Source organism: Rhinolophus sinicus, chromosome 18, assembly GCF_057876585.1.
Source record: "Rhinolophus sinicus isolate RSI-liver-muscle chromosome 18, RSI-T2T, whole genome shotgun sequence".
NCBI lineage: Eukaryota > Metazoa > Chordata > Mammalia > Chiroptera > Rhinolophidae > Rhinolophus > Rhinolophus sinicus.
Genome location: NC_142518.1, coordinates 68,777,381 through 68,921,559, shown reverse-complemented (window position 1 = coordinate 68,921,559; position 144,179 = coordinate 68,777,381). Strand labels below are relative to the sequence as shown.

Sequence of the window (144,179 nt, the reverse complement as noted above, 5' to 3'; positions counted from 1 at the left end):
ATGTGTTTATAAATTAGATTATTTTTTTCTTTTTCCTGTGTTTCACAAAAGTTCATCACAGCCACCTGCTTTTCCTTTCTAGGTTGTGACTCCCCATCCTTCCAGACCATCCCAGAAGAGCTATAAGATTGCATCTGAGAAAACACTAGGAGTTCTTGGAAGAGCAAAAAGGAAAAGGATTATGTAAGTCAAAGGAATTGTTGCATCTGTCACACCGTAAGAAGCAGAACACTTTTTTCATCTTATTTTACTAGCCTCCCTGCTGCATTTTATACCGTAGATGATCCCTTTTTGACACACAACTTCTTTGGCTTCCAAAATAACCTCCCAATTCCCCTATGGTTGCACTGACCATTTTTGTTTTATTTGTGGTCTCTCTCTGCACACCATTTAAGTATCATTCTTTCCGAGCTTTTTCCAGAATCCCATACTTGGTTCAGTGTTTCTTCCTCTATTCTCCATGAATGATTTCATTGGCTCTGCTAATTTCCACTACCAGCTATATGGTAATTACTCTAAGATCTCCATTTCTGGCTCTGACCGCTCACCTGAGCTTTAAAGTCACATGTTTTAACTGCACACCTCTCAATAGATCCAGTAGTGAACTTCTTTGCTCTCTAATCCGTTTCCTCCTCCTCCTCTTCCTCTCGACGCAGTCTCATTTGGGGATAATACTAATGACCTAATCCCCCATTCTCAGAATCTGGAGTCGTCACTGACTTCTCGCTCACCAGCTTGTCACCTCCTCCCACAAGCAGTTGCTGCAAGTGGTGTCATGTACCATTTCTTGTTTGCTCCCAAAATATTCTGTGCCTGTAACTATTATTTTACTACCCTTATTTTTGAAATTTAATTATTGTGATGAGATACCTTACAGTGTGATCACGATAAGTCTAGTACTCATCTGATACCATACATAGTTATTACCTTATTATTGACTATATTCCCTATGCTGCACTTTACATCCCCATGACTAATTTTATAACTGGCAGTTTGTACTTCTTAATCCACTGCACCTTTTCCACCCATCCCTTACCCCCTCCCATCTTGCAACCATCAGTTTGTTCTCTGTATCTATTAGTTTGTTTTTGTTTTTTCATCTGTTTGGGTTTCTAGAGTCACATATGGTATTTGTCTTTCTTTGACTTATTTCACTTAGCATAATACCCTCTAGGTCCATCTGTGTTGTCACAAATGGCAAGATTTCATTCTTTTTTATGGCTGAGTAATCCAGTGTATATATGTACCACTTCTTCTTTATCCAGTCATCTATTGATGGGCACTTGGGTTGCTTCCATATTTTGGCTATTGTGAATAATGCTGCAGTGAACATAGAGGTGCATATATCATATCTTTTTGAATTAAGGTTTTCAATTTCTTTAGATAAATACCCAGAATTGAAATTGCTGGGTCGTGTGGTAGTTCTATTTTGAACTTTGAGGAACCTCCATAGTGGCTGCACCAATTTATAATCCCACCACTAACCTTGTCGTTTTGTAATTGTCTCTTTAGATATTTGAATCCCTAGTACCTAGCATAGTACCTGTTCCGAAGCAGGTACCATGTTTCCCCGAAAATAAGACCTAGCCGGACCATCAGCTCTAATGTGTCTTTTGGAGTGTCTCATTAATATAAGACCCGGTCTTATATTGTATTATGTAAGACCCGGTCTTATTTTACTTACTTACTTATTATTTTACTTATTACTATAAGACTGGGTCTTACATTAATTTTTCTCCAAAAGACGCATGAGAGGGCTGGCCCGGTGGCTCAGGCAGTTGGAGTTCCGTGCTCCTAATGCCAAAGGCTGCCGGTTCGATTCCCACATGGGCCAGTGGGCTCACAACCACAAGGTTGCCAGTTCAATTCCTCGAGTCCCACAAGGGATGGTGGGCTGCGCCCCCTGCAACTAACAATGGCAACTGGACCTGGAGCTGAGCTGCGCCCTCACAACTACGATTGAAAGGACAACAAATTGACTTCGAAAAAATTCTGGAAGTACACACTGTTCCCCAATAAAGTCCTGTTCCCCTTCCCCAATAAAATCTTAAAAAAAAAAAAAAGAAAAAAAGACGCATTAGAGCTGATGGTCCGGCTAGGTCTTATTTTCGGGGAAACACAGTATGCAATAGTGTATGATGACTGAATAGATTAATGAGTGGATGAATGACCTATTTCCTATTCTTTTATGCTGATTCCAAACTAATGATTAAAATCAAGTGCTTTTATTCATTAATTGCCCAGGCTTAAAATTGCGGAGCCATTTTTGACTCCTCCCTTTCCTTCATTTACCAAGTTCTGTATTCAGTTTCTCTTGACTCTGTCATCACCCGAGTTCAGGCCTGCCTGGACTTAATACAAAAACCTTTACTGTTATTCATTTTGCCTCTGGTCAACTAAATTAATCTTTGTTTAATCATGTCATTTTTTCCTGTTTGTAAGTCTTGAATTTTAATTCCACTGCCTTTTGTAGTTTCTTTCCCAGTTAATTCATTCTTTCTCCAAAATTATATTCCTGTCTTTTGAGTGGTATCAGAAAACTAATTTATGGGCAGGTCTGATGAGTGATTGGGTGGGATGAGAGTAGTGGGTAGTAGAGAGGGTCAGGGAGAGGGAGGAGGTGGTAAGTCACTTAGAAATGGTCCTGAAACGGGACTGGAAATCCAGATTCCAAGACAATAGTGTGTGGGGGCGTTTGTGGAACATAGTGTTAAAAACCATAGAAAACAACCAAGTAAAATACTTTGTATATTACAGTGGTTGAAATAAAAACAGGGTTGAATGAGTTCCAGAAAGCAGGGTTCTCAAACTCGTGGACAACAATCTGCAGAAGAAGACAACTTCAAAAAACCAACTAGGAGCAACATGCAGAGAAGCAAGATGAGAGGGGCCTCCTCGGGAAAGAAGACGGCTGGCCCACAGCAGAAGAATCTGGATCCAGCCCTCCCAGGCAGATGGGGGGGGCGCTCTGCCGAGAACCCCGCTTCAGGATCTGTGAGGAAGACAAGAAAGAACAAACAGAAGACTCCTGGAAATGGAGATGGTGGCAGCACCAGTGAAGCCCCTCAGCCACCTCGGAAGAAAAGGGCCCGGGCTGACCCTACTGTTGAAAGCGAGGAGGCATTTAAGAATAGAATGGAAGTTAAAGTGAAGATTCCTGAAGAATTAAAGCCATGGCTTGTTGAGGACTGGGATTTAGTTACCAGGCAGAAGCAGCTGTTCCAACTGCCAGCGAAGAAAAACGTAGATGCTGTTCTGGAGGAGTACGCCGATTGCAAGAAGTCGCAAGGTAATGTTGACAACAAGGAATACGCAGTGAATGAAGTGGTGGCGGGCATAAAGGAATACTTCAATGTGATGCTGGGCACTCAGCTGCTCTACAAGTTTGAGAGGCCCCAGTATGCTGAAATCCTCTTGGCTCACCCAGATGCGCCCATGTCCCAGGTTTATGGAGCGCCACACCTACTGAGATTATTCGTAAGAATCGGAGCGATGTTGGCGTACACGCCCCTTGATGAGAAGAGCCTTGCATTACTGTTGGGCTATTTGCATGATTTCCTAAAGTATCTGGCAAAGAATGCTGCGTCTCTGTTTACTGCCAGTGATTACAAAGTGGCCTCAGCCGAGTACCACCGCAAAGCCCTGTGAGGGTCTACTGACCACTCACCGTTATGTCTGGTATCAGTAAACACTCTTTTTGTTCTTAGTCTTTTTCTTGTATGATTGATGTTCTTTCCAATTGTTAATGTACAACAGGGCTTATGTTTCAGTTGTTTTCTGTTTTGTTCTAAACAGAAAATGAAAGGAGTGCGAGCTCCTTTTCTCATTTCAGAGTTGCTACCAGTGTATGCAGTAATTAGACAAAGAAGAACATTCAGTAGAACATTTTCTTGCCTAGTTGACAACATTGCTTGAATGCTGGTGGTTCTATCCCTTTGACACTACACAATTTTCTAATTCTGTGTTAATGCTACATGACAAAATGCCCTGATTCCTAGTGCCAAAGGTTCAACTTAATGTATATACCCGAAAACCCATGCATTTGTGCTCTTGTTTCTCGTGCTTGAAGTAAAACAGCCCATCCTCTGCAAGTCCATCTATGTTGTTCCTTAGGCATTCTATTCTATCTTTGCTCAAATTGTTGAAGGATGGTGGTTTGTTTCATGGTTTTTGTATTTGAGTCTAATGCACGTTCTAACATGATAGAGGCAATGCATTATTGTGTAGCCATGGTTTTCTGGAGAAGTCGCTATTTTAGGAATTGTATTTCAGATCTTAAATAAAATTTGTTTCTAAATTTCAAAGCAAGTAATTTGCAATGTGCCTTTAATGTTACTGAGGCTGACAAGTCAGCAGGCTTGAGAAAGAGCTAGGTGGAATCAAAGAGTTCTGACTCCTAGTGAAAGAATTCCTTTTGGTTGGGTATGGCCTCCAGGAGCTTCCTGTCAGGCCAGTTCCCCTCCTCTACCCTCAGTGTGGCTTCTCTCGGTGGTATCACTTTCTAGTGTTGCTCGAAGAGCTACCGTGTTTCCCAGAAAATAAGACCTAGCCGGACAGTCAGCTCTAATGTGTCTTTCAGAGCAAAAATTAACCTAAAGCCCGGTCTTAGTTTCAGGTGTACAACATAGTGATTAGACATTTATATAACTTATGAAATGACCACCAGTGTCTACAACCATCTATCACCATAGTGTTACAGTATTGACTGTATTCCCTATGCTGTGCATTATGTCCCTGTGACTTACTTTTAATCCCCTCTATCTTTTTTGCCCATTCCCTCACCCCCTCCCGAGTTTTTTACTTCTTTAGAAAAAAAAATAATGCGTAGTTACTGCAAAAATTTTAGAAAATACAGTAAGAACAAATATGGAAATAATCACATAATCCTACTGAATTAGTCAGGGTCCCAGCAGGAAATAAATGGGACTCAAGGTAGATGATTTGAGGGGTTTGATGAATTTTTTTCCCCAAGTTGCCAGGAGTAGGGTCGTAATGTGAATTGGTCTGCTACAGCTGCCAAATATGTACCACACTGGGCAGCTTAAACAACAAAAATTTATTTTCTTGTGTTTCTGGAGGCCAGAAGCCTGAGGTGTCAGCAAGGGCGGTTTCTTCTGAGGCCTCTTTCCTTGGCTTGTAGATGGCGGCATTCTCTCTGTGCCTGTGTCCTAATCTTTTTTTATAAGGAACTCAGTCTCATTGGATTAGGGCCTCAACCTGATGACCTAATTTGAATTTAATTAACCTCTGTAAAGACTATCTCCAAATGCGGTCACATTCTGAGGTACTGAGGATTAACACGATGTGTACGGCAGGGTTTAAGTCCCTCATACCCCTCTGTTCCGGCAGGTTTTTAAAAGTAACTACTTTAAAATGCACTCTTCTCTTTAAAGCGTAAATGCTTCTATGTCATTTATTATTTTTCTATGGAATTTTTTAGGATTTACTCACCTATGATGTTAGTAATCCCTCCTGGTGTGATACTGCAGAAAGCAGCTTCCTTTGTGCAGTGGGACACGGCAAAAATTGCATATGTACCGAGTTTTACTTCTCACTTTTTTTGATGCGCACACTTTACACACCCGTGTGTGATACTTTTTCTTTCCGCTTCCCACTATGGGCTCCAGATGATGCGTGGCCAAATCTCCCGAGAGCCTGGCCGGATTGTCTTCCTTGGGGGCCTGCTGCGTAGGCACTTTCACAGCTGGTTCCCTATCGCCACTCGTCTCACCTCCCTGTCTTGGCCTCTCACTGCTCTCTGCCCAATCTTTTGAAGTTCTCGTTATCCGTCCTTAACGCATGGCTCAGAAAAAATGAAGATTCTCTCGTGATCCGTACGCAACGTGTTAAGAACTGAACATCAGTTTGGAGGTGACACAATTCAGTCTGTAATATGGTTGTTACTACCTCTAGGCAAAGAATAGGAGGGTAGGGTGCAGGGTGAGGGGAGGGAATGGGGGGGGTGGATTAGGAGCAGGGGGAAGGGGTTACTGGAATGGTAGCTGTAGAAAGGGCCACCTAACAGCAGCTGTGATCTTCAGGATGTAGGCAGCTCAGGGACCTTGAAAAGAATTGGAGAGAATCCAGGATGGTGGGGGGATACATACCTGACCTCACTCTTCCTTCCCTTTTATCTCCTGCTAGGTTATTTCCCTTTGGCCAAACTGGAAGCCAAAGGGCAAGGAAGACCTTTGATACAGTCTATATAGACACAGAGCAGGGAGGAAAAGTGGATCAGGGGGACAAATGAGATTTCTAGCACACATTCCTGAAATAACTGTGGTTCATATTTTGCCACATACAGAGGGTACCAAAAAAAATACACATTTTAGGAAAGGAAAAAACTTAAAATTGTAATACTCAATATGTACCGATAACAAAAGATGAATACAAGTCAAGTTTGACTTCTGCAGTTACAAGAGGGGCTCAAAGTGGTGACCATCAGCGTAATTTTAAGTTTTTTCCTTAAAGTGTGTGTACATTTTTTTGGCACCCTCTGTATTCTTAGAATGCTGTCCTGTAGGACCTAGGGCCTGCAACTAGATGAGTTCTTAAGAGGACAGTTGTGAAAGAGCTTGTGACACTCATTAAATATTCTGTAAGGGTTTGTTTCATTGCTGAAACTGAATAGGAGGCCTAGCAAACAGATGGATCTTAGCTCACATGCTTGAGCATATTAGAAATCCACGTTTAAATTGCCTTTAAATGAACATAAATATGACCCTGCGATTCAACCATAGCATGTCAGTGGGATGTCCACTTCAGTTACTATTGGGGATCTCCATCTCCAGTAGCTGTACAAACACGTGGTGTTATCTAGCACCAAAGCCTGAGCCCCCGTGTCCCTCCATCATGTCCATCCACACTGGGTAGGGATGAGATGCTCATTTATTGAACTGGCCCTGTATCTTCAGCTCCCTTGTCCCTGCTGCTTTCATCTGGGTAGGGGAGTCTTTGGCAAGACTAGGTGCCCAGGTTCCCTGAGCCCACCAGTCTCCCCTGGGTCCTGATAAGGAGACTCAAGTCTCTGCTACTGGAAGGACCCACAAATCCTGACCTTTCAATGCCCTCCATTCCCTCCCAGGGACATAATGGCTTGATTTCGTTAAGGAATGGAATCCTTTTCAAAATACAAAAGCCACTGGCGTCCAGCAGCTTCTACTTCCAGCTCTGCCACAAACCTCCCTTCCCTGGATTTCTGCAGGAAATGGGAGAGAAAAATACACAAACACAATACACATTAGCATCTCAATGACTTAATAATTCTGTATTTTCCAGTGAAGTTCAAAGTTTTTTATTTTTATTTTAGTTGATTTCTTCTTGTTTCATTGTTTTTAAAACAACAGTTCAGGAATACTCTCCTGAAGTACTTTATTAGGACCTAAACCAGGCCATCCTATTGATTTAAAAAAAAACCACACACAATTATAAGTGTACCCAAACTCTATTACCCAAATCTGTTGATTTAGCAAGGTTCTGTATTCTGAAACTACATAGGTGATATAGTTTCATCTAGATGCCTAAATGGCTTCCCTTCTAAAACTGAAGAACAGTTTTGAAGTATTTACTCCATGAGATTCAGCACCCAGCTAATACGGTGGGTCCATAATAAATAGCTATTGGAATTATTATTTTCATCAATATAATCATAAATAAGCCTGGTTTCCATTCAGGAGAATTATGTGTATTGGTACAGAAGCATGTTGTGAAATAACACTCATGACACCCATAAAACACCTAAAAGGAAGGTAGCCATTAAATATAAGGCTTCACTTTTTTTTTTTTGGTGATTAAGGGATCACACACATCTGGGCAGGGTTCACACTGGGTGAGCAGCGCCTGCACCCCAGGCCACTACTGGTCTTCAGGGCTGAGTTCTGCAGGCCAGGGGTCCAGTCGGACTCCTCGAACCAGAGCAACCACTGAAAGAAAGGTCAGTCTGGTTGGCTTCAGTGCAGGGAGGACAATGTTAGGGGGGATACTTCACTGAGAAAACTGGGGTGCTGTGGAGCTTTCAGATCCTGGGTGAACTGGGCCTCGGGAAGGGGAAAAGGCCAAATGGGGCCTAAGTGAAGGAAAGAAAAAAAGGACAGATGAACAGGACAGCTGGTTCTGGCGGTTCAGGGATATGTGGCTCTTCTCCAGGGTCTGGGCATAGCAAGCACAGCACTGGCTTCTCGCGCCCATCTCCTGGCTGTAAAGGCCCTACTTATTGCCCCAGACGCCATCTTTGAGTCCACAGGGCTTGGGAGGAAGCGACTGGACTTCATGTAGGCAGAGATCTTCTTCAGGCCCTCAAAGTGGGCCACAAAGGCTTTCAGGCTCAGGAATGCATCTAGGCACTTGGGCTCGAATATACGGAGCAGGTCTAGGATGTCATAAGCCAGGAAATCCACATACCAAGTCCTCTTCCCCAGAAATTGAGAAGAGCTTCATCTTTTCGGGGAGCGCCTTCAAGTACAGGCTTCAGTTTCTCAAAGTCAGGGCTATAGCAGACTCTGGCCAGGACAACCTACAGTGAGCCATAACCTCATTCTCCAACATGTCCATTCAAGTCATCTCCTCCTGTCTCCCCACATAGGTTATGCTTGAGAGCAATGTAGCGAATGATGGCATTGCTCTGGGTGAGCCTGTAAGCCCCATCAATTAAGTAGGGCAGATTGAGGAAGTCCAGGCCCAGCCTGAACTTGTCACTCAGCCATTGGCTTCTGTCACAGTCGGGAGTGTCCCCCATCGTGTACTTTTTCTCCTCATAGTGTGAGTCTGTGTACTCCAGGAGCAGGCAGATGGCGTGAGGCCACCTGCGGATGTCCCAGTAACCCAAAGTCATGGCCATGGTCAGCGTTTCATGGCTTCAAGGCACTCAGAGACGTGCTAGAAGTTCCAATATAAGGCTTCTCTTGCCTAAGATAAATTTCTGGCACAGAATAAATGTTCAAAAATGATAATTCTCCCTTCCCAAAAGGAAAGGGTGAAAAATATGTTCCTAAGATCTGTGGTTCTCAACCTGAGGTCCTCGGACTCTTAAGGTCTTTAAAGATATCATTAGGAGTTAAAGAGCTCTTTTCTTGTCTTTCCTTCTTTTTGTTTCTAATTCATTAATTCATTATGAAAGTAACACTGAGCTGACCTTTCTCTAGAATCAAATGAGACAATATATTTAAAAGTGCATGATGAACTGTGAACTACAATAACAGTCAACAGTGTGCTTCTTTATAGAAATGCCAATTATCAGAAGCTGTATATTTTTCTGAAAAAATGTTTCAAAATGTAAAAGTGTGTAAGAAAGAGGATAGAAGTTGGAGATAGTCATGATTTTAAAAATGTAAATTTAGATAAACTAGAAAATTCTTAGAATAAGCACTAAAAGATTAAAAATAGAATATATCCATTCCAAATAAAACTCTATTGGTCTAACAGAAGGCAGGAAAGGAGGACGGGAAGGAGGCAAAGGAAAACATAGTAAGTAGAAAACAGAAAGGAGGAAAGTAGAAATAGAACTGCAATATGTCAATAGTCGTAATAAATGTACATAGATTAAACTCATGAAAAGAAAAACCTCAGATGGGATTTTTTTTTTGAAAGCACAGATTCCAGTTTCTTGCTTTTTCTCAGAGATGCTCTAATTATCCAGAAGAATTCAAAACAAAGGAATGGAGAAATATGTAGTATATATTTTATATTTAATATACTATAGGCAAATATTACTAAGCAAGAGAAAGTTGGTGTAGCAAAATTATTGCGAAAACAGTAGTATTGACCCACAGCAGCATGGCACATCACAGACACCATACCAAGCAGATTTATTCAACATTCTGAACAAGAACCACTGGTTAGATATAATCAAAATGCAACTTGACTTTTATCTAATTGTAAAGGTTTTCCCAGGCCCTGTGGCTTTGCTAACTCACTCTACAGAGCCCTACAGTCACTTTAAACTACAAATTGAGCCTCAATTCAGTGATTAGCACCCCCAGTTCCAAATAATAAAGGACTCTCTGAACTTGATTTAGAGTTAAATCTTTTCTTCTCCCTCAGCTAGCACCAACTTAAGGTGGACCTCCCACTTCTGGGGGAAGGGATGTGCTGGGTTTCTTCTCTTTCCCCATCATCACCAGCTTGCTGATTTTGACTTCAGGCCTATCTGGGGTTGAAGGGAGGAGAGTAAGCAGAAAGTTCTTGACTGGTCGCATAGTTAAGTTGGCTTAATGCTCTCAGGGTCTAGCTTGTTTCCAACTCTTTCTCTTCGGACGCCCCCCCTAGTGCAACGCCTGTATCAGGAGTGAGACATTCTACTGCTATTTCTCCTTCAGCTCTGGTTTTCCAGTTGTCCATTCCGTACTGTTAGAATCCATGGCACTCCCAAACGGTTCTCTTCTGCAGATCCCTCAATACCAAGCAGCTTGTTCTCCTGCATGGCCCACTCCTGGTACAAGAGAAACACCCATATGTCTTTGGCCCCCAACAAATTGAGAATACAGACATCTCAATTCATTCACCTCTCCTTTGCTCCCACCATCACTACAGCCACCCTCCCCAGCCCGTAAGATTTCTCATTCTGGAATCAGATCCCATTTCACTGTACCTCCAAAATCCAGGAGATACATACCAAGCTTCCAGGGGTCCAGTTGAAGCCTTGCAGTGAAGGGGAAGGTACCTCAGCTCTTCACCTTGGAAACCTATTCCAGAAATCCTCACAAAAATTCCTTCTCTGTATCTCCTCTCTCAACCCTTTTTAATCCTTATAAATTGCTTGATTATTTCCAATGAAAACCTAGCTTTAGAATTTCACATTTACTTTATCTTGGTGCATAAGAGGAAACTTCCAATTTAACATCGTCTCATGCAAATTTAAACCAACCAATGTGGGCTTTGGAGTGTGACAAACCTAGGTTAGAACACAAGTTCAGCACCTTACTAGATTTGGGGTCTCGGAAAATACACTTAACCTTTCCCAGTTGTTTCTTCATTTAAGGGACTACTGCTACCTACCTCACAGGATTGTTATGGGAATTAGAGAGAACCAACCTAAAACAGCAGACACTGCATCTGGCCCTCAGTGGGAAGTCAAGGAAATGTTAGTTTCCTTCCCACCCTGCCTCTTCCCGTCCTCAAAAAACATGCCTTTGACACACTACCATAAAGAGGATTTGTAAATGTAAAGACAAGAAGGGGAAAGAAGGGATTATCTTCGGTACCATTTCTGTATTCCAGAATAAATTGTCTGATGGATACAGTATAGGACAAGGGGTAAATAATATCATACCACTCTCACTCTGTGTGTTACCCACCCAATGGAGTTGAAGGTACGGGAAACAATCATTATACCATTTAACTGATTCATGTGTTTCCTGAACCTTCATTTTAGCTTTTAGGTTAAAAATCAGTAAAGCAGATGTACTTAGAGCTTTAGAACTTTATATTGAGAGGTCCACCGCCAAACTCATCAATAGCTACAGGACCTGGTAAGATCCTTCCCCTCTTCTGACTTTATCAAAGATGGTACCGTGTTTCCCCAAAAATAAGACCATCAGCTCTAATGCGTCTTTTGGAGCAAAAATTAATATAAGACCTAGTGTTATATTTTATTTTATAGTATATTTTATATTTATTATATATGATATGATATACCCGGTCTTATACTAAAATAAAACCAGGTCTTATGTTAATTTTTGCTCCAAAAGACACATTAGAGCTGATTGTCTGGCTAGGTCTTATTTTCGGGGAAACACGGTAAAATGGCTGATATTATTTAATATGTATGAGACCCTAAGTGGTCTATATAATTCATATAAACCTCACAACAACCCCAAGAGGAAGTAATGCCATTATACCCACTTTAGAGAAGGAGAACAGAGGCCAGGGACACAGAGCTAAAAATGGTAGACCTGGGACTTGAACCCAGTTAGTCAAGCTCTTAACTGCTAGACTATACCATCCTTTAAAGAAAAATAGTACAGCTACTGAGAAATGTGAAACTTGAGGTCTCATCTGTGAGTGCACCCTGACCCTATGTATCACTTCAGGGCCTCGTAGAAGCAGACGCCAAGACAAGACTAGACATACAAGACACATGGGGAAACACTGGTGAAAAATTAAGGGAGCAGGAGGAGATTGGAAGAACCTTCAGACTGGGAAGCACATCTCATACCTGTGAAAGGAGAGGGAGGGAAGGAGGATTAGGCTTGAGGAGCCTCAGACTACAGTACGAAGACAAGAAAGTTTGTACCAGGCCATGGGGGTGGGCAGTACAAGCAAAGATTAAAGGAGTTTTCTATCCAAGGAGCAAAAATGGGCTGGCTCCAGCAGCCCAGCTGTGCTCAGTTACAGTGTGGGAAGAGTCTGGGGAGAGAGTGGCCTTAGCAGAAATGTCAGGCAGATCCAAAGGTTCTTTGGAGGAAATACCTGAGCTGTGTGACTCCACGGCCACCACAGACCCCGTGACTTTCCTGGCAGTCATCCACATATTGTCTACTGACTGAGGGTCCTGGACCCGCAGTGCTTTGTGCTCTGGTGCTGGCCAGGCAAGCCGCCTTCTGGACATGTGATGGAGATAACAGCCTTCTGCCTGGAGAAGGACGTGGTGAGGGGCCCAGAGAACCAGGCTCTGGATGCTGCTGACCCTCCACCATCAGTACCTTCAAAACCATCTTCACACCGATCCACAGCTTGACGGCCCTGGCCCCCAAGTCATGGGTTGGGCCTGCAGCGCGTAGGGGTGTTCACAGAGTGCTAACACCCCTTTTCTCCTGAGCTGTAGGACCACGTGCCTTCGCAAGCTCCCTTTACCTGGGGTCCCTGTGCCTCTGGGCCTGGGGGGATACAGACATCACAAGCACTGCACCGGGCTCACACACAGCTACAGTCACCATAGAACCAGCAAAACAGGCTGCGGCACATCCGAGGCCCTTTTGGGAGTTTGAGCAAGGTGGATAGGAAAGGGATGGGTGAGGTCTACCCCCATTTTCGGGAGGCTACTTCACTGGGCTCTGGGAGAAGGGCTAGCCCCTTCTGCTTCAGCCCCAAGTTATCCAGTCAGGCCCAGGTTGGACACCTGCCTGCTCAAAGACGATCCCGACCAATGTTTGCAGCTAGGAATCCTTAGGGGGTTCCTCTCCTCTCCTAAAAAAGTTTCCCAAAATAGAAAGGGAAATGCGGGAAAGGCAGTGTGCTCTGACCTGTAATGGGGACAGTCGTCCTCCAGGTAAATGTGTCCAAGACAGCAAGTCCATGAGCTTAGGAGGGTCTGGTGCCCGCTGCAGGCTGGAGCAGAGAAACCGAGGTCAGACCCCCCCTGGAGAGGAGTGTGATTGGGGTGAGCCCAATCCACATCCTGCCTGAGCACCACCCCTCAGAGTGCCAGGGAGATGGACTCGTCCTGTCTGTAAAACTGCCAGTGAGTTCCTGGACCCTCGTCTCACCCAGCTGGAATCCAGCCCCACCAGCAACCGTCAGGCTGCCATAACCTTGAAGACTGGTCTGGAGACATGAAGATCCCCCCAAAATGGTATCACAGAGGAAACAAAAAGCCAAGGGCACCTTCATTCTTGCTTTGCTTTATAGAAACTGTTTTCTTATATTACACTTGTCACATTATGTTTACAATTTTTCATTCTTTGTTTTAGTGCTTTATAAAGGCATTCCCCCCCCTTGAATTGTTATGAATATCTTCTTATAGTTTCGTTTTCTCACTTTATAGTTTATGCTCTCTCTGGGCACGTAGAAAATTAAACTTCCCAAGCCCCGGCCACCCCAAACACTTGCTGTTAGGTGAGGCAGCGTGACTAATTTGGGCCAATGAGCTGTACACAGCAATGACTTATGTTCCTTCTAGGCTAAAGTTACTTTAGATGAGTGGGAGGGACACTCTCCCCTTACCAGTGACCAGCGATGTTCCAGGTTGTGGAACCTCTGTCAGCCAACATCCCTGACTATGGGAAGCAGAGCCCCCTGGCCCCTTATCTTCTCAATACATGTTGGACATGTATTGTGTGTTAGAAAAAGACATTTCCTGTGTTAAACTACTGAGGTTTGGAGGTTTTTACACCAGCATAATGTTAGCCTAACCTGGTAAACTCAGTGATGGCTCTCAAAGTTTATAGTCTCGTAAGTAGAGTGACCCATAAAACTTGTAGAAATGCATATTTTATGACACAAATGGATGGGGGGATAAACTTATGGATTACTGATGATAGGAGAGAACTACTGGTTTATCAGCTCAGAGACAAATCCTTTTGAATTTTATATTTTTAATTTTTTTTAACCTAATAATAGTATTTGTTATTCAGATAATTTATATTCTTTTTGGAAAAATGAGAAGGCACAAACAAAAAGGAAAAATTAAAAAACTAGAACAGACACACACAGATAATTTGTTCTGGTGAGTTACAATGACATAACTTTTCTTGTAAAAGACCATCTACTCCCTATAAAAGAGGAATGGAAAAAAGAATCCAAGCTACTCATTTGAGAGCTTCATGCACCTCCCAACACACACAGACACACAAACACACACAGCAGGCTGAAAGTGTCAGAATACACTCACAGCAAGGAGAGAGTATTAAATGCACAGACACATGCTCATGGCCAGAGTGTGAAGTATACACACTATAGGGTAAGAGTGTGTGGAATGCAGACACGCAACAGCAGGATGAGAATATGAGGAATGGACACATATGGCCAGCTGAGACTGTGGGGAACACTCAAAAACAGCCAGGTGAGACTGGGGGGAATGAATGCACAGGTGGCAGGGAGACAGTGTGGGTTGTCAACCCACACAGCAGGGAGAGAATGTGGGGAATCACCCAGAAACATGTTGGTGAAAGTGTGGAGAATGCACACACACGCACACAGTAGGGTCAGTGAGTGGAAATGTAACTAACCACACATACACATGGTAAGACATGGGAAATGACCCACACATGGCAGGGAGAGACCCTGGGAAATCACACACAGCAGGGTGAGGGTGGGGAATGCACAAACACACACATCAGAAAGAGTGTGAGAAACTAACATACACGTCAAGGAAAGAGCGTGGGGAATAGACACACAGCACAGTGAAAGTGGGGGAAATGCACAAACACACGCGACAGGACAAGAGAGTAGAAATGTACACATACGCACACAAACTGTGGGAACGAACATACAGGAAGGTAAGGCAAAAGTGTGGGGAACACACAGACATCCAAGTGAGACTGTGGGGACACACGGACAGATGAGTCTGTGGTGAACACACACACCCAGAATATAGTGGGGGTAATGCACACACACAGCTAGCTGAGAGAGCAAGGAATGCACATACACAACAGCTGAGAGTGTGGGGAACACTCACTAGAAGCCAGATGAGAGTGGAGAATGCAAACACGGACAGCTGTCACTATGGGTAATGCACACACACGGCTAGCTGAGAGTGTGGGGAACACACAAATGGATGGCTGACAGTGTATGGAACACGCACTAACAGCCAGCTGAAACTGTGAGGAATGAACACCCACAACAAGCCGCGGGGGGTGGGAATGCACACATGCACACATCACAAGGCGAGAGTGAAAACTGCACGCACACATAGGGCACGAGGGGGCTATGCACACATGTCAAAGAACAAGTGTGTGCAATGCACACACATAACACCCAGTGTGGGGAATGCACACACACACGTAAACATTATGGCCAGATACAAGAAATGTACACACACATGCACACGGGAAGTGCTGGGAATGGAGCCAAACATGGCATGAACAGAGCATGGAGATGCAGACACACAGCAGGGTCAGTTGGGGAATGCACACAAATGGACAGCAGTCACGGGATCATGCACAGAAACGGCTATCTGCAAGTGTGGGGAACACTCACAGCCAGCTGACAGTGTAGGTTATGCATACACGTGGCTAGCTGAGAGTGCGGGGATTGCTCACACATGGCCAGCTGAGAGAGTGGGGAACACTCACCGACAGACAGGTGACAGAGGGGAATGAACACACATGACAAGATGAGAGTGTGCAGAATGCACTTACAAGCCCAGATAAGAGTATGAGGAACACAAAAACGAAGGCCATTAAGAGTATAGGGATGCACATGCACGGCGAGCTGCAAGTATGGGGAACCTACACACACAAAGCCACTTGTAAGTGTGGATAACACATACACACAGCCAATTGATAGTGTTGGAAATGCACACACACAATCAGGTGGAAATGTGGGGAACCCTAACTAACATCAAAGTGAGAGAGTGGAGAATGCGCACAAACGGACAGCTGACAGCGTAGGTTATGCACACAAATGGCCAGCAGAGAGTGTGGGGAACACTCACAGCCAGCTGAGAGTGCAGTAAAAGAACACTCAGGGCAACCGGAATATGGGGAATGCACACAAACACACACCCCCAAGTGACATTGTGGGGAATGCACACCCATGACAATGCTAGTGTGAAAAATGCACACAGAACAGCAGGGCTCGAGGGTGCAATGGACACACACCAAGGAAAGTGTGCAATGCACACACATATCACGGCACATATATGGAATGCATATACGCGTAAATGGTATGGGCAGACACTGGAAATGTGCATACACATGCACACGGGGACTAATGGGAATGGACCCAAACATGGCAGGAAGAGAGCATGGGGATTCACACACACCGCAGGGTCAGTTGGGGAATGCACACATACAATACACATAGCAACATGACTGGGTGGCGAATGCACACACCACACAGGGAGACAGTGTGGGGAACATACACAGAGCCAGGTGAGACTGTAGGGAATGCACACTCACAGACAGCTGAGGCTGTGGGGAACACACACGCCTGGCAGACAGTATGGGGAAAGCACACACAGCCAGCTGAATATGTGGGAAATACATATCAACAGCCAAGTGAGAGGTAAGGGAATGGACACAAAGAGCTAGCTAAGAGTGTAGAGAATGCACACACAGCAAGCTGAGTATATGTAGAAAGCAGACACATGGACAGTTGACAATGGGGGGTAACACACACACAGACAGGTGACAGGGTGGGCAATGCACACACATGGTTAGCTGACAGTCTGGGGAATACTCACAAACAGCCAGCTGAGAGTGCAGGGAACACGCACTGACAGCCGGCTGAGAGTGTGGGGAATGAACACCCACAGCACGCGCAGAGTGTAGGATATGCACACACACACCCAGGTGAGTGAGGGGAATTCACACACGACAGAAAGAGAGTGACAGATGCACACATAACAGCAGGGCTCGAGGGGGCAATGCACACAAATGCCAAGAACTGGGTTCATACACACACATCTCGGCGAGTGTGCACAATGCACAGAAACATGAACACTGCGGCCAGAAAAGGGAACTGTACATACACATGCACACGGGGATTAATGGGAACGGATCCACACATGACAGAGAGAGAGCACGGGGATTCACACACACAGCAGGGTCAGGTGTGGAATACACACATACAATACACACAGCAACATGACAGTATAGCAAATGAACACACAGCACAGGGTGAGAGTGTGGGGAACACACACACAGCCAGGTGAGACTGCGGAGAATGCACACGCATGGACAGCTGAGGCTGTGGAGAAATACACACTTGACAGAGTATGGGGAATGCACACACACACACACCTGAGTATGTGGGAAACACACATAATCAGCCAAGTAAGGACATCATAAAAATGGTGGCATGAGGTGAGCCTCTTGAAATCTCCCCTGGAATTTACAACAAATTGAACAACTATATCTCCACAAAGGACTCCCTGCACAGCAGACAGGCAAGATGAAGAGGCCCACTACTCAAATCATCTAAAGGTGGGCAAATTGCATGAGCCGGGGAGGGAAGAAGGGAGAAGTATGGAGACGGCGATGCACGGGCACAGGACGCAGACCTAGCTCAGTGCTCCGAGCTCGCTGCATCCTGGAACTACCGCAGCTGCAGGAGAGGGAAGAACTCGGACTGCTAGGGCTCCGCTTATGACCCACAGGGCTGAGGAGACAGCATATAACATGGCTGAACCGAAAGCTCACGGCAGAGACCTCGGAGCAAAGACTGAGGGAAGAAGGCTGAAAACAGTGGTTTAAGCCCTCACTGCCAAGCAGAGAATGGAAGCCTTAGGCACTGAGCCTAGCCACCCCCTCCCCACCCTTCCAGAGCTCACCCCACCCCCACCTGCCCGGTGCTAGAAGCGGAACAGTAGCAGGGTCAGATCAAAAGAACAGAGTATTTGCTGTTCTGAGAACTGTGGACCGCAGACGCAGATTCACAGCCCAACTACTTCCGGCAAAGAGCAGGGAGCTGTGGAAGCAGGACCAGCTGTGGTGGTGGTCACCGCCATTGCTCTGGGCCACCTCTCACAACTCATCCCACCCCTGGCCCCACCTATCTGGGTGGATCCCTGCTGGAGTAAACAGAACTGCTGAAACACATGGGCTCTGAATCTGGTGCAGGAAGCGCTTTGGAACTTCAGAAGCTCTACACATCCCTCCACAAAGGCAGCACCCTATTTAGGCGAACTGTTCACAGACGAGAAGCCCACCATTCAGGGAATCCCCCCATTGTGTGAGAAGCCGGAATAGTGCAGAGAAAATATAACACTACAGTGTGAGAGAGAATAAAAGGTTGCAGTTGGACAGAAAATAAAACATTCTACCAACAGCTACAGGAAAACAAAAGAAAGATCTCTTTCTATCAACCTGTTGCAGAACCGACTCCTGCAGATGTCTAGGAAGAGAAATAATAAATAATTAATTACCATGAAAAACCAAGGTTATTCAGGAAGACAACTCAGGAAGAAAATGAAAAGTCTCCAGAAAATGAACCTAAAGACATGGAAACATGTGACTTAAATGACAGAGAATTCAAGACTGCAGTTCTTAAAAAACTCAACAAGATGCAAGAAAACACAGACAGGCAGTTTAATGAACTCAGAAACAAATCAAAGAACAAAATGAACATTTTACGAAAGAGATCGAAATTTTAAAAAAGAACCAAATAGAATTTCTGGAGATTAAGAACTCAATAAAAGAAATGAAGAATGAAATAGCCAACTTAGGTAGTAGAGTTGACCAGTTGGACGAAAGTATCAGTGATCTCGAAGATAGAAATCCAGAAATGACATGGATGGAAGAAGAGACTTCAGACTTAAAAGAAATGAAGGAACTCTACAAGAACTTTCTGACTCCGTCAGAAAGAACAATATAAGAATAATGGGCATACCAGAAGGATAAGAAAGAGAGATGGGAACAGAGAGTATATTCTAACAAACAGTCAACGAAAACTTCCCAAACTTGTAGAAAGAACTGGATCCTCGAATCCAAGAAGTAAATAGAACATCTAATTACCTCAACCCCAACAAACCTTCTTCAAGGCACATTGTATTGAAACTGTCAAAACTTAATGACAAAGAAAGAATCCTCAAAGCAGCCAGGGAAAAGAAGACGGTAACGTGCAAAGGAAAGCCCATTAGATTATCATCAGATTTTTCAGGAGAAAATCTACAAGCCAGGAGGCAGTGGAATCAAATATTCAAAATACTGAATGAGAGGGCTGGCCCGGTAGCTCAGGCGGTTAGAGCTCCATGCTCCTAACTCCGAAGGCTGCCGGTTCGATTCCCACATGGGCTAGTGGGCTCTCAACCACAAGGCTGCCAGTTCAATTCCTCGACTCCCGCAAGGGATGGTGGGCAGCGCCCCCTGCAAATAATATTGAACACGGCACCTTGAGCTGAGCTGCCGCTGAGCTCCCAGATGGCTCAGTTGGTTGGAGCGCATCCTCCGAACCACAAGTTCGACTCCCGCAAGGGATGGTGGGCTGCGCCCCCTACAACTAGCAACGGCCACTGGACCTGGAGCTGAGCTGTGCCCTCCACAACTAAGACTGGAAGAATAACAACTTGAAGCTGAACAGCACCCTGCACAACTGAGATTGAAAGGACAACAACTTGATTTGGAAAAAAGGCCTGGAAGTAAGCACTGTTCCAATAAAAAAATTTTTTAAAGTCCTGTTTAAAAAAAAAATACTGAGAGAAATTATGAGCCAAGAATAATATATCCAGCAAAGATATCCTATCAATATGAAGGAGAAATAAAGATCTTTCCAGACATACAGAAGTTGAGGGAATTTTCTAACACATGACCTGCATTACAAGAAACACTGCAGGAGGCAATTTGACCAGCATAAATAGGAATAATTTGTGACAACCAAAATATAAAAGGGGGGAGAGTAAAGGCCTGAACCGGAATATGGGAATGGAGAAAGTAAGCATGCTGAAGAAAATGGAATACTCTAAATATGAAACTTTTTTTTACATAAACTTACTGGCAACCACTCAAAAAAAAAATCCGGAACTGAAATATATAATGTAACAAAAGAAGAAACACAGGGAAAAATCATAGAATACGACAACACAGAAATAATAGATAACAACGAAAAGGCAAAGAAACAATGGAGAGACAGTCTTACCAGAAAACCAAAGATAGAATGATAGGAAATCCTCACATATCAATAATTACCCTAAATGTTAATGGACTGAACTCACCAATAAAAAGGTATGGAATAGCATATTGGATCAAAAAACTAAACCCAACCATATGCTGCCTCCAAGAGACACATTTCACCTATAAGGACAAATATAGACTCAAAGTGAAAGGGTGGAAACTGATACTCCAAGCAAATGGTATCCAGAGAAAATCAAGTGTAGCCATAATGATATCAGATGAAACAGACTTCTGTGTGAAAAAGGTAACAAGAGACAAAGATGGACATTTCATAATGGTAAATGGGACTATACAACAAGAAGACATAACAGTCATCAATCTTTATGCCCCCAATCAGGGAGGACCAAAACATACCAAGCAACTACTAACAGAACTAAAGGGAGAAATTGACCAAAACACAATTATACTAGGGGACCTAATACATCATTGACAGCTATGGATAGATCATCCAAACAGAAAATAAATAATGAAATAGCTGCCCTAAATGACACATTTGATGAAATGGACATAACAGACATTTATAGAGCACTTCATCATAGAACATCAGACTATACAATTTTTTTTAGTGTACCTGGAACATTCTCAAGGATAGACCATATGTTGGGACATATAACTAGCCTCAGCAAATTTAAGAAGACTGAAATCATACCAAGCATATTCTCTGATCACAAGTCTTTGAAATTGGATATCAACTGTAAAATGAAAGCAGGTAAAAACACAGTTATGTGGAGATTAAACAACATACTTTTAAAGAATGACCGGGTCAAAGAAGAAATAAGAGGAGGGATCAAAAGACACATAGAAACAAATGACAATGAAAATACATCCTACCAAAATTTTTGGGATGCGAAAGCAATTTTAAGATCGAAATTTATATCATTACAGGCCTATCTCAAGAAACAAGAAAAATCTCAAATAAATAACCTCATGTTACACCTTAAAGAACTAGAAAAAGAAGAACAAATGAAACCCAAGGTCAGGAGAAGAAAAGAAATAATAAAAATCACAGCAGAACTAAACAAAATAGAGAACAAAAAGATAATGTGACAAAGAGCTGGTTCTTTGAAAAGATTAATAAAATTGATAAACTCTTAGCTGGACTCTCTAAGATAAAAACAAAACAGACACTAATAAACAAAATCAGAAATGAAAGAGGAGAAGTCATCACGGATGCCACAGAAATACAAAGGATCATCCAAGAATACTATGAAGGACTATATGCCACCATATTCAAGAACCTAGAAGAAATGGACAAGTTCTTAGAAACATATAACCTTCCTAGGCAGAATCACGAACTGGAAAATCTAAATAGACCGATCAACAGTAAGGAAATTGAATCAGTCATCGGAAACCTTACCAAAAGCAAAAGTCCGGGACCAGATGGTTTCACTACTGAATTCTACCAAACCTTCAAAGAGGATCTAATATTTGTCCTACTCAAATTCTTCCAAAACATTGAAAAAGAGACAATACTCCCTTACTCATTTTATGAGACCAACATTACCAAAACCTGGTAAGGATAACACACAAAAAAAGAAAACTACAGAACAATATCTCTGATGAATACAGATACGAAAATCCTAAACAAAATTCTAGCAAATCGAATGCAACAATGCATTAAATAGATTATTCATCACGCAAGTGGGGTTCATCCCAAGAGCACAAGGATGGTTCAACATACGCAAATCCATCAATGTGATACATCACATAAAGAAAATAAAGGACAAAAATCATATGATTATGTTAGTTGACACAGAAAACGCGTTTGACAAGATACAACATGCATTTATGATTAAAACACTTAATAAAATAGGTATAGAAGGAAAATACCTTAACATAATAAAGGCCATATATGACAAACCCTCACCTCATCTCATAATTAATGGTGAAAAACTGAAGCCCTTTGCTCTACGTTCAGGAACACGACAGGGCTTTCCCCTATCACCTCTGGTTTTCAACATAGTGTTGGAAGTCCTCGCCAGAGCAATCAGGCAAGAGAAAGAAATAAAGGGCATCCAAATTGGGAATGAAGAAGTTAAATTGTCACTCTTTGCAGATGACATGATGCTATATATAGAAAACCCTAAAGACTCCACCAAAAAGCTATTAGAAACAATCAACAAATACAGTAAAGTTGCCGGCTACAAAATCAACGTACAAAAGTCCATTGCATTCCTATATACTGATAATGATATCTCAGAAAAAGTAAAAAAAAAAAAATTCCTTTTGGAATTGCAACAAAAAGAATAAAATACCTAGGAATAAACTTAACCGAGGATGTGAAAGACCTATATGCTGAAAACTGTAAGACTTTTTTAAAAGAAACTGAAGAAACAAAAAAATGGAAAGACATTCCGTGCTCATGGATTGGAAGAATCAACATAGTTAAAATGGCCATTATTACCCAAAGCAATATACAGATTTAATGCAATCCCCATCAAAATCCCAATGGCATTTTTTAAAGAAATAGAACAAAAAATCATCAGATTTGTTTGGAACCACAAAAGACCCCGAATAGCGAAAGCAATCTTCAGAAAAAAGAACAATGCTGGAGGTATCACACTCCCTGACTTTAGCTTGTACTACAGGGCTACAATAATCAAAACAGCATGGTATTGGCAGAAAAACAGACACATAGACCAATAGAATAGAACCAAGAACCCAGAAATAAAACCCCATAAATATGGACAGATAATTTTTGACAAAGAAGCTAAAAACATACAATGGAGAAAAGACAGCCTCTTCAATAAATGGTGCTGGGAGAACTGGAAAGCCATGTGCAAAAGAATGAAACTGGACTGCTATCTGTCACCATGTACCAAAATTAATTCAAAATGGATCAAAGACTTAAGCATAACACCTGAAACAATAAACAAAAAACATAGATACTAAACTTATGGACCTTGGGTTCAAAGAGTATTTTATGAATTTGACTCCAAAGGCAAGGGAAGTAAAAGCTAAAATAAATGAGTGGAACTATATCAAACTTAGAAGCTTCTGCACAGCAAAAGAAACCATCGACAAAATAAAGAGGCAATCAACTGAATGGGAGAAGATTTTTACAGTGTCTCCAATAGGAGGCTAATATCCAAAATATACAAGGAACTCATACAACTCAACAACAAAAAAACATACAACCCAATTGAAAAATGGGCAGAGTATCTGAAGAGACATTTCTCCAAAGAGGACATACAAATGGCAAACAGACATATGAAAAAATGCTCAACATCACTAATCATCAGAGAAATGCAAATAAAAACCACAATGAGATATCACCTCACCCCAGTTAGAAGGCTATCATCAACAAGACAAATAGGAACAAGTGTTGGAGAGGCTGTGGAGAAAAAGGAACCCTCATACACTGTTAGTGGGAATGCAGAGTGGTGCAGCCGCTATGGAAGGCAGTGTGGAGGTTCCTCAGAAAATTACGAATAGAATTACCATATGACCCAGCAATCCCTCTCCTGGGTATCTACCCAAAAAATCTGAAAACATAAAAAAAAAAAAAAAAAAAAAAAAAAAAAAATCTGAAAACATTTAGAGATAAAGACACGTGTGCTCCAATGTTCATTGCAGCTTTGTTTACGGTGGCCAAGACATGGAAACAACCAAAATGTCGTTCGATAGACGAATGGATAAAGAAGTTGTGGTATATATACACAATGGAGTACTATTCGGCAGTAAGAAACAATGAAATATTACAATTTGTGACAACATGGATGGATTCTGAGATTACAATGCTAAGCAAAATAAGTCAGACAGAAAAAGTAGAGAACCATATGATTTCACTGATATGTGGTATATAAAACTGAAAACAACAAAGAACAAGACAAACAAATGAAGAAACAAAACTCGTAGACATAGACAATAGTTTAGCGGTTACTAGAGGGTAAGAGGGGAGTGGGGGAGCAGGGCTCTACAAGAGGGTAACGGGATCTAATATATGGTGATGGAAGGAGAACTGACTCTGGGTGGTGAACACACAATGTGAGATATAGATGATGTATTACAGAATTGTATACCTGAAGTCTATGTAACTATGTAATAATTGTCACCCCAATAAACTTTAATTAAAAAGAAAATCAGCTAAGTAAGAGGTTAGGGAATGCACACACTTGGCTACTTGAGAGTGTGGGGAATGCACACACATGACAGCGCGAGAGTGATGAATGCGCACAAAACAGCAGGGCTCCAGGGGCAATGCATACATGCCAAGGAAAGACTGTGCAATGCACACACAGCCAGGTGAGACTGTCGGGAATGCACCTCATGGACAGCTGAGTCAGTGGGGAACACACACACCCAACAGACAGTGTAGAGAATGGACAGACACAGTCAGCACAGCATGTGGGAAATAACACATAAGCGAAGTGAGAGGTTGGGAAATACACACAAACACATAGCTGAGAGTGTGGTGAATGCACACAAAAGGCAAGCTGAGTGTGTGGGGAATGCACACGCACAGCCAACTTAGTCTGGGAGGTACACATAAAGGACTAGCTGACAGTGTGGGGAATGCACACACACACAGCCTGCTGAGAGTGAGGGAAACAAAAATACAGGCGGTTGAGAGTGTGCAGAATGTACATGCACAGCCAGCTGAGTATGTGGGAAACGCACACATTCACACACAGACGCACACACACAGCCACCTGAGAGTGTGGGGAATACACACACACAGCCACGTGATAGTGTTGGGAATGAGTACACAGGCCAGCTGAGAGTGTGGGGAACACTCACTAACACACAGGTGATAGCAAGGGGAATAGACACACACAGTGAGCTTAGAGTGTGAATAATACACACACGAGACCAGCTGAGTTGTGTGGGGAATGCACACACAACAAGATGACACTGTGGGGCATGCATCTACATACCCAGATGAGACTATGGGGAACACAAACACAAAGGCTGTTGAGAGAGTGGGGACTGCAACAGACGAACAGCTATCACTGTGGGTAATGCACACACATGGCTAAGTGCAAGTGTGGGGAACACACACAGACAGCTGACAGTGAGCATTACACACACGGCTAGATGAGAGTGCTGGGGATGTGCAGACACAGTCAGCTGAGAGTTGGGGAACACACACACAGCCGTGTGATAGTTTAGAAACGCACACACATGGCCAGCTTAGAGTGTGGGGACCACTCACACATGGCCAGCTGAGTATCTGGGAGGTTCACATAAAGAGCCAGCTGACAGTGTAGGGAATGCACACACACGGCCTGCTGAGAGGGAGGGAACACAAAAACACAGGCAGTTGAGAGTGTGCAGAAAACACACATACAGTCAGGTGAGTCTGTGGGAAACACACACACACACACAGCCACCTGAGAGAGTGGGAAATACATACACACAGCCACGTGTTAGCGTGGGGAATGAATACACCAGCCAGCTGAGAGTGTGGGGAACACTCACTAACAGATAGGTGATAGCAAGGGGAATGGACATACACAGTGAGCTGAGAGTGTGGGAAAACATAAAATCATAGGCGTTTGCGTGTGGGGAATGTACACGCACAGCCAGCTGAGTCTGAGAGATACACATAAAGAGCCAGCTGACAGTGTGGATAGTGCACATGCACACACACGGCCTGCTGAGAGTGGGGGAAAACAAAAACACAGGCAGTTGAGAATGTGCAGAATGTACACGCACAGCTGGCTGAGTCTGTGGGAAACACACACACACAAATGTACACACACACAGCCACCTGAGTATGGGGAATACATACACACAGCCACTTGATAGTGTTGGGAATGAGTATACCGGCCACTTCAGTGCGTGGGGAACACTCTAAAAGACAGGTGATAGCAAGGGGAATGGACACACACGGTGATCTTAAGAGTGTGGATAATGCACACACACGACTACCTGAGTGTGTGGAGAATGCACACACGACAAGATGAGAGTGTGGGGAATGTACCCACAGGCCAAGATTAGAATATGGGGAACACAAAAACGAAAGCTGGTATGTGTGTGGAGAATGCACATGCACAGGCAGCTGAGAGTGTGCGGAACCCACAAACACAAAGCCACATGTGAGTATGGATTACACATACAAACAGCCAATTAATAGTGTTGGGAATGCACACACACACGACCAGGAGAAAATGTGGGGAACACTCACTAACACCAAGGTGAGAGAGGGAGGAATGCATACAAATGGACAGCTGACAGTGTACGTTATGCACAGCTGAGAGTGTGGGGAACACTCACAAACAGCCAGCTGAGAGTGTGGGAAATGAACACCCACTGCAACCAGAGAGTGTGGCAAATGCACACACACACACACACACAGGTGAGAGTGTGGGGAATGCAAACCCGAGAGTGCAACAGTGAAAAATATACACACAATAGCAGGGCTCAAGGGGACAATGGACACATGCCAAGGAAAGAGTGTGTGCAATGCACACACACATCACAGCGAGTGTAGGGAATGCACACACAAGGAACCAGTATGGGCAGACACTGGAAATGTACACACTCATGCACATGGGGAGTTGTTGTCACACAGCAGCCTAGCCGCTTGTCCCTACCATCCTTTCCTTAGGGAAAGAGGGTTGCGGGTTGTCCCTCTTAGGGGTTGAGTTTTATAGGTCTCCTCTCTTGGTCCCAGTATGCTGGGTCTGCGGTCAAAGACGAGTAAGTTTCCTCAAGGGAGGGACGACTTAAGCCAGACGGGACCCCAGGGACCCCCATGAGTTAGCCTTTGAAACTAGGAGGGATGCCCCTCCTCCAATGTTTCCTGGGAGCTGCTGACTCCTGCTTCACGTGACCAGCACCCTATTGTGCTAAGGAATGATTAATTGAGTGAAACCATCTCACTCCCCGCTTGGCTCATGGGATGATTGCCATGAGAGACCTGCTCCCCCAGGGATTGTATACGCCGCACCTTGTTCACACGGGGACAGCATGCACAGGTTGCTTTGGGACAATATGATTGGATATTGGGAACATGCTAATTGTATTAGTAGTGTAAGAGTTTTACAGACCCTGCCCAGAATCATGTGATGCCTATTGTAAAAAAGCAATAAATACCCACGACGACCCGATTCGGGGCTCCAGTCTCTTGAGGCTGTGAGTCCCTTGGTCCTCTGTGGTTTCTCTGCATTCAGTGTCTCTGGTCTCTTTATTTCTATAATAGAATTTAGCCCTTGCCGCCTCCCTCGCTTTCCCCACTGCTTGTGTTGTGCAGGTCGCAACAGGGAGTGTTGGCAGTCGACCCGCCCATGGCATGGAGAGAATATGGGGATTCACACACACAGTAAGGTCAGCTGGGGAATGAACAAATAAAATACACACAGCAACATGACAGGGTGGCAAACCAACACATAGCACAGGGTGAGAGTGTGGGGAACACACACACAGACAGGTGAGAGTGCGGAGAATGCACACTCATGGACAGCTGAGGCTGTGGAGAATACACACACCTGGCAGACAGTGTGGAGAATGCACACACATGGCCAACTGAGTATATGGGAAATATACAATCAGCCAAGTGAGAGGTAGGGGAATGGACATACACACACAGCTGAGAGTGTGGAGAACACAAAAACAAAGGCCGTTGAGAGTGTGGGGAATGTACACGCACAGCCTGGTGAATCTGTGGGAAACACACAAACACTCAGCCACCTGAGAGTGTGGGGAATACATACGCACAGCCATGTGATAGCGTTGGGAAATAATACACTGGCCAGTTGAGTGTGGGAACGTTCACTAACAGATAGGTGATACCGAGGGGAATGGACACACATGGCGAGCTAAAAATGTGGGAAATAACACATAAAGAGCGAAGTGAGAGTTTGGGAAATGCACACACACGGCTAGCTGAGTGTGTGGTGAATGTACACACAAGGCAAGCAGAGTTTGTGGGTAATGCACACAAGACCACCTGAGAGTGTGGGCAATCCACACACAACCCAGCAAAGACTGTGGGGAATACAAACACATAGGCAGTGGAGAGTGTGGAGAATGCACACTCACAGCCAACTTAGTCTGGGAGGTACACATAAAGGACCAGCTGACAGTGTGGGGAATGTGTGCGCGCACACACACGGCCTGCTGAGAGTGAGGGAAAACAAAAACAGGCAGTTGAGAATGTGCGGAATGCACACGAACAGGCAGCTGAGTCTGTGGGAAACGTGCACACACACACACACACACACACACACACACACACACACAACCACCTGAGAGTATGGGGAATACATACACACAGCCATGTGATAGTATTAGGAATGAATACACGGGCCAGCTGAAAGTGTGGGGAACACTCACTAACAGACAAGTGATAGATAGCGAGGGGAATGGACACATTCTGCCAGCTAAGAGTGTGGATAATGCACACACACAGCTAGCTGAGAGTGTGGGGAATGCACACACATGACAGTGCGAGAGTGATAAATGCACACACAGCAGCAGGGCTCGAGTGGGCAATGCATACACACACCAAGGAAAGAGTGTGTGCAATGCACCACACATCACAGCAAGTGTGGGAAATGCACACAAACGAGAAGAGTACAGTCAGGTACTGGAAATATACACATACATAACACACAGGGAAAGTGCTGGGAATGGAACCGCACATGGGAGGGAGAGAGTATGAGGGTTCACACACACAGCAGGGTCAGAGTAGGGAATGCACATGTACAATGCACACAGCAACATAACAGGGTGGCAAATGACACGGCAGGGTGAAAGTGTGGGGAACACACACACATCCAGGTGAGACTGTGAGGAATGCATAGCTGCACACTAACAGCTGAGTCTGTGGTGAACACACACACACAGCAGATAGTGGGGGTAATGCACACACACAGCTAGATGCGAGTGTTGGGAATGAACACCCACGGCCAGCTGAAACTGTGGGGAACCTACACACACAAAGCCACATGTAAGTGTGGATAACACATACACACAGCCAATTGATAGTGTTGGGAATGCACACACACGACCAGGTGAAAATGTAAGGAACACTCACTAACACCAAGGTGAGAGAGTGGGCAATACACTCAAACGGGTAGCTGACAGTGTAGGTTATGCACACAAAAAGAGCAGCTGAGGGCGGCTGGATGGCTCAGTTGGTTAGAACATGAGTTCTCAACAAGGTTGCTGCTTCAATTCCCACATGGGATGGTGGGCTGCACCCCCTGCAACTAAAGATTGAAAACGGTGACTGGACTTGGAGCTGAGCTGTGCCCTCCATAACTACTTGGAGCTGATGGAGAAACTTGGGCCCTGGAGAAACAGACTGTTCCCCAATATTCCCCAATAAAATAAAATTTTTTAAAAATGGGCAGCTGAGACTGTGAGGAACACTCACAGTCAGCTGAGAGTGTGGGAAATGAACACCCACAGCAACCGGAGAGTCTGGAGAATGCACACACACACCCAGGTGAGAGTGTGGGGAATGCACACCCATGACCGCGAGAGTGGAAAATGCATACACAACAGCAGGGTTCGAGGAGGCCAAGGACACACAGGCCAAGGAGAGTGTGTGAAATGCACACACACCACGGCAAGTGTGAGGAATGCACACACACGCAAACAGTACGGCCAGCCATTAGAAATGTACAAAAACATGCACATGGGGAGTGCTGGGAATGGACACACACATGGCAGGGAGAGAGTAGGGGGATTCACACACACAGCAGTGTCAGGGTGGGGAATGCACACATACAACACACACAACAACATGACAGTGTGGGAACGAATACACAGCATAGGGTGAGAGAGTGGGAACACACACACAGCCAGATGAGACTGTGGGGAATGCACACTGACAGACAGCTGAGGCTGTGGGACACACACACCCAGCAGATAGTGTGGGTAATGCATACATACAGCTAGCTGAGAGTGTGGGGAATGCACGTATGGACAGCTCAGAGTGTGGGGAACCCCCCCCACACACACACACACAGCCACCTGAGAGTGTGGGGAATACATACAGAGCCATGTGATAATGTTGGGAATGCAAACACATGGCCAGCTTTGAATGTGTGGAACACACGCACACAGAAAGGTAGAATATGGGGAATGCACACACATGGCCAGCTGAGATTGTGGGGAACACACACAACCAGATGCAAGTATGGGGAATGGGCTGACATAGACAGCTCAGTCTATGGGGAATACACACAGAGCCAGCTGACAATGTGGTTAATGCACACACACCCAGGTAAGAGTGTGAGGAACAGAAAAACACTGGCAGTTGAGAGTGTGGGGAATGCACACACACGGCCAGCTGAGAGTGTGGGGAACACTCACTAACAGCCAGCTGTTGAATGTGGGGAATCCACACACACGGCCAGGTGAGAGTGTGGGGAATGCACACACGACCGGGCGAGACTAATAAATGTACACACATACAGCAGGGCGTGAGTGGACAATGCACACACGTCAAGGAAAGTGTGTGCAATGCACACACACATCAAGGCGAGTGTAGGGAATGCAACACGTGCAAACCGTACGGCCAGACACTAGAAATGTACACACACATGCATACATGTGTAGTGTTGGTAATGGATCCACACATGGCCGTGAGATAGCATGGGGATTCACACACACAGCAGGTTGAGTGTGGGGAATGCACACACACACACAAGGCAGTGTGAGAAATGTACACACATGTCAAGGAAAGTGTGGGGAATGTCACACAGCCCAGTGAATGTGTGCGAAATCCACAAACATACACACGACAGGCCAACATAATGGGAAATGTACACACATGTACAAGGTGAAAGTGTGCGGGAACGTACACATAGAAAAGCAAGGCAAGAGTGTGGGGAATGCACACACACGCACACAGCATTGTGGGAATGTGTGTAATGCACACACAGCAGTGCAAGTCTGTGGAGAATGGACATGCACAGCAGGGTGACTGTGGATCGAACCCACATGTGCCAGGGAGACAGTGTGGGGTATCAACCCATACAGCAGGGAGAGAGTGTGGGGAATGCACACAGTCAGCTGAGAGTGTGGGGAACACATACACACAGCCACGTGATAGTGTTAGGGATGTACACACACATCCTGGTGAGTATGGGGAATACGCACACAAGGCCAGACGTGTGTGGTAATACACCTAGACACTGGAGGGACATACGGCATGAACCCACAAACTCAACACACACAGCAAATTGACAGTGTTGGGAATGAACACACAGCAGGGTGAGAGTGTGGGGAACGCACACAGGGCAGATTGAGGTTGTGGGGAAGTAAAAAACACACAGCAGGGTTGGAGAATGTGGAATGGACACACACAGCATGGCGATCTTGTGGGATGTACACAAGGCAGTGTGAGAGTGTGGACAATGCACACCAAGAGATCAGGGAGAAAGGGTAGCAAATACACACACACGGTAGATCGAGTGTGGGGAATGCACACACATAGCAAGGCAACAGTGTGGGGAATGAACAGACACCGCAGGGTGAGAGTGTCAGGAATTTACACACACGGCAGAGTGAGAGTGTGGGTTATGCACATGCAAGGCAGGGTGAGTGTGTGGGAAACACCTACACTCAGCAGGGCAGGAATGTAGAGAAAAAACACACAGATGAGAAGGAGCGAGTGTGGGAATCACAATCACACAGCAGGGTGAGAATGTGGGAAGCACATACACCCATATGGCAGGATGACACAGGGCAAGAGTGTAGAAACTGCATACATACAGCAGGGTGAGGCGGGAATGCACACACACAACAGAACTAGAGTGTGGGGAATGCACACACATGGCCAGGTGAGTGTGGGAATGCACACAAACACACACAGCATGGAGAGAGTGTGGGCAATATCCAAGGCAGGTTGAGATTATGGTGAATGCACACATGCACAGCAGCACGGCTTTGTAGATAATGCACCTACACATGGTAGGGAGAGAGTGTGGGTAATGAACCCACACGTGGCAAGGAGATTGTAGGGAATTACACACATAGTTGGGCCACTGTGGGTAATGTACACAAACACACACAGAAAGGCACAGTGTGGGGAATGCACACACACTGCCGGGTGAGAATATGGAGAATTCATACACATTACAGGGTGAGAGTGTGGGGAATACCCACGGACGGCAGTGTAATAGTTTGTGCAATGCACACATATGGCAAGGTGAGAGTGTAGGGAATGCACACAAATGTACTCACATGCACATGGTGAGAGTGAGTTATGAACATGCACAGCAGGTCAAGTACGTGGGGGACTGCACCTACAAACAGCTGGGAGGGTATGTAGGGAATGCACACTCATTCATTCACACGGCAGTTGAATGTGGTTAATGTACACACGAACATGGCAGGGCGAGACTGTGGGAAATGTACACAACATGCACACAGGGAGTGTCAGGAGTGAACACACACACACGGAAGGTGAGAATGAAGGGTATACTCACACACGGCAAGGTGAAATTATGAGGAATGCGCGCATGCACACACGTATACACACAGCTGGGCAACGAGTGTGTGGGGAATGCAGTGCTAGAAAAAATTCACTTCTGTGTCTGCCCGCCCCCACCCCTGGGGGCTGCAGTCACCAGCCACTATTTCACCCTTTTACAGAGACCGTGTGTGCTTACCTCTTGCTCAGCCTTTCTCTCGTGAACACGCCCACATCCTGCACAATCGGAAGCTGACGCCCACGCGGATTTTCCGCTCACCTCCCCAGAATTCCCCAAGGCACGCCATTTTATGCATCTTAACGAAAAGGGCGTGGCTATGGGGCGGGATCAGCTCTTCGGCCCCCTTTTCCTTTACAGTTCTTTGTGGGTGGCTCCAACCTTCTCATCCACTTGCAGGGAAGCTGGACACTTTTTGTCACCTCCTGTTTCCCTGGGCCAGAGGCCAGCCTGCTCTCCACGCAGTAGAGCGGTTACTTAAACCTGACTACCGGCCCTCCCCAACCCTCCCCCAAGCCCACCATTTTTTTTTTCTTTTTGCCCCAGAATGGACCCCAGCAGGGGCAGGAAAGGGGACATAAGCAGTGCAGTCCTGGGCCTGCTTTTGTGTTGGCCCTCACCTTGGGATAGCCTCTGCTCTTTCAAATCTCCTCAGATCTCGGCCAGGCGGTACCCCTCCTCTTGTCTGGCGTCCAGAAGCGCGCCTGCCTGCCTGCAAAGTAATGAGACGATGCTCAGGCAGGAAAGGACTCAAGCTGTACAGTAGCTTCAGTTCACGTCAGCTTTGTCCAGCGAGGCCCGTGTAACGGTGACACTATATTTTCTACTTTGAGATTTAAACCTCTAGTGTAACTCGTTTTAACAGTGTAATTTAGCTTGGGACTTTTTGAGTTTTTCTTTTCTTCGCTCCCCTCCCTTCCCGCAAAACCTTAATGACTGTTTATATACATTTACTATGCATACCACTTTCAATGGTTCCTGTGGCTGCTCGCTTACTGGCGGTGAAGGAATTCACGAGTCAGGTAGAAATACCGAAGGAAGATCGGTTAAAGTAGGAGGGCCGCTGGGCAGAGTCTGCTGGAAACTACTGCAAACTACTGCCTCGAGTCTTTGGTCTCAAGTTTTGTATTTTACGGCAGTTGGGGTTGGGGGAAAGTGCGGTAAAGCTGGTTATCACAACCTTTGCATACGTTATGCAGATTTAAGTTGGAGCCAGGAGTGGATCCCATACTGATGCAAAACCTCTCCCAGTCGCAGGGCCAACACTGGGCCAAAGTAAACAGAAACCTTGAAACTGGTATGCATGGTAAATGTACAGCTAGCAGAATCATTAAGGCCTGGCGGAAAGGAAACAGAGAAAGAGAAACTTTCCAAAAGTCCCAGCCTAAATTACACTTGTTAAATCAAATTATACCAGAGATCCAAATCTCAAAACAGAAGATACATAGTGCCACCGTGACAATCCTGTCTTAACAGTTCTGTTTACTCCATACCAGTTTTGATGCTTCTGCATACTCCAGACCATACGCAGAGCAGGCTCAATGACCCTTCTTCCCCAAGGAAACCGCCAGGACTCTGACTTGAAAGTCTTTATACTTGCATAAGATTTAACTCCTATCCTTGAAACAAACCAACCTCCGGGAAGCACCTTTTTCCAGGCCTGATCAATTGCCCGTTTCCTTTGTTCTGCTTCTCCTTACCTGCCAATAAAACTTTTTGGCCATACTGGGGAGGAGGTAGGAGGCCGCTTTGGACAGGAGTCTGCCATCGTCCCGGAATGCCGGCATTTTGAATAAACCTGCTTTTCTTTCCACCATCCTCGTCTCTCAAGTTTTGGCTTTCGTGCATCGAACAGCCAGACTTTCAGCACGGTAATATTTAACAGTGAGCTTGGGTCCCCAATTAACCCTCCCATCAGCGCAGCAGGGGCAGGGTGGTCCCTCCCAGCCCGGCCCCCCACCATACAGTCTTTGCCAGAAACATGAAAAATGCATCACCTCCCTGGAATTTCTATTTGCCTATCTCAGAGAGGATCAGCCCCTTGGGGTTAATCCATCCTGTCTTCTTTTTTTCTCTCCAGCTACCAAGACTCTCCACCACCCCTCCCCCAAGACCCGAAGTTCTACCACTGTTTTGCTTGCAGTCCTGTCCAGGCACCGAAATAGGGTTCAGGAAATGAGGCTCGCTCAGAATGAGAGATTTTTACTAATTCTTTTGTTGACAAAAAACATCCAGCCTAAGAGAAAGCTTATAAGAGTTTATTTGAGCCAAACTGATGACAATTGCCGGGAATCGAAGTCTCAACGGACTGAGAAAATGCTCCGTGAAATGGCGGTTTGCAGTTTATTTTATACATAAAATCAAAGGAGGAAGATGACATGAAATCCATTGGTGAGATTAAAGGAGTGGTAAAAAGCAAAGGGGGGAATCTCTATGACTGGATAAAAGTAAATTGGAGAGACAGGTACTTCTTTTACAGAGGTGGCTGCAGGATAGTTAACAGTCCGTTTTTTAACAGCACATAGAGATGGTAATCAGGAGACAAGCGTAATGAGGAATTTTGCAGTTTCCACCTCTGGTAGGAAAAAAGGATTACTGACATTCCAAAGATGTTATCTTAGCTGCAAAAAGACAACAGACAGGGCTGCTTAAAGGCACAGATTAACTTTATAAAGGAAGCTAAAGATATGACTTCCCGCCATGGTCCACTTAGTTATGAAATTTTTTATACTCACGCCATCTTATGTGGTTATTTTCAGTCTCCTGAGCTTGTCAGGTTTAATATGTAGCCCCTTTCCCATCCACACTTTTTAATATTTGTCAGTTATGTTCCTTATGGTTAGTACCATGTTTCTCCGAAAATAAGACCTAGCCGGACCATCAGCTCTAATGCGTCTTTTGGATCAAAAATTAATATAAGACCCGGCCTTATATTAAAATAAGACCAGGTATTATATTATATTACATTATACCTGGTCTTACATTAAAATAAGGCCTGCTCTTATATTAAAATAAGGCCCGGTCTAATATAATATAATATAATATAATATAATATAATATAATATAATACCCGCTCTTATTTTAACACGTTGCGTACGGCGGGGTTTAAATCCCTCGTGAAGATTCTCGTGATCCTTACGCAACGTGTTAATATGAGGCCGGGTATTATATTAATTTTTGCTCCAAAAGACGCATTAGAGCTGATGGTCCGGCTAGGTCTTATTTTCGGGGAAACGTGGTATTGTTACTGTTATTATTATCAGCCTACATTCTGTTTGTCATTAGAGAACAGAAAAGAGCTATTGTCACTTAGGAGGCAGGAGGTGGATTTAAGAATTTGTGTGGGTAAATAACCCAGCCACCTGTTTTCCCTGCTCAGTGATAATATAAATATAAATCCTTTAGGCGGCCACTTTTTTTGAAGTTTGAAATGTACACAGCAGCTGGAGGCACCCCTTGGGAGGGGCATGGGGGGGGCGCTTTCCATGAAGTCAGACTTTGAGGTCTCATAATCTCACAGTACTGAGGAAACCTTGGAATTGAGGATTTTAAAAGCTAGTCATTATTGATTAATAATGTTCTAAAGATTTTGTAGGGTACCCGATGGACACTTGTCTCATTAGGGAGACCACCTCAGGGATGATGTAGATGCCTGATGACTGCACCGTACACCTGAAGCTGAAGCTGAACAATAACGAATGTCAACTACAATTTTAGATATATATACATATAGTCACAAGAAGTGGAGTACAGCATTAGGAATAGACAGTGGAAATGTAATGGCAGTGTGCGATGTCAGAGGGGTAGTGGATGGGGAGAGGGGGGTTGTCTCTGTGTGAAGGATATAAATGATAAATGTCTAACTATTACATTGTTTTGTGTACCTGAAACTAATAAAAAAAAGTTTAAAAAAATGAAAAAGAAAGAAAAAAAAAAAAAAAAAGCTAGTCATGATACAGGCCAAACAAGTTTCTTAGCTCCCTAGTTTCTGATCTTAATCACCTTTCAAATCAGCTTTTTAATCTTTTTTTTATTATTATTGGGCAACACTGGGGACTAGTGTGTTTTCCCAGGGCCCATCAGCTCCAAGTCGTTGTGGAGGGCGCAGCTCAGCTCCAAATTTAGTCACCGCTTTCAATCTTAGTTGCAGGGGGCACAGCCCACCAACCATGTGGGAATTGAACGGGCAACTGTGTTGCTCAGAGCTCGCGCTCTAACCAACTGAGCTGTCTGGCCACCCCCAGCTTTTGAATCTTAAACAGAAGATTGTTCCTAGCCTGAATCATAGGAAGTTCCCTACCCCTGCTCTATGCCATTCCAGGCCCAGCTCCTGGGTAAGCACTGCCACCTGAATGACCTGATTAACCAGAGGAATAGACCACAGGCTACACAAAGCTAAACAGAATTTCTTTGACACAGCCACCTTGTGTCGATGGCTTTGGGTCCTGCTTCTTGGGCCAACACTTTTAACTCTCTTTAACCAAAATCTATTTTTCCTCACTCAGGGGTCTTGGGGATACAGATGATACCCCAGCAAGATTACCAGTCCCAACTAAAGAAGCCAACACGGTCTTCCAGGCAGAACTCGAGAGCTCTTCCTCTCATCTAAGATTAGATAGGGCAGAAGTCCTGTGAATCCCCCAATAGGTAGGTACACCTCTATGCTCCTGCCCAGCAGGAAGCAGTACAGAGAAAAAGACCTCCTGTCCCTCAACTTCCCATAGAGATTTTATGGGGATCACGTCTCTCAAGGAGAAAACAAGGCAGGCAGTTAGAGATAGGTGTCACGCAGGGTGTCATGCAGGGTCTCAGCTCCCGCTCCCCACATAAGAACACAGGATATGGTGAGGCCAAAAAGGAACACCCACGGAGCTATAGATAGGGGAGTCATACCACTATATTCTCGCTGGCAGCTGGGTTGGAAACACAGGGAGCAAACATCCACCAATACCCCAACAAGGGGTCTTCCTGCACCCCAATCTCTCTGGCGGCCGGGTGAGCCACACACGAAGTAGGATCCACACGACCTGCAACCTGCTGTCCACCTCTCTGTCTGCCAACCAACCAATCAACCAATGCAGTCACGGCAGTTATATCCACCAGTCACCGCTGATGGCCACCTACTACTCGAGCCAGCACCTTTCCACGTGAGGCCAAGAGCCTGGAAACTGCTCTCTGGGACTCTGTCCCCACAATAGGCATCGGACCTCTGCATTCCTTCACATCCAGCATCACCCACAGAATGCAACCACCCAAAAGACCTCCCCTCTCCACCAAAAACTTCCCCTTTCACTATGATAATCTACCCGTATGAGGAAACAAATAGGTACAAAACACCCAACTAGATTAAATCAGTCACTCACACCTGCGCAGTAAAGGCCACAATGACTGTAATGCAGGGTCTCAGCTCCCAGCAGGTGAACACAGGAGACGTTGAGGCTGAAAAGGAACAACAATGGAGCCATGGATAGGAGGTTCATACCACTATATACACTATATTCTCAATGGCGGCGGGTCGAGACACAAGAAGCAAACATCCGCCAATACCCCAACAAGGGATCTTCCTGCACCAGTCTCGCTGGCGGCCAGGCGAGACACAGGAAGTAGGATCTGCAAGATCCACAACACCAGCGCTTGCCAACGTAGACACAGCAGTTATTATATACAAAACAATAGTGGCTAATGGCCAACTGGTTACACCTGATCGCCAGCTAATAACTGAGCCAGCATGTTTCCACGTGAAGCTGAGAGCCTGTAAACTGCTCTCCTGGCTCTTTCCCAACAACGACCTTCATTTCACCTGAAGCTCACTATACTATCATTATAATATTATGCATATGCCCGGAAGTTCAGTAACATCATTATAACAGACTGAATCCTGGGAAGGAATATGTGCAGTTTATAAAGATGAGGTAATATCCTCTTGTCAATCACAGATGTCAATCAAGTGGTCCCACTCCCAGAACAGAACAGCCCATTCTAAAGAAAAAAAGGGATAAAAACTCCAAGTCCTCACCAGTCAGCAGCTCTTGAGCCTTGCCTTTTCTCAGGGCCTGCTCCAAACACTTTGGAGTGTACTTTTTCTCCTAATAATGCCATTTTTGGGCCTTTGAGCCTTTTGAACCCTTCTTCTGCTCAGGCCCTGTGGTGGCAGAGCCAGGAGAACAGCTTCCAGGCTCTCGGCCTCATGTGGAAAGGTGCTAGCTCAGTTATTAGATGGCCATCAGCTAGAACTAGTTGGCCATCAGCTGTAACTGGGTAGCCATTAGCCACTAACTGCTGTAGCTATGCCAGCAAGTGGGTTGGTTGGCAGAGAAGTGGATGGCGGATTATGGATCGTGTGAATCCTGCTTCCTATATCTTCAACCCAGCTGCCAGTGAGAATATAATGGTATGAACCCCCTATCCATGGCTCTGTGGGCGTTCTTTTTTGGCCTCACCATATCCTGTGCTCTAGTGCGGGGAGCAGGACCAGACACCCTGCATGACACATGACACCTTGCATGACGCAGCAAGCAGGGTTTAATGCAGGGACTCACCTCCCGCTCCCTGCACAAGAACGCAGGATATGATGAGGCCAGAAAGGAAAACCAACAGAGCCATGGATAGTGGCTTCATACCACTATATTCTCGATGGCGGCTGGTCGAGACACAAAAGCAAATATCTGCCAGTACCCATACAGAGGTGTCATGCTGGGTCTCAGCTCTTGCTCCCTGCACAAGAATACAGGATATGGTGAGGCCAAAAAGGAAAAAACCATGAAGCCAAAGATAGGGGAATCATACCACTATATTCTTGCTGGTGGTTGGATTGGTGTCGTGCGGGGGACCCTGCTCGCTGCGCCATTTGACATGCGGGGCGGTCTGCAAGACCTCTAGTCCCACTCCCCACATAAGAACACAGGATATGGCTAGGCCAAAAAGGAACACCCACGGAGCCATAGATAGGGGAGTCATACCACTATATTCTCACCGGAGGCATTATAGTCTCGCTGGAGGCTGGATCCACATGACCTGCAAACTGCCTGCCTCTTCTCTGCCTGCCAACCAACCAATTAACCAACCAATGCAGCCGCGGGAGTTATATCAGTGACCAATTAGCTAACTGGTTATAGTTGATGGTCAATTAGCTGCAGCTGATGGCCATCTACTACCCGAGCCAACCCCTATCCACGTGAGGCTGAGAGCCTGGAAACTGCTTTCTGGGGCTCTGTCCCCACAATTGGAGACACAGGAAGCAGGAGCCACACGATCTGCAACCTGCGTCCACTTTTCTGCCAACCTCACTTGCTAACTGCAATCTGCAATCTGCAATCCGCGCCTCTCTGCAATCCAGTGATTGCTGGCTCAGTCACCATTCGCTGCTGGCGTAGCGACAGCAGTTACATTAGGGGCCAATGGTTCACTGGTTACAGCTGACGGCCAACTAGCCACAGCTGATGGCCATCCGATCACAGCTGATTGCCATTTACTACCTGAGCCAGCACCTTCCACGTGAGGCTGAAAGGCTGGAAACTGCACTCCTGGCTCTGTCCCCACAAGGGGGTCTTCCTGCACCCCAGTCTCGCTGGAGGCCGGGCGAGACACAGGAAGTAAGATCCAGATGATCCGCAATCCACCATCTGCTTCTCTGCAAACCAACCAACCAACCCCCTAGCGTAGCAGCAGCAGTTATATTACTGGCTAATGACTAACCGGTAGCAGCTGATGACCACCCAGCCACAGCAGATGGCCATCTGATTACAGCTGATAGCCATCTAATAACCAATCCAGCACCTTTCCACGTAAGGCTGAGAGCCTGGAAACTGCTCTCTGGGACTCTGTCCCCCCAAGGGTATGGTGCCAGCCAAAGCTCTCCGAGGGATGGTGGAGCAGTTTGTGCATATGAAAACTCAGTCTCAGGAAGCCCATGAGGAGCCAGCACGGGAGCAGGAAACTCAGTCTGCCTGGGAAAACCATGACCCTCCCCCACCTCTCCACCCGCCTATGCCCCCACCCCTGGTGAATTGGTGGTCCTTTTGAGCCTCCGATGGCACGCAGTCCTGTTGGCCTGTCGTGTGGGGAGGCCTGGGGGGTCTCTGCACCCGCTCCCCACACAAGAACGCAGGATATGGCGAGGCCAAAAAGGAACACCCACAGAGCCATAGGTAGGGGAGTCACACCACTACGGTCTCACTGGAGGCTGGGTTCACTGGACGTGCGACCTGCTGTCCGTTTTTCTGCCAACCGACTGACGACTCTCCTCCACTCTCCTCGGCTCTCCTCCGTAGCCGCAGCAGTTATATTAGTGGCTAATTGGCTAACTGGCTACAGCTGACGGCCATCTACTTCCCAAGCCAACACCTTTCCACGTGAGGCTGAGAGCCTGTAAACTACTTTCTGGGGCTCTGTCCCCACATGGCCATAGCAGGTGTCACCTGCTTTTTGGTAATCTGCTGCTGCAGTGGGCTCCGAGGGTTGCAGACATCGTACACCAAGGCCTCCACCCAATCGGATGCCTGGCGCAGTGAGCAGGATTCCGGCCACGTAGGAATGGTGTCTGACTCTGGGCAGGAGGACAGGTAGCCCCCACACTGTGTGTGGTACCCCGTAGCCACTATTCTCAGGAGTTGGACCCCCGAGGAGGGGTGGGAGGACATGGATGGCTCTCCGGCCAGTGTGGAGAGCACCCTGCAGGTTCTAGCTAAGCAATTGCCAGAGGAGGTGAAGGGTATAGCCAGCAGTGTGGGCTGCATGTTCGTCACTGCCTTGCGTTGTAACATGGAGGACGCGCTTAATGAAATACCTCAGGTGCAAGACCAGCAGCCCCGGTAGGAGGAGCTGGAAGCTCGGGTCCGCCTGTTAGAGGAGGATCCCCACAGTGGAGACTCTGAGGCAGAGGCAGAGGATGCAAGTGGAGACAATGTAGCGCCCAACCCCCACACCCTGCTCATCATGAAGCAAAAGGTAAAACGTGAGCAACCTTTGGGCCCCGGAGGCGTTGCTGCCAGCAACCCAGCTGTGACTGAGTTCACAACCTATACCCCTTACACTCCCACTGAGTTGTAGGAGCTGGGGAGGCGGTGCCCACAGCTCCCTGGAGAGCCACTCAGGGCTTGGCTGCTGCGTTTATGGGAGGAGGAGGTAGAGAGCATTCTCTGCTCCCCAGGTGAAATAGAAAAGCTAGCCTCCGTGGCAGTGCATCCGTCCCTGCGACAAAGGTTACACAATTGCCATAGGTTGGCCCAAGAGCAGGTCAACCACACTCTAATGGAGTGGCTCACCGCTGCGGTACACACAATATGGGGAGAGGCTGGCGAGCTGCCAGACACTGTGAGTCAATGAAACTCATATATACTGAACTTACTCAAATCATCCGTGAAACAGGTATGAAACATGCTATGTTCAACCCTAATATGCAGGGGCTGGATGACAAGCGTTTTACAACCAGCATGAGAGATCTGGTTTTGGATACTGCCCCCGCAAGTGCTTTTGGATCCTTGGTTGCCATTCTTACGCCCTATGTGGGGCGACGGATCCATGAAATTACAACTGCCATGGCCACCCAAGGGAATGTTGAAAGCCGGAGGTGAAGGAAGTTAAGACAGGAGGTCCACGCAGTTGAGACCTGGAAGCCAAATCAAAAGTAAAGGGGGCGAGGTCGCGGGCCTCAGAGAGTAACATGTGCACAGATGTGGCATGATCTTGTGGCAGCAGGGGTTGATCAGGAAAAAATACACCGACAATCCAATGTACTCTTGTTGGAACTTTGGAAACAGCTGCGTCCGGAACAGCAATTCTGGAGAAGCCTAAAGGAGAAGTCTGGGAAAGCACAACATGTGTCCCTCTAGGACTTCACGTGGCTGCTTGAGGCCAACTCCTTTCAGCTTGATTGGGGGAGGGGGGAGCCAAGGTACCCAGTCAGAGGGGATGAGCGTGGACCAGAGGCCCTGTCACGTGGGGTGTCATGCGGGGTCTCTTCTAGAGTCTCTAGTCCTGCTCTCCGCATAAGAACACAGGATACGGCGAGGCCAAAATGGAACACCCATGGAGCCATAGATAGGGGAGTCATACCAGTATATTCTCTCTGGAGGCTGGATTGGAGACACAGGAGGCAGGAGCCACACGATCCGCAGCCTGCCCGTCCACTTGTCTCTGCCAACCAACCTCACTTGCTAGCTGCAATCCACCTCTCTGCAATCTGCAATCTGCAATCCACACTCCGCCACGCCACACCACACCAGGATGCCACATCACCGCACCACACTTTGCTAGCTTAGCCACGGCATTTATATCAGTGGCTAATGGTTAACCAGCTACAGCTGACAGCCATCTACTACCCGAGCCAGCACTTTTCCACGTGAGGCCGAGAGCCTGGAAACTGCTCTCTGGGGCTCTGTCCCCACACTCCACCCCTACAGGGTCTCGCCTCACAATCTATGTGACAAGCATCTCCCACGAGGGTCCCTGTGCCATATTAGCCTATCGGAACCTACGGACGAAAAGAAACAGTAGTCTTAGGAACCAACAATGGCAAATCCCTTCCATCTGATACACGGGAGGATACACGCTAGCTTTTTGTCCTGGGAAAGGAAGGTCGCTGCCACTGGCACCTTTCCTGGTTTGTGGTACCAGACCTTTATGGCAGTGCTTGGGGTCCCTTGCATAGTTTCAACATGTAACAGAATAGGGGACCCCATAATAGACCATAGTGAGAGCACAAATGTTCCCCGCAAAATCATCCCGGTATCAGGACCTCCGTATACTACAGTCACTTGCGGTGGCCACTCAGCCACCACCCCTGGCGTCACTTGCAAATCATGAGTCAAACTGATCCCCCATGGGGCTATCAGGCCCAACCATCGACAGTGGGGGCTTTTGACCTGCCAGGGCCAAGTCTATTGCTGTCGTTCCCCTGCTTTCAAGCATGTGGGTGCTGGCAGCAAATGTTTCCATTTCTGCCATAGCCTGGCTTTAACAGAGTCTCACTGGTAGTAACTTGTAATTGAATGGGAGCGGCCATTCAATGTAGCAGAGCTTCTTCTGGTGCGGGCCCTCCCTTCCGTGGTCTCTCATTCAGGACTTTCAGGACGTACCATAGACGCGAGGCCCAGTCACGCATCGTGGGAGGGTGTTTTGACACCCAGAAACCTTGCTTCAAAAGGCCATTATGGCGTTCAATCATGTCAGCTGCTTGTGGGTTATATGGAGCATGAAACAATATTGCACGTCCATCCTGGCAGCCCAGCGCTGCACTTCTTGCCCCGTAAAATGGGTACCCCTGTCACTTTCAATGACTTGGGGGCGACCATAGAGGGCGCACAGCCATGTAAGAGCAACCACTGTATGCCGCTGATCCGCAGCCAGACAGGGCCAAGCAAACAACAACCCTGTAGCAGTGTCCACTGCTGTAAACGCATATATCACATTGCGGGCCTTAGGCAGGAGTCCAATGTAATCCGCTTGCCAGCGAGTGAGGGGCACCCTCCCTCGCGTAATCTGCTGTGTCTCCCAGGGGAGCCTCCGCCTTTGGGAGCGGTCCTGGGCACTGAGGGCACAATCATAGCAGGCATCTGCCATCTCCTGCCATTTCAAAGGCAGGCCCCAGCGTCTGCTCACCTGCCACATGGTTCGGCTTCCAGTGTGCTGCAATTTCCTATGCAGCCAATGGGCCACATCAGTGGCAGGAGCCCGCTCTAACCATCGTACCCGTGCTAGGGCGTCTGCTTCATCATTACCTGGGGACACTAAGGGGGAGTGACCTGTGACATGCATTAAGGTCTCCTCCTTTTTCTGCCCTAGGTCCCAGAGGTCCTGCCACATGGCTTGACCCCACAGTGGACGGTGTCCCACCAACCAGTTTTGGTGTTTCCATGTAGGCAGCCACAACGTTAGGCCCCAGAACACAGCCCAGCTGTCAGTGCAAATAACTAGGGGCCCAGGCTCGGGGCTGATTATCATCCACACAGCCCGTAGCTCAGCCCACTGGCTACTCTGGCCCGTCCCAGTATCAAACCAAATGGTGTCTGTTTTGGGCTGCACACCAATAGCCGTCCAAACAGCTGCAGCCCCTCTGCTAGAACCATCGGTAAACCAGGCATCCTCAGGTACTGGGGACTGTCCTTCTTTGTAGGGCGAGGGCTCCAAGTCCTCCCCTCTAGGCAGAGCGCTTGGCTCAGCCTGGGCTACAAGCTCCACAGGCCCCAGGACCTGTAGTAGATCTGTGCTCAAAGGGCTTGAACTAAGGGTGCTACGTTGCTCCAAGTAGGCACCCCAGTTGGCAAGGGTGGTGGTCTGTGCCACACCCGTTTTGGGTCCCTGGGTCCAAGTACGGACCCACCCCTGGATGGGATAGGTTGTTTGAACCAACACCCGTGCCGTTCCTGTGATGGCTTCTGTGGCCACTAGGGCTGCATACACAGCAGCCAGCTGTTTCTCTATTAGAGAGTAGTGGACCCCCGCTCCTTTCCATAATTGGGACCAAAATCCCACTGGCAACCGGAGACGCTCCTGCCATTGCCAGAGGCCCCATCCGTACCCCTCTTGGGTTATGTGAACATCAAGTTCAAATGGGCGGCCGGGGTCCACTACTTGCAGAGCCTGTGCCTGCTGCACTGCCCGTTTCGTGGCAACGAAGGCTTGCTCTATAGCCTCAGTCCAATCCCATGAGGCCCCCTTTTTTATCATATTGTACAAGGGCCTTGCCATTTGTGCTAAATGGGGTACAAACGCCCGCCAATATCCTAGCAGACCCAAATACGTCTGCAGTTGGGAGACCTTGGTCGGCCGGGGAAAGGCTTGTATTTTGTCAATAATCGCCTCAGGTATGACCTTTGTCTTACCCGACCACACAACACCCAAAAACTTGACGGATAAGCCAGGGCCTTGGAACTTTTCCTCATTCACCACCCAGCCGCGTGACTTCAGGTGGCAGAGAAGAGAGGAGCTGCTTGCTCTAAATCAGAAAGAGAATCTGATGTTAATAAAATGTCATCGACATAATGAAACAAGGCCACAGAGGATGGGCGATCCCACTGTGCCAAATCCTGGGCCACAAGCCCATGGCAGATAGTGGGGCTGTGCAAGTATCCTTGCAGAAGAACTTGAAAACTCCACTGCCGCCCATCCCAAGTAAAAGCAAACTGCTCTTGACACTCTGGTGCAATGTCAATGGAGAAAAAAGCATTGGCCAAGTCCACTACATAGTGATATGTTCCCAGGCGGACAGTCAGACGATCCATCAAATCGTGAATTGAAGGCACTGCAGCGTGCAAGGGTGGCGTCACCTTATTTAACTCCCTATAGTCCACAGTCATTCGCCAGGTCTCATCTGGCTTCTTGACAGGCCATACTGGGGAGTTAAAAGGACTGTGCGTTGGCCTCACAATATGTGCCATCTCCAATTCCAATATTGTACGACCAATCTCCTCCTGCCCTCCTGGCAGGTGGTACTGTCACACTGTAACCACGCGCCAGTGCTGTGGCAACACTTGAGGAGGGTGGTGAGCATACCTGCGTGCACCGCTTTCACCACCCGGATCCAGAGATGGAACTCTCCTACCGACATCTGTAAGCTGAGGCCATGTAGCACGTCCACCCCTAGAATATACTCCGGAATGGGGGAGACATACACCTTGTAGGTATGAGGGGGAAGCCTTCCTATACCCAGTGGTAAGGAAACAGCTTTTACCATCACAGTCTTTCCCCCGTAGCCATCAATGCAGATTGCTGGTCCGGGGAACAGTTCTGGGTTCCCATAAACAAGACTGCAGTCTGTGCCAAGTGTCAACTAGGGCCAAAACCCTCTGTACATTAGAAGGGGACCAATGTATGGACAGGTCCACGTGGGGCCTCCGGTCCCTGCTCATCCCCTCTAACCGGGTACCTTGGCCCCACCCCTAATCAAGCAGAAAGTAGTCGACCTCAAGTGGCCACATGAAGTCCTGGAGGGACACGGGTCGCGCTTTCCCAGACTTCTCCTTTATGCTTCTCCGGAATTGCTGTTCCGGACGCAACTGTTTCCAAATTTCCAACAACAGTGCATTGGGTTGTCGGTCTATTTTTTCCCGATTGACTTGTGCAGCCACGAGATCATGCCACATCTGTGCGTGTGTCACTCTCTGAAGCCTGCGACCTCGCCCCTTTACTTTTGATTTGGGCTTCCAGGTCTCAACTGCGCAGACCTCCTGTCTTAACTTCCTTCACCTCTGGCTTTCAACATCCCCTAGGGTGGCCATGGCAGTTGTAACTTCATGGATCTGTCACCCCACATAGGGCATAAGAATGGCAACCAAGGATCCAAAAGCACTCGCAGGTGCAGTATCCAAAACCAGTTCCCTCATGCTGGCTGTAAAAAGCTTGTCATCTGGCCCCTGCATATTAGGGTTGAAAATAGCATGTCTCATAACCATTTCACGGATGATTTGCGTAAGTTCCATATATGACTGCCATTGACTCACAGTGTCTGGCAGCTCGCCAGCCTGTCCCCATACTGTGCGTACCGCAGCAGTGAGCCACGCCATTAGAGAATGGTTGCCCTGGTCATGGGCCAACCTATGGCAGTTCTGTAACCTTTGTCGCAGGGATGGATGCACTGTCACAAAGGCTAGCTTTTCCATCTTGCCTGGGGAGCAGAGAATGTTGTCTGCTCCCTCATCCCATAAACGTAGTAGCCAAGCCGAGACTGGCTCTCCAGGGCGCTGTCGGTATCACCTCCCCAGCTCCTGCAACTCAGTGGGAGTGTAAGGGGTGTAGGTTGTGAACTCAGTCACAGCTGGGTTGCCGGCAGCAACGCCCCCAGGGCTCAAAGGTTGCTCACGTTTTACCCTTTGCTTCAAGATTGGCCGGGCTTGGGGTTTGGGAGCTACATTGTCTCCACTTGCTTCCTCCACCTCTGCCTCAGAGTCTCCACTGTGGGGCCCCTCTTACAACAGGTAGACCCGAGCTTCCAGTGCTTCCAACCGGGACACCTGGTCCGGCACCTGGGCCATTTCATTAAGCGTATTTTCCGTGTTGAGACTCAAGGCCGTGAGGAATATCCAGCCCACGCGGCCGTCTGTAGCCTTCTCCTCCTCCAGCAACTGCTGAGCCAGAGCCTGCAGAGCCCTCTCCATGCTGGCTGGAGAGCTGTCCATGTCCTCCCACCCCTCCTTGGGGGTCCAACTCCTGAGAACAGTGGCCACCGGACACCACACACTGTGTGGGGGCCACACATCCTCCTGCCCAGAATCAGACTCCATTCCTACCTGGTCAGAATCCTACTCACCGTGCCGGGTGTCTGAGTGGGTGGTGGTCTCAGTGTATAATGTCCACAATCCCCGGAGCCTACAGCAGAAGCAGATCAACAAAAGGAGGACAATGCCTTTCATGGCCAAGAGGGAGGTGTGCCATCTGGAGGCTCGAGTCTCCCAGGCAGACCGTGCCTCCCGCTCCTGGTGTCGCTCCTCGCGGGCCTCCTGAAGCTGAACTTTTGTATACATAAACTGCTCGACCATCCTTCGGTGAGTTTTGCCCGGTACCATACCCTGCTTGCTGCGCCATTTGTCGTGCGGGGCAGCATGCGGGGTCTGTACTCCCGCTCCCCACATAAGAACACAGGATATGGTGAGGCCAAAAAGGAACACCCATGGAGCCATAGGTAGGGGAGTCATAACACTATAGTCTCACTGGAGGCTGGCTTCACATGACGTGTGACCTGCTGTCCACTTTTCTGCCAAGCGACAGACTCTCTCTCTCCACCACAGCCGCGGCAGTTATATCAGTGGTCAATTGGCTAACCGGCTACAGCTGATGGCCAACTAGCCACAGCTGACGGCCATTTACTACCCGAGCCAGCAACTTTCCACGTGAGGCTGAGAGCCTGGAAACTGCTCTCTGGGGCTCTGTCCCCACAGAAGTCTTGAGAATCCTGAATGAGAGACCACGGAAGGGAGGGCCCTCACCAGTAGAAGCTCTGCTACATTGAATGGCCGCTCCCATTCAATTACAAGTTACTACCAGTGAGACTCTGTTAAAGCCAAGGTATGGCAGAAATGGAAACATTTTGCTGCTAGCACCCACATGCTTGAAAGCAGGGGAATGGCAGCAATGGACTTGGCCCTAGCGGGTCAAAAGCCCCCACTGTTGGTGGTTGAGCCTGATAGCCCCATGAGGGGCTAGTGTGACCCATGATTTACAAATGATGCCAGGGGTGGTGGCCAAGTGGCCACCACAAGTGACTGTGGTATACAGAGGTCCTGATGCCAGGACGATTTTGCGGGGAACATGTGTGCTCTCACTATGGCCTATGATGGGGACCCCTGTTCTGCTACATGTTGAAACTATGCAAGAGACCCCAAGCACTGCCATAAAGGTCTGGTACCACAAACCAGGAAAGGTGCCAGTGGCAGCGACCCTCCTTTCCCAGGACAAAAAGCTAGCGTGTATCTCCCAGATGGAAGAGATTTGCCATTTTTTGTTCCTATGTCTACTATTTCTTTCCGCTCATAGGTGCCTATGGGCTAATACGACACAGGGCCTCCCCACGGAAGACGCTTGTCGCGTAGATTGTGAGGCGAGACCCTGTAGGGGTGGAGTGTGGGGGCAGAGTCCCAGAGAGCAGTTTCCAGGCTCTCGGCCTCACGTGGAAAGGTGCTGGCTCGGGTAGTAGATGGTCATCAGCTGTGACTGGTCAGCCATTAGCCACTAATAAAACTGCTATGGCTACACCGGCAGGTGGGTTGGTTGGCAGAGAAGCAGTCGTCGGATTTCAGATCATGTGGCTCCTGCTTCCTGTATCTCCAACCTAGCCGCCATCGAGAATATAGTGGTATGATTCCCCTATCCATGGCTCCGTGGGTGTTCCTTTTTGACCTCACCATATCCTGCATTCTTATGCAGGGAGTGGGACCAGAAACCCTGCATGGCAGGTCCATTCCAATCCCTTTGGAGTGTGCTTTCTCTTCTAATAATGGCCTTGAGCCACTGCTTTCTGCTCGGGCCCGCTTCTACCTCTTTGAAGTGTACTTTTTCTTCTAATAAACTGGTCTTTCACTACTGTCACGCAGGATGTCATGTGGGGTCTCTGGTACCACTCCCCACATAAGAACGCAGGATATGGTGAGGCCAAAAATGAACACCCACAGAGCCATAGATAGGGGAGTCACACAACTATATTCTCACTGGCGCCTGGGTTGGAGACACAGGAAGCGGGAGCCGCACAATCCGCAACCTACTGTCCATTTCTCTGCAATCCACAACCCGCTCTCTGCCGTGCTAACTGCAATCCGTGCTTGCCAGCCACCATCTTCTTGCTAGCCCCAATTTGCTGCTAGCCTAGCCACGGCATTTACATTAGTGGCCAATGGCTCACTGGTTACAGCTGACGGCCAACTAGCCACAGCTGATGGCCATCCAATCACAGTTGAGGGCCATTTACTACCTGAGCCAGAACCTTTCCATGTGAGGGCGAGAGCCTGGAAACTGCACTCCTGGCTCTGTCCACACAACTACTTTACCTCGGTATCTCATTCAATTCTTTGTTTGGGACACCAAGAACCTGGACATCGTGCCGAGAAGGGCCCATTCTCTGCTAACAGTCACCGTGTTCTGGCTTCCATAATTGCTCTATTTCCCTGTCCTCTACCACATTCATATCCCTGTTAACCCTTTCCAATTGCAACCAAAGTTTCTACCTTCTCAGGGACAGATCTAGCTTGTGGGGCCTGAAACTTACAATTTGGGGTGATGGAGAAACTGACCTAAAATGGTTCCCTGCCATGTAGAACTGACCTAAGATGGTGGCCCGAGCAAAGAGAGAAGACCCCAGCCTAAGCCCCAGCCCACTTCTGCATAACCCCCTCCAAGTCACATCCTGAGCCAATCACCAGATGACACCTACCCCTTCCCCAACTCAAGGAAGTCCCCAACCCATAAAAACCTGCTCAAAAGCTTGCTAGGGGCTCAGTCTTTTGGGAAGGATCCCGCTGAGCCCGCTGGCGTAATAAAGCTGATTCGCCTAACTCTCTGAGTTGCCGATTGGGTTCTTTCCGGTCCTGGTATCTGTAACAGGGGGACCCCCAATGCAGACAATTAGGTACCAAAGTTAGTATTTATTTATAATGAAAAAAGAAATCACAGCAAATTACAAAATTGGAACAGCTGATGTCGTGCGGGAGACCCTGCTCGCTGCACCATTTGTCGTGCGCGGAGGCCTGCTCGCCGCGCCATTTTTCAGGCGGGGCACCCTGCGGGGTCTCTGCTCCCACTCCCCACACAAGAACGCAGGATATGGTGAGGCCAAAAAGGAACACCCACGGAGCCATAGGTAGGGGAGTCATACCACTATGGTCTCACTGGAGGCTGGGCCCACTGGACGAGCGACCTGCCGTCCGCCTTTCCGCCAACCGGCCGACCGACAACTCTCCTCCACTCTCCTCGACTCTGTTCCTCTCCTCTCTTCCGCTCTCCTCGGCTCTCCTCTTCCACTCTCCTCGGCTCTGCTCGGCTCCTCGGCAATCCTTGGCAGTCCTCGGCTCTCCTCCGTAGCCGCAGCAGTTATACCAGCGGCCAATTGGCTAACCGGCCACAGCCGACGGCCAATCAGCCACAGCCGTCGGCCATCCACCACCCGAGCCAGCACCCTTCCACGTGAGGCCGAGAGCCCGTAAACTACTCTCTGGGGCTCTGTCCCCACAGCTGACATACAAAACATCTCAATTTCCATATGCCTGGCACACCTCTATGACTTTTTCCCTACAATTTGTGGCTACAAACTTTCGTCCTTTCTTCATATGACAGTTTTCGTAATATTTTTCTTAGAGAAAATATAAAGATAACTCAATCCTTCTTTTGCATGGTTCATCAATTTATTATTATTATTGATAAAAGTTTAAGCTTTACAGCTCATTGGTGATGGGTAAAATTTTAGTATTGTTAAATTTGAGTAAACTGCTGTCAACCTCTGTCTAGTTTCTTATATGGACTTAAGATTTAAGTTTTCTTGTGCAGATTCTTATCATAAATGTTCTTAATAATGACACAAACCAGTTTGATATCAATGTCCTGAAGGGGAGCAGAATTTACCATCTCAAAATATGCCTCTTAGGCATAAGGATTATTTTAGGCTGTTGTTTTTTTTTTGTTGTTTGTTTGTTATTAGAACAGCAGAAATAGGAAAAGCTCTGAAAACTGAATAGAAGTTACTCTTTTGTGAGAGGTATTTACATGTATAAGGGAAATCTCCATTTGTGAGGGTGACTCCCTCTCTGCACCAGGAAGAGGAGGATGACTAAATCTCTAGACACCTTTATCAATGGAGAAGGCAGGATCAGATAGGGCGAGTTCCATGAACCCCCCAATAGGTAGGGACAGCTCTACGCCCCTGCCCAGCAGGAAGCAGATACAGAGGAAAAGACCTCCTGTCCCTCAACTTCCCATAGAGATTTTATGGGGATCACGTCTCTCAAGGGGAAAACAAGGCAGGCAGTTAGAGACAGGCATTGGGTCTCTACATTCCTGCAAGTCCAACACAACCCACAGAATGCAACCACCCAAAAGACCTCCCCTCTCTGTCCAAAACTTCCCTTTTTCATTGTAATTATCTACCTCTATGAGGAAACAAATGGGTACAAAATACCCAACTAGATTAGACCAGTCACTTGCATCTGCGCAGTAAAGAAGGCCACAACGACCTTCTAATGAGGCCCTTACCTGGGCCTCATTATACCATTGTTATAATATCATACATATGCCCGGATGTTCATTATTACCATTATAAAAGACTGAGTTCTGGGAAGGAATGTGTGCAGTCTAAAAAGTGAGGTAATAGCCTGTTGTTAATCACAGGTGTCGATCACCCGGAGAGAAACAGCCCATTCTAGAGAAAAGGGATGAAAACTCCAAGTCCTCACCAGTCAGCGCCTTTTGAGCCCCTTCTTTTGCTTGGCCACTCCAAACTCTTTGGAGGGTACCTTTTCTCCTAGTAATGATGCCCTGGCCCTGGCCCTGAGCCTGACCCTTGGCCCTTTGGGCCTTTGGGCCTTTGAGCCCTTGCCCTTGGACTTTGGCCCTTTGAGCCTTTTGAACCTCTTCTTTTGCTTGAACCGCTCCAAAATCTTTGGAGTGTACTTTTTCTCCCAATAATGACGCCCTTGCCCTTGGCCTTTTGGCCCTTTGAGCCTTTGAGCCTTTGTGCCTTTGAGCCGTGGCCCACTCCTAACCCTTTGGAGCGTACTTTCTCTTCTACTAATGGTCCTTGAGCCACTGCCTTTTGCTCGGGCCTGCCTCTACTTCTTTAAAGTGTACTTTTTCTTACAATAAACTGCTCTTTCAACACTTTATTTCTGTGTCTCGTTCAATTCTTTGCTCGAGACACCAAGAACCTGGACACCGCACTGAGGAGGGCCCATCCTCTGGCAGCCGGAGCAGCTAAGATTCCCTGTTTTGCTCAAAGTCCCAGGTTCGACCCCCAGTCTGGGAATCTAGCCCGGACACTGCCGGGTTCAACCCCCAGTGTGGAATCCAAGCCCGGACATCGCTTCGAGAACGGCCCGCTCTCCGGTAACACTTGCAGGGCTGCAATGGGACCCGAGACTGAAAAAGTACCTTGGAATCAGGTAATGAAGTGAGGAATAGTATCAAATGCTGGTAAGTGGCTGGTGTTAAACTACAGGCTTTTAATTTGAGCTATAAGATTTATTTATGGTTCACTAAGCATATAAAAGGTAATAGAGTGTAGCGTTAGGCTCATTAGCACTGGAGTCAGACAACACTAGTTTGAATCCTAGAGCTACCCTGTGAAATCTTACCATTAATTACTTAATTATACATGGAAGGGACTGAGAAACCCATGGATAAATTACCCAATTAAACTCAAACTAAATGTAATTCCAAATCAACTTCCCCTTAGCTGGATCCCAAACATGCCCACATCCATCTCACCAAAAACAAGAGAGAAAATCAGAGTCACAAAAGACAGTAGTCTTAAATTGTGGTCAGTATTTTTGTTTTTGTTAATTTTACAAAAAATATAAGACATGTTAAAACTGGATTATAATAAGATTTAGTGTCACCATTACAATCCCCTATCTTAACAAGACGTTGTATGGTCCCTATGTTAGTTTTATATTGCCATGTAACAAAATACCAAACTTAACTGCTTAAAATAACACCCATTTATTTGGCTCACAGTTCGGTAATTCAGATGTTCAGACATGTGACTGGGTTCTCTGCTCAGGATCTGATAAGGCTGAATGAAGTCAAGATGTCAGCCAGGCTGTACTCATGTGTGGAGCTTAGAATCCTTTTCCAAGCTTACATGGTTGTGGCAGAATTCAGTTCCTTGTGGTTGTAGGATTGAGGTCCTATTTTTGTCCTATTCATCAGCTGGGGGCCACTCTCAGATCAGACATCATCCACATTCCTTGCCACATGGCCCCTCTATCTTCAAAGCCAAAAGTGGAAAATCTCCCTCACATTTAATCCCTTTCATGCTTCAAATCTCTCTGACTTAAGGAAGGGCCATCTCTTTCAGGGCTCGTCTGATGAAGTCAGGCCCATTTAGTGATTGACCTTTTGATTAACTCAATGATTTGGGAGCTTGATTGCATCTGCAAAATCCCTTGTGCCATACAATGTAATGGAATCATGGGAGTGATATCTCATCATAGTCACAGGTTCCATTTACAGTCAAGAGGAGGGAAAGTAATTGGGGACCCTTCCTAGAGGCCTTAGATGGTGCCCTGAAGGGGCCGTGAAGCTTAAGTTTCCCTAGTTTCAAGGTGAATTCACCTCTGTATTCCTGTACCCATTCAGAGTTTTTCACTTCACCAACACAACTGTATTCGGTTCTGGTTTTCTCCAAAAGCAATGGTGGTGTGAAGCCTTTGCTGTCATAGGGCTGGCTACTTAATAGCTCTCAGTACCTGTGCTCTATTTTTATGTTCCTGAAACATCCCAAGGAGGCCCCCAAATCTCACCCATACATGGGCAGGTACTAGTTCTAACAGAAGTGAAAGCTGAATTGCTTACGGTTCTAAAAGAAGTTAAAAGCTGAATTCACCAACATTGTTTTTGCTGCTAAGATTTTTAGCATTGACCTAAATTGGGAGATGATAGAGCTTTACATCTTGGGCATGCAATGAAAGGCAGTCATGATTTCTTATGTCTTATGTCCACCAGGTTATGTCAGGTTGAGGATGGATAGGTTGGGGGAGACACAAAGGCCAACCACAAGGAAATGGTACTTGTCCTCAAGAGACCTCTAGGAACTTCATCATTACTGTGCCCGATATGTGCCCTACATGGGGACAGTTACTTTGTATAGGCCAGTGGGCTATCCCATGTTCCCACTCACCAGTTTGTGAGGTAGGGATTATTAGCAGGTTAATAGGAATTTGGAAATGATAATGTCCAGTGGGGACTGGAGTCGTTAGAAAAAAATTCAAAGAACAAGTAAATGACCAAATTAATCTACCTTATTTCCAGATTTCATCTTGCCATTTTCCTGCTCAACAGCTCTGGATGGTAACCCCACAATCCACTGAATATTCTTAGATTCCCTATCCTGACATTCAGGGCATTTTAGGATCCAGCCTGAGTCACATATTCTAAGCTTTGTCAACCATTTTTTCTCTGCTCCAGCCAAAAGAAACCCTTAATCAGTGTGACACAAACATGCTTTATACTTACCCACTCTGTTGTGTTCTTGCTGTGCCATTTTCCTAGAATGAGTAATTTCCTCAGATCTGGTACTATAAAGGAATAGGTAATATAAAGGAATGTACACCTCATAAAGGAATTGCTCCTTGGGATGTTTCAGGAACATAAAAATAGAGAACAGGTGCTGAGAGCCATTTAAGTAGCCAGTGCTATGACAGCAAAGGCTTCACACCACCATTGCTTTTGGAGAGAATCAGACAGTGTAGCTCGGGCTAGCAAAAAAAGGATTCTTTCAGAGCATCGCGGACCCATTGCTTGGCTTGTAGTCTACATCTGATTTCATCACTTATGGTACAGAAACGATCTCCTTCACTTCGAATACCTTTGATCTCTTCTCCCATCCTTCCTTGTGCTGCCCTTTATGCTATATGTTCCTCAATTCCTTTTCCCGTGCTCTTTGAATAAATACCCTAAGACTTTTCTTCTGCTAAACTGAGCATAGTTGGAAATTGTCTCCTCCCAATGAGGTAGATCATGGCCTGCCTTGTCCACAAAAAAGCCCCTCAAGTTGACATGCATTGGAAATTCCTTCCCAGAAGAGCAAACACAGAAGAGAGGCATTCCCAGTTCTGTCACAGAAAGAATGCCAAGGCCTGGAGCCTGGACATTAGGCCTTGGTGAAGTGGTTCACTGAGTAGCAGATTTATCGCTTTGCATGTTTAGTCTAAGGTAGTTTGGTAAAACACAAAATTCTTGCTTTCTAAATCTATAAATAATCCTTGCATATTATTTAAAGGGTAAAAAATAATCCCTTTCACAATCTCTTATCAAGAGCAATCCAATAGTCCAAGGTAACTTCGTCCTTTTAACAGAGAAAAAGAAAGTTAAGTTTTAGCTTTACATAAGTACACTATTGGCATTAAAGCTTATGTTTAAAACCCTTATGATAAATTCATTCCATTTTAGCCAGCTTGACTAAGGTAAGATTGTCTCTCTCATCAAGGGGTGTGGTTGATGGAATACTCAGACGGATGAATGTCATGTAGATAGAAAAAGAAAACAAAAAATATATGCTGTATAAGAGATAATTACAAATATATATATGAATACATAAAGGTATTTGAATGTGTAATATATAAAGTAATATACATATATACTATATAAAAAAGGAAATTGATAGAGTATGTAAAAGGAGATACACATATACACACAATGCAAGTACACAGGTGTTAACATTAACAATTATTTTCTCTCAGTAGAGGAACTATAGGTATCATATTTTCTTTGATACTTTTCTACATTTGCAGATATTTTCTAGTACAAACATAAAACTTCCACAATAAGAGAAAAAGTAAAAATAGTATAAGACCATTCAGTTTAAACACACACGCACACATACACATCTCGACTTGAGACATGGAAAAACCATGTAACTATATATTGCTTCTTGTGCCACCTCACCCCTCAGGAAGAGACTGATACAGTGTCCGTCCAGGTTGAGTCATTGTTGAGGCGTTTCCCTCTCCAATATCAAGTCTACTCCCAATCCCTCAATAGTTTCTCTCCCTCCTTCCTCTGTTAGCTGTGTTCAACTCGCAGTTCTCGCTCTGGTCAACAGATGGCGCGCTCACTACTTTATAAATACTCTTCGAAACATACTGTCTTGGTAAAGGTCTAAAGAAAAAGTTCACTTTTACATATAGGTTATGAATCAATGCATTCAGTAGAATCCCACTTCTGTTTGAAAAATACATATTCATAGAAAAGGATACACAAGTGGATTCTTCATTCATTTAATTCAATAAATATTCATAGGGTGCTGACTCTGCCAGGTATCAACAGCCATCATCCATATTTCCATGCCAATTTCTTTTCCAAACTCTGGACACTTATATCTAACTGCCTACTGGAAATTTATACCTGGAGAAAGATTCTAATGTGAAAACTCACCCAAATGCATAATAAGGATACAATATTTAGCAAGTCTAAATCAATTATTCCCTAAGCCTCAGAAAGCTACAATCTAAATTGGGGGCAGTGTGGTAGAATGGGAAGAAGGCAGAATTTGATTAAGACAAATCTGAGTTAGAATACAGGATCGTCCTCTTATTTATCTGTTTAATGTTATTCTTCATTGGTAAAAAAAAAATTATTGAATTTGGATTAGTATTTCTAAATGGGACAGGGAGGAGTCTCTGGGAATTTTGCTTGGACTCTGAACCTGAGCCCCCTCTGCTGCCTCTCCACAGGGACTCCCACTCTCACGCACTGTCTCCTAAGAGCCAGGGCATCTTGGTTAGCAGGGGGCTCTCTCTCCATAGGGTCCTGGACCCTCAGTGCTTTGTGCTCTGGTGCTGGCCAGGCAAGCTGCCTTCTGGACATGTGATGGAGATAACAGCCTTCTGCCTGGAGAAGGACATGGTGAGGGGCCCAGAGAACCAGGCTCTGGTGCTGCTGACCCTCCACCATCAGTACCTTCAAAACCATCTTCACACCGATCCACAGCTTGACGGCCCTGGCCCCCAAGTCATGGGTTGGGCCTGCAACGCGTAGGGGTGTTCACAGAGTGCTAACACCCCTTTTCTCCTGAGCTGTAGGACCATGTGCCTTCGCAAGCTCCCTTTACCTGGGGTCCCTGTGCCTCTGGGCCTGGGGGGATGCAGACATCACAAGCACTGCACCGGGCTCACACACAGCTACAGTCACCACAGAACCAGCAAAACAGGCTGCGGCACATCCGAGGCCCTTTTGGGAGTTTGAGCAAGGTGGATAGGAAAGGGATGGGTGAGGTCTACCCCCATTTTCGGGAGGCTACTTCACTGGGCTCTGGGAGAAGGGCTAGCCCCTTCTGCTTCAGCCCCAAGTTATCCAGTCAGGCCCAGTTGGACACCTGCCTGCTCAAAGACGATCCCGACCAATGTTTGCAGCTAGGAATCCTTAGGGGGTTCCTCTCCTCTCCTAAAAAAGTTTCCCAAAATAGAAAGGGAAATGCGGGAAAGGCAGTGTGCTCTGACCTGTAATGGGGACAGTCGTCCTCCAGGTAAATGTGTCCAAGACAGCAAGTCCATGAGCTTAGGAGGGTCTGGTGCCCGCTGCAGGCTGGAGCAGAGAAACCGAGGTCAGACCCCCCCCTGGAGAGGAGTGTGATTGGGGTGAGCCCAATCCACATCCTGCCTGAGCACCACCCCTCAGAGTGCCAGGGAGATGGACTTGTTCTGTCTGTAAAACTGCCAGTGAGTTCCTGGACCCTCGTCTCACCCAGCTGGAATCCAGCCCCACCAGCAACCGTCAGGCTGCCATAACCTTGAAGACTGGTCTGGGGACATGAAGATCCCCCCAAATGACATCACACAGTGAAAGAATAAAAACCAAAACTAAGTCAAGGGCACATGGCTGCCTTTGCATTTTGTGGGTTGACAACCAAAGGAAAACTGAATTTATTTCTGATGCATTTTACTCATATTGGAAGGAAGCAATGCAAGGCATTACATAATGTCTGTCACAGAAAATAAATCTTGCTATTTTGTCATCTCTCTTAGCCTTTTATTTTGTACGTGGTCTTGCTTTGCTGCAAGAAATCTAAATGTTATGTAGTAAAATTGGTGAAGTTTGATTTTAGTTTCTTCCTTTAAAAATATGCTTGGACAAGACTTTCACCCTTTTAATTCTGATACAATCATCTGTATTTTTTTCTATTTATTTCATAGTTTATTCTTACTAAAACCAGAAGCATATTGTATATAGCACCATCTCTCCAATTTGTGTGCTAATTTACAGAAAAGCAGATTTAGTAGGTCTAGGGTACAGCCCAGGTCTCTTTATTTTTTTATAAGAGAAACACTGATATATAAAATATATAATTTTAATGTTAAATTGAAGAAACAATCCCCCCACTCTGATTCTTTTGGAATTGAAAATCATACTTTCTAGAGAAGTGAACGCACTTACTAAAGCTTACAGTCAATCAAACAGAAATCCAGGGCTTATGATTGGGCCGTACTTTTTAAAAAATATTAACCACTATTTGTGTTTCTAGAATTAACAGGATAAATAGAACAAAATCTTAGGCTTTATAAGGGTAGTTTAACAGAGAAATCATAGTATCTGATACATACAACAGAGGGTGATACATATACAGAGGGTGACAAAAAAATGTATACACATTTTAAGGTAACATTTCTTAAAATGTATATACATTTTTTTGTTGGCACACGCCCCCTCCCCATATGTATATGCATATACATATACAGTACTTTAATGACTTACAAAGTACTTTTGCATGTTTCTTGTTGATGTGAGTGGGGTAGAAGGGAAATGTCCTAACTTGAGCTTAAGTCTTATTTTCCTCTTTGTAGCCAAGTGTAGCCAAGTTGAACAAGTCAGCTGAATCAATAAGGCAAGCCTGCCAGAGGCCCCTCGGAGAGAACTCACCCTAAGGCACGTGTGAGGCAATTAAAAACATAGTTACCCTTGGATATTATTTGGGATGGAGGTTCCAATTCTGAGCACACAACATAGTGTCTGGCTCACAAATTTGTCTCCTAAGCCCAGGTCCAGGTGAACTCATGTTCCAGTCCAGTGGATAAAACGGAGGCTTCAGGAAAAAAATGGAAAGGACTATTTTGCTAAGAATTCTTTAAGACATTGAGATTTAGGCAGCACTGGGATGGTATCCACTTGGATAAGTGTAACAAGAAAGCTGGAGGAGGGGCATTCACCAGATACGTGTAGGAGACACAGTTCAGCTTTGGTCCAGCAGGGACTCGGAAGCAATCAGTGAGGCTCTGCACTAAAGGATTGGCTGTGATGGAAGCCGTGGAAGAAGCAGGATCCAGAAGGGGCAGCTGTGCCCAGCACACATGGCAGTATCCAAGGGAAGATAATAACAGGACAGAAACAAAATGTGGCACTCACTTGGAATCTCACAGGAATTGTGAGTGCATGTACATGTGAGCCCTCCTTTGGGTACGAGCCCCAGGATTTGAAGGGGCTCTATTGGGGTTGGGGTCCTGCATGTTGCAGGTGGGGAGAAAAACACACAGCTCAAACGATCTTTACCTCATTTGGTTCCATAGCAGCCCTGCAAGTCAAGTATTATTCCTATTTAAATGGGAAAAGAATGACCCTTAAATATAAGTACTTGGTTTATATTTCTGCCTAAGAGATTCATAAGAAATATGAGATTTACTTTAAGTTCTGACAAGTATTTATTAAGTGCCACATTGTCTTTATAACCTGATAGACAGTTTTTTAATTGCTTTACATTTTTTCCCATTATATTGGGGTTTTTTTGCAACACAAATGTGTTCGTCTTGAAAAAATGAGAAGTTCCAACAAAGCAAACATGGAAAGCAAACAGACAAAAAAAGTCATCTATTATCTTATCACACTTAGATAGCCACTGTTAAGCCTTTGAAGTATATACTTTCAGTTTTTCTTTGCATATTAATATATAAATATACATTTTTTACAAAAACGGGATACTACATATACTTTTCAAAAATTGCTCTTTTCACTTCACAATATATAACGTTCATCTTGACATGCAAATAGGTGAGACACATGATTGGAAGAGAGAGAATTGCAGATGGCGAATGGAGTGGAAGCCCAAGTGAAACACCTTAAATAAAGCCACACAAAAAATTAAAATGAAGAAGATGGCGAGAGGGATACGAGAAAATGCAGTTCAGAAAATGCAAAAATCAGGCCAACTAGCATCGAAGGCCTGACACATTACATAGGATAAGGACGGTTCCGTCTGGCCTTCCAGTGCATGATCATCAATTTGTTTCGTACTCTTTTCATCTCTTCCATCTCCTCTGCTACCTTTATCATCTCCTCGTTGCTCAAATTTCTACCGTGTATATCCCCTCTAAATTGCGGGCGAGAACGAGCCAGCCTTTCCTTAAAGCTTCCTTCTTCCAGCTTATGTTTTCCCACTCCACAAGGAGGCTGCTCCATTGGAGGGCGCGCCTCGAACAGGTCCTTCCGAGAAAGGCGCTCCTGAGGGGGGCGCTCCTCGGCCACCAGCATCTCCGGCAGGAGCTCGGGCAGCAGTTCCTCGGGAAAGAACTCCTCCTCGGAGGACTGCTCCTCGGAGGACTGCTCCTCCGGACTCGGCTCTTCGGACGACGGCTCCTCTGGACTCGGCTCTTCGGAAGACTGCTCCGCGGGAGGTTGCTCCTCCTCCGTCTTGGGGGCGCTCTGTGGCTGTTCTTCATTTGCTTGGCAGGCTTTTTCCATGTTGGGAATGGTCTTCATGAGCAGTTAATTCAGAGGAGACAAGAAAGGCAGAGTCGAGTCAGCATACTTGGTGGCTGGACCAAAACCCCGGCCTCGGGTTCCAATACTTACTTGCCTTTTGCTGATTGGGTCCCCCCACCTACACAAGCCGAGAGGCTCAGGTCTCGGGGACCCGGCCGCCTCTCGTGCCCCCGCCCGGCTCGTCCCCTCCTTCCCGAAAGCCCACCGATTTCCCAGCAGGCCTTGCCCTGGGCCTCTCCCGCAGTGGTAGGGGCGGGGCGGCGGCGCCGCCTGCTCCGCTCCCACCGGCGTCCTCCCTGGCACCTCATCACCGTCCCCTGCCCACCCCTTCCCGGACCCGGACCTCTCCTGGCTGTTGGCTCCCAAGCGTTCTCTCCTGGAGGTGCCCCGCTGTGACCTGCAGACCAGCAGATAGACGCCTGACAGGGTAGGGGGCGGGGGGAGGGGAGGGGGAAGGACTGACCGACACTCACGCCCCTTTTCTAGACACCAGCCGCCGCCCCCGCGCCATCCCCGTCTGGCTCCCCCCATGCCTCCCCTCACCCCCATGTCTCCCCCCATCTCAAGCTTCGTCTTCCGTGCCCCCCACCCCCACCCCGTAATGCTCGTTATTTCTTTTCAGGCGGGAAGTGGAAGCGAAGGATTACTTAGAAACTATTTCTAAGTGTAGCTCTCCCCTGGGGGTGGCCCACTCACCACCCCACCCCACCCCCAAAACCACCATTTTCTGCACCGAAGTGCGTGCGCGGTGCTGGCATAGGGATAGGCCTGGCCTCTGCCATCCCGATCCCAGGGGTTACAGGGCAGCATCGGCACTCACACCGATTTCAAAGGACCAAGGGAACTTACTTATTTCTGCTTTTCCCCTCGACCAAAGGGCAATACACAGATGGTGTGTGGACAGGCAAAAAGGACCAGGACGAGAGGGACTTGGGCAGACATAGGCTCCTGGTCACGTGAGAGCCGTGCGTCACCGCGGAGCTCAGATCCCCAGTTACCACTTTGACCCGCGCGGCCTTGCTGCAGGAACCTGCTAATATTTCCTGACCCCCCAACTCTCCAGGCATCGTCACATAGCTCTTTGTTTATGTTTGCGTTTTCCTGGTTACCAGAGACTGTCAGCGTCCAGTGCTGGGGGTTATTGCCTTTTCCTCTCCCCCTCATTTTCCCCTCATCAGCCATCAAGGCCCATTATTTTCCCCACAGTTCAGATCCTTCACTGAAGTTGACTATTTCTCTTTAATGAATCAATATCATATGCCACCTCTCCCAGTTTTAATCCACATCTATAACTCCATGGTGTTCATTTAGGCTCTGTCAGTATGGTTTTCATCTCTTGTGACTTTCATGGGAGATAAGCTTTCACTTTTCCATGACGTCATGATTTTATTTTATTTTAAAATTTTATTTACTTTAAGTTTGTTTTCCCAGGACCTATCAGCTCCAAGTCAAGTACTGTGTTTCCCCGAAAATAAGACCTAGCCGGACCATCAGCTCTAATGCTGTCTTTTGGAGCAAAAATTAATATAAGACCCGGTCTTATTTTACTATAATATAAGACTGGGTAGTATAATATAATACCGGGTCTTATATCAATTTTTGCTCCAAAAGACAGCATTAGAGCTGATGGTCCGGCTAGGTGTTATTTTTTGGGAAACACGGTAGTTGTTTCAATCTAGTTGTGGAGGGCGCAGCTCACATAGGCCCATGTGGGGATCGAACTGGTAACCTTGTTTGTTAAGAGCACTGCGCTCTAAGCAGCTGAGCCAACTGGCTGCCCCCACATGATTTTGTTTTTTGTGAGCCCCAGACCTATATGACAAATAGAAGCTCCAGTCTAAATTGGTAATCATTCAGTGGTAGAACGCTAGAAAGAATTAAGTTTGTAAGTCTAAAAATACCAAGTACTTTGAATTTCATAAATCAAAATACGCATTTGTCCAAGTACAAATAATCTGAAAACTTATTTACTATGTGAAATGGGAGCGTTTTTGGTGGATAGTGTGATATTATATACAGAAGGTGCAAAAAAAATGTACACACATTTTAAGAAAGGAAAACTATTAAAATTGTAATAATATATACTGGTAACAAAAGATGAATACAAGTCACGTTTGACTTCTGCAGTTACAAGAGGTGCTCAAAGTGGTTACCATCAGCATCCAGACACTTCTGATTACAGTGAACTACTGCTTGAGCAACATTGACCAAAGTCTCCACTTGTATAAGTTTTTTTGGCACCTCCAGTATATATGTGTGTGTGTGTATATGTATGTGTATACTATTATATGTAACATACTAATATATATACTATTATATATGCTATATACATATACTATTATATATATGTATATATACTATTCAGTCATTTTTTCATAATAGAAGTAAGATATTTTGCTGGTATTCAGATCCTTAACTAGCCACCACTTGGTGTTGCTGGTTGAGAAAGTTTATATTCATTAAATCAGCAAATATTTGGATTGTGGGACTGCTGGACCCAGAAAGATAGATTCAGCACAGACGACATTCATATTAAACTATGCAATAATTCTGTTGACCACACGCTGTGTAGCAGGATTAAAATCATGGTAACATACTCAATTGTCATTACAAGTCTGTATTTTTGGATCTAATGGTGTTTTATAATCTTCAACCTCATGCCTGCATCTCACCTACTCACATCAGCCTTGATGCTACTTTCTCAGGCAGATGCCCTTTCTTCCAGAGAGCAGACTACACCTCTCCTGTCTGTATTTTACACTTTCGGGGTAGGTGGGCATCAGATCTGTGAGGATCCTGGGATTGCTTCTTTCAAACCCAGGCTGTCTAGTGAGTTTCTAAACAAATTCATATGTGAAATATCCCATTTTGTTGCTTTTTATCCAACATCTAAGTTACTTTGAGCTGAGATAGCAGCAAGACAGATATCAGTTCACCTTTATATCTTTTCCATAACTTTTCAATTTTTCAGTAATGTGTGTCTTTTAAACCAAGTTTCACTATATCTTCCCTATTCTTTGCACCAAGGGTTGACTTCATCATTTGTATGGTTTCTTTCCAAGAGGAGCTCCATTTCTTTCATTTCTTCATTTGTATCCTTTTTTCCCTTTCATCCCACGATGGAGAACTCACCACCTGAAAAGACACCACCTGAAAAGACTGAGATTTCAGGCAGCTCTAATCATTCAGAGTGGTTTCTTGTTGTTGTTGAGCTGAAATCTTCCTCCCAGTAGTTTGTACATATTTGGTCCTGGTCTGCCCTCTGGAGTGGTATAAAACAAGAGTGAAAGAACCAAAGAGCCTTTTACCCTTGGTAGCCTGACACTGCCAGAGTTAATGTTCTGGTTCTTTCCCCTTCCCTTCTGTGGGACACACTGGGCAATCTCCTTGACCTTTCTGTGACTCAACTTCCTCATCTGCAAAATTGGAAACATAGTAGTACTTACCTCATAGGATGGGTAAGAGGAATAGATAAGTCAGTATATGTAAAGGATCTGAAATAGTCCCTAGCATATAGAAAGCACTCTATAAGCCTTAACTATAATAATAGTAATCATAATAGTCGTATGACAATGCTAATAACATTACTAATTATCATTCTCTTATTATTAACATTAATTGAGCACTTATGCCGGACATTTCACTGAACACTTTCAGTATGCTATCTCATTTAATCCTTAAACAATTATGTTCTTACCAAGAACTTCCCCAGTTATTTCACCTCTTTCTGATGTGACATATTTTTTTAAAGTCACTCACTATCCTACATTCTCCTGAATTTGTAAATGGCTCTGAAAATACTGAATGTTCTGCCTAATGTAGGATGGAGTGATCTTATCACACCCTTCATTCTAGAATAGCCACTATGTATCTATAGGTGCATCCTAAGATCATAGTAGATTTTTGTGGATACCATACAATACAGTTGAATCCACTTTAAATTAGTCAAATGAGACCCTCAGATCTGTTTCATACATCCCTGTTAATGCACTTGTGTAAGTCATTTTAATTTTAACCCAAGTACAGAAGCTTCTATTTTTCTGGGTTAAATGTCTTAAATTCATTTCCCTTATTCTCTGAATCCAGATTCTGTCATTCAGTACATTAGCTACAAAGTATTAATTTAAAGCACACCATTAGTACTATGTAAATAGGCTGGCAACTTCAACAAGCTCAGCAAAGATCTAGGGGCGATCTCGGCAAGGAGCTCTGACTCCAAATGAAAAAATTCCTTTTCTCTGTGGCAGCCAGGAGTGTACCCTACCCGGCCAGTTCTCTTCCTTTCCTCTCCTCTCTCAGTGTGACCTCAGGGTGGGATTACTTTCTAGTGTTGCTGATAAAAGACACAGTTGCCCCTGAAGGCTCCCAAGCCAGTACAAAGTAACCCTCATGAGAACTTGGTAAGCGTGATGGGCTCGGCAAGGGAGATAGGAGGAATTAGAACCAGGAAAGGAGGAAGGGACACAGTGTCTTCGTATATTGGCTCTAAGTCTCTGCCTGACAGTAGCTGATTTGGGGTTCCCTTGAGAGAGAGGGCTCTTTAAGAAGGAATAGGCGAAGGTGGTTCTGCCATGGTGACAACCATTTGTTACAAAGGAATGTGGTCAGCTACGCGTTTGTGTGTGGTCGGGGTGGGGGGCTGTGAAATAATCCTTCTGATGAATTTGATTTGATAGTGCTGATTTAGGGTCCCGGGAGGACATGTTGCTGAGCTCACTACTGCTACCGTGTTTCCCCAAAAATAAGACCTAGCCGGACCATCAGTTCTGATGTGTCTTTTGGAGCAAAAATTAATATAGACCCGGTCTTATTTTAGTATAAGACTGGGTAATATAATATAATACCGGGTCTTATATTAATTTTTGCTCCAAAAGACACATCAGAGCTGATGGTCCAGCTAGGTCTTATTTTTGGGGAAACACGGTAGTGAGGGTTTAAGTCTAAGGGCCTCCGTTTTACAGGTGAGATAGCTAAGGCTCGAGGAGGTTGCAAATTGTTTCCATGGAAACACATGAGCTAGTAAACAGCTGAGATGGGATTTAAACCCTGCAGTGTGACATGAGAGATTGAACCTTTAAGCAGTTTGTAAAACTGCTCCTGGGCAGTGGGCTCCAGACATGTTTATGTGCAGCACAGGCCTTTTCATGTCGCAGGAGCTGAAGGTGGGCAGAGCAGCCATGCCTGCAAGGGGGAGGGCAGTCAACCCTGGCAGCTGCTCCCACCACAGTAGTCTCCAGGGGCGTGGCCTTTCTCTGAGGGATCTAAGGAAACCCAGGGTGGGTTTCCAGTTCAGGGATTCCTGTACCCTGGTGAGGCTGCACTTCTGTTGCAGGGCCAGAGCACCCCCTCCCTCAAAGCCCTTCTACAGCACAAACTCCACCGAGGTCTCTCTCATTTTACTGTGCAGGGCTTATCTGCCTGGAGTTGAGGTATTCTGCCCTCTCCAGCCCAGTTCCCCCTACTGCTGCTGCCTCTGTGTTCTTTCCTAATGACACCCATAGCAGTACTTTGGCCTCAAGACTTGCTGCTGCGGGCTGCAGCAGGCCCTGTCCAGCCTATGGCTCATAGGCTCCCCTCCTGCACCCCAGCCCCACGGGAAATAACCAAGTGGGAAATGCAGTGACTACAGCCTTCTCTTTTCTGCTTCTGGCCTCATCCTACCTTGGCCTAGACACACACACACACACACACACACACACCTACACACCTGTACATGCCCAGAGAAATAAGAAAGGGGCTCTGAGGAAAGGTGGGGTAGCAAAAAATCAGGCTGCTGGGAAACACTCAGGGACAGGGAAGGCAGGTCTAATTTGTGTCGAGGGGAGGCAGCACCAGGCTCTGGGCTGTGCAGGACTTGGGCTGTCACTCGCCAGAGGGCTCCAGAAGCCTGGGAGCCTTCTACCTCTCTCCACGCCTCTGTGTCCTCCTCCTTCTCCCTACAAGGTGGAGGAAGGGGCTGTGGTAGAACAATGAATGAGGTCTCTTCCAGCTCTGGGATCCTATGGCATGGTGCTGCCTGCCACGGGGAGGAGGGGCTTCTTTTTGGAACACCCTTCAGCCTGAGTGGGGACCTCTGCAGACTGTGGCTGCAGCTGCCTTTCCCAGGTTCCAGTCTAGCTCAGAGGACAGAGCTCACCCTAAGTTGACCTTCCCTGTCTGGCTTCTGCACGCTCACAGCCTTACTCTTGGCCTTCCAGAGACTCAGAAGGACCCAGAACAACCTCAGTCTGAGGTCTGGGTGACAAATGTTGGGACAGAGGCAAGGTAAGCTACCTACTTTGCGGGGCCTAGTGAAAATGACAATGCAAGGCCTCTTGTTCAAAAACCAAGGGAAAAAACAACAACTCCATTTTGGAATACTTTTAAAAAATAAGAAGAAAAATACCATTAAAGGTACTGAAATACAGATATAAAGCTTTTCTTTCGACTGGTCTCTCTTTCAACTTGCGTGGTTTTTTTTTTTTTTTTTTAATAGACTTCATTTTTTAAAACAGTTTTGGATTCACAGAGAAATTGAGAAGATACTATAGAGAATTCTCATATACTCCACACCCTGTAGCATCTTACAATAGTATGGCACATGTATTATAATTAATGAACCAATATTGGTACATTGTCATTAACTAAAATCTATACTTTAGTTAAAGTCTATACTTCTTTCAAATTTCCTTTGTTTTTACCTAATGCCCTTTTTTTTCTTCTTCTAGATACCATCTAGAATACCCTGTTACTTTTAGTTGTCATATGACAGTGTCTCAGACTTTCTCTGATTTTGACGACCTTTATAATTCTGAGTATACTAGTCAGGTATTTGTAGAATACTTGTCTGTTGGGATTTGGCTGGTGTTTTTCTCTTGGTTAGACTGAGATTATGGATTTTAGGGAGGAAGATCACAGAGATAAAGTGCCATTTCATCACATCATTATCAAGGCTACGTGCTATCAATATGATTTATGACCATTGATGTTGACCTTGTCATGGTACTTTTCAGTTATCATTTAATGTTGTTCTAAGTAAAGGGAAATTAAAATTTTAAGTAATTAGCATGAATTAAATAGTTTATGTTGTACAATGCCAGTTATAAATGCAAATACAAGATTCATACAGAATCACCAAAATCACGCAAGTCATATTTTATAGTCTGTACAGCATACGTATTAACTTCTTACCAGCACAGTGGAAACGCTGCTGAGAACTAACTGTTTTTATTTCATTTCTGGATGCGTGCACATGTGCACATTCTGCAGGACTGAAAGGAAAACAAACTGTGGGTTGCTCTATCTTTCCCTTCTTTGTCGTCATTTTCAACAGAAGTGGTTGACAAATATAGGGAAGTAGCACGTGTAAAAATGGAAGATTGGGTTTCTTGGTCATTTGTGTTTCTTAAAATGTGATTCTGTGTTGGAAGTAAGTTCTGAATGGAACCAAAAGGGTGGCCTCTCCTGGCGGTCAGCAGTCATAGAAGTAACATGCTTATTATTTACTTGCTTTGAGTCCACTGGCATTTTGTGCTTCTGGGGCACAGGCAATGCAGTATGCAAGTGGGTCAGCAACAATGGCAGATGCATATTGCATTTCTCCTCTCCTGCCCTTTTGCAAATACCATGCTGTCTCTATTACTGCAACTTTATAGGAGGCTCAAAGTCAGGTATTGTCAGTCCTCTGATATTGTTCTTTTTCAAGATCATTTGAACTGCTACAGATCCTGTACATTTCCTCACAAATTTTAGAATCAGCTTGTCGATTTTCAAAAAAAGTCAGCTGGGATCTTACTTGGAATTATATTGACTATACAGATGAATCTGGGGAGAATTGCCACTTGAACAATATTAAGTCTTCTGATATACTTCTGATACACTCCTGACATACCTGGTATACTTTGTCATTTTTTTAGGTCTTCCATAATTACTCTCTGCAATATATCATAGTCTTCCTGTATTGTATAAAATTTATCCCAAGTTACTTCATATTTTTGATGCCATTGCAAACGGTATTTAAATTTTTTCATTTTCTAATTATTTCTAGTATATAAGATATGTACTTGATTTTTATATATTGACCTTGAGACCATGCTAAATTCACTTATTAGTTCTAATAACTTTTTGTATTAGGTTGGTGCAAAAGTAATTGCGGTTTAAAAGCTTAAAAACAATTGCAAAAACCGCAATTACTTTTGCACCAACCTAATAGATTTTTAAGGCATTCTATATACGTGCTCATGATATTCCTGCAAATACAGGTTTGCTTCTTTTCCCATCTAACAGGCCTTTTTTCCTTGCCTTATTGCACTAACTAGAATTTCCAATGCATTGTCAAATAGCAGCAGTGAGAACAGACCCTATTATAGGAGGAAAGCATTCAGTCTTTCACTATTAAGTATAATGTCAGCTGTAGTTTTTTCAGATGCCTTATTTCAGGCTAAGGAATTTTCTTTATAGACAGAAACTATAAATAGAGTTTCCTGAGAGATTTTTATCATAAATGCATATTGTCTTTGATCAAATCCCTTTTCTGTATCTATTGAGATGATCATAATTTTTTCCTTGTTATGTTAATTTGTTGAAGTACATTGACTTTTTTTAATGTAACAATATGGCTAATGTTTATTCTTTTTTTTAAAAAAAGATTTAATTGGGGAAGGGGAACAGAACTTTATTGGGGAACAGTGTGTACTTCCAGGACTTTTTTCCAAGTCAAGTTGTTGTCGTTTCAGTCTTAGTTGTGGAGGGTGCCGTTCAGCTTCAAGTTGTTGTCCTTTCAGTCTTAGTTGTGGAGAGCGTGGCCCAGCTCCAGGTTCAGTTGCTAGTTGTAGGGGGCGCAGCCCACCATCCCTTGCGGGAGTCGAGGAATCGAACTGGCAACCTTGGGGTTGAGAGGACGCGCTCCAACCAACAGAGCCATCCAGGAGACAGCTCAGCTCAAGGTGCCATGTTCAATCTTAGTTGCAGGGGGCAGAGCCCACCATCCGTTGCGGGACTCCAGGAATTGAACTGGCAACCTTGTGGTTGAGAGCCTACTGGCCCATGTGGGAATCGAACCGGCAGCCTTCGGAGTTAGGAGCATGGAGCTCTAACCGCCTGAGCCACCGGGCTGGCCCCTAATCTTTATTCTTTACTAATGATGATTTATCCCTATGTTGACTTGGCAAACATTAAATTCTACAAATGTTCACTTTTGACAAGACAAGGTAACACAAGAAAAATACAAAGCGAAAAAGGCGTCAAGACTTTGTTAGCTATTTTTAAGTGATTAAAGAGCTTTTATATAGAAGGGTGAGTTAGCTTTTCTGGATGCTCTAGTAAAGGGAATTAGAACCAACAAGACAAATTTGGACTCAATATAAGAGGTTACTGAACACATTACAGTCATTTTTTTTAAACAGGAAAAAAAGAATATGTTACCTTGAAAAACAATGAATTTTGTCTTTCTAAGTGTTTAGATAGAGAATAGAGCACTATCAGTGTTTAAATTCATAGTGGCGCTCACTGGGATTTTGAAGGGAAAATAGAGATTTTAAAAAATCAACCAAAAGTATAAATTGGACTAATTAAAAAAACAACAACAAAAAACCCTCTATACATAGGAGAACTAGTTCAAGTCTCACAGATCCAGAGAGGCAAGTTCTCCTGGTGAGTGTTTACAAGGCACAAACAAACAGAAGCAATGCGCAGGGAATTATATTGACTTATTTTTTTTCATAAATTTTATTTGGGAACATTGGGGGATAGTGTGTTTCTTCAGGGCCCATCAGCTGCAAGTTGTTGTTGTCCTTCAATCTAGTTGTGGAGGGCACAGCTCAGCTCCAAGCCCAGTCACTGTTTTCAATCTTAATTGCAGGGGACACAGCTCACCATCCCATGTGGGAATTGAACTGGCAACCTTGTTGTTGAGAGCTCGCGCTCTAACCAACTGAGCCATCTGGCCACCCCAACAATGCTGAACCAACTTTGCATTCCTGGGATAAACCTCACTTGGTCATGATGTATTTATTATATTTCTTTTTCTTCTCTTTCAAAGATTTTATTGGGGAAGGAGAATAGGACTTTATTGGGGAACAGTGTATACTTCCAGGATTTTTTCCAAGTCAAGTTGTTGTCCTTTCAATTGTAGTTGTGGAGGGCGCAGTTCAGCTCCAGGTGCAGTTGCCGTTGTTAGTTGCAGGGGGCACAGCCCACCATCCCTTGCAGGAGTCGAACCAGCAACCTTGTGGTTGATAGCCTACTGGCCCATGTGGGAATCGAACCGGCAGCCTTTGGAGTTAGGAGCATGGAGCTCCAACCGCCTGAGCCACCAGGCTGGCCCCTATTATGTTTCTTATATATGTATAGCTGGATTGAATTTCCCAAACATTTTTAAAGGACTTTTATGTTTATTTTCATGAAGTATATTGGTCTCAGTTTTCTTATAATGTTTTTGTGCTCGTATCAGGGTAATTTTGGCTTTACTATATATAGAGGAGACCGCTTCCTCTGCTTTTTGAAAGAGTTTGGTTAAAATTGGTATTATTTCACCCTTAAATGTTTGATAGAATTCACTAGTGAACACATCTGGGCCTGGAGTTAGTTTTCTTAGACTGTTTTTAGTAACTAATTTTCTTTTATAGATATAGGCAGTGGCATTCTGGAGCTGGCTTGTACCAGCTAATAAGAGCTGATTGTTACCATCTCTTAAATCCTCATGCATTGATGTCACATTGATGCTTAAAATTGGCCGTGGTTTACACCACAGAAATCAGACATGCTTATCAATCAGGGGCTTTCTTTTCTTCTAGAGACCTGGTGGTGAAATACCACTCTTCTGTTCAGGTTTTCTATTTATTTTTTAAGTGAGTTTGATATTTTGTGTTTTTCAAGGAATCTGACAGTTTTATCAACATCATTGCGTTTATTGGCATAAAGTTGTTCATAATATTCCTATGCTATCCTTTAAATGTTTGGAGGATCTATAATGATGGCCCCTTTTCATTTTTTTATTTTTTTATTTTTTTTAACAGCTTTATTGTGATATTGTTCACATACCATGTGATTTACCCATTGAAAATGTACAGTTCAGTCATTTTTAGTATATTCACAGATATGTGCAGCCACAGTTAGTATTAGAGCATTTTCATCACCTCAAAAAGAAAAGCCCAGGTGCGGGTTAGGGTGGTCTTTGTCAGCTTCTACTCTGGGTATTGTGGCCAGGGCCAAAACGTGCAGAAGGTGATGGTGCAGCCTGTCAACCTCACCTTCAGATACTTGCAAAATAGGTCTCAGATTCAGGTGTGGCTTTATGAGCAAGTGAATGTGTGGATAGCGGGCTGTATCGTTGGTTTTGATGAGCCTGTGCACCTTGTATTAAATGATGTGGAAGAGATTCATTCTAAAACAAAGGAAGCAACTGGATCAGATAATGCTAAACGGAGATAATCTTACTCTGCTCCAAAATGTCTCGAACTAGAAATGACTAATGAAGTGAGAAATTGTTGAGAAGGCAATGCAGTTTATGTTTTTTAGGTGTCTTTTGTTGGGAGTATAATTCTTAGACATTTATTCATTTTGTTTGGATTATCCTTGTTATTACCAGATGACGATAGATGCTGTAGGGTTGTTTTTATTTAAAAAGAAAGAAAGAAAGCCCATACCCTTTAGTTATCACCCCTCATCTCCCCCATCCTCCCCAACCCTAGGCAACCACTAATCTACTTCCTGTGTCTATGGATTTGCCTTTTGTGGAACTTTCATATAAATGGAATCATGTAATATGTGGTCTTTTGTCACTGGCTTCTTTCACTTAGCAAAATGTTTTCAAGGTCCATCCATGTTGTATCATGTATTAGTACATTTTTGGTTTTTATAGCCAAATAATATTTCGTACCACATTTTTTTTACCCATTCATCAGTTGATGGACAATTGGATTGATTTTCGCTTTTCGCTATTATAAATAATGTTTCTATAAACATTCGCAGGGATTCAGAAAGGGATTGCATTTACCTGTAAATCAGTTTGGGGATTATTGTCATTTTAATAATATTAAATTTCCAATCCATAAACATGAGATGTTTTTCCATTTTTAGATCTTCTTTAAATAGTGTTTTTTAGTTTTTAATGTACAATTCTTGTACTTCTTTTGTTAAATTTACAAATATTTCATCCTTTTTAATGCTATCGTAAATGAAATTGCTTTCTTAATTTCACTTTTAGATTATTTATTGTAAGTATATAGAAATACAATTGATTTTTGTATATTGAAATCATATCCTGCTACCGTGTGGTAACAGGATACAATTTTGTTCTAGCAGTTGTTTTAGTGGATTCCTTAGGATTTTCCATATAAAATCACATCATCTGTGAATAGAGATACTTTCACTTCTACCTCTTTCAGTCTGGATGCCTTTTATTTCTTGTTCTTGCCTAACTTCCATGGCTAGAACCGCTAGCACGTGTTGAGTAGAAGTGGAAAGAGCAGACATCCTTGTCTTCTTCCTGATCTTAAGGGGAAAACATCCAATGTTTCACCATTAAGTTGTTAACTGTGCGTTTTTCATAGATGACTTTTGTCAGGTTGAGAAAGTTATTTTCTATTCCTAGTTTGTTGTGTGTTTTTATCATGAAAACCTGTTGGATTTTTTAAAATGCTTTTTCTGCACCTTTTGAGATTATTGTGTGGTTTTTGTTTTTTATTCTACTGACGTGATGTTTTACATTGATTTATTGTTGGATGTTAAACCAACTTCACATTTCTGGAATAAATCCCACTTGGTTATGGTGTATAATTCTTTTTATATGTTGCTGGATTCAGTGTTTTAGCATTTTTGTGGTAGATTTTTGCATCCATATTTACATGAAATATTAGTCTATAGTTTTCTTTTCATGTGATGTCTTTGTATGGTTTTAGTACCAGGATAATACTGCCCTCGTAGAATGCGTAAGGAAGTATTCTCTTCTATCTTTTGGAAAAGTTTGTGAAGAAGCGGTATTCTTCCTTACATGTTTTGTAGAATTCATCAGTGAAGCCATCTGGGCCTGGACGCTTCCTTCTCGGTAGGTTTTGTTTACTAATTAGTTCTCTTTACTTATAGGTATATTCATATTTGCTTTTTCGTCTCGAGTCAGTTTTGGTAGTTTGTGTCTTTCTAGGAATTTGTCCATTTCATCTAAGTTATCTAATGTATTGGCATGCAATAATTCATAGTATTCCTTCACAATCTTTTTATTTCTGTAAAGTCAGTAGTAATGTCCGCTTTCATTTCTAACTCTATTAGTTTGGAGTTTTCTTTTTTTCCTGGGTAATCAATCTACAGGTTTGTCAATTTTATTGATATTTACAGAGAATCAGCTTTTGGTTTTCGATGTTCTCTGGTTTATATTTTTTAAATTCTCTGTTTCATTAGTTTCTGTTTAGTCTTTATTTCTTTCTTCCTTCTGTTTGTTTTAGGTTTAGTTTGCTCTCTTTTTTAGGGTCTTATGGTGGAAGATTTTTTACATATATATATGTGTGTATCTTTTTTTTTTCCTTTTTAAAAATTTTATTGGGTACCTGTTTTTTCCAGGACTCTTCAGCTCTAACTCAAGTCGTTGTCTTTCAGTCTAGTTGTGGAGGGCACAGCTCAGCTCCAAGTCCAGTCACCGTTTTCAATCTTAGTTGCAGGGGCGCAGCCCACCATCCCATGCAGGAATCCAACTGGCAACCTTGTTATTAAGAGCACGCACTCTAACCAACTGAGTTAACCAGCCGCCCCTGGAAGATTATATTATTGATTTAAGATCTTTCTTCTTCTTTTTTTTTGAAAAACAAAAGCCAAGTTTATTTGTTCATTTCTTGCATTTGAAGTACTCCTTGATGACATCCTTGGCCCTTTCGTCTTTTTTAATATAGGCATTTACAGCAATAAATGTCCCTTTAAACATTGCTTTAGCTGCATCCCATAACTTTTGGTATGTTGTGTCTTCATTTTCATTCATCTCAATATATTTTCTAATTTCCCTCTTGATTTCTTCTTTAATCCATTGGTCATTTAGGAGTGTATTGTTTAATTTCCACATATTTGTGATTTTCCCAAAAATTTTTTCGTTTTCTACTTTCAGTCCATGTTAGCAAAAAACATGGGGAAGAAATACCCAGTATTGCAGCAACTCTGGGTATTTCTTCCCCCTCCCCGTCTGGGGCTTGTTATTGTTATTTTCATGTTTATTTTTTAGTGACTAGCTGGATTATTTTATTTTACTTTTTATTATTTTTATTTTTTTCAGGACTTTATTGGGGAACAGTGTGTACTTCCAGGACTATTTTCCAAGTCAAGTTGTTGTCCTTTCAGTCTTAGTTGTGGAGGGCACAGCTCAGCTCCAGGTCCAGTTGCCGTTGCTAGTTGTAGGGGGCGCAGCCCACCATCCCTTGCGGGAGTCGAACTGGCAACCTTGTGGTTGAGATGACGTGCTCCAACCAACTGAGCCATTCAGGAGCTCAGCAGCAGCTCAGCTCAAGGTGCCGTGTTCAATCTTAGTTGCAGAGGGCGGAGCCCACCATCCCTTGCGGGACTCGAGGAATTGAACTGGCAACCTTGTAGTTGAGAGCCTACTGGACCATGTGGGAATCGAACCGGCAGCCTTCGGAGTTAGGAGCATGGAGCTCTAACCGCCTGAGCCACTGGGCCGGCCCCTAGCTGGATTATTTTAGATGATTTAGATTATTTTTGATAATCTAGCTAGTCTCTAAACAAATAATGTCTGTGCCCACACACAGTGTGAAACCTTATTTTGCTCCTCAGTGGGCCCAGTCACTCTGGGAAGACAGTGGTTTTTGCAGGGCTCTCTTTGTCTGTTTCCCTGACCACACACAGCTTTTTACATGCCACTAAATGCCTGCTGGTTGCCCTATTGTTTTCAACAATGCCCTGGGAATAAATTGTTACACAGACTATGCTCCTAGGTCTCCTCCTAGCTCTCTCTCCCCCAGGTTTTGTCTGATCAATGAACAGAGGTAGCATTTAGTCTATATCTCCAATTAATCTACCATTGTCCTCTCAATTGCTTTTCACTTCCAACACCAAAGGCGTTGTGTTTTTCAATACCAACCAATGCTCTTAATTCTCCAACACCAAATAGGTGTCTTACAATTCAATTCAATTCTGATACTAACTCATCACAGTGAATGCAGATCCCATAGGTTAAGGGTTGAATCTTACTAGAATGTCCCCAATTCAAACACCAGCCACAAATGGGGTGCCCAGGCTACCCACACTTTTGTCCATCCAACTACAAATTTGAGGGTTCCATGACCCCCTCAATTTTGATAATTTACTAAAACAGCTCACAAAACTCAAGTGCCTTAGTTACTAGTACCGGTTTATTTTGAAGGATACAACTTAGCTAAATGGAAGAGAGGCATAGGGGAAAATATTGGGGGGAGGGAGTGATATAGGGTTTTATCACGTAGGCATGATTGATTAAATCATTGGTCATTGGTGATTGAACTCAAATCTCTAGCCCCTCTTCCCTCCCTAGAGGTGGGAGTAGGGGTGGGGTGAAACTGCAAGTTCCAACCCTCTAATCATTTGTTTTATCTTTCTGGTGACCATCCCCCATCCTGAAACTAGGGGTGAGTCACTTCATTAGTATAAACCCAGATGTGGTCAAAAGGGGCTCTTTATGAATAACAAAAGACATTCCTGTTATTTAGGAAACCCCAAGAGTTTTAGGAGCTCTGTGCCAGGACCTGGAGACAAAGACCAAATATATATATTTTTTATTATACAACACACCACAACCTCCACTATTTTTAAGAGCAACTTTAGGCTTGATCTTCTCTACACTCTGTACAAATGAAGTCATTTTCTTTGAAAAGAGATTTGCAACTCTGTTTTCTAGACTGCTTCTCTGCCCAGGTGAAATATCTGAACCATGGCTCTGGAGTTTACAATATTTGTTTCATATTATGACAGCATACCTTCAAATAATATTATATGACTCGGTGGATAATGGAAGAACTTTATAACTCTTTATTCCTCCTTTCATCCTTTATTCTATTGCTACTTTACATTTTTCTTCTACATGTGTTACAACCCTACAATATGTTATTATTATTTTTATTGTATAATTATTTCTCTTTAACAGTGTTATTGAGATATAATATAATGCCATATAATATGCCATATAATTCACCTGTGTAAAGAGTACAAATCAATGGTTTTCAGTACATTCACAGGGTTGGGCAACCATCATCCAATCTAACTTTAAAACATTTTCATTATCCCAAAAAGAAACCTGGTATCCATTACCAGTCATTTCCTATCCCTACCCTAATGCCACCCCCAAGCAACTACTAATCTACTTTCTGTCTCTATACGTTTGCTGATATGGCAATTTCTTATAAATTGAATAAAATATGGGGTCTTTTGTGACTGACTTCTTTTACTTAGAATGTTGTTTTAAAGGTTCATCCATGTTGTAGCATGTTTCAATACTTCTTTTTATTGTGAAATATATTCTATGATATATACCACATCAGTTATCACTTATCTATTCATCAGTTGATGGACATTTGGGATTTTTTTCCACTTTTTCCATTGGCTATTATAAACAATGTTGCTATGAACATTTGTGTTTAAGTTTTGCGTGGCTATATTGAGATAGGAAAGTCATAGGCAGTTAGGGACAGGACCCGGTCGAGGCCATCAAGGCCCAGACAGTGTCAAAGTGAGATGGGAAAACGGAGGACCTCAACTCAAGGCCAAAGAGAACAGTAACTAACAGGAAAAAAAATGTAGCAAAGGGAACGAGGCGGGAGGGCCTCCCCCATCAGATACCAACCCAGGTGCAGGAAGTGGGTGGGGAGCCCAACCGGCTCCTGGTAAACAATTTAAAGATTACTGATCCAAGGACATATAGTCACCAGCTCAGTTTAGCCTGCAGGGTATTCCGTTCAGGCCCCCCCTCTCTTTGGAGACCTGTACTCTTCTTGTGCTTTTCACTTCTGCAATAAAACTATACTGCTTCAATTTACCTCTCTGGGTCTGGCGTTCTCATTCTTCAAGTGCATAAGGTCACGAACTCAGGGCACCAAACATCAGAATCCTATGTCAGTATTTTTTCATTTCTCAGTATCTTTTCATTTCTCTTGGGTATGTACCAAGGACTGGAATTGCTGGGTCATATGAGAAATCGATGTTTAACATTTTGAAGTACTGCCAATCTATTTTCCAAATTGGGTGCATCATTTTATATTCCCATTAGCAATGTTGGAGGGCTCCAGTTTTTTAATTTTTTTTTATTGGGGAATGTTGGGGAACAGTGTGTTTTTCCAGGGCCCATCACCTCCAAGTTGTTGTCCTTCAATCTAGTTGTGGAGGGCGCAGCTCAGCTCCAAGTCCAGTCGCCATTTTCAATCTTAGTTGCAGGGGGCACAGCCCACCATCCCATGCGGGAATTGAACCAGCAGCTGTGTTGTTCAGAGCTTGCTCTCTAACCAACTGAGCCATCCAGCTGCCCCGAGAGCTCCAATTTGTTCTTGCCAAAGCTTGTTATTTTCCATCTTTTTCATTTTCAACATCTTATTGTATGTGAAGTGTTACCTTTTTTGGTTCTGACTTGCATTTCCCTAATGACTAATGATACTGAGCTTCTTTTCATGTGCTTATTAGTTAGCTGTATGTCTTTGGAGAAATGTCTATTAAAATCATTCACCCATTTTTTAATTGGTTTGTCTTTTTGTGTTTGAATTTCCAAAGTTCTTAATATATTTTGGAAATTAGTTCCTTATCAAATATATGATTTGCAAATATTTTTTCCCATCTTCTGGGTTGTCTTTTCACTTTTTTAATGGTATCGTGCTTTTTTGAAGCACAAAAAATTTTCATTTTGATGACGTCTAATATGTCTTTTGTCACATATGTTTTTGTTGTCATATCTAAGAAAACGTTGTGAAATACAAGGCCATGATTTACTCCTATGTTTTTTTCTAAGAGTTTTATAATTTTAGCTCTTACATTAACACTTATGACCAATGTTGAGTTAATTTTGTTGTATGGTATGATGTAGTGGTCCAAATTCAATTTTTGGCATGTGGATATCCAATTGTTCCATCACTATTAGTTTTAAAAGTATTCTTTCACCTTTGAATTGGCACATTTTTCAAAAATCCATTGATACTAAACATGAGGGTTTACTTCTGGACTCTCAATTCTTTTTCATTGATCTATATATTTATCTTTATGGCAGTACTGAACTGTCTTGATTACTGTTGTTGTGTAGTAAGTTTTGAAATTAGGAAGTGCAAGATGTCCAATGTTGTTCTTTCTAAGATTGTTTTGTCTATTCTGGATCCTTTGAATTTGGAACTATGTTGTCATTTTCTACATAGAAGCTAGATGGGATTTTGATAGGGATTGCATTGAATCTGTAGATCAATTAGGGAATATTGTCATCTGAACAATATTGTCTTTCAATCCTTGAACATGGGATTTATTTCCATATATTTAGAGCTTCTTTAATTTTTTGAACAACATTTTATGTTTTCAATTTGTAAGTCTGTCATTTCTTTTATCAAATATATTCCTAAAAATGTTTTTCTTTTTGATGCCATTGTACATGGAATCATTTTCTGAAGTTCATTTTCAGATCGTTAAATTCTAGTGTAAAGAAATACAATTGATTTTTTAATATTGATATTATATCCTGCTACATTGTTCTTTTCATATGTTAGTTCTCAGTTTTTTTTTAATGTACTTCCTTAGAGATTATTTTACTGCTTGCTTTCCTAATTGGATACCTTTTTATTTATTTTCTTGTCTAATTGCCTTGACTAGAACCTCTCGTACAGCCTCTAGAAATGACAAGAGTGGACTTCCTTATCTTGTTTAATTTCTTAGAGGGAGAATTTTTAGTCTTTCACCCTTAAGTATGATGTAAATTGTTTATTTTTGGTAGATGTCCTTTATCAAGTTGAGAAAGTTCCCTTGTATTCCTAGTTTGTTGAATAGTTTTATCATGACAGGGTGCTGGATTTTTTCAAATGTTGTTTCTACATCTATCAAGATGATCATGTGGTTTTTGGCATCCATTCTGTTAATATGGTGGTTTATATTGACTTATTTTTGTGCGTTGTACCAAACTTGCACTCCTGGGATAAATTCCACTTGGTCATTGGGTATAATCTTACTGGATTAAATTTGTTCAGAATTTTGCATCCGTATTCATAAAACATATTGGTCTGCAGTTTTCTTGCTGTACCTAATTTTGTTTTTATATTTGGCCTCATAGAATTAATTGGGAAGTCTTCCTTCCTCATTCTTACTGTTGAAGTAATCAAATAAGGAGGCCATTAGACTGGGGTGGCTTTAATAACTTGGTAGCCTAAGTAAGCAAACTGAAATCTAAATGAGAGTCAATTCCTGTAAATGCCTCTAAGAAGAACAAGTAATCACAAACAGCCAACTAGGCTTCCCAAATAATGCAACTGCTTCAAATATATCCAATTAAATAAATAAATCCAATTTCCTTTGCTTTTGCATCTTCTCTATAAAAACTTTGTCCCTAGCTCCTGTTTATGGAGCTCTCCTAACTTCTTCCAGTTTGGCACTGTCTAATATGAATTGATATTTGCTCAAATAAACTCTTAAAATTTTAATATGTCTCAGTTTAATCTTTTAATACTTTGGGAAATTTGTGAAGTATTGCCATATATTCTTCTTTAAACACTGGTAGATAGAAAAAACATACTCCTGTGTGTCTCCTTTACTCTCAATACTCTACTACCATACTGCTTCACTGCTGACACCAGATGTGTGGGTTTTCCACATACCAAGTAATTCTGCGACACCAGCTGAGTGTCCTGTGCTTTAACTCAATTCTGACACTATCTACGAGGAGATAGCATCACATCCCACAGGCAGTGTTCAGCCCTACAACACTGTCCCCATCTCTACTTCAGATGTCAATCGCAAGTCCAGGTTACCTGTGCTTCTGACCAACTGGCTATAGATTGGAGGTTCGCATTACCCCCTCCTCAGGTTCAGTAATTTGCTAGAGCAGCTCACAGATCTCAGGGAAACATTTTACTTACTAGATTACCAGAAGGATATAACTCAGGAACAGCCAGATGGAAGAGATGTGTAGGGCAAGGTATGTGGGAAGGGGCATGGAGCTTCCATGCCTTCCCTGGGATAGCCAATCTTCCAGCACCTCCATGTTTTTACCAACCATGAAGCTCCCTGAACTTCACAGTTCAGAGTCTTCATTACATAGACATGATTGATTAAATCATTGACCATTGGTGATTAACTCAACCTCCATGCCCCCCTCCCCTCCTCTCAGGTGGGGTGGGGGATGGAGGGAGGGAGGGAGGGAGGGTCTAAAAGTGCCATCCCTCTAATTAGGTTTTCTCCCTGGCAACCAGCCCCCATCCTTAGGTTACCTAGGGCTACGAAAAGATCACCTCATTAATACAAACTATGGTGTGGTTGAAAAGGGCTTGTTATGAATAACAAGCCACCTTTATCTCACTTATCACTTAGGAAATTCCAAGGGTTTTAGGAATTCTGTGCCAGGAACAGGACGAAGACCAAGTACATATTTCTTATTATAAATCACAATATCACCGTAGAATTCACCAGTGCGGCCATCTGGCCCTGGGCTTTTCTTTGCAGTAAGAAGTTGTTTTTGTTTTGTTTTGTTTAATAACTAATTTCATCTCTTTACTTGTTATAGGTCTATGTTACTCAGACTTTGTATTTCTTCTTGACTCAGTTTTAGTAGTTTGTGTCTCTCTATAAATGTCTTGCATCTAGGTTATCTAATTCACTGTCATACAATTGTGGATAGTATTGTCTTACAATCCTTTTTATTTGTATAAGGTTAGTAGTAATGTCCGCTCTCTCATTCCTGATTTTAGTAATGTGAATCTTCTCATTTTTTTCTTTTTCTTTGTCAGTATAGTTAATGATTTGTTGCCTTTGTTTTTTTCAAGAACCAAATTTTGGATTCATTGATTTTATCTATTTTGTGTTCTCTATCTCATTAATTTCCACTCTAATCTTTTTGTCCTTCTACTTGCTTTGTATTTAGTTTGGTATTCTTTCCACAGTTTCATGAAGTGGAAGATGAGGTTATTGAGATCTTTTTTCTTTTTTAAAATATGAGTGTTTATAGCTACAATTTTCCCTCTAAGCTCTGCTTTAACTGCATCCTATAAGTTTTGGTATGTAATGTTTTCATTCTTTCATTTCAAGTTAATGTATAATTTCTCTTTTGTTAGGAGTATATTTTTTATTTCCCTATATATTTGTGAAATCCTAAAATTTCCTCATGTTACTGACTTCTAATTGCATGCCATTTGGGTTATAGAACATATGTTGTATGATTTCAATCCTTTTAAATATTTTGGTATTTATTTTATGACTTGACATAATTACTGGGAAAAGTAGAACAGACTAAACTAAAGCAAACAGAAGGAAGGAAATAATAAAGGTTACAGTGGCAATAAATGTGATAGAGTATAGGAAAACAATAGAGATAATCAATGAAACAAAAATTGGTTTTGTAAAAAGATCAATAAAATTGACAAACTGTTAGCTACACTCACCAAGAAAAAGCAAGAAGACTCATTACTAAAATCAGGAATAAAAGTCGGGGTATCACTACTGACCTTACAGAAATAAAGAGGATTATAAGGGAATACTATGGACAAGTACATAGTAACAAATTAGGTAACCTAGAATAAATGGACATTTTCTAAAAACATATGCTGTACTGAAACTGATTCAAGAAGAATTAGAAAATCAGAATAGACCTATATCAAGTAAACAGATTGAGTTAGTAATCGAAAAACCTCACAAAGAAAAGCCCAGGCCCAGACAGCTTTACTGGTTTATTCTATTAACAACAGAGCTGTGAGAAATAAAAGTTTGTTGTTTAAGCCACCCAATCTATCATGTTTTTGTTATAGCAGCCCGAACTGACTAAGACAACATCCAATTGTTTGTTGAAGTGTATCTTTCTCCACTGAATTACTTTGGGACTTTAAAAAAAATGAATTGACAATATATGTGGGCCTGTTTCTGGACTGTTTTATTCCATTGATCTATATGTCTATCCCGATGCCAATACTACACAGTCTTGATTACTGTAGCTTTGTAGTCTTGACAGCAGGCAGTGAGTCTCTGCCTTTGTTCCTCATTTTCAAAATACTTTGGTTACCCTATGTCCTTTGCTTTTCCATGTAACTTTTAGGATCCTAGTTTGCTGGGATTTCTATTGGGACAGCATTGAATTTATAGATCAATTTTAGAGAGAATTACCATATTAAAACTAATGAGTCTTCTGATCCATAAATAGTGTTCTCGCTCTAAACTCAGGGCTCTTGATTCAACCATAATTTCTTAAGTATATGTGTCAAGTACAGGGTAAGGGATATCAGGATGAGTAAGAAAAAGTCTTTGAGAAAGGAACATACTGATAGGTTAAAAAAAATGCCTCACATTGAGAGTGTGAAGAATTTTTAAGAGCGCTATTAGCCTTTTCAGTTGGAATTTGTTTGGAATGGGAAGGGATATTTTCAGCTTAAAACTCAGCTGTGTAACCCTCTGTGATTATGTGTGGACAAGTCCCTTGATTTTGTATAGCGAGCCAGCCAGGAGACTTTTTAGAGAGTAAACTCACACTAAGAAAGATAAATATAGGTATGGTTTCCCTGGGGTACTGTGATGTTTGTTCAGTTCAAATCACCATCCATTGCATGGTCCATAGATTAGTCTCAGAACACAGCCCCCAGTGGACCCAAAATATCTGAATATTATGAAGAGAAAAGAAAGTATAAACAGATTTAAAATGAACTAAAAATGTTAATGACAACTTTGTTAAGAACTATGTAATACAGTGGGGCCCAAGCAGCCCTAGCGCATTACCAGCTGGATAGGTACAACTCTGAAGTTGGGAGATGGGTTTTATCTACACTCCTACAGGACTCAAGTAGGGGCTTTGGCCATTTGGGGGCTATAGCGAATCAGAGGGGCTTTGTCACCATAAGGACTCCATCGTATCTATAGCTGTCAGCAGAGAACAGGGCACAGCAGAACAGGAGTGCCCAGCAGATATAGTATCCAGAGAAGGCTGGCATACTCTTCTCAGCTGCTTGGACTTGTTCCGGGCACAGGTGAGCCCTACCTTCAGCCCTCCTGAGTGTCTGACAGGGTCCAGTCCTACTACTTCAAAGGACAGCACAGCTCACGTACTCAGCACAGGTCACGTACTCAGTACCTCCACTGATCCACTCAGCAGTCTGTCAGGCAAATTTTAATCTCATTTCAGATGACAAGGCTGACCCTTACAGACTTGGACCTGTTATAACCACCAGGTTGATTCCTCTAAGCTATGATCCCTAGAGGTAATGTGTTTTATTAATACTTACCATTTTACATTCTGACAAGAATTTCAAGTGTCTTTATTGCCCTCAGAAGCTCACTGAACATTTCAATTGTTTACCATGTATTGATTTCTAAGTTTCTTTTTTATTATAACAAACATAATCCATATCCTTTAGGAAAAAGTGATGAGTGACAAAAGCAAAGAAAAAGAATCAGTGGAGCCACGGGACAGTAGTAGACCGAGGAGAAGGGGCCTCAGTGCCCATTGACATGGTTCCAACTAGGGGACAACCTGGGGATGGGCACGCCTGCCGAGGAATGGCATGGAGGTGCCTAACCATCAGGTGACTGCACTCATTTCTGAGGACAGGCAAGACCTATTTTGGGCCACCATAGAGGAATCGCCTCTTCTTTTCAGTGTACACAGTTTCGGGGTTTTCTCTGTGTACAAATGCATTAGGCAAACAATATTTTTACAAAAATGGGCTGAAACCGTATATGCGGTTCTGAAAACATATTTCTTTGTTATCTTACAAAGTACCATGAACATCTCTTCCATGCACATGGGTGGAAATCCCCTACTGAAACAGAGTGCTGTAGTTGGATCAAAAGGCTGCTGGCAACAAGAGTGACACCTAACGCAAACTATCAGCTTAAAGTTAAAGCACATGGCCTGGCAAATGCCTGCCAGGGAAAGCAGGGTCAGCAATATTCTCATCAGAGAAATCAGAATTGAAGGCCGAGGGCGTTAAACATATGGAACATCTTCTAAGTCCTTCTGGCCCCTACATCCACCCTTCACTCCCCTGACATTCCGTTGGCCCTTTGGGGTGAATGGATCCTGCACATCTCTTTGCATCCAGTGAAAACCACCCATTTTCTGTTTTTTCCTTAGCTCTTCCTGAGCCCCTGACACATTTCCACATTCTCTCATCTCCTCACTGCCCACATGCCTTTCCTGTAAGTCCTCCTGATAGTCCTTGGGGGAATCGTCTGTCCCCCTGTCTGTTTTTCATTTTGCTTTCCAAGGCACATAATCTTCAGCCTGGCCCTTCTTGGCAGCCCGCAGCTCACTCCCTGGCTTTGCCTGGGGTTCTGACTTGCCCTCACCGCGTGCTTTTCCCTCTTCTTCAGACATGCCCTGCTTTTCTTGCTTCCCCGCATCATCTGGCTGTCCCTGGTCCTGGAGCTGTCCCTCATGTTCTGGCTTCCCCTCCACTTCAGGCTTTTCTTCCTCATCTGACTTTCCTTCATCTTCTGTATTTACTTCATCTTCTGGCTTTCCTTCATTTTCATTGTAGTCTTTCCATGTTGAGATGTCCCCTCCTTTTCCTGTCCTGGGGGGTGGGGTGGGGTGGGGGTAAGAGGAGACAAAGAGGAGACAAGGGAGACTGAAGGTTGGGATGTGAAATGCAGGGCCAGATACTACTGGCATCTTGTCCCTTGTCAGGGTTCCCCTGACCTGGCCTTCTGCCACCCTTTCCATCACCATTTCTTCCACGCACGTGAGCCAACCGTTTCCCAAGCAGGCCCTACCACCTTCTGTACCATACTTCGGGGTGGTGGTGGGGTCTGTGTATGTTGTATGTGGAGGTGGGATGGGCAGTGGGCCCTCAAATTCTGCCCAAGCTGTGCCCTCCACACTCCCCCTCAGTTCGTGTCCAGTGCCTCCCCCCCTTTCACTGACCTTCAGGAATTCTGACAGGTTCCTCCTTCTTTTCTAGCCTTGCCAGTGCTGGTGACACACAGGCAGACCTGCAGATAGGAGACAGAGGCAGGGGCTGCCGGCTCAGTGGACTGAGAGCCCTTTCCTGAACCCACACCTTCCATATTAAACTTCCCCCCCAACCTTCATCCCACACGCCAGTCATCATATCTGTTTTCAGGCCTCGGACACAGCCCAGGATACTTTCCAAACTATTGGGCTCCTGTGTCCCCCTCCCCTGCAGGCAACCTGCCCCACCCCACCCCCTTTTCTCGAAGGTCAATATTTCCTCATAGGCGCAGTGTGTGAGAGGGGTGTTATTCCCAGAACATGCCTATGTTTCACTGTCGCACTGGAGGGGGCGCCACCCCATTTCAGGCTCGAGAATGGAGGGCACACAGTTGGGGAGCCGAGGCGGCGGCAGGGTCTCTAGCGGGGTGCTCCCTCCCCACCTGCCCATGCCTGCGCCATGATCCCCTTCTCCCCAATCTCCGGACCCCTCGTTCCCCCCCTCCGACCTCTGCCCCGCTGCGGCTCGCGGATCCTGCTCGCATCCACCCCCTCCCCTGCCCGGGCCGCCGACAGCGGCGAACTGCACACTGACCTGCGGCCCAGGTGCTCGCGGAAGCCCGCTCGCCGCTCGCCCCCCACCTGGGCGGCTCAGGGAGCTGGTTCCACACAGGCGACGGGAGCAGTAGGCACCTGGACGGCACCGCAGGGAGGGCGCCAGGTCTGCAGCCCACAAGGGTGCCCAGCCAGTCACGTGAGCGCCGCGTCACCGGAGCTCAGCCCCGGACCCGCCCGCCTCACCCCCATCTCCGAGGACCCAGCAGGGGCGACCCGGGTGCGGGTGTGGTGGCAATGGGGGAGTCACCGAGAGAGCAGGAAGGGGAGGCTTCCTGACCACAGGTGCTGTATTTACTGGCACATCTCAAGTCCTCGCCCAGCATTCCTGTGAGATGCCCATTCTCGCCAGGTGTGACTGCTGATCACAGGGAGGGTACCCATCTTCGCCAAGAGCGCTCAGCCACGGAGCCCCACAGCCGGCTTCCAGCACCGGCTCTGCCTGACTCCAGAGCCCTGGCGGTGGTGCCCGCCAGGAAGCTGCGCGGCCACCTTGAGTAGCGGTATTCCTGGGCCTCCCCTCTTCTCAGTCCACATGTTCTCCCTCCCTGGGTGATCTCTGTTCGTTTCCCTCTAAGACAGATGATTCCCAAATCTGTATCTCCAGGCTATATCCTCCTCTGAGCCTCATACCTGTTTTTGCTTTCCCACCAGCAATATAATAGTGTATGTTTCCTTACACCCTTCCCAACATGTGACATACTTTTTAATTTTCACTGATAGGTGAGAAGTAGGATCTCACTGTTTTATTTTGGATTTCTTTTTTTTCCCTTCCCCCTTTCTTCCGCCCCCCCCCCCTCCGATTCAAGCTGTTGTTTCTGTCTAGTTGTGTAGGGCACAGCTCCCTGGCCCACGCTGGTATTAGGAGCCTTGCACTTCGCCGGGCTGAGGCAGTCAGGTCAGTCGTAGGTGGGCCGCTCACAGCAGCTCCTGGAAGATCTTGCAGGCTATCAGCAGCTCACGTTGGCCTCCGGCCACTCATGGCAGCACACAGTAGCCCACAGCAGCACACAGCCCCCCACAACAGTTTGTGGCAACCTCCCGCTGCTCACAGCAGCCCAGCTCCAGGGAGAGCTGTTGTTCACAATCTTAGCTGTAGAGGGCGCAGCTCACTGGCCCATGTGAGAATCGAACCAACAACCTCAGCTCTAGGAGCACTGCGCTGGAGCCCCCAGGCCGGCCCTCACATGTCTGCTTAACAATAATTTTAGTATCATAAATTGTTCATGTCTTTTCCACATTCTTCTATTGGGTTGTTGGTTCTTCTCCCCTCGTTTTTCAAGTGTTCTTTATACATTAACTATATTAGGCTTTTATCTGTTATATACGTTGCAAATATTTACTTCCAGTTAGTTGTTTTTTGACTTTGTGGTGTATTTCTGCCATACATTTTAAAAAGTAGTCAAATTTATCATACTTTTCTTTTACTTCATCTAGATTTTGATTCATAGTTAAGAGCTCTTTTCTTACATGAGGTCAAAGAGGAATTTACCTATATTTTCTTTCAGTACTCACATAGTTAACTGTATTTGTCTTGAGGGCATCTGTGGTTAAGAAATAAACCAGTGCCAAACTGAGTTGAACCTAGAGCAGACTCAAGGCACTAGAGTAACAAAAATCAACACTCAAGGTTCATTAAAAGGGGAAAGGTTTCCTAACAAACCATCACCCATACGATGAGGGGAACCTCAAATGTTTCACTTTATGGATAATTGTAAACTGTAAATAAGCTAGCCCTCACAAAGTCTTTTTGCTTGGCTTTGCAACATCTAGGTGGACTAGTCAACTTTAAGCTTTGAACATAGATCATGGTGGTTCCAGACAGGAAGTACCATTATGGGCCGACCAATGCAAACAAAATCTCTGGAGTAAAATCCCATCATCCTAGTCCTCAAATTAGTTCAATAAACAATTGTTCAAGTACAGTGCCGACACACAAAGATAACTAGAAACACAAAGAAAAAAGGCATCATTAAGTAAGAAGCAGTAGACACAACAGACAACACAAACAAATCCATTAGCTTTGAATTATCAGATAGACTATTAAAACCACAACGCTTAGTGTATTCAGATAAATAAAACCCAATCTTGAAAATTTCAGTAGAGAACTAGAAACCAGAAAAAGTGGGGGTAAAAAAAGGAAATCCTAAAACTAAAAAATAACTTAGCTGAAATCAGAAACTCAATGGATAACTTTAACAGCAGATTAGAAACAACTCGAGAGAATTAAAGAACTAGAAATTATGTTCTGAAGGAACTATCCATAGGCTGCACAGGTAGTCAAAAAGATGGAAAATACATTATGACCCAGCAATTCCACTTCTGGGTATCTATCCAAAGAAATCCAAAACACTAATTTGAAAAAAAATATATGCACCCCTATGTTTATTGCAGCACTATTTACAATAGCCTAGATATAGAAACAACTGAAATGACCACCAATAGACTATTGAATAAAGAAACTATGGTACATTTATACAACGGAGTATTACTTGGCCATAAAAAAGAATGAAATCTTACCATTTGCAACAACATGGATGGACCTTGAGAATATTATGCTAAGTGAAATAAGTCAGACTGAGAAAGACAAATACCACTTCATCTCACTTATATATGGAATCTAAAGAACAGAATAAATGAGCAAACAAAACAGAAATAGACTCGAGATATAGAAAAAAAACACCTGTTGATTGCTAGATGGGGGAGGGGATGGGTGAGAAGCTGAAGGGATTAGTAGCCACAATGTAGTCATGAGGATATGAAATACAGTATGGGGAATACAATCAACAATGTTGTAAAGTTTATGAAAGGTACGAGATGGGCACTAGATTTATGGGGGGATCACTTCATAGACTGTGTAGATGTCTGACTACTGCACTATACACCTGAAGCTGAAGTAGAATAATATTGTATGTCAACTATAAATAGAGGGTGCCAAAAAATGTATACACATTTTAAGAAAGGAAAACTCTATTAAAATTGTAATACTCCATATATACCAGTAACAAAAGATGAATACAAATAATGTATGACTTCTGCAATTATAAGAGGTGCTCAAAATGGTTACCATCAGCATTCAGAAACTTCTGATTACAGTGAACTACTGCTTGAGCAACATTGACCAAAATGTCCACTTGTATACATTCTTTGGCACCCCCAGGGTGTGTGTGTGTGTGTATTATGTATATATGTATGTGTCTGTAGTCACAGGATGTGGAGTTTAGCACAAGGAATATAGTCAATGGTATTGTAACAGCTATATACGATGTCAGAGGGATAGTAGCTTGGGGAGACTATTTCTTTGTGAGGGGTGTAAATGTCTAACTATTCCATTTCTTTGTACACCTGAAAATAATAATTAAAATTAAAAGATGGAAATAATTAAAAATAATTTTTAAAAAAGACAGGAAATACAGATGGAAGGGTATAATAAGGTCTAACATATGTTTAATTGAAGTTCTGAAAGGAAAAGAGAAATGGAATTGTTCAGAGGCAATATTTGAAGATGTAATGGCAGATGATTTTTCAGAACTGATGAAAAACATTGATCCATAGGTCCAAGAAGTCCAACATATCCCAAACAGGATAAATAAAAAGAAACTCACACACAGATGTGTAACAGTAAACTTGCAGAGAATCAAAGACAAAGAGGAAATCATAAAAGTAGCCAGAAAGAATAGAGTATGCCTTGAAAGGAACAAAAGTTAGGCTGATTGCTGGCTTCTCAACAGCAACAATGGAAACTTGAAGATGGTAAAATAATGTCTTTAGTGTCTTTGAAGAAAATAAATGCCAACCAAGAAATTGATAACCAGAAAAAATACTGGTTAGGAGGGTGGTAGAAGAGGGTAAATGGGGTCAAATATAAGGTGATGGAAGGAGAACTGACTCTGGGTAGTGAACACACAATGTGATATATAGATTTATAAGTATTTATTATTTAAAAAAAAAAAAAAAACTTCAAAAATGAAGTTGAAATAAAGACCTTTACAAATAAACAAAAACAGAGTTTGCCAGCAGCAGGCATGAACCAAAGGAAATAAATACTAAATGCTACAGGGTATTTTCCAGATAACAAGAAAATGATCCAGGTGGAAGACTGGAGATGAAGGAATAAACAGCAATTAAAAGGATAAATATGTAAATTTACAACAATACTATATAAAACAATTATATTACCTTGTTAATTCATGTTGAAAAATAACATGAGTCAAGGGGGCTGGAGTAAAAGTATTTAAAGTTCCGGCATTATCTGGGGAGTGTATAGAATTATAAATTAATATTAGCCTTTGATAAGTCAAGACTATATGCTATAATTGCCAGATAACTATTAAGGAAGAATGAAAGAACATTAAACTTCTAAACTAATAAAGGGGTAAAAATAAGAAAATAATAAATCCTAAAGAAGAGAAAACTAACAGCTCAGATAGGATATAGAAAGGAACTTGGTACAATGATTAATTTATACATACTTATATCAGTAAGTACATTAAATGTAAATGGTTTACATGAAGCAATTAAAAGACAAATATTTTCAGACTGGAAAAAACCCAACTACATACTGTTCACAAGAGACATGTCTGAAATATAAAGGTACATAAAGACTAAACATAAAAGTTTAGAAAAAATTGTAACATGAAACCACGAATAAAAGAAAGCCATTATAATTAAATTAATTACAAAGTAGACTTTAAAGCAGAATGCATTATAAGACATAAGGAGTATCATTTTATTATATTTTAAGATTTGTATGCACTTATTAACTTGACCTCAAAATAAATAAAACAAATTGTGACAGAACTACAAGGAGAAATAAAATCCTCCATTTCAGTGTTAACAGTTCTACCTCTGTAACTGTAAAAATATTTAAAGTGCTAGAAAAAAAAAATCCCTCAAATTCTATATCCTTCAAAAGTGAAAGAGAAATAACATAAAGGCCTTTTCAGACAAACAAAAACTGATGGAATTCAGCATCAGCAAACCTTCCCTTCAAGAAATATTAAAAGATTTTCTCTAGGCAGAAGAAAAATGATGTATGTAAGCAACTCAGATCTGTATAAAGGAAGAGCACTGGAATGGAATAAATTAATGTAAAATAAAATCTTTGCTTTTTCTTACTCTTAATTGATGTAAAAGATAACTGTCTAACGTAATTATAGTAACAATGTGTTGCGTGATTACAACATAAAGTGAAATAAATGACGAATACTCTGAAATAAGGCACCTATAAATATTCTGAAATAAGGTACTATAAATAAGTGAAACAGGAGAGTGTTACTTGAAAATAAGCTTAGTTAAAACTGTATATTGTAAACTTGAGGGAAATCACTAAAAAAAGTTTAAAAATAAATTTAATCTAAATATATCAAGAATCATTTTAAATGTGAGTAAAATTAAAGACAAAAATTGTCAGAATATTACTTGACCATATGATGAAATACTGCCATTTGTGACAACATGGATGGATCCTGAGATTATCGTGCTAAGCGAAATACATTCAGACAGAAAAAGTTGAGAACTATATGACTTCACTCTATGTGGGACATAAAACTTAAAGCAATAAACGAACAAGACAAACAAAGAAACAAGAACTCATAGACACAGACAACAGTTTAGTGGTTACCAGAGGGTAAATCGGGGGGGGTGTGGTAGAAGAAAGTAAAGGGAGTCAAATATATGGTGATGGAAAGAGAACTGACGCTGGGTGGAGAGCACACAATGCAATATATAGATGATGTATTACAGAAATGTACACTTGAAACCTACATAATTTTAGTAACAATGGCACCACAATAAATTTAATAAAAATTAATTTAAAAAACTGTCAGAGTGGATTTAAAAAATAACTGTAATTTTGTACAAAGAGCCCACTTTAAAGACTCTGAGAAGTTAGAAGTAAAGCAATGAAGATATACCATATTATATTAATCAAAAGAAAGCTGGACAAAAAAAGAAAGATGAGGTAGATGTATTTCAGGAAAAGCAGAACAGAAGAAGAAAAATTATGAGAGATAAAGAAGCACTATATAGTGATAAAAGGATCAATTTTGAAAAACACACATAATAATCCTAATCATGACACATGAAGCAAAAAATGACAGAACTGAACGGAGAAACAGATAAATCCATTATTAGAGTTGCCAACTTCAACACCACCCAGTAATAGGTAGCTAAGGCAAGCCAGAGTATCAATAAGGATATAATAAATCTGAATAGCACTATCAATCAATTTGATCTTATTGACACGTACAGAACATTCCACTCAACATTAGAACACATTTTTTTTTTTTTTAGCTCACACAGAATATTCACCAAGAGTGCATATTCTGGGCCATAAAACGCATCTTAACAAATTTAAAAGAATAGAAATCATAAAAATGTATGCTCTCAACGGAATTAAACTAGAAATCAATAAAATAGATGGAAAACCCAAATATTTGGAAACTAACACACTTATGTGTGTAAATGTAAAAATACTTATAACTAAATGAAAACACAACATATCAAAATTTTAGGGATGTAGCAAAAGTAGTGCTTAAAGGGAAATTTCTAGATTAAATGCATATATGAGAAAAGAAAGATCTAACATCAATAACCTAAGTTTTCCCCTTAGGAAACTAAAACAAGAATAATTTTAACCTAGAGCAAGCAGAAGAAAAGAAACTGAGGAGAAACCAATTGGAAGGTGAAAACAGAGAAAACCAACAAAACCAAAAACTGGTTCTTTGAAAAGAGAAATAAAATTGATAAATCTCTTGCCCGACTAACCAAAAAAAAAAGAAAGAAGACCCAAATTAACAATATCAGAAATGGTTATCTAACAACCTGTACATAATTATTTCAATTTTCTTTCAACCAGGGTATCTATACAGGTACATATTAGCAGATATGAGCTCATATGTCACGACTTCATCAAGTAATGCTACTAGTTTCAACCTTTTTTCCATTTTACTGAAGGAGGTATGTAATTTAGGTAGTCATGCTATTGTCTTTAGAAAGGGTAATTAAAACACTGTAACATCCTTTGCGAAAAATGTTCACATTCTAGTATTATCAGTACATTCTCTGAAACAAATTGGTTATTTTTGAAAAATAATATCAGAAATGAAAGTGAGGTTATCACTCCTGATCCCATTGACACTAAGAAGATAATGCAGAGACGTCATCAAAATGGCGGCATGAGGTGAACCTCTGTAAATCTCCCCTGGAATTTACAACAAATCTAACAACTATAACTCCACAAAGGACTCCCTGCACAGCAGACAGGCAAGACGAAGAGGCCCACTACTGAATTCACCTAAAGGTGGGCGAATCGCTCGAACGGGGAAGGAGGGGAGGGAGAAGTGCGGAGATGGAGCCTTGCGGGCGCAGGACGCAGAACTAGCTCAGTGCTCCGAGCTTGCTGCATCCTGGTACCACCACAGCTGTGGGAGAGGGCAGAACTGGGACTGCTAGGGCTCCGTTTATGGCCCACAGGGATGAGGGGACAGCATATAACATGGCTGAAACAAAAACTCACGGCAGAGACTGCGGAGAAAAGACTGAGGGAAATAGGCTGAAAACGGTGGTTTGAGCCCTCACTACTGAGCAGAGAACAGAAGCCTTAGGCACTGAGATGAGCCGCCTCCTCACCCTCCCAGAGCTCGCCCCGCCCCCACCTGCCCAGTACTAGAAGCAGAACAGTAGCGATGTCAGATCAAAAGAACAGAATATTTGAGAATTGTGGTCCTTAGACAGAGATTCGCAGCACAACTAGTTCCAGCAAAGGGGAGGGAGCTGTGGAAGGAGGACTGGCTGTGGTAGTGGGCGCTGCCATTGCTCTGGGCCACCTCTCACAACTCAACCCACCCCTGTCCCCACCTATCTGGGCGGATCCCTGCAGGAGTAAACAGAACTGCTGAAACACATGGGCTCTGAATTTGGTGCAGGAAGAGCTTTGGCACTTCAAAAGCTCTCCGCATACCCACATGGACACAGCACCCTGTGACCAAAGTGAACTGTTAACAGAGGAGAAGCCCGTCTCCCAGGGAATGCCCCCATTGTGTGAGAAGCTGGAATAGTGCAGAGAAAACATAGCACTACCGTGTGGGAGAGAAAAAAAGGCTGCAGTCGGAGAGAAAATAAACCATTCTACCAACAAGTACTGAAAAACGAAAGAAAGACCTCTTCCTATCAACCTGTTGTAGATGCCACTCCTGTAGATGTCTAGGAAGAGAAATAATAAACCAGTAATTGCCATGAATAACCGAGACAACAAGACAGCTCAGAAAGAAAGTGCAAAGTCTCCAGAAAAGGAACTTAAAGATATGGAAATATGTGACTTAAATGACAGAGAATTCAAGATTTCAGTGGTTAAAAAACTCAACAAGATACAAGAAAACACAGAAAGGCAGTTTAATGAAGCCAGAAACACAATCAAAGAACAACATGAACATTTTACAAAAGAGACTGAAATTTCAAAAAAGAACCAAATAGAATTTCTGGAGATTAAGAACTCAATAGAAGAAATTAAGAATGAAATAGCCAGCTTAGGTAGTAGAGTTGACCAGATGGAGGAAAGAATCAGTGACATCGAAGATAAAAACCTGGAAATGACACGATGGAAGAAGAAAGAGACTTGAGACTTAAAAGAAATGAAAGAACTCTACAAGAATTTTCTGACTCCATCAGAAAGCAATATAAGAATAATGCACATACCAGAAGAAAAAGAAGAGAGAAGGGAACAGAGAATATATTCAAACAAATTGTCGATGAGAACTTCCGAAACTTGTGGAAAGAACTGGATCCTCAAACCCAAGAAGGAAATAGAACACTTAATTACCTCAATCCCAACAGACCTTCTCCAAGGCACATTGTATTGAAGCTGTCTAAAATCAACGACAAAGAAAGAATCCTCAAGGCAGCCAGGGAAAACAAGACAGTAACCTACAAAGGAAAGCCCATTAGATTATCATCAGATTTTTCAGTAGAAACTACAAGCCAGGAAGAAGTGGAACCAAATATTCAAACTACTGAAAGAGAGAAATTATGAGCCAAGAATATATCCAGCAAAGAAATCCTTTAGATATGAAGGAGGAGTGAAGACCTTTGCAGACATACAGAAGCTGAGGGAATTTTCTAATACACGACCTGCACTATGAGAAATACTAAAGGAGGCTATTCGACCACCATCAACAGGGACTATTTGTGGCAACCAAAACATAAAAAGGGGGAGAGTAAAGGCCTGAACCGGAATATGGGAATGGAGAAAGTAAGCGTGCTGAAGAAAATGGAATACTCTAGATATCAAACTTTCTTTTACATAAACTTAAGGGTAACCACTCAAAAAAAATCCAGAATTGAAATACATACTGTAATAAAAGAAGAAAGAGAGGGAAACATCATAGAATACCTCCACACAGAAATAATAGACAACAACAAAAAAGCAAAGAAACAATGGAGACACAGCCTTACCAGAAAACTAAAGATAGAATGATAGGAAATCCTCACATATCAATAATCACCCTAAATGTAAATGGACTGAACTCACCAATAAAAAGGCACACAGTAGCAGATGGGATCAAAAAACTAAAGCCAACCAGATGCTCTCTCCAAGAGACACATCTCAGCTACAAGGACAAGCATAGACTCAAAGTGAAAGGGTGGATATTGACACTCCAAGAAAATGGTATCCAGAGAAAATCAGGTATAGCCATACTGATATCAGATAAAACAGACTTCAGGGTGAAAAAGGTAACAAGAGACAAAGATGGACATTTCACAATGGTAAAGGAGACTATACAACAAGAAGACATAACAGTCATCAATATTTATGCCCCCAATCAGGGAGCACCAAAATATACCAAGCAGCTACTAACAGAACTAAAGGGAGAAATTGACCAAACCACAGTTATAGTAGGAGACTTAAATACATCATTGACAGCTATGGATAGATCATCCAAACAGAAAATAAATAATGAAATAGCAGCCCTAAATGACACATTAGATGAAATGGACATAATTGATATATATAGAACATTTCATCCTAAAACATCAGACTACACATTTTTTCCTACTGTACATGGAACATTCTCAAAGATAGACCATATATTGGGACATAAAATCAGCCTCAACAAATTTAGGAAGATTGAAATCATACCAAGCACATTCTCTGATCACAAGGCTTTGAAATTGGATATCCACTGCAAAAGAAAGCAGGAAAAAACATAAATACATGGAGAATAAACTACATACTTTTAAAGAACGACCGGGTCAAAGAAGAAATTAGAGGAGAGATCAAAAGATACATAGAAACAAATGACAATGAAAATACATCCTACCAAAATTTTTGGGATGCAGCGAAAGCAGTTTTAGGAGGTAAATTTATATCTTTACAGGCGTATCTCAAGAAACAAGAAAAATCCCAAATAAATAACCTCATGTTACACCTTAAGAACTAGAAAAAGAAGAACAAATGAAACCAAAGGTCAGCAGAAGAAAGGAAATAACTATAATCAGAGCAGAACTAAAAGAAATAGAGAAGAAAAAGACAATAGAAAAAATTAATGTGACAAAGAGCTGGTTCTTTGAAAAGATTAACAAAATTGACAAACCCTTGGCTAGACTCACTAAGATAAAAAGAGAGAAGACACTAATAAACAAAATCAGAAAAGAAAAAGGGGAAGTTATCTCGGACGCCACAGAAATACAAAGGATCATCCAAGAATACTATGAAAGACTATAGGCCACCAAATTCAATAACCTAGAAGAAATGGACAAGTTCTTAGAAACATATAGCCTTCCTAGGCTGAACCATGAAGAACTGGAAAATCTAAACAGACCAATCACCAGTAGCGAAATTGAATCAGTCATCCAAAACTTTCCCAAAAGCCAAAGTCCTGTCCAGATGGCTTCTCTAGTGAATTCTACCAAACCTTCAAAGAGGATCTAATACCAATCCTGCTCAAACTCTTCCAAAATATTGAAGAAGAGACGGTACTCCCCAACTCATTTTATGAGGCCAACATTACCCTGATACCAAAACATGGTAAGGACAACACAAAAAAAGAAAACTATAGACCAGTATCTCTGATGAATACACATGCAAATATCCTAAACAAAATTCTAGCAAATCGAATACAACAATGCATTAAAAAGATTATTCATCACGACCAAGTGGGGTTCATCCCCGGGGCACAAGGATGGTTCAACATCCACAAATCCGTCAATGTGATACATCACATAAACAAAATAAAGGACAAAAATTATATGATTATATCAATTGACGCAGAAAAAGCATTTGATAAGATACAATATCCATTTATGATTAAAACACTTAATAAAATAGGTATAGAAGGAAAATACCTTAACATAATAAAGGCCATATATCACAAACCCTCAGCTAATCTCATAATTAATGGTGAAAAACTGCAGCCCTTTGCTCTACATTTAGCAACATGACAGGGCTGTCCCCTATCACCTCTGCTTTTCAACATCATGTTGGAAGTCCTTGCCAGAGCACTCAGGCAAGAGAAAGAAATAAAAGGCATCCAAATTGGGAATGAAGAAGTTAAATTGTCACTCTTTGCAGATGACATGATGCTATATATAGAAAACCCTAAAGACTCCACCAAAAAGCTATTAGAAACAATCAACGAATACAGTAAAGTTGCTGGCTACAAAATCAACGTACAAAAGTCCATTGCATTCCTATATACTAACAATGAAATCTCAGAAAAAGGAATACAAAAAACAATTCCTTCCGCCATTGCAGCAAAAAGAATAAAATACCTAGAAATCAACTTAAACAAGGATGTGAAGGACCCATATACTGAAAACTGCAAGACATTTTTGAAAGAAATTGAAGAAGACACAAAGAAATGGAAAGACATTCCGTGCTCATGGATTGGAAGAATCAACATAGTTAAAATGGCCATATTACCCAAAACAATATACAGATTTAATGCAATCCCCATCAAAATCGCAATGGCATTTTTTAAAGAAATAGAACAAAAAATCATCAGAATTGTTTGGAACCACAAAAGACCCCGAATAGCCAAAGCAATCTTAAGAAAAAAGAACAATACTGGAGGTATCACACTCCCTGACTTTAACTTGTACTACAGGGCTACAATAATCAAAACAGCATGGTATTGGCAGATAAACAGACACATAGACCAATGGAATAGAACCAAGAACCCAGAAATAAAACCACATAAATATGGACAGACAATTTTTGACAAAGAAGCAAAAAACATGCAATGGAGAAAAGACATCCTCTTGGGATACAGTGCTGGAAGAATTGGATAGCCACATGCAAAAGAATGAAACTGGACTGCTATCTGTCACCATGTACCAAAGTTAATTAAAAATGGATCAAAGACTTAAGCATAAGACCTGACACAATAAACTGCATAGAAGAAAACATAGGTACTAAACTTATGGACCTTGGGTTCAAAGAGCATTTTGTGAATTTGACTCCAAAGGCAAGGGAAGTAAAAGCTAAAATAAACGAATGGGACTATATGAAACTTAAAAGCTTCTGCACAGCAAAAGAAACCATCGACAAAATAAAGAGGCAACCAACTGAATGGGAGATTTTTGCAAACAGTGCCTCCGATAAAGGGCTAATATCCAAAATATACAAGGAACTCATAGAACTCAACAACAAAAAAGCAAACAACCCAATTGAGAAATCAGCAGATGACCTGAAGAGACATTTCTCCAAAGAGGACATACAAATGGCAAATAGACATATGAAACAATGCTCAACATCACTAATCATCGGAGAAATGCAAATAAAAACCACAATGAGATATCACCTCACCCCCGTCAGAATGGCTATCATCAACAAGACTAATAGTAACAAGTGTTGGAGTGGCTGTGGAGAAAAAGGAACCCTCATACACTGTTGGTGGGAATGCAGACTGGTGCAGCCGTTATGGAAGGAAGCGTGGAGTTTCCTGAAAAAATTACGAATAGAATTACCACATGACCCAGCAATTCCTCTCCTGTGTATCTACCCAAAAAATCTGAAAACATTTATACATAAAGACACGTGTGCTCCATTGTTCATTGCAGCTTTATTTACGGGGGCCAAGCAACGGATACAACCAAAATGTCCTTTGATAGATGAGTGGATAAAGAAGTTGTGGTATATATACACAATGGAATACTATTCGGTGGTAAGAAAAGATGAAATATTACAATTTGTGACAACATGGATGGATTCTGAGATTACAATGCTAAGCGAAACAAGTCAGACAGAAAAAGCAGAGAATCATATGATTTCATTGATATGTGGTATATAAACCTAAAACAACAAAAGAACAAGACAAACAAATGAGTAACAAAAACTCATAGACACAGACAATAGTTTAATGGTTACCAGAGGGTAAGGGGGGAGGGGGGTGAGAGATGAGGGTAAAGGGGGATCAAATATATGGTGATGGAAGGAGAACTGACTCTGGATGGTGAACGCAGAATGGGATTTATAGATGATGTAATACAGAATGGTACACCTGAAATCTATGTAACTTTACCAACAATTGTCACCCCAATAAACTTTAATTTAAAAAAAAAGAAGATAATAAAAGAATACTATGAACCACTCTATGCCTACATATTTGGTAACTACATGAAATGGAACAATTCCTTGAAAGATACAAAGTACTAAAACTCACACAAAGAGAAAAGATAAGCTGAGTAGTTCTGGATCTATTAAAGAAATTGAATCAATAATTAATAACCTTCCAAAGGTAAACACCACCAGGACCAAATTGTACCAAACATTTAATGATTACCAGGGAACATTTAGAAATCACCAGTGAATTCTCCCAACTATTTAAGGAAGAAATACCAAATCTCCACAATCTCTAAGTAGATTCTGTGAGGCTAATATTACCCTAATTCCAAAACCAAATAAAAGACATCACAAGAAAGTAAAACTATAGACTAATCTCTCATGAACAGACACAAAATCCTCAACAAAATATTAGCAAATCGAATCAAACAATATATAAAAAAATTGTACACTTAACAGTGGAACTTATTATAGGTTTGCAAGCCTGATTCAACATTTTAAAATTAACGAATATAATCTACCACTTTAACAGACTAAAGAAAAATGAGATGATCTTATCATTTGATGTATAAAAAGCATTTGACAGAATACAACACCCATTCATGATAAAAGCTGTCAAACTAGAATTAGAGAATTAGAGGGCAACTTCCTCAATTTGATAAAAAATATATACATAATCTACAAGAAGCCTACAACTAGTATCATACTTAATGGTGAGAAAGAGGACACTTCACCATAAGAGCAAGAACAAGTCAAGATGTCCTTTCTCATTGTTCCTATTAAATATCTTACTGGAAGTCCTAGCTAGTTCAGTAAGACCAAAAAGGAAATAAAACATACACAGATCGGAATGGAGGCAATAAAACTGTATTTATTTGCAAATGACATGATTATCTGTAGAAAATGCCAGAGGCCTGACAAACTCCTGGCCACAGGGTCGCAGGATGTAAGGTTAATATACAAAAGTCAACTGCTTTCCTGTATACCAGCAATGAACAACTGGAATTTGAAATTTAAAAATACCATTTATAACAGCATTCCCAAATGCAGAGTGTGAGAGAAGAATGTAAGTGTATTACAAATATGAAATAATTTCACTGAAAGGGATGGGGGAATAAGGTGCTGAGGTAACTTTGAAAATGAGTGGAGTCTGTAAGACTAAAGACAAATTTTTCTCTCTCTATAAATGTATATAAAGATGTATTGTGTGTATATGTATATATATGTTATTATATGCCAATATATCTCCTTACTCTGTCAATTGAGCAGGCCTAGAGGCAATGATATCCCAATAGTAACGAGTACACCTAGCACCCAGATCCTGGTTTTTAATACCATTCTCCAACCAAAGGTACCACGGCTTCTTGGAAAAATGGCTAATTCTAGAACTTGGGTAGGAAATATGCAAGGTAAAACTAGAGCATCCTGTAGTGCCAGAAAAGTGTTACACACACACACACACACACACACACACACACACACACACAGAGGATGGGGGTATGTCAAATAGATACAAAAGCTTGAAAGAGCTGCCAAAGGCCAAAGTTGCAACAACTTGAACAATGAAGACATATAGTGATACTAGATTATAATCTGAAGTATAAAATAAATACTGATGAGTACATGCTGATATAAAGTCAAATAGCCTGTGCAGAATTCCAAATAAATTGTGTAGGTACTCCACCCTCAAAGAGGTGGAACACTCCACTCCTGAAGTGTGGACTGTGCACAGTAACTTTCTTCCAAAGAACACAGTATGGAAAGGGAGAACTAAGAGTAACTTAACCCTGAAGAATCCTGACAAACACTACCTCAGCCAGGTAACTAAAGTTAAGATCAACAGTGCCAAGTAATATTGGTAGTATGTACCCTTTGTATGATGTGATGAGAATAGCACTTTACTTCTGTGGTCCTCTTCCCAAAAGCGCTTAACGCCTGTGTAACCGACAAGAAAAAAAATTAAGCAAACCAAAATTGTGGAACATTATACAAAATACCTGACCAGTACTTCTCAAGGGTGTCAAGAACATCAAAAACAGGGAAAGTCTGAGAAACTGTCACAGCCAACAAGAGCCTAAGGAGACATGACAACTAAATGTAAGCGATGAGATCCTGGAACAGAAAAAGAACATTAGGGACAAGCTAAGGAAATCTGAATGAAGTATGTACTTTGGTAATAACAATGTATCGATATTCATTCATTGTAACAAACGCACCACACTAACCTAAAATGTTACTAGGTTGGTGCAAAAGTAATTGCAGTTTTTGCAATTTTTTTTAACCTTTTAAACTGCAATTACTTTTGCACTAACCTAATAACAAGGGGATATTGGGTATGGGGTACACAGAAACTCTGTACCATCTATGCAGTAATTCTGTAAATCTACAACTGTTTAAATTAAAAAAAAAAACCAGTATAAGCAAAGAAAAGGCTAATGAAGAGCGGGGCTGGAGGGGGAATCACATAGATAGATCTGTTGCAAGAGTAAGGCAGGGCTTAACAGGAATTTCCTGGGAGATAACTCCTCCTAAGAAAAAAGTCAGCAGACAAGAAATTAACAGGTGAGAATAGCATAGCATCAGATTTTTCTCCTGGCTCAATCTCCAATCCAGTATCTAAATCCAGTGGAGATGGCAAAAACACACACACCAACAAACAACTTGGAGTGTTTTATAAGAACTTTGTAAAATATCAAGGCCCAAGTGACAACTGGATACTACCCACCCAAGTTAGGGTACCTCTATTGTAGGTAGAGAATGCTCCACCCTTCTGTTGAGACACTGTTGCTTTAGTCCATCATGGTCTCCAGCCCACCAGTAGCAATGGAGGCCTCAGGAGGGTACAGGACCCAGGAAAAGAGGCAGTGTCCAAGAGACATGGCATTACCCAGGAGAGTGGCACCCACCTCTCAGCTCTCTGGACTTCTTCCTGGACACAAGTGGGATCTCTCTCAAGCCCTCTATCAAATACAGGGAAGTTAAGGGGTCCTGGTCCTGCTAGTACAGGGGAGAGGTAGGAGCAAGCCCAACACAGCTCACACACTATCTCATCTGATCTCCACAGCCCTGGAAGGCAAGTTTTATCGCCAATTCAGATGACAAGACTGTCACTTGCAACAACCTATCTGTAACAACTGCCAAGTTGCTTCCTCCAGAACTTTGAGGCCCAGAAGTAATGCATTTTACTTATCATTTCACGTCCTGACAACAGGCTTTGTGTCTCCATGGCCTTCAAAAGCTCACTGATTTGTTCTTCTGATTGCTTGGTATTGTTTTCCAACTTTTCATTATTTTTATGATAAAAGTAATCTGAACAAAAAAGAAAAACCACCCACAGATAACCAGTTAATCTTTTTGTAGACACAGCTTTCAGTGTTTTTTCTGTACATAGATCACTAGGTAAATATTTTTGCAGTTTTACAAAAATTGACTGATGCCATATATATGGTTCTGCAAACTTTTTTTAAAAATTTTACAATGCACCATAGACATTTTTCCATGCAATGGATGAAAATCTGCTACTGAAACATAGAGGGCTGCAGCTAGATAATGAGAGTGACACCTAAAACAGAGTATTAGCATAAGGTTAAAGCCCAGGGCCTGGCAAATGCCTGCCGGAACACTACACAAAAGGAATGTCTTCAAAGCCCCTTTGTGGGGCCCTGCAGCCACCCCTGAGTTCCCTTGGGCCCCTCGGGTGGAAGGGATCCTGTAAACTTTTTTGCATCCACATAAACCCCCCCAATTTCTGTCTGGTTTTCTTTACCTCATCCTCTACCCTAGCCATCTCGTCAAATTCTCTTATCATCTCCTCATTGCTCAAACGCATATCATGAATGGCTTCCTTGTACTCCTTGAGGCACTGAGCCAGCCCCTTGTTGGTTTTTCTTTTGGCTTTCCTGGGTACATCATTCCCAGCTGGGCGCTTTCCTGCAGCCCTTGGTTCACTGGCTGGTTTTCCTTCTTCTTTTGGTTTTCCCTCATTCTCTGGTTCTCCTCCTTCTTTTGGTTTTTCCTGGCTCTCTGGCTTTCCCTCTTCTTTTGGCTTTCCCTCCTCTGGCTCTTCCTTGTCTTTAAGTATTTCCTCATCTTCTGTCTTTCCCTTGTTTTCTATCTTTTCCTCATTTTCTAACTTCTTGTCTTCCAGAGTACCAGCTATTGCTGGCTTTCCCGCATCCTGTGGCTGTTCTTGGTTTTCCATCTTTACTTGCTTCTCAAGCACTGCTTCATTTTCATTGCAGAGTTCTTCCATGTTAAGATGCCCCCTCCTTTTCCTGTCCTGGGGGTGGGGTGGGGAGGAAGAGGAGACAAAGAGACAAGGGAGACTGAAAGCTTGAGGGTGGAATGCAGGCCTGTGATACTTGCATCTTGCCCCTCGTCAGGGTTCCTCTAACTTGGCCCAGTCCTCCAAGTGTGCCTTCCGCCACCCTTTCCCCCACCATTCCTCCCCCACACATGAGCCAACCATTTCTCTGATGGGCCCGGCCATTGATCTGGGAGGTGGAGTATGTGTAAATGTGTTGGGAGGTGGGCAGCAGGGCCCCAAATTCTGCCAGGGCCGTGCCCCCCACACTCCCCACCCCTCTGGGTTCCTGTCCAAGTGCCCCCTCCTTCACTGACCTGCGGGATTTCTGGATAGCTTCCTCCTCCTTTTCCAGGCTAGCCCAGTGCTGAGAACAACAGTCACGCAGACCTGCAGACAGACAGGAGACAGGAGCTGGGCGCTGGATGGATGCACAGGGACTCAGGTCCCTTTCCTGAATCCTCCTCACGCAACGTTTCCCCCACCTCCTCCGTCCCCCGCACCCCAGACGCCATTTCTTTTCACGCCACGGGAGCCTGATCAGGATGTTTTCCACACTAATTTTGGATCTCTGCGTCCTTCTTCCCCGGAGGCGACTCACCTCCCCACCCTCGAGGTCAACTTTTTTCTCTAAGCAAGGAGTGGGAGAGGCGGTTTATCTCCACTGTCTCACAGCTGGGGCGCCCCCCCCCCCCCCCCCCCCGCCCCGGCTCACTGACGTTTCCGGCTCCAAAATGGACCGAGGGCAGCGAGAAGGAGGCGCGGAAAAAGGGGTACTTGGACGTGTCCGCTTTCCCCACCCTCCCCCCATCGGCCGCTCGCTCCCCTTAGCCATTTCCCCACCGCCATCGGTATCTACACCCAGGCCGGTTTCCCTTGACCCCCGACCCCATCCCCAAACTTTCTCTTTTCCGCGCCCGTTCCTCCTCTCCCATTCCAGTTCCACAGGCAGCGACAAAGACCCTCGCACTGACCTGAAAGAACCTGGCGCAACAATTAGGAGCTCGCATACGGCTCAGGATCGGACTGCAGCTGAGGGCGGGCACCGAGAGTGGTGCCCACATCTGTGCCCCAGCCGTCACGTGAACGTGCGTCACCCGAGCCCCGCCCCGCCCGCAAGCTGGCGTCTGCCGGGCGCGCATCCCTTCTCCAGCAGATCCTGCTCCATCTCTCCGGCCCGGTTTGTCCTTTACGTCTTCATGAAAAGTTGGTCAAAGAAACAATTTTAATAAAAACTACAGAGACGTTTTTCTTCAATGGGTTGGGAGGGCCGGGGGAGGAGTTTTGACAATGTTGCTCTTAAATTTCATTGAAAAAACGTACCGTAGACCTACTCAGTGAAATGGTATGAATGTGGACTTTAATATTGTACAAAGCAGAACGTTGCATTTAGAAAAAGAATTGGAAAACTATTCCCCTCGAAATGAAAATTTCGCTTTTTCCTGACATGCACAAGCATGAATTTTCTAGTGAATTAAATATTTAAATCTAAATGAAATTATATTTGAAGCAGAATAAAAGAACAATGAATTTCGTTTTTTGAGAGTCTGAATGTATCACAGTGACCATACCATATATGACAATACAACTTTTTTCTTTGTGGTAAATAATCTCAAAGAAACATTATTCTTTTAAAATTGAAGTATAATTGACATACAAAATATTAGTTTCAGGTGTACAGAATAATGATTCAATATTTGTATATATTGAAAAATGATCACTACATTAAGTCTGGTTAACATCTGCCACCATACATAGTTACAGAAGTTTTTTCTTGTCATGAGAAGTTGTTATCTTTTTCACCTTGAAGTCTGTTTCATCTGATATCATTATGGCTACACCTGATTTTCTCTGGGTACCATTTGCTTGGCGTGTCAATTTCCAACCTTCCACTTTGAGTCTATGCTTGTCCTTGTAGCTCAGATGTGTCTCTTGGAGACAGCATATGGTTGGGTTCAGTTTTTTATCCAATCTGCTACTCTGTGCCTTTTTATTGGTGAGTTCAGTCCATTTACATTTAGGGTGATTATTGATATGTGAGGATTTCCTGTCATTCTATCTTTAGTTTTCTGGAAAGGCTGTGTCTCCATTGTTTCTCTGCCTTTTTGTGGTTGTCTATTATTTCTGTGTGGTGGTATTCTATGATGTTTCCCTCTGTTTCTTCTTTTATTACAGTATATATTTCAGTTCTGGATTTTTTTTGAGTGGTTACCCTTAAGTTTATGTAAAAGAAAGTTTGATATTTAGAGTATTCCATTTTCTTCAGCACACTTACTTTCTCCATTCCCATATTCCGGTTCAGGCCTTTACTCTCCCCCTTTTTGAGTTTTGGTTGCCACAAATTGTCCCTGTTCATGGTGGTCGAATAGCCTCCTTTAGTATTTCTTGTAGTGCAGGTCGTGTATTAGAAAATTCCCTCAGCGTCTGTATGTCTGGAAATGTCTTTATTCCTCCTTCATATCTAAAGGATATCTTTGTTGGATATATTATTCTTGGCTCATAATTTCTCTCTTTCAATAGTTTGAATATTTGGTTCCACTCCCTCCTGTCTTGTAGAGTTTCTGCTGAAAAATCTGATGATAATCTAATGAGCTTTCCTTTGTAAGTTAACGTCTTCTTTTCCCTGGCTGCCTTGAGGATTCTTTCTTTGTCGTTGATTTTAGACAGCTTCAATACAATGTGCCTTGGAGAAGGCCTGTTGGGATTAAGGTAACTAGGTGTTCTATTTGCTTCTTGGATTCGAGGGTCCAGTTCTGTCCACAAGTTTGGGAAGTTCTCATCGACAATTTGTTTGAATATATTCTCTGTTCCCTTCTCTCTTTCTTCTCCTTCTGGTATGTGCATTATTCTTATATTGCTCTTTCTGATGGAGTCAGAAAGTTCTTCTAGAGTTCTTTCATTTCTTTTAAGTCTCAAGTCTGTTTCTTCTTCCATCTGTGTCATTTCCAGGTTTCTATCTTCGATGTCACTGATTCTTTCCTCCATCTGGTCAAGTCTACTACCTAAGCTGGTTATTTCATTCTTAATATCTTCTATTGAGTTCTTAATCTCCAGAAATTCTGTTTGGTTCTTTTCTAAAATTTCAATCTCTTTAATAAAATGCTCATGCTGTTCTTTGATTGTGTTTCTGAGTTCATTTAACTGCCTATCTGTGTTTTCTTGTATCTCGTTGAGTTTTTTCAGAACTGCAATCTTGAATTCTCTGTCATTTAAGTCACATATTTCTATATCTTTAAGTGCCTTTTCTGGAGATTTTTCACTTTCTTTCTGAGCTATCTTGTTGCCTTGGTTATTCTTGGCGATTACTGGTTTACCATTTCTCTTCCTAGACATCTACAGGAGTGGCTTATGCAACAGGTTGATAGGAAGCGGTCTTTCTTTTGTTTTCCAGTACTTGTTGGTAGAATGTTTTATTTTTTCTCCAACTGCAGCTTATTTGTCTTCTCCCACATGGTAGTGCTCTGTTTTCTCTGCACTATTCCAGCTTCTCACACAATGGGGGGATTCCCTGGGAGACGGGCTTCTCCTCTGTTAATAGTTCATCTAGGTCACAGGGCGCAGTGTCCTGGTGGGTATGCGGAGATCTTTTGATATTCGAAAGCTCTTCCAGCTCCTGATTCAGAGCCCGTGTGTTTCAGCAGTTCTATTTACTCCTGCAGGGATCCGCCCAGATAGGTGGGGCCAGGGGCGGGGTGAGTTGTGAGAGGTGGCCCAGAGCAATGGCAGCGACCACCACCACAGCCGGTCCTGCTTCCACAGCTGCCTCCCCTTTGCCGGAACTAGTTGTGCTGCGAATTTGTGTCTGTGGTCCACAGTTCTTAGAACAGCAAATATTCTGTTCTTTTGCTCTGACACTGCTACTGTTCCGTTTGTAGCACCGGGCAGGTGGGGGCGGGGCAAGCTCTGGGAGGGTAGGGAGGGGGTTGCTAGTCTCAGTGCCTAAGGTTTCCGTTCTCTGCTCGGCAGTGAGGGCTTAAACCACCATTTTCAGCCTTTTTCCCTGAGTCTTTTCTCTGAGGGCTCTGCCGTGAGCATTGGGTTCAGCCGTGTTATATGCTGCCCCCTCAGCCCTGTGGGCCACAAGCGGAGCCCTAGCAGTCCGAGTTCTTTCCTCTCCCGCAGCTGTGGTAGTTCCAGGAAGCAGCGAGCTCGGCGCACTGAGCTAGGTCTGCGCCCTGCGCTCATTCGGCTCCATCTCCGTACTTCTCCCTTTCCTCCTCCACCCGCTCGCGCGAATCTCCCACCTGTCGGTGATTTCGGTAGTGGGCCTCTTCGTCTTGCCTGTCTGCTGTGCAAGGAGTCCTTTGTGGAGTTTTTGTTGTTCGATTCGTTGTAAATTCCAGGGGAGCTTTACAGAGGCTCACCTCACGCCGCCAGTTTTCCGGAAAACTCCACCAGATTTCTTTCACCTGCAGTATGTATAAGTTGGGCAAATTCTATTTTTTCAAGGTTACCAAACTGTCTCAGAATTCTTGGCCTGCCAGTAAGTGACCTTCCTTTCTCACCTATATGACTGGAGACTCTGTAAGCCAACAGGGTCTCACCAGTTTTCTTCAGTGGGCTCCCTACGGTCAACCTTAATTCTCTAACTGTAGCTTGTCATACCTGATTAAATGAACATCATTCTCAAATGTGACATTCAGGTAAGGCCTTAGTTGTATAACCAAAGTTTCCAATTATATCCTGGTAAAAAGGAGAACATGTTCTTATTGAACCTCTACAAATACTAATTGTAAATGACTTTTCATTGCCATGAAAAGTAAGAAGACCCAATTAGAGTTTGTAAATTCTATAGAGTTCGAAATCAGTGAGAAAAAAGTCATTTACAAATGTTTTATTTCACTTTACAAACACAGCATCTAGTAAATTGTTATGGGTTATAGATAGTGTAAGAAAGACATAGGGCCACATTATATATCTAGAACATAGAAGATCAAAACACTATCAATGTTACTAAACAGAAAGTTTGTCCATCTGGAGATAGCAGAACCAAACACTAAACACTGAGAATTGCAATGGAGAAAGACTGGCTATTTTATTATGAATGGCAGTACCCAGGAGAATGCTCAAAAGCCTGAACTCCCTGATGGCGTGTGGGTCAGATTATATAGGGCAAAATCACAGGACACTGTGGTTTAGGGGGTTGAGGTTGTGCTGGGAGCTGATTGGTCAGAGGTGAGGTAAGGGTAATAAATCATTTCTTCAGGTCTTGAGGAGAGCTCTAAGGTCTGTTCCAGTGTCCCTCTGTCTGGTTTCATCGGAAAATAGCCAGGGAGTTGTTCCACCTTAGGGGTAAGGAACTGAAACAACTTAGGTCAAGATGTTATGTGTACCTGGTAAGGACAGCACAAAAAAAGCAAACTACAGACCAATATCTCTGATGAATACCGATGCAAAAATCCTAAATAAAATTCTAGCAAATCAAATACAATAATGCATTAAAAGGATTATTCATGACGACCAAGTGGGGTTCATCCCCGGGTCACAAGGATGGTTCAACATCCGCAAATCCATCAATGTGATACATCACATAAACAAAATAAAGGACAAAAATCATATGATTATATCAATTGATGCAGAAAAAGCATTTGACAAGATACAACATCCATTTATGATTAAAACACTTAATAAAATAGGTATAGAAGGAAAGTACCTTAACATAATAAAGGCCATATATGACAAGCCCTCTGCTAATCTCATAATTAATGATGAAAAACTGAAGCCCTTTGCTCTACATTCAGGAACACGACAGGGCTGTCCCCTATCACCTCTGCTTTTGAATATAGTGTTGGAAGTCCTTGCCAGAGCAATCAGGCAAGAGAAAGAAATAAAAGGCATCCAAATTGGGAATGAAGAAGTTAAATTATCACTCTTTGCAGATGACATGATGCTATGTATAGAAAACCCTAAAGACTCCACCAAAAAGCTATTAGAAACAATCAACGAATACAGTAAAGTTGCTGGCTACAAAATCAACGTACAAAAGTCCATTGCTTTCCTATATACTAACAATGAAATTTCAGAAAAAGAAATACAAAAAACAATTCCTTTTGCAATTGCAGCAAAAAGAATAAAATACCTAGGAATAAACTTAACCAAGGACGTGAAAAACCTATATGCTGAAAACTGTAAGACATTTTTGAAAGAAATTGAAGAAGACACAAAGAAATGGAAAGACATTCCGTGCTCATGGATTGGAAGAATCAACACAGTTAAAATGGCCATATTACCCAAAGCAATATACAGATTCAATGCAATCCCCATCAAAATCCCAATGGCACATTTTAAAGAAATAGAACCAAAAATCATCAGATTTGTTTGGAATCACAAAAGACCCCGAATAGCCGAAGCAATCTTAAGAAAAAAGAACAATACTGGAGGTATCACACTTCCTGACTTTGGCTTGTACTACAGGGCTACAATAATCAAAACAGCATGGTATTGGCAGAAAAACAGACACATAGACCAATGGAATAGAATTGAGAACCCAGAAATAAAACCACATAAATATGGACAGATAATTTTTGACAAAGAAGCTAAAAACATACAATGGAGAAAAGACAGCCTCTTCAATAAATGGTGCTGGGAGAATTGGATAGCCACGTGCAAAAGAATGAAACTGGACTGCTGTTTGTCACCATGTTCCAAAGTTAATTAAAAATGGATCGAAGACTTAAGCATAAGACCTGACACAATAAACTGCATAGAAGAAAACATAGGTACTAAACTTATGGACCTTGGGTTCAAAGAGCATTTTATGAATTTGACTCCAAAGGCAATGGAAGTAAAAGCTAAAATAAACAAATGGAACTATATGAAACTTAAAAGCTTCTGCACAGCCAAAGAAACCATCGACAAAAGAAAGAGGCCACCAACTAAATGGGAGACGATTTTTGCAAACAGTGCCTCCCATAAGGGGCTAATATGCAGAATATACAAGGAACTCATGGAACTCAACAACAAAAAAACAAACAACCCAATTGAGAAATGGGCAGAGGACCTGAAGAGACATTTCTCCAAAGAGGACATACAAATGGCAAATAGACATATGAAAAAATGCTCAACATCACTAATCATCAGAGAAATGCAAATAAAAACCACAATGAGATATCACCTCACCCCCGTCAGAATGGCTATCATCAACAAGACAAATAGTAACAAGTGTTGGAGAGGCTGTGGAGAACAAGGAACCCTCATACACTGTTGGTGGGAATGCAGACTGGTGTAGCCGTTATGGAAGGCAGTGTGGAGGTTCTTCAAAAAGTTACGAATAGAATTGCCATATGACCCAGCAATCCTTCTCCTGGGTATCTACCCAAAAAATCTGAAAACATTTAGAGATAAAGACACGTGTGCTCCAATGTTCATTGCAGCTTTGTTTACGGTGGCCAAGACATGGAAACAACCAAAATGTCCTTCGATAGATGAATGGATAAAGAAGTTGTGGTATATATACACAATGAAATACTATTCGGCCGTAAGAAAAGATGATATAGGAGCATTTGTGACAACATGGATGGATCTTGAGAGTGTAATGCTGAGCGAAATAAGTCAGACAGACAAAGCAGAGAACCATGTGATTTCACTGATATGTGGTATTTAAACCAAAAACAACAAAAGAACAAGACAAACAAATGAGAAACAGAAACTCATAGACACAGACAATAGTTTAGTGGTTACCAGAGGGTAAGGGGGGAGGGGGGTGGGAGATGAGGGTAAGGGGGATCAAATATATGGTGATGGAAGGAGAACTGACTCTGGGTGGTGAACACACAATGGGATTTATAGATGATGTAATACAGAATTGTACACCTGAAATCTATGTAATTTTACTAACAATTGTCACCCCAATAGATTTAAAATATAAATTAAAAAAAAGATGTTATGTGTAGCCTGCCAGAGGTCTAGACCTTGTGATCATTAGTCAGGTCTGGGCTACTGTCTTCTGCTGCCTCGGGGGTTGCTGATTATCTGAGGAAAAGGCTAGGTCTCTCACCAGTATAGAAATAGAGAGAGCTATGATTTCTAGAGTTAGAATTTAAAGGTAAATTTAATCAAAATCACAAGGACCCTTGGTTTCATTAACAATATTCCAAACAAAAACTATAATCATCCCTCATCAGGTCATTCAGACCTACACAATTAACTCTTGTTCTGCTGAATCTTGGGTTACTGGTCTCATGAACCCATCTGCTTCTCAACTAAAAAGCATTCTGGAAATCATGACTCAGTCCATTGGCATGATAAGTTGTTGAAGCACTGACTTCAGAAGCTGGTATCCACAAATGCACTCTTTCAAGTGTCAATAGGCTGAAATACCTAGCATAGTCCTTTTTGGAGAAAGAGTGAACAGCACACTCCTTTTGTTCCCTTGAAGCAGATTGGTGATTAATGCAATTCCTGTGTTATTTTACAGAGACAGCACTACACATATGCCACCATCATCCCCATGATGACTCTGGAACCAAGAATCTTACTCCAGTAATGGAAGTGTGGCCACTGGAGCCTTTTACAAAGAAGCAGAAGTGAGAGGTCTTTCAACTCATCAATCAAACCCTACCAGATTGGAATTGCTTTGTACTTTCTCTTGCTCCTGGACCCAATGCCATAATTGGCCAAGTTCCAAAACCCTCCAATCAAAACTTGCCCCGCCAGCATTACCTCATGCCATCCTGTTCTCCCTAACCCTCAAAACTTGTCCAGACCCCAGATCGGGTAGACACATTTGAGCAGTGTCTCCTCCTGTGAGTTGACTCAGCATTAAATAAATAGCTCTTTCTTTTCTCACAGGCCAGTATCATAGTTTTGGCTCCTTTGTGGATCTAGCAGTGGGCCTTTGCTCAGTAACAGCTCCTTTCCAGCACCCCAACAGCTTTGCATGTATCCCCATTGGCCATGCAGGCAAGGCTTGAACCATTGCTCATCTAAGTCATGCAAGAATGTCTTTTGGTCTTCCCAGAGCTTAAGAGCACACAAGGCTTCTGAGGAGATGTTACCACCACACCATTTCCCACTCACCCAGCCCCACTTAGCAGGTTATCTGGAGAGTTTCTTATTTTTTGCCTCCTCCATTCTGATGAGATGTATCTTTCTACCTCTCTCCTTCGAGGTACCAGCTGTAAGCTATGCAACTTTAGCTGCAGGACAGCTAAAGTTGACTCCTCAGAAACAGGGTGTGCTATCATCCTTATTGCAATCATCTGGCCCCCCTTTTTTTTCCCACTGCAAGGGACAAGGGAACTATAACCTTTGGTGTAATACTGGGGCTCAGCTCCCGGCAGGTGAACACAGGAGACGTTGAGGCCGAAAAGGAGCAACAACGGAGCCATGGATGGGGGTTCATACCACTATATTCTCGATAGCAGCTGGTTGAGACACAAAAGCAAACATCTGCCAATACCCCAACGAGGGATCGAGGGATCGTCCTGCACCAGTCTTGCTGGCGGCCAGGAGAGACACAGGAAGTAGTATCCACAACATCCGTGCTTGCTAACATAGACAGGGCAGTTACTATATACAAAACAATAGTGACTAATGGCCAACTGGTTACAGCTAATGGCCAACTACTACCCGAGCCAGCATGTCTCCACATGAGGCCGAGAGCCAGGAAACTGCTCTCCTGGCCCTTTCCTAACATTTGGCTACTCATCTTTTTTAATGTCTGTGTAAGTAATGCACTGTCTGAATCTAAAAAGGGCTCATTGTTTTCTTTACTAACCAAATCGGTCATCTTGTCTTTGTGCTGACATCCATTTCCACAGGGCTCTGAGACAGTCCTTTCTTGAAAAATACAATCTCTGGCCTGCACAGGATTTTCAAGTCTTCAGGCAAGGTAAGAGTAAAACAAAAACTATTTGTAGATATGACATTGTCATTTATAATAAGAAATATATATTTGGTCTTTGTCCCTATTCCTGGCACGGGGCTTCTAAAGCCGTTGAAATTTCCTAAGTGATGACAGCCATAAAGCTGTCTTTTGTTATGTTAATGAGATGAATTGGGAAGCCTCTAGGTAACAAAAGAATGGGCTGGTTGCCAGGGGAACCGGCCTGGTGATTAGAGGTTGGAACTTTTAATCCTGCCCTCCCCCCCATCTCTGGGCCGGAGAGACTGGCTAGAGATTGAATTCAATCACCAATAGCTAAGGATTTAATCAATTATGCCTATGTAATGAAACCTCCATAAATACCCAGAAGGATGGGGCCACAGAGCTTCCAGGTTGGTGAACACGTGGAGATTTGGGGAGAGTGGTGCACCTGGAGAGACTGGGAAGCTCTGCACCACTTCCCACATCTCTTCCATCTGGCCGTTCCTGAGTTATATCCTTTTATAATAAACAGGAATTTAGTAAATTAAATGTTTCTCTGCATTCTGTGAACCACTATAGCAAATTAATGAACCCAAGGAAGGGGTTGTTGGGACCTCCAAATCTATAGTTGATTGGTCAGAAGCACAGGTGACAACCTGGACTTGCATTTGGTGTCTGAAAAACTGGGAGAAGGGGAGTCTTACAGGATTGAATGCTTAACCTATGAAGTCTGACACCATCTCCAGGTAGAGAGTGTCAGAATTGAGTTGAATTGTAGTGTTACCTAAGGCAGAAAGAACGGGGAAGGGGGGGGAGGGAGGGAAAGGAAGGGAAAGAGGAAGTACAGAAACAAAGGAGGAGATGAGATCATTCTTAAGAAAAGGTGCAGCTACAGCTAATTGTAATAGATTTTAACAGTATTAGCATTTACGAGCAGGGAAATAATCTCCAACCTCTGTGTCACCATGACAGTTCAGACAATGGCCAAGTAAGAACAAGAGAATCCCACCTCTCCAGGAAGGAGTGGTCAGTGGTGACACACCTGGGATTGCCTGCAACGCCATCCATGAAACTTGAATATTTTGGAGCAGCCGGATGGCTCAGTTGGTTAGAGTGCAAGCTCTTAACAATAGGGTTACCGGTTCGATTCCCACATGGGCCAGTGAACTGCACCCTCCACAACTAGACTGAAGACAACAAGCTGCCACTGAGCTTCCAGAGGGGTGGCTGGATGGCTCAGTTGGTTACAGCTGCAAGCTCTGAACAACACAACTGCCGGTTCAATTCTCGCATGGGATAGTGGGCTGCGCCCCCTGCAACTAAGATTGAAAATGGCGACTGGACTTGGAGCTGAGCTGCGCCTTCCACAACTAGATTGAAGGATATTGACATGAAGCTGATGGGCCCTCGAGAAACACACAGTTCCCCAAAACTCCCCAATTAAAAAAAAAAAAAAAAAAAGGAAAATAATGCAATTTGACAAGGAAATTTTCTTGTTTCTGTGGTGGCATGCAAAAAGACTAAAGCCAATCCACAAAGTTTTAGACAAAATGTGTACTAGAATCATTATTACACATATTTTCAATTAAGACAATGAATGTTACATCTGGTTTACAAAAAATAGATGAACAATTTTTATAAAGGAAAAAAAATCTCAAGATTCAACTTATAATAATCCAGTGACATAATATACCATGAATATACCAAGCATTCAGTAAGAATATATACCAAAAGAATGTCAAATAGGGCGGCCAGGTGTCTCAGGTGGTTGGAGCGCTGTGCTCCTAACACCGAGGTTGCCGGTTCAATTCCCACATGAGCCAGTGAGCTGCGCCCTCCACAGCTATGATTGTGAACAACCAACGGCTGGACCTGGAGCTGGGCTGTGGTGAGCTGCCGTGAGCTGCCAGCAGCCGGTGTGAGTGGCCGACCGGTGGCCGGCAACTGACTGCCTCAGCTGGGTAGAGTGTAATGCTCATAATACTGACATGTGCCAGGGAGCTGCGTCCTCCACAACTAGACTGAGAACAGCAGCTTGAATCGGAGTTGAGGGGAGGAGGGGAAAAAAGAAAAAAAAGGAATGTCAACAAGATGGTCATGGGGGTTTGAAAATTAATTTGGGGAACGTACAGAGGGATAGTGGATGGGGGGAGGGGGGTTCACACAGTGTGAGGGATATAAATGATAAACGTCTAAGTTTTGCTTTGTCTTGTGCACTGAAACTAATAAAAAAAAAGAGATTCATTAAGTCTGAAGAAGGTCCTAAACATCTGTATTTTAATAAAACTTTATAGGAAAAGTCTTTGCCAGTATATGTACATGGATTTAACTAGTGTCATTGTGTAACTTGCAATTTTCACCACACATTTTGTTTTTGAGCTTCATTTACATTCTAATTGCTATAGCTCTAGTTCCTACATCTTGATTGATATATTATTGTATTCTGTTGTATGATTGTGCCATGATTTATTTATCCAGAATAATCTATTGATGGATGTTTGAGACTTATTTTTAATTTGTGCTTTTAAAAAGAGTAGTACAGAGGCCTTTCTTGTACAGGTCTCCTTGGGCACCCTGCCAGGGGTTCTGGGTATATACTTGTAGGTCCATTTGAGGTGTCATCAGAGAGGTACAATCTGCTAGATATGACCAAATTGCTCTGTGAAGTTGATGTACCAGGTCACAAACCAATTAGTTAGATATGGGAGTTCCCACTGCTGTAAATTGTCTAAAGAGGAGGTGAGGTGCCTGGCTCCAAATACACGCCTGAGTCAAGCACATGGGGACTGTCATAGCTCTTTCTCTTAGTAGCTATGTGACTGGAATGTATACTTAACCTCTCTGCACCTTACTCTTATAGTCTGTAAAATGATATCAAAGAGAATATCTAGAATATATAGATAGGTAGCAAATGTTTTTTCCTTCCCATTCCATCTTTTCCTCTCTTTAAGAGATATTTTCTTTTCTTTTTTTTTTTTTTTTAAAGATTTTATTGGGGAAGGGGAACAGGACTTTATTGGGGAACAGTGTGTACTTCCAGGACTTTTTTTTTCCCCAAGTCAAGTTGTTGTCCTTTCAATCTTAGTTGTGGAGAGTGCTGTTCAGCTTCAAGTTGTTGTCCTTTCAGTCTTAGTTGTGGAGGGCGCAGCTCAGCTCCAGGTCCAGTTGCCGTTGCTAGTTGCTAGTTGCAGGGGGTGCAGCCCACCATCCCTTGCATGAGTCGAACCGGCAACCTTGTGGTTGAGAGGACGTGCTCCAACCAACTGAGCCATCCGGGAGCTCAGCGGCAACTCAGCTCAAGGTGCCGTGTTCAATCTTAGTTGCAGGGGGCAGAGCCCACCATCCTTTGTGGGACTTGAGGAATTGAACTGGCAACCTTGTGGTTGAGAGCCCACTGGCCCATATGGGAATCGAACCGGCAGCCTTCAGAGTTAGGAGCTTGGAGGTCTAACCTCCTGAGCCATCGGCCTGGCCCAAGAGAGATTTTTGTTTTAACCTTAAGATTGTCACTATGTTTTACAGAGCATTTGGGGAATGTTAAAAGAAGTAAAACAAATACAGTTATGTATATTATGTAACCGATTCAGGGCCATTTCTGTGATAAAGAATGCTATCACAAGAATGAGATGTCTGATGGAGTGGGATGGGAGAAAAATAGTCTTTCCAGTTGAATTATTGTGTCTTTGCTCTGGCCTCTTTGGGTCCAGTGGGTTTAATTCAAGCATGTACATGAGCTGGGAGTCTGGGACCTTCTTGGAGCTCCAGAAAGATGAGGCATTTAGTGACTGTGGATCAGCAGGGAGGGACACTGGCACAAGAGTCACAAGCACTGTCTGAGTCTCAGTGCCTGAGCCTTCACTGTGACAGGACCTTGGGTGAGTCATTTCCTCTTTCCTCTCCTCAGCTACCTAAGAGAATTGCACCAGTGAGCCAGGTCAATGATGCTGTGCTACCTGGATTGAATATCTACAATATTCCAGGCACTATGCCATCTGCTTTACTTGCATTTCTCCCTTCTTTGTCAAGTACTTTTGCTCCAGTGGCCTTCGTGGGGCAAAGTCCAGCATCCTATGAAAGAGAACAATAGTGGGGATCTAATTTAGATGGCACAGAAATCCTTTCGGAGAAATTACATTACATTAAATTATTAGGTGGGTACAAGAGTAATTGTGGTTTAAAAGGTTACAAATAATTGCAAAAACTGCAATTACTTTTGCTCCAACCTAATACCCTGAAAATAAGATCTAGCCAGACAATCAGCTCTAATGCGTCTTTTAGAGCAAAAATTAATATAAGACCCGGTCCTATAATATTATATTATATAAGATCGGGTCTTATAGTAAAATATAAGTATTACATTATGTAAGACTGGGTCTTATATTATGGTAAAATAAGACCGGGTCTTCTATTAATTTTTGCTCCAAAAGACGCATTAGAGCTGATTGTCTGGCTAGGTCTTATTTTTGGGGAAACATGGTACATTTAAAAGGTAACTTGAAGTTTGAAAATGAGAGAGCTAGGGTGGGAGAGACTCCCAAGCAGAGGTAGCATCATGTACAAAGGACCTGGGATGGGAAGTAGCTTGGCCTTTTTGGAATAGAGTGAGGCCAGTGTGACAGAGTGAGTGTGAGAAGGGGAATGGCCCCAGATAGGGGTAGTGAAGAAGGCAGGGGCCAGAGCTGACAGGGCCCTCTAGATAGTGGTCAGGAATTTGCATTTTACCTGCTGAGCTCTGGCAAGACACTGGAGAGTTTGTAAACAGGTATGGGCACACTTGCTTTTAGAATCCAGGAAGGTGTTAGACTCAGAGTAGAAATCACATGCTTCCTTGTGAGCAGAGCAGAGCAGCCATGAAGAGAAGCCTTGTGGATGGACCTTCTGCTGCTGAGGTGACAGAAATGTGTCCTTGTTACTGTGGACAACTGACATTGGACTGGTGACAGTGGTGATGAAGACACATGACAGGACTTGGGCTGGCGGCTCACTCTCCTGATTCTCCCCACTCCAGTGAATGTATTGCATGAGGTAAAGAGGGTGGGAGGCAGCTGATCGTTCATTGAGTTCAGGCCAATCTGTTGCTCCTGCTAAGGAAAGACAGAGATCACTGAGACACATAGCCCCACTTCCCTTGTCTGGATCTCAAACACTAGAAATTCTTCTCTTGTTCATGATAAGAATCCTATGTCTCCTCCTCTGACATTTTCCCTGTTATAGCCACACCCAGCCACAGTTCCTGAACATTTCATGTTCTTTAAAAGATACTATTATTATTGACTCAGGACATAACATTTTCCCTTAATGGACTATAATTCAGAAGGAACACAGATTACATTTATTTAAATTTTTAGCTGTAGCCACGGAACATGATTTTATTTTTTGCATTTTTAGATCATAAACCATATGGAGCTAGTTCTCATTCCTACATTCATTTTAGTGGAACAAAGAATTAGACAAATGTCTTTTAAGTTTATATTGAATATAACTCAGTACCCTTACTGCTTATCAGAATACCTTCCATATATACTGTTCCACAACGGAGCATAAATATAAATAATTTATGTGTATGTTTTTTTAAATTTTTTATTGGGGAATATTGGGAAAGAGTATGTTTCTCCAGTACACATCAGCTCCAAGTCGTTGTCCTCCAATCTAGTTGTGGAGGGCGCAGCTCAGCTCCAAGTCCAGTCGCTGTTTTCAATCTTTATTTGCAGGTGGCACAGCCCACCATCCCATGTGGGAATTGCACCGGCAACCTTGTTGTTGAGAGCCCGCACTCTAACCAACTGACCCATCCAGCCGCCCCGCCAGAAGCTCAGCGGCAGCTCGTTGTCTTCAATCTAGTTGTGGAGGGCGCAGCTCACTGGCTCATGTGGAAATCGAACTGGTAACCCTGTTGTTAAGAGCTCACGCTCTAACCAACTGAGCCATCTGGCTGCCCTACGTGTGGTTTAAAATGCCCCACTGCCAGACAAAGTCAAAGTCTCTTTCTTGACCTATATACCCCCATCCCACTCCTCAAAGATAACCACTGCTATCATTTGAGCTGTACTTTGCATACGTTTTTCTATGCATATTGAAATACATATACATGAATAAATACATTGGTCTATTCATCAACTGATTCATTTATTCATTTTTAGATACAAAATTGGAATCACAGAATAACACTGATCTGCTACTTATGTTTTTCACTTAACAAGGTGCATGCTTTAAAATTATTTTCATTAAGGTATGATTTAGAGAAAATAAAATTCATTCCTTTTAGTATACAGTTCTGTAAGACTTCAAAAATGCATATAGTTGGGTGACCATCACAACAATCAAGATATCATGCCAAAAAAAGTTATTTTGTGTTCCTTTGCAGTCAACCCATTTTCTCCACCCGGATCCTGACAATGACCTATTTGGTTTTCTGACTCCCAAATTTTGATAGCTGTAGGTTTTCATTTGGTATTTTCATTTTAATTCTGTCCTATGTATTTTTTACTTCCCTTGAGTCTTCCTCTTTGACCCATGAATTAATTAAATATGTGTTTAGTTTCCAAGCTCTTGGAGATTTTCCTGTTATCTTTCTATTATTGATTTCTAGTTTTATTCCATTATTGTCAGATAACACATTTTGTTTGATTTCAATTCTTTAAATTTGTTAAGGTTTGTTATATGACCCAAGAGATTATCTATCTTGCCCAATGTTCCATGTGTATTTGAAAAGAGTGTGTATTCTGCTGTTTTGGGGTGGAGTGTTCAAAACGTCAGTTAGATCCAGTTCATTGATGGTGGTGTTCAGTTTATCTATAACTTTGCTGCTTTTTTGTCTACTATTAATAGTTCTATCTATTCCTGAGAGAGGAATGTTAAAGACCCCAAGTATAATTGTGGATTTGTCTATTCCCCTTTTAGTTCTGTCAGTTTTGCTTCATGTACTTTGAGACTCTGTTGCTAGATATAATACATATTTAAAATTGTTTTATCTTCTTGGTGAACTGACTGACCCTCTTTATACCCGGTAATTGTGTTTGATTTTAAGTCTATATTGTCTGATAATGCAGGCTACTCCCACTTTCTCTGAAGTGTTTCTATCGTATATTTTCATCCATCCCTTTACTTTTAAGCTACCTATATCACTATATTTGAAGTGAGTTTCTTGTAGACAACATACGAGTATAGTTGGGCCATTTTTTATTTTTTACATCCATTCTTACAATCTCAGTCATTTCATTACATATTTAGACCATTGACAATGTAATTATTGATAAGTTTCAATTTAGAACTACCACTTTATTATTTGTTTTTTGTTTGTCCCTTCTGTTTTTCATTTACCCTGTTTTCCCTTTATTGCCTTCCTTTGGCTTATTTGAATGCTTTTCAGTACTCCATTTACATTTTTCTATTGTGATTTTGAATATATCTCTTTGTATATATCTCTTTGTATTTTTGTTGTTGCTTTATGGATTACAAACTATCTACTTAACTTTTCACAATGTATTTAGAATTAATACTTTACCACTTCGATGGATATGTAGAAACCTCACCTTATAGGTCTACTTACACTCCCCTCCCATGCTATATATATTTGCCTAAGGTATTATATCTACTTTGAAATCTACATAGATATCTACGATAGCTATAATATTGAAAGCTCCATCAGTCAATGTTATATTTTACTATGGTTTTCCAATATTTGCCATGCTTTTAGAAACCCATTCAGCTGTATCTTCATATTCACTTCCCCCCTAGATCTCTATGAGTCCCAAATTGGGGTAGGAGGCAGTGGGAATGAAAAATATGCCATTCACAGTGTTTTAAAATTTGCAGTAATATTCTACTTTAAGAGTGATATAGGTCATTATTAATAAATTAAGCAATATCCTGGGTAGCATGTGCCCAGAGAGATTAGAACATTCAGATCCCTGATGGCTTCAGGACACAATGGGAAAAACTTTAAATTAATTTCAGGTTCTACTACTGAGTAGGCATTCAAAACAGTTTCCCTGATTTCCTTAACCTGTTCTAACTTCCTACCTTGGTCTGAATTATAGGATTAAATAGGTAACTTGAAAAAGTGTTAAGATTAAAGGAGACACAATTTAGAGTACCACTTGTTTACATTAATTTTGTAAATATTAATTACCTGCCTTCCATGTCATCTTTCTCAGAGGAAACACCTGTTCTGACTGTTCCTTTTCTATCTACCATCTTTAAAAAGCAGTCAATTCACATAATCCTTATACCAAATTCTCTTGACCAGGGGGTCAGGATTTCATTTCTATCATCATCACCATTGCCAACACCAAGAGTGGTTGTTGTTAAATGAGTACCCATGGGGATGTTTAAATGACCTGTCCCTAACTGCTGGTGGCCCATCATCTGCATAAGAGGTCACTGATTATATGCAATGTTTGTTAAACTTTTTCCGTTATCACCCCCCAGGAACCTTTTCAGACATTTTTTGCCTCATTACTCTAACCCCACTCCCCAGGGGAATGTGAATTTTTTAATATCACAGCCATAGTTTATTTGTTTATATGCTATGGTCCTTTGGAGGTTCACAGACCATTGTAATATCTATGAAAACCCTGACCCCAAGAACCAACATTAGGCCCCTTGGGGGCAATGTCACCTCTGTTGAGAATGCATGGTATATTGTGATTAGGGCAAAAGCTGCAATCCCATTCCTGCTCCATCTATCCCTCGATCCACACTAGAAAATCTGTCAAGACTGGATGCCCAGCCTCGATGGACCATCCATGGAGCCACCAAAGTGTTGATATGGAGCAGTGCTCTGGTCTCTACTCCTGGAGGGCCTTGTAGACCTCCATCCTCATCCCTGTCTGGAAGAAATCTTCTTTCCCTCTCTGTATTCACAGATGCTCTTTCCTCTCTACCAAGTACAAACAGCCCAATCGTTTCCATAAGTTTACGTTTTCACAAAGGATGGAAAAAACACAGGCTTCAGACACGCTCTGCTTCCAGCCCCCTCACAAACCTTCCCTAAGGCAGGGGGAAGGGGCACAAGCCTGGCGCCTTGCTGCAAGGAGGGTAAACATAGGGAGAGCAGAGATTAACCACCTCAGCAGTATATGCCCTGATCCCTTTGTTAATGCTCTGCCACCAGCAACTACAGGTGCCCAGGCTGCCAGTTTCCATCTCTGGCTCTGGCGGTGGCATGGGGAGCATGTAAGCTCTTTGCCATTCGTGTCTGTGCTTTGGAGTCACACACATCTGTGAAGAGAAGATAGCGATACCTCACCATCACAGTTGTCATAAGGATTAAATCCAACATGAAGAACCTGGAGCTGGGCCCCTCTAAATAATATGCTCTGTAAATAGTAGCTGTTTTTCCTCCCTGGATCTGGGAACTCATGTGGTTTTGACCTGCCCTCTCAGCCAGGGCCCCTTAACCAGATCACTGGTCAGAATCACCCTGGGGATCCTTTTCTAAACCCTCATATGAATATCCCTTGTGGGTGGAAATAGGACTTCTGTATCATAGGCCACTCAGGTTGTTCAGCTGTAATAATATGGGCCCCAGAAAATGGATATGCCCATTTGGCACCAACAGTGTATGTGTGTCCATTCCACCAGCATTAGGTATTAACAGCTTTTGTCATTATTGCCAAATCTGACTTCTTAATTTTTCTCAGGTCAGCCCCACTGGAAGAATCATCTCAGAAGGTCTGTTGTTAAACTTACAAATGCACAGGCTCCTCCCCTTGGGTTCCCATTTAGCAAGTAAACATACAGAACACCCAGTTGAATTTCAATTTCAGATGAACAAGATATTGCGTGTGACATACTTACACTAAAAATTATTTGTTGTTTATCTGAAATTCAAATTTAAATGGGTTAAATTTAATCTGGCACCCTTACACCTGGAGGGATTTGGAAGCGAACCAAGGTGCTCTAGTCAACAGGCCCAGCTGAGCCCCCAGCAGATGTCAACACCAATTGTTTCGACCAGGTGAGTGAGCTCTCTCTGATGTCCCAACCTAGTGGAACTACCATATGACTGCAGCCGCAGGTGATAGACTCCACATAGAGCAGAAAAACACCCAGCTGAGCCCAGCCAATCCACAGAATCTTGAGAGACAAAAAAATGCTATTAGTTCGGTGGGGTTTGTTAAACAGAAGTGGAAATGTGTGGTTTGGTGAACTCTCCCTCTTCTTCTGTCTGTAATCATTGGATAAGATAGGGATTTGCTGATCGTTGAGGTTTGGTAGGACTTTGTTATAATTTTGGCTGTTGTCTCTGTGTGTGAGTTTGTGTGTGGGTATAGATTTCAAACATTAATTCAATTCTTTCTTGAAGGGATTTCCAAGAGAAATTTTCATGATGTATGATTTTCATCCTACTCCTGGAATTTACAAATGTATTCCTAACCCCTTCTACAAGACAAGCCTCCACTGCAATCATGCTTGTTAAGGGAATGAGAAGGTATTGCTACAAACTGCTCCCTGAGACACATGGAAAGCCATATCCTCAGAAGGTGGCATGGTGAGCACACAATCAGAGCAAGGGGTATTTATTCACTTTGAGAAGTGTTCTTCAAAGAGGGTGTCCTGAAACACTTTCTCCTGCTTTAGGGATAACCTTACAAGGAAGCCACTATTCTTTTTTTTTTTTTTTTTTTTTTGGGGGGGGGTAGGGGAACAGGACTTTATTGGGGAAGAGTGTGTACTTCCAGGATTTTTCCAAGTCAAGTTGTTGTCCTTTCAATCTTAGTTGTGGAGGGCGCAGCTCAGCTCCAGGTCCAGTTGCCGTTGTTAGTTGCAGGGGGCACAGCCCACCATCCCTTGCTGGAGTCAAGGAGTCGAACTGGCAACCTTGTGGTTGAGAACACGCACGCCAACCAACTGAGCCATCTGGCCACCCGGGAGCTGAGCGGCAGCTCACTGACTTCATTCTAGTAGCGGAGGGCGCAGCTCTCTGGCCCATGTGGGAATCAAACCGGCAGCCCCGTTGACCAGAGCTCATGCTCTAACCAACTGAACCACCTGTCCGCCCCCCACATGACTTTTAGAACAAGCCTCTCAATTTCTTTAAAAAAAAATGTCTGTTAGGATTTTGATTGGGATTGCACTGAGCCTGTAGATCAGTTTAAAGGGAATAGACATTTTAACAATACTGAGTCTTGTGACCCATGAAGACGGTACATCCCTCTGTTTATTTAGGCTTTCTTTAATTTTTCTCTGCAATTTTTTGTGGTGTTCATATTACCAGAGTGTTCATGTTACCCTTCTCGGTGAGATGTCCAGGCTTGGCTTCTGCACCAGAGGTCAAACCTAGCGGTTCCCGGGCTTGGCTCTCACACTGGGGGTCGAACCCGGCGGAGTCTGGCTAGCTTCCCACACCGGGGGTTGAACCCGGGCCTTGGGAAGGAAAATTGGGAATCATAGGCACTACATTCCCGGGGGTTGGGCCCTCCTTGGTGCAGTGTCCAGGTTCTTGGCATCTCGAGCAAAGAATTGAATGAAACACAGAGGTAAAGTGTTGAAAAAGTTTATTAGAAGAGACAGTACACTCCAAAGAATTAGGAGCGGGCCGAACACAAAGAAAATCTATTCAAGGCTCAAAGGGCTCAAGGTGGCATTATTATTAGGAGAAAAAGTACACTCCAAAGAATTTGGAGTGGGCCCTGAGCAAAAGCAAGGCTCAAAAGGCTCAGAGTTCATTATTAGAAGGGAAAGTACACTCCAAAGTGTTTGGAGTGGCCTGAGCAAAGGCAAGGCTCAAGAGCTCAAGAGGCAGTGACTCGCAGGAGCCTGGGGATTTTATCTTTTTTATCCTCTGGGATGGGCTGTTCTCTTCCAAGCGCGGGACCACTTGATTGACACCTGTGATAAATAAGGGGCTATTACCTCATCCTCTTAGACTGCGCATGTCCTTTCCCAGAGTTCAGTCTGTTACAATGATATTAATGAACTTCTAAGCATATGTATGACATTACAATGATGGTATAATGAGGCTAGGGTGAAGTGGAGGTCGTGGTGGCCTCTACCAGTGGTTAATGCTTAGGGCAGATAAGGGAAGAATTTGGGAGGTCTCTAGGTGGTGCTCCCTGTAGATTGTGTTGGACGTGCAGTAATGCAGAGACCCAACGCCTGTCTCTAACTGCCTGCTTTATTTTCCCTGAGAGACATGACCCCCATAAATCTCTGTGGGAAGTTGAAGGATGGGAGGTCTCTTCTTCTGTATCTGCTTCAAGATGAGAAGGGGGGAAGAGCTGTTCCCACCTAATGGGGATTCATGAAACTCTTGCCCTATCTGTTCTTAAATAAAGAAGAGAGGGGTCTCATATCTGTCTTGGTTGGAGTGCATTGGAAGCCTCGCTGGGACATAACTCGTACCCTAGATGAGGACAGACAGATGTTAATTAATATATTAAAAACGCTGGCTCCAGGAGTAGGACTTGAAGCCTAATTATTTTAACTTTACCCAGAGATTAGGTATGGACTGTCCTGGAGGAGTGTCAAAACCCATTTGGTTTCTGGGATGCTGTTTGTTTATCCAAGAGTTAGGTCTGGAGTGGTCTGGGGAAATGCTGGGCTACCATGATTATAGTTAACAAGTTTTTAAGTAGTTATCTGAAGTGGGGGTGAGAAACATTTTGTGATTTGGGCGAGGACCAATCTTTAGTTTAGGACTAAGAAACTGATTGGAAGAGTGATTAAGACCACGGACTAAGGAGCTAAGAAACTAGGGGAAGTAGACTTAAAATTTCACTGTATTTCCCCCAAAATAAAACCTAACTGGAAAATAAGCCCTAGCATGATTTTTCAGGATGCTCATAATATAAGCCCTACCCCAATAATAAGCCCCAGTTAAAATCGTCAGCCAAATGGACGCATTTAGTACATCCATTGCAACACATGACAGAAGTATTGAATTATAAAATAATAATATTAATATGTAATTAAATATAAATAAATAATATTATTGACCTTAATACTTAAAATAAATGATAATATAAATTATAATTAAGTATTTGTAAATATCCAAGTGGGCACCTTTGGACGAGAGGTAAATGCGTATGTAAACAGATGAACTCGAGACTTACTGCCGAATGACCAATCCGAGTACAGACACAACACATGAATAACGTGCTCACTTGATAACGAACGGATGTGGTTGTGTCTAACATGAGTCTGCATAATTCAACACGTCGTGTGTTGTAATGGACATACTTAATGCACTCGTGTGAAATAAATGTTTTCTGAATTTTGGTGCCTGCAATTTTTCGTTGCTTTTGTGTGCACCATCATTCTTAACTTTTGTGTGGACCATCATTTTTGTTGTCACTCCTGTCTCGTAAGTCTTCAATTAACACTTGATTTAATGGTAGATTTAAAAGGAATACTATTTTGACCCCCAGACAAGATGGGTGCAAAAAGAAAGAGCTATTCCGTCCAGTATAAGAAGGGAATCTTGGAGGACTCCTGGGGCAAGAATCTTACGGCTTTCTGCAAAGAGAAGTTGGATCTCCAAATGGTCCGAAAATGGAGAGCAGAGTACAATAACCTCACTCAACAGGTGGACGAGGGAAATGCTAAGAAGTGCAAGTGTGGATCAGGTCAGCAACCATTATTTCCTGAGCTGGAAGACATCATCTGTGAATGGATTGCTGACAGGAGAGCAAAGGCTTTGGTTGTGCGCAGGGCTGATATTCAAGCATTTGCCCTTGCAATAGCACCACAGTTAGAAATATCCCCAGAAGAATTCAAAGCATCACAACACTGGCTGTGTGGCTTCCTTCAGCGATATGAACTATCTCTAAGATCCACAACACTGTTCAAGCTGGAAGATACTGAAGTTATTAAACGAGCACTTGCATTCAATTCCTTTGTTTTCTAAATAGCAACTCTCCAACATGATTGCTATGGATGCAACTGCAGTGTTTATGGGCCAACGATCTCAAATGACAATTTATCAGAGGGGAGCCTCGTCAAAATACATTCCCTCCACTGGTTACGAAAGTGCACGTGTTACCTGTATTTTGACAATTCGTCTGGATGGAAAGAAAGCCCCACCTCTAATCATCACTAAGAGCAAGAAAGATAAGGTTGAACGTGTTTCAGGCATTTATGTTCTTGAAGCTGAAAAAGCCTGGTGCACACAAGCAGTTATAAGGAAGTGGATCGATTTAATGCTGCCACTTGTTTTGCAAGGTGGCCAAAGAGGTCTGCTAGTCTGAGATTCAGCCAGCCCTCACCGCGCTAAAGACATGAGGAACTTCCTTACAGAGAGAATAGATCAAATAATGATTCCCGAAGGAATGACTGCCTATCTTCAGACTCTTGATATTGCAGTAAACGAGCCATTCAAGGACCATCTGCACATGGAAATCAATGACTACATTGAAAACAGAATTGAGAGAAATCAGCATGGAAACTTTGTGAAGCCTAGCCTGTAAGAGGTCGTGACTTGGGTGAAGAATTCCTGGGATACAATCACTGACAGCTGTGTTGCCAGTGCACTATGAGCAGGCTACATTGACAAGAAGTGCTCATTTAAGGAGAGCTCTATTGCTGGACATGAGAGACTGGGGCCAATGGTTCTACAGGAAATGGAGTCACAAGAAATTCAAGCCGGAATTCGGGGTTTAGAGAGTTATGACGATGTTCCAGAAGAAGATGACATGACTGTATTTGAATAAATGCAGATTTTTGTACATGAATAAATGAATACATGTAGATTGTCGTACATGAATAAATGTAGATTATTGTACATGAAAAAAATAAGACATCACCTAAAAATAAGCCCTAATGCGTCTTTAAAGCAAAAATTAGTATAAGACCCACCCAGTCTTATTTTCAGGGAAATACAGTATAGGGAGGGAGGCTTAAAACTTTTATAGAAAGGGAGCTTTCTCATAACATTCAGAGGACAGGCCTTGCACATCTGTGGACATAGATGTGCCACATAGATTATCTCTATGTAGTTCATACTTTTTGATGCTATTGCCAATGCTAGTAGTTTTTATTACCCTTTTCAGATATTACAAGTGTAGTTTTACTGGACCGTCTTCACCAAAAGTTACCCCTGAATCTTTTTGGTTGCAAGCACAAGTTACTCTAGGATGGAATAGATACTTGATGCTTAATATATGTATTGGTCGGGGTCCTTCAGAGAAACAGAGTCAACGTGATGTTTATATATAGATAGCGATATTTTAAGGAATTGACTCATGAGACTGTGGAGGCTCGGTGAGTTCAAAATCTGATGGGAGATGGTGGCAGGTGTGAGACTCGGGAAAGTACTACGGGAGAGTGAAGGCAGTCTGCTGGTGAGACAGGCAGAGCTTCACTTTTAGATAAAGTCCAGAGTGCTGTCTCCTGGCAGAGTTCCCTCTGGCTCAGGGGAATTCAGGCCTTCCACTGATTAGGTGAGGCCCACCCACAACATGGGGGTGCTGAGGCTTTACTCAGTCCACCCATTAAATGTAGATCTCATTCAAAAACACTCTCAAAGACACATCCATAATAGTGTTTGGTCAAATATCTGGGCACTGTGGCCCTGCCATGTTGACAAATAAAATTTACCAACACAACATTTGTTTTGCTTAGATTTCCACATCAACTTTTAAATATTACTGACAAGGTACTGAAGCTACGGAGAAAAATGTCCCAGAGAAAGTTCGATGACTCATCTCAATAAAATTAGTCACTGAAATTAAATAGTTTGGTAGCTTTTAATTTATCAGTGTGATTTGAATTGAATTGTGGAATTTTCTTCTTTATTCTCGAACAAATCCACCTCGACGATCCTGGGTTCTTGGATGACAAGGAAAAGAGGGAGAGAGCGTGTATGAATGCGTGTGTGTGTGTGTGTGTGTGTGTACTGGTAAATCTGTGAGGAATATTTATCACGAGGAATATTTGAGGTTAATTACCATGTGTTTCATCAGCCCTGCTCAATTCCTAGCACACATTAGGAAACTGATCAGGATGGTTGCTGTTTGTTTTTTCCCAGCTTTCCTTGGCCAGCATGCTTACCGTGGCGACTCGGTGACTCCTGTGGGGTTTTGGTACAGACTGAAAATTCGTTCATGATTCTTGCCTGAATTACTCATTACTATGATAGCTGTTAACTGTTGCTTTTGTAATTCTGTCATTCCTTCTAGGTTTATAAATTGACTTTCAAATGTTGGGTACAGCTTTCCCTTCTCCACATCAATTCTTCACGTAGTCATGTATTTATTGATATTAGCATGCTCATAGATTCCTGCTTCTCTCAAAGGGTTACCATCGGGCAGCATGATTATGCATTTTGATGCTCACATTGTCACAGAATTGGCCAGTATGAGCCCCAACAAGTTGGCTTCTGTGTCCATTTGACGCCTCCCTGGAATTCTTTGTGTACTCTACTCTGTGAGCCTTAATGCCTTCCCACGAGTAGAAAGGAAGTAATGATGTCCACCTCCCAACATTGCTCTGAGGATTTAAATAAAGAGAAAAACTTTGTGAAAAAGACAACCTACAGCATGTGGCATCCAATAGGCCCTCAAAATGGTAGGTGGCCATTCCTTTTTCCCTCCTTCATTCTGTCAATGCGATGCCTGGGAAATTAACATCATAGCATGACTACCAGAGGGAATACTTGGACAGGTAATCGCAAGCGGGGATAAACCGACATTTCCATGATGTGTGAGCCTCAGTGTCCCTGCTGTGAGGGGAGGGGGCCGTGTGATGGAGCCAGGGGAGGGGCAAAGCGCCATTGCACAGCTTCCAGTGACCTGAGTGGGGACAGGCAAGCACATCTTCACCCCTTCCCTTGCACGTCATGTGCTTCTCCCATGCTCTCACGTTCCTCTCTGTTCCATGTGCTGTCTCATCCCCACCTCCCCGACTTTCCCTTCTAGTGGAACATCACAGAAGGGTGTGCACTCTGAGCCCCAGAAACAGGAGCTGATAGAGAAAAACCAAATGTGATGCCGAGTGTGCTAGACGGGTTCCTGGAGCAAGAGTGAAGACATCAGGGTCCCATACGGCAAACCCTAGTGCAGCCCCTGAAAAGAAAACAAAGGTGTAATTGATATGCTACGAAGAGAAAAGGGAGTTCTAATGATATCTTCAGTTAAAACCACAAATGGCAGGAAAAGAGTGCAAGAGAAAAACAGAAACAGAAAACAAAGGCAATAAATAGAAAACAGTAACAAATATGGTAGTGATTAATCCCACTATATCATTAATCGTGTTAAATATCAATGGTCTCAATACACTAATTAGAAGACAGAGATGTCAGAGTGTATCAAAGAGCAAGAAAGACCCAATATGTTGGGAAACCCACTTTAAATATAAAGATACATACAGATCAAAAGTAAAGGTATAGCGAAAGGTATAAACTACGCAAACCGTAATCAAAAGAAAGTGGGAATAGGTATATTTATTTCAAGCAGAGCAGACCTTAGAGGAAGGGATGTTATCAGGATTAGATGCCTATGATAGAACGATGAAGAGGTTAATTCTCTAAGAAGACATGATAATCCTTGATGTGTATGTGCCTAACAGAAGAGCATCAAATTACGTGAGCCAAAAACTGCTAGAACTGCAAGGAGAAATAGATGAAACCACGAAGCTAAAGATCGAATGTTTGTGTTCCTCCAAAATTTGTATGTTGAAACTAATCCCCAACGTCATGGTAGTTGGAGGTAGGGACTTTGGGGTGATTAGGTCATGATGGCAGAGGCTCATGAATGGGATTAAGTGCTCTTATAAAAGATTCCCCTATACCATCAGTCCTCCAGGTATACGGAGGAAGGCAGGGTCCATCAATTACCACCTGCTGAACCTCTGTTTTGGAGCTTAACCCATTGGAGATGGAGCCCATCAGTGGGTTGTAACATCACTTTAGTAGACTTTACCAGCATTTTTTGAAAGCAAACCAAATGAGAGTTTAAAGATGAATAGAATAAAATATGTACTTGGTTACAGGTATTATTTGTTGGTTTCAGCTATAAACATGTATGTTCCCACTAAGTCAAGATGAAAAATATATTTTCTGTGAATTTTGGTCCAAAATAAAACCTGAAAAAAGCAGTCTACAATAGCTAGTGAAGGTTTCTGCTGTAGACAATTTAACATTACAGAGGTATGAATCGATTTATTAATTTTTTCATCATGTATGGTAAAAATTTACACATTCATCAGTTCATGTACATGCAAGAAATTATATCTAAATATGGGTTATGTGAAATACCTGTAAAATTCTGAAGTTGAAAATATTCATGCGATTATTACTTTCCTAGTAACTTTAGTATTCTTGGAGTTAAAAATGTAAGTAGGAAACACAAATAACCTATTGTATGCTTTGGTTTTGACCATCATCACAGCAAAAAATTTTTGCTTGACAACTGGGAAAAAATACTATTGTTTTTATTGCCCTTTCTTGTGGGGAATTTAATAACTCTACTCATTATATTTATACATATTGTTTACTATAATCCTAAATCTGAAGATAATTCTATGGGTTTTTCTACTTCAGTGTATATGAAATGGATGATTTGGTGATTTGCAATAGAAGTGGTAATCTACCTGTTTCCCAAACACAAGTCTTCTTCTAGTGGCTACTGGCGTTAAATATTCAAAAAGGTGTCTCTGATATGTTCATAAATAATGTTTCATAGAGTCAAGTCAAATAAGAGATGCTTTAAAAACTCTAAATAAATACGTGGCTGTATGAGATAAGCCAGATGACATAAAACACAGCCTGTGTAAGAATTCCACGTGCATAGTATTATAAGAAATCAAAAGTATTCTATTGACAGAAGATAGGTGGTTGCTTGGGGACAGGGCATGATGAGGAAGAGGGTGGTCTGCATGTAGAGAATTGAAAATGTGATGTCTTAGGAGTGTAGTCATAATGATATTTCAGAATATCTGGTTATTAACCAGGAACATTGCCGGGTATCATTAGAGCACAGAAGCAATTATCATTTTATAAAATTCTAAATTTTTATAGCCGGCATTTTAAATTAACATTTGGAAAATTTCAGGCTCTTGAAAAAATTTCATTGTAGAATGGGTACCAGAGATCCATGGTTACCGGAGAAGACGCCACGTTAAGATCTCAAATTGCTAGGAAGACCCAACTAACCACGTATTTTCACATTCATTTGAAACGCAGGGATCATTATTATTTATACAGTCAGAAAAGTATATGCACATTTTGTGCAAATGCATGTTAAGATCAAGTCCTTCGTCAGGCTGGACAATTCGTAGTGTCAGACAAAAGAAACCTTCTCAAAGATGGGCCTCAGGGCTATTACAAAGCATGTAGCCTCTGATGGAATGACATTCCACTGCTAAACCTCTTCCCCCAGGATGAGATCAAAGTAGCTTCTCTACTTTTAACCTAATTTGTGACCCTCACAGGAGCGATTCCCCTCCATGCTTTTGTTCAGATGTATGAACTCACTTGAGCCAGGTGTCAGATCCTGCCAGGGATGTGACGTGTTAGGGTCTCCTGAGGATGGCTGCCCTTGAACCTGGAGCGGAAGCCTCAGTTGCCATCAGGACACTGATGCTCACAACCTGCCTCCTTCAGACACCTGATATGAGCTCGGCCACTGGCATGAGGAGCTGCACGGGGAGAGACAGATCCAGCAAGCACTGTGCGAGATTTTGATTTTGTGAGAACCACTAGGCTATGGGTTTACCCACGTGTCATCAGCGCATCAGTGCACAGCGATCCTGTGGCTTAAGCATTCTTATCCCCATTTGACAGAGGGGGAATCTTTGCTCAGAGAGAGTCATTGCCCATTTTATCTCCTGTGCCCCTGCCTTTAGAAGAAGAGTGCTCTAGGACACCACACTCACTGGGGCCAGGCGGGACCACTATGGGTTTACCTACAATACCACTGGGGCTTTGATCCCCAAAGTGGGAAAGAGATGGCTTGGATCTAGATCCCTTTGTCTTCCCACGCCCCAGGGTGTTTCAGCACCCACTGCTGGGACCCAGATCTTGTCAGCAGATCAGGTCTGTCTCCATTAAAATGTCGTCATTGTCCTCAACACAATGACGTCAGGATTCTATGGGAATCATGATGCTGAGGCAGGTCCTCAAAACCAGAAACACCTGCCATCTGAAAGCCATCAGTTGCAGCGTCCTGAAAAGCTGCACCTTGTCAGCCACCCAACACCAAGGGTTCTGTCATCAGCATGCAGAGCTCTGCTATTCAAATAACATAAAAATCCATGAGTTGCCAGCCCGTGTTTGACATTTCCTGCATCGATCCGTGCATCCAACCATCCCTTCATTAGTTAACAGACATTAGCCCCAACACTTGGATGGTGTCCATCCCTTTGGTTGTGTTCCCCCGCATTTCCACTGAAATTACACTTACCAACTCAATAACCTCCTTTTGCCCCAGTCACTGAGCCACCGCCGAGGACTCAGCAACCTCTGCCTTGAACCCCCTCGCTTCCTTACCCTCCGTCCCGCCTGCCCGCCTTCTCCTGCTGCCGCCTTCTGCAGTCCGTTTCCACCGAGGAATAGGAATCCTATCCTTTGTCGGCTATCCGGAGCCTCCACTCTTTCGACCTCTTTGCTGATGCAAGTAAGGCTGATGACCTGCTTCCTGTTGGCACAGAGGGTTATATCCATATAAGAATTCAATAGAGAAATGGCAGGAAGTCCCTTACTGCTGTCCAAGGGATCGCTGATGATTATGATAAAAAGAAACTAGTGAAGGCGTTTAAGAAGAAATTTACCTGCAATGGCACTGTAATTGAGCATCCAGAATTCGGAGAAGTAATTCAGCTTCAGGGTGACCAGCGCAAGAACATATGTCAGTTCCTCAGACACTGGACTGGCTAAGGGGGACCAGCGGATGGTTCATGGGTTCACTGAAGCTTAAGTGAGGATTTCCTTGCAATGAGTAGAATTTCCCTTCTGTCCCTTGTCACAAGTTTAAAAACCTCACAGCTTGTACAATGTAACCATTTGGGGTCTGCTTTTCACTTAGACTAGTGTAACTACTTCATGCAATAAACTGAGAAGAACCAAAAAAAAAAAAAAAAAAACACCCTCCTTTGGTCACACGTGTATATCAAGAATATTGAACTGATTTTCCAAATGGAGACAAACACGTATTTTCTCAAGAGGAAAGGATTTCCTTCCCCCAGGACGGAATTCAATGGCTTGGATATAGACAGGATTATATCGCAGTAGGATCAATTACAGTACATTAAATGCAGAGTTGTAAAATGCCTTCCACAGACACAGTCAGAGAACAGTTAAGACTGAGCTTTAGATCATGGGCTTTCAAATGATATAGCTCAAACTTTTGTTTCACTGAAAAGATTTTGCAAATATGTTTAGCGCATGTTAGAAATAAACTTTATGGTCACTTTGGTAATCTCTGTCTTATCTGTTTATTTCATCTCAAGGGATTATGGAGTATGGAATAAAATCACCTGAAATTATGTTGTTTCAACTCCACCATGGTTAAGTATGCTGTCTAAGAGCATTGTCTAACGTGCTGTATTTAGACAGTATAATGGTGGTCAAGGGGAACTCTCGCATTTTCCTGACTGTTAAGTCTGTGGACCCTGAGAAGTAATATACCTACTAAGAAGGGCTCCTGGTGGCTATCTGAGCTCAGACTTAAAAGCAGAGCCTAGCAGTCATTTCTACACAGGGGCCTCAGGCAAACTGCACTTCAGGTAGAAGCCTGCCCTGAGCTGCCTGACTGCACTGTGTTCCTGCCATCTGAGCAAGCCCTTATAAAGGAGTTCTTGGAATCAGATTTCAACCAATAGGACTCAGACTTTTCACGTCCAATTGGAGCTGTGCAGCTATATCCTCATTACCATCTCCACTGACCAATCAGAGTGGCCCCATTCTGACCAATCAGGGCAGTCCTTTTTGGAGCAATGAAAATGCAAGGATTTGAGTCCTCATTTGCATGAGGATGGACCAATCAGGGAACAGCAGCAGGGACGTCTGTCTATATAAGTCAGCTCCCCTCTGGCTAAACATGAGCACTTTCCTTTTCCACCAAAGTCTGAAGAGAGTTTCTCTGGCTGGAGTTGAAACACTGAAGATTTTCTGGAGTAGAGTGGATCTGCTCATAGCGGAGCACCTCTGAGAGGAGCAGAACACTTCAGAGGAATAGCTCAGAGGGGAACAGCTCAGAGCAGAGCAGCTCAGTGGAGTAGAGCACCTCAGAGCAGAGCTCCTCAAGTGAATAGCTGAGAGCAGAGCACTTCAGAGCAGAGCGGAACACCTCAAAGAGAAAGAGTTCAGAGCAGAGCACCTCAGCAGAGTAGTTGAGAGAATAATAGCTCAAAGCAGAGCAGCTCAGAGCGGATCATCTCAGAAAAAAGAAGAGCAGAGCTGAGCACCTCTGAGAGGAGCAGCTCAGAGAGGAGCAGAACACTTAAGAGGACTAGCTCAGAGGAATGGCTCAGAACAGAGCAGCTCAGTGGAGTGGAGCACCTCAGAGCAGAGCTCCTCAGAGAATAGAGCAGAGCAGACAGAGCCTAGCTGGCTAGGGGCCTCCTTTGCCCAGGGCCTCCCCACAGCCATGTGTTGTACAGCCTGCGGCTTCACAATTCAGTTGTGACACTAATGAGCTGTTCCACAGCCATGCTGTTCTCAGGGCCATGCTGTATCACAATTAAACTTTTTGCACTGAATAGTTCCCTTCACTGCTCTGCTCAGCTTCGCTCTGCTCCAGTCTGGTCTGGGGAAACATCTCTGGAATTTCAGCCCCAGCCACAGAAGCAATCTTAGGTGGAAAGGGGAAGCGCACTGTTGTACAGAGAGAAGTCCCCGCCCCTAGTCCGATAGGTCCATTCTTATACAAATGAGGACTCCAAATCTTCAGTTTCATTGGTCCAAAAAGTATGTCCTGATTGGTCAGTGGAGATGCTAATGAGGATATACCTGCACAGCTCCAAGTGGCTGTGGAAAGTCTCAGTTCTATTGGTTGAAATATGATTCCAGGAACTCCTTTGTAAGGGCTTGCTCAGATGGCAGGAACACAGTGCAGGCAGGCAGTTTAGGGCAGGCTTCTCCCTGAAGTGTGGCTTGAGTAAGAGACCCCTGTTTATCGATGGCTGCTAGGCTGTATTTTTTTTTTAATTTTTGAGCCCAATTAGCCACAAGGAACCCTTTTATTGTTATTTATTTTTTACTGAGTTTTTTAATTTAAAATTTTTATATTAGTTTCAGGTGTACAAAACAACATAATGATTAGACATTTACACCCCTCACAAAGTGATAACCCACCCAAGTCTACTACCCCTCTGACATTGTGTATAGCCGCTCCAATACCATTGACTATATTCCCTATGCTGTACTTTACATCCCATGAATAGCTATCTATCTATCTATCTATCTATCTATCTATCTATCTATCTATCTATCTTTCTTTAATTATAGTTGACATTTAATATTATTCTACATCAGCTTCAGGTGTACAGCACAGTGGTCAGGCATCTACACAATCTATGGCGTGACCCCTGATAAATGCAGTACCCATCTGGCACCTTACATAATCTTTACAACCTTATTGATCATAGTCCCCATCCTATATTTCACATCCCCGTGACTATTTTGTGACTACCAATTTGTACTTTCTAATCCCTTCATCTTCTCCCCATCCCCCAACCCCCTCACATTTAGCAACCATGAGTTTTTTCTCTGTATCTCTTAGGTCTTTCTCTGTTTTGTTTGTTTATTTATTGTGTTCTTCAGATGCCACATATAACCGAGATCAGATGGTATTTGTCTTTCTCTATCTGACTTCTTTCAGTTAGCATAATAGTCTCTAGGTCCATCCATATTGTTGCAAATGGTAAAATTTCGTTCTTATTTTATGCCTGAGTAATACTCCATTGTATAAATGTACCACAATTTCTTTATCCAATCATCTATTGATGGGCATTTTGATTGTTTCCATATCTTGGCTATTGTGAATAGTGCTGCAATTAACATAGGGGTGCATATATTTTTTCAAATTAGTGCTTTAGATTTCTTTGGATATATACCCAGGAGTGGAATGGCTGGGTCATAAAGTAGTTCTATTTTTAATTTCTTTAGGAACCACCATACTATTTTCCACAGTGGCTGCATCAATTCGCATTCCCACCAACAATGCACAAGTGTGCCCTTTTCTCCACATCCTCTCCAACACTTGTCATTTGTTGAGTTATTGATGATAGCCATTCTGACAGGAGTGAGGTGGTATCTCATTGTGGTTTTTATTTGTATTTCTCTGATGCTTAGTGAGGTTGTGCATTTTTTTCATATGTCTGTTGGCCATCTGTATGTCCTCTTTAGAGAAATGTCTCTTCATGTCCTCTGCCCATTTCTTAATTGGGTTGTTTGTTTGTTTTTTTGGTGTTGAGTTGTACGAGTTTTTTTTTATTTTATAAATTTTGGATATCAACCCCTTATCAGGTGTATCATTGACAAATCTCTTTTCCCATTCAGTAGGATGTCTTTTTGTTTTGTTGATGGTTTCCTTTGCTGTGAAAAAACGTTTTAGTTTGATATAAATCAATTGTTTATTTTTTCTTTTGCTTCCCTTGCCCGAGGGGATATATCATAAAAATATCACTAAAGATAATGTCTGCGAGTTTACGTCCTAAATTTTTTTCTAGGAATTTTATGGTTTCGGGTCTTACATTTAAGTCTTTAATCGACTTGGAGTTTATTCTTGTGTATGGCATGAGAAGGTGGTCCAGTTTAGTTTTTTGCATGTATCTGTCCAATTTTCCCAGCACCATTTATTAAATAGACTGTCTTTACCCCAATGTAAATTCTTGCTTCTTTTGTCATAGACTAAATGACCATAAAAGCTTGGATTTATTTCTGGTCTCTTTATTCTGTTCCACTGATTGATGTGTCTATTTTTATGCCAATACCACCCTGTTTTGATTACTGTACACTTGTAGTACCAGGAGTCCTTCTTGACATGTATTTTCTTTCTCCAGGTCGACCTAAAGAAACGGTGACTGGAGACACACTGTCTTTATGAAATAATTCCAAATAATATATGTAGATACCCTGCCTCCAATGAGGTGAATCTTAATTCTGCTTTCCATCCCTGAGGGCACGGCCCATTTAGGACTCATTTCTAAAGATTAGTGTAGATGAATGGAAAATATTTACTGTACACTGAAGAAAGTTGGCAAACACCATGCTAATCTAGTGATGAAGTTCAACATCTTCAGTGACCACGTGATGTCACAAGGGTATCTTGTCCTCCCAGATAATGATGTCACAAAAAGGGCACTTCAACTCTGTAGTATTCTTTCTCAAAACCCCTAGCCACATATAATCATGAGAAAAATAACAAACTGCCTGACTCCCTGAAGACTGTCAGGGTCATAAAAACAATCTGACAGTTCCTAAAAGGTTAAAGAGAGTTAACATATGACCCAGCAATTCCACTGCTAGGTACAAAATCCATAGAATCAAAAACATACATCTACATTAAAACTAGTATATGAGGTCTGACAATTTAGTTCGTGAACTAGTTGCAACGATGTTGCTAACCTTTTTTCATATCGGAGGGATTATTCATTATGAATTTGTACCAACTGAACAAGCAGTTAACCAAGTTTACTATTTGGAAGTGCTGAAAAGGCTGCGGTGAAAAAGTTAGACGACATGAACTTTTCGCCAACAATTTATGGCTCTTGCATCACAACAGTGCACCAGCTCACACAGCACTGTCTGTGAGGGAGATTCTTTTTTCCTCTCCCTTCTTCTGCCTCCCCCGCCCCCACCCCAACTCCGGTTCAAGCTGTTGTGTCTCAATGTAGTTGTGTAGGACACAGCTCCCTGCCCCTTGCTGGCATCATGAGCCTTGCGTTCCCCCCACACCCTCCCAGCTGAGGCAGTCGGTCGCCAGTTGTTGGCAGGCCACTCACAGCAGCCCATGCCAACCTCCAGCTGCTCATGGCAGCCCAGCTCCAGGGAGAGCTGTTGTTCACAATCTCAGCTGTGGAGGGTGCAGTTCACTGGCCTACATGGGAATCGAACCCTCGAACTCTGCGTTAGGAGCATGGCGCTCCAACCACCTGAGCCATGCGGCCGGCCCTGTGGGGGAGTTTTTAGCCAGTAAACAAATAACTATATTGGAACACCTTCCCTACTCATTTGATCTGGCCTTCAATGACTTTCTTTACCTGAAGATAAAGGAAATATTGAAAGGAAGACATTTTAATGACATTCAGGACATCAAGGGTAATATGATGATGTTCATTCCATAATGGCTCTGATGGCCATTCCAGAAAAAGAGTTGCAAAATTGCTTTTAAGGGTGGACTAGGCACTGGCATCAGAGTATAGCTTCCCAAGCGGAGTACTTCGAAGGTGACCATAGTGATATTCAGCCGTGAAGTATGTAGCACTCTTTCTAGGATGAGTTCGTGAACTTAATTGTCTGACCTCGTATGACTATGTATGAAGCATCAATACCCACAACCAAAAACAGAAATAATCCAGTGTCCACCACTTAATGAATGGATGAACAAAATGTGTATATCATTTAGCAATAAAAAGGAATTAAATACTGTTACAGGCTACAACATGATGAATTTGAGAATATTATGCCTGTAAAAGAAGCTGAATATGCAAAAGCCCACATATTATATGATTCCATTACCTGATATGTCCAGAAGCAGGCCATCAGTTAGTCATATCCAAGGAATTCCCGTCGTCCACCCAGATTTCCAGAAAGCTTGGCCTGGTGGATTTGGGCCACAGCCCCTGCCTCCCACCTTCAGGTTCCCTGATATTCAAACTGCAGTTCAGGCTTCTGTCAGGAGGTGGCACCAACGTACCATTTTCAAATTACAGAGAAGTTTATTCAAAGAGCAAAACATGTAATATCCTCCCTTAAAATCCAGCCCATGAACCTATGTAGAGAATGATTCTGTTTGGAGAAAAAGAAAAAAAAAAAAAAAAAAAAAAAAAAAGGAGTAAAAGGAAACGATAAAAACACGTACTCCGGCATCTGCACACGATGAAACACCAGGTGGCAGTAGTGTGACTTGGCAGTCCGTGATGGGCAGCTTAGTCAGGGCAGGGGAGAGGTGACTGAAAGAGGGTGGAGCTTCGGAGCAGGTCTGGGCAGCTGTGTCCATAGTGTCCTGGATAGGGGATGACAAACAGTTGGTGGGAGGACTGGGCAGACTGTACTGGGGTGGGGTAATGGAGGGTGAGCGCCCTGCTCTGGTAAGAACGAGGTCTGTACAGTCCACAGTGTACATCAGACACTGATGACAGAACAGATGAATCAATGAACGAGATGTAGATTTGGGGTCAACAGCAGAGGGAACTGCTTTAATATACATATGAATATTTCAAACAGAATTGGTATCTTAGTATACAAGCCGTCTCATGATATTTTTTACTCTTCAAAATGTACTTTATCTGTAGAAAAGAACAAAAGAGATAGATGTGATGACACCTGGTGGCCAGGTCCAGGATTGCAGCCCCGCGAGTCTCAGACCAGGGGCCTCAGCACAAGGGCAAGGAGGGTTGGAAGATGGGAGCTTGACTTTGTGGCAACAGCCAGCTGTTTTCTGGGTTTTCACTTAACTAGAGCAATCCCTCTGTATGTATCCATCACTTCTCTAGGAGATAAAAGCCCATTTTCTTGGACATCTAACCTTGAGGTTTCAAGTCCAGCTCCGGTCTGAACTGAGAGTAAAGCTGCAACTGTGAGCATGTATTTCAGGAGATAGAGCTAGAACGGGCACAGAAACGCGCGCGCACACACACGCACACGCACACACGCGCACACGCACACACAGTCAATTTAGTTTTTAAGAATTACTTCCTTTCCCCATGAAATTGAACAAGATGGACACTTTTACAAAGTACTGAAAATATCTGCACATTATCTTTGTCAATCTGTTCAAAAATGTTTTCTTTCTTCAAAATTTTACCGAAGTGCCTTCTTCCTGAGTACAACACTGCAAACAATATATGAAAGGATATTTATAAACGGAAATTGTCCTGAGTCTCTCACCAGTCTGACTCCTACCCTGTGACCCAAAGGGGTCTGTTGTCATGGAATGGTGCCTCCTCTCCAGACGTGTCTCTGTAGGTGAGGGGTACACCACGAACCTGCACATGCTCAGGGTCTTTTCCCAGAGATCATATCACTCACCTTCATTTGCATCTTGTCTTTTCCACTTAATATTACTTCTCAGGATTTAAAAAATATTTCCATGATTAGTGCTTGTGATTTTAGCATATTTTAACATGTTGATTATTCCTGTATATTTATGTGAATTCTTCGTTTAAATTTCTTGCCAAACTCTTTATTTCACAGTGAGGATGTTACACAAATCATGGATACGAACCCGACACCTGGGGTGTAATTGGCAAATATTCTCCCTAAAGTCTTCACAAAATTCTGTTTTTAAATTTAAAACTTGCTTTTCAATTTCATAATATTGGGACTTAAAAACTTTACAGATCATAACTGTTTTAAAAAGTCGAACACCACCCTAGGAACATATAACGGCATCCAATAGGGAGATTAGAGCATTCAGAGCCCTGGAGGCATGAAGACACAATGGAAAAATGTTAGAGTATTTCCAGAGTGAGCTGCTGATCGGGAGACAACAAAAAGTATACCTTGAGCTACACGTACTCCCGTAATGTCAGTGTGGGGGCAGAGCCCCAGAAAGTAGTTTGCAGGCTCTCGGCCTCACGTGGAGGAGTGCTGGTTGGGGTAGTAGATGGCCGTCAGCTGTGGCTGATTGGCCGTCAGCTGTAGCCAGTTAGCCAATTAGCCGCCAATATAACTGCTGCGGCTACGGAGGAGAGAGGGAAGAGAAAGAATGGGGGCTAGCAAGAAGATGGCGGCTGGGCTGGCAAGCGTGGATGGCGGTTTGCGGACAGTGTGGATCCAGCCTCCAGAGAGAGTATAGTGCCGCCAGAGAGAATATAGTGGTATGACTCCCCTACCTATGGCTCCGTGGGTGTTCCTTTTTGGCCTCACCATATCCTGCGTTCTTGGGTGGGGAGTGGGAGCAGAGACCCCGCCGGACGCCCCGGCACGACAGTCAGTACCGTGGTATGAGTAATGGTCATAACGACGGGTAACTTGAA

At 43.2% G+C, this 144,179-nt stretch overlaps 4 protein-coding genes, 1 long non-coding RNA gene and 4 pseudogenes across 13 annotated transcripts in view; 4 read left to right on the top strand and 5 right to left on the bottom strand.

Annotated features, from left to right (window-relative positions):
* Positions 1–4,308, top strand: part of MORF4L2 (mortality factor 4 like 2) — a 13,209-nt gene extending 8,901 nt beyond the window's left edge. For 2 of the 3 annotated variants that reach the window (XM_088795270.1, XM_088795269.1), the window contains exons 3-4: positions 83–183; positions 2,758–4,308. In XM_088795270.1, coding sequence (XP_088651396.1) covers positions 2,782–3,648 — 867 coding nt within the window. In that variant the 5' untranslated portion in view covers positions 83–183; positions 2,758–2,781 and the 3' untranslated portion in view covers positions 3,649–4,308. Of the gene's footprint in view, positions 1–82; positions 184–2,757 lie in introns of those variants that run through there. The other variant, XM_088795271.1, reaches the window with a different exon arrangement.
* A 3,489-nt stretch (positions 4,309–7,797) lies between these two features.
* On the bottom strand, positions 7,798–8,845 carry LOC148754654 (glutathione S-transferase Mu 1 pseudogene; annotated as a pseudogene).
* Positions 8,846–9,664: 819 nt separating this feature from the next.
* Positions 9,665–34,779, bottom strand: LOC148754653 (uncharacterized). 2 transcript variants are annotated; one of them, XM_088795272.1, is made up of 4 exons: positions 34,579–34,779; positions 33,499–33,590; positions 13,179–13,263; positions 9,665–10,426 (listed from the first exon to the last, which is right to left on the bottom strand). In XM_088795272.1, the coding sequence occupies exons 1-4, from the start codon at positions 34,693–34,695 to the stop codon at positions 10,310–10,312; spliced, it is 411 nt and encodes a 136-aa protein (XP_088651398.1). In that variant the 5' UTR covers positions 34,696–34,779; the 3' UTR covers positions 9,665–10,309. The 2 variants fall into 2 exon arrangements, 1 of the variants encoding a protein (XP_088651398.1); XR_016020102.1 differs by lacking the exons at positions 33,499–33,590; positions 34,579–34,779 and adding an exon at positions 33,059–33,175.
* Positions 34,780–60,678: 25,899 nt separating this feature from the next.
* Positions 60,679–62,764, bottom strand: TCEAL1 (transcription elongation factor A like 1). Of its 3 annotated transcripts, none has more exons than XM_088795027.1 (2): positions 62,609–62,764; positions 60,679–61,750 (listed from the first exon to the last, which is right to left on the bottom strand). In XM_088795027.1, exon 2 carries the CDS (start codon positions 61,736–61,738, stop codon positions 61,229–61,231), a length of 510 nt encoding a protein of 169 aa, XP_088651153.1. In that variant the 5' UTR covers positions 61,739–61,750; positions 62,609–62,764; the 3' UTR covers positions 60,679–61,228. The 3 variants fall into 3 exon arrangements, with proteins under 3 accessions (XP_088651153.1, XP_088651155.1, XP_088651154.1); XM_088795029.1 differs by lacking the exon at positions 62,609–62,764 and adding an exon at positions 62,103–62,198; XM_088795028.1 differs by lacking the exon at positions 62,609–62,764 and adding an exon at positions 61,850–61,979.
* On the top strand, positions 62,056–114,083 carry LOC148754648 (uncharacterized). The gene is made up of 2 exons (XR_016019983.1): positions 62,056–62,186; positions 113,706–114,083. It is a non-coding gene; the product is annotated as an uncharacterized LOC148754648 (long non-coding RNA).
* On the top strand, positions 69,939–77,495 carry LOC148754651 (small nuclear ribonucleoprotein E pseudogene; annotated as a pseudogene).
* LOC148754650 (uncharacterized) lies at positions 85,596–87,809 on the bottom strand (annotated as a pseudogene). The gene is made up of 3 exons (XR_016019999.1): positions 87,806–87,809; positions 87,406–87,585; positions 85,596–86,428 (listed from the first exon to the last, which is right to left on the bottom strand). The product of XR_016019999.1 is annotated as an uncharacterized LOC148754650 (transcript).
* TCEAL4 (transcription elongation factor A like 4) lies at positions 101,838–106,412 on the bottom strand. Of its 3 annotated transcripts, none has more exons than XM_088795026.1 (3): positions 106,264–106,412; positions 105,611–105,679; positions 101,838–105,265 (listed from the first exon to the last, which is right to left on the bottom strand). In XM_088795026.1, exons 1-3 carry the CDS (start codon positions 106,351–106,353, stop codon positions 104,609–104,611), a joined length of 816 nt encoding a protein of 271 aa, XP_088651152.1. In that variant the 5' UTR covers positions 106,354–106,412; the 3' UTR covers positions 101,838–104,608. The 3 variants fall into 3 exon arrangements, with proteins under 3 accessions (XP_088651152.1, XP_088651150.1, XP_088651151.1); XM_088795024.1 differs by having other exon boundaries at positions 105,607–105,679; positions 106,264–106,329; XM_088795025.1 differs by having other exon boundaries at positions 101,838–105,260; positions 105,607–105,679; positions 106,264–106,326.
* A 21,028-nt stretch (positions 114,084–135,111) lies between the features above and the next one.
* LOC148754647 (eukaryotic translation initiation factor 1 pseudogene) lies at positions 135,112–136,379 on the top strand (annotated as a pseudogene).
* Positions 136,380–144,179: the final 7,800 nt, after the last annotated feature.

What these genes read in the sequence shown, in the direction of transcription:
- LOC148754653 (XM_088795272.1), bottom strand. Translation starts at nt 34,695, where the DNA reads ATGGTGGAAAGAAAAGCAGGTTTATTCAAAATGCCGGCATTCCGGGAC. An exon ending in CCAAAAAGTTTTATTGGCAG is followed by an intron (nt 33,591 to 34,578) that starts GTAAGGAGAAGC and finishes ATTACTTTGCAG; the next exon opens with GCAGGCAGGCGCGCTTCTGG. An exon ending in GACGACTGTCCCCATTACAG is followed by an intron (nt 10,427 to 13,178) that starts GTCAGAGCACAC and finishes CTCTTGTACCAG; the next exon opens with GAGTGGGCCATGCAGGAGAA.
- TCEAL1 (XM_088795027.1), bottom strand. Translation starts at nt 61,738, where the DNA reads ATGGAAAAAGCCTGCCAAGCAAATGAAGAACAGCCACAGAGCGCCCCC.
- TCEAL4 (XM_088795026.1), bottom strand. Translation starts at nt 106,353, where the DNA reads ATGTGGGCACCACTCTCGGTGCCCGCCCTCAGCTGCAGTCCGATCCTG. An exon ending in GTTGCGCCAGGTTCTTTCAG is followed by an intron (nt 105,680 to 106,263) that starts GTCAGTGCGAGG and finishes GTCTGTCTGCAG; the next exon opens with GTCTGCGTGACTGTTGTTCT. An exon ending in GGAAGCTATCCAGAAATCCC is followed by an intron (nt 105,266 to 105,610) that starts GCAGGTCAGTGA and finishes CCCCACCCCCAG; the next exon opens with GACAGGAAAAGGAGGGGGCA.